The 144,179-nt window shown below is 41.6% G+C and overlaps 1 protein-coding gene across 1 annotated transcript; it reads right to left on the bottom strand.

Annotated features, from left to right (window-relative positions):
• Positions 1 to 39,853: 39,853 nt before the first annotated feature.
• On the bottom strand, positions 39,854 to 90,670 carry TOX3 (TOX high mobility group box family member 3). Its single transcript, XM_062176385.1, has 7 exons — positions 90,612 to 90,670; positions 68,702 to 68,767; positions 64,529 to 64,783; positions 51,162 to 51,431; positions 47,384 to 47,611; positions 45,516 to 45,596; positions 39,854 to 41,794 (listed from the first exon to the last, which is right to left on the bottom strand). Exons 1-7 carry the CDS (start codon positions 90,612 to 90,614, stop codon positions 41,030 to 41,032), a joined length of 1,668 nt encoding a protein of 555 aa, XP_062032369.1. The 5' UTR covers positions 90,615 to 90,670; the 3' UTR covers positions 39,854 to 41,029.
• Positions 90,671 to 144,179: the final 53,509 nt, after the last annotated feature.

The raw sequence follows: 144,179 nt of genomic DNA on the forward strand, positions 1-144,179 counted from the left end.
TCATTTCTTTCCCTCCATGAAGGACTTATGTCATCAGTCAAAAGGCCTTGTCTCTAACTTAGGGGTGGAGGGGCTGGAAATAGAGTGACTGCTGTCTCGGTCATCATCATGGTTGAAATTAGTAGCCAGCTTTTCAAATTTCAATTTAAAATTCATTCAAATCCATCATCCTTTTCTCTTGCTGGTGGAGAAAAAACAAAACATTTTTCAAAGTCGAGAAGTTCAAATTCAGTTTGCTGAGTTACATCCAGTTTACATTGCTTTTTAACCTATGCCCTCCAATACTGACAACAAACCTGAACTTGTCAAGCTTGAAGGAAGCTACTTCCAACAAGAACGACCAACAAGAAACTGGGAATGCTGGCTCAAGTTCAACGGAGAATTATGGCTGTTCCCCCGGGAAGGAAAGTTAACAGACAACAGGTCTCCCACCTGACTAGTCTAATACTAGCCACAGACCATGAAGGGTTAGAAAAAGATTATGAACTCTCTTCTATCAGGGAATGGTAAAGTTTATTATTTTTCTTTTGTTCAGTCTGGGCAATCACAAAAATATTATTTTCCTGGCACTTGGAAGGAGAGTTGGGCAGACAATATGAATTTCAGAAAAAATATTTTGCCATTAATTATGTCATAAGCAAAAGAGTAAAATAAACTGTTTATTATCACATTTAAAATGCTTTTGATCAGTCAACTGAAAAACTAATTTCATTTTCTCATTACATTGCCTCAGGCATCCTTTAACGTCAATTTTTATTATAGCGAAAGCAAAAAAAATTAAAATGATCAGTTATGGTGCATAGAGAAACATTTGCTACAGAATTTTTAAAACTAAGAATAATAAAGCATGGAACCTCTTTATCGTTCATAATAATCACAACTTGTCTGGTGAAGGAGCGGTTCTGCTTCCAGCGTCTAGAAGACCAACCCATTACAACCTCTTCTTCGATTCCCACGGAGCCCTCAGGGTTGATCAGGTTGATCAGTCCTGAGAGAGAGAAGCTAGAAACCCTGTCTCAAAGAAATCGGCTTAAATTTCTAGCCCCACTGGGTCAGAGTTACACAGATGGATCAGATTGGGCAAGACTCTTATACCCAGAGAAGCTAAAGAAGAGAGATAGGCAAAGTGTTGGGAAAACAGACTTTTTCTCCATCTTTTGACCCCACAGTTGATATTATAAAAACAGAAATGATATTGAAAAAGGCTAAGTCAGGCACAGATTTTCCAAACTTGGCCCTGTTCCTTACGAACTATGGAATCACGGGTGCCATCCCCAGACTGAATGCCTGGAGTTAACCGGGTTATAAAGCATCACCAAGACTGTGCAGGTGAAAGTACTTGGTACAGCAATGATCAAAGGCCACTTCACAATGTCACTAAGATAACAGAATGCCTTGGCTGAGGTGGTCCTGGGGCATGGCTGCTTTCTTCGTTGATTTCGAACAGAGCTATCTCTTGGGCTGTAAGAAGAAGCTACTCTGTTGAAGGGGAAGATTGGAAGAGGAGAAATGAGGCCTTGGTAATAGAATAATAACAGAGTGATGTTTTGTCAGCTTGAATGATCTGCTTGAACACTCCCTGGAAAGAGAAGTAGGGAGGAAGTAAAAGACCCATGACCGTATGTGACTTGAGTTGCAAGTTCCAGTCCAGGGCCCGGTGGGCAAGGCTGTAGAGGGTCCGATGTCCTCTCTGAACTGGTCCTCCAACATGGCATGACTTTGGCTCCCTGATTAGGTTCTATGTTATGAAAGAGAGATGTGGTGCAAGTCCCGGTAGATGGCAATAGAGAAGGAAATGTGGAGACTGCCCTTGAGTACACTTAATTCCCTGCCCCAAACTCTATAATGTCTCAGCTTGGAGCAAGCTGATTTATTAGGATTGTTGTGACTTGGAAGAGGAGTGAATATTAACTCAGGCCAAGGATCAACCTTAACTAAGGTCACTGTGGCTGCACACAGAGAAGCTATTACTTTCCTCTGTGATGAGAACTGAACACATGCCCTGCCATGGTTGAAATGGGATTTGGCTCCCAAACTCATGCTTTGATGGCCCCAAAGTCTTGGAGTGATGGTACTGACAAGGTGGAGGCGTGATCTGATCATGGCAACTAGTCGAGCCTAGTGGGAAGTGCTTAAGTCATGAGGGGCTTGCTCTAAGAAGGTAATTCTTTTGAGAGGGTGATTCCTTTAGCTTGAGTCCAGCCCAGTTGTTCTCTGCTCCCTGGCTCACCATGGGATCCTTCCTTAGCTTGTGCTCCAAGCTCTACAATTGCCACCCTCATCAGATGCCAAATGAATAGGGCTTTGGACTGTGAATCTCCAAAACAGTAAGTCAAAATAAACTTTGTTCCTTTATAGATAGCTTGTCTCAGGTATTTTTTGGAATGACAAAAATCTTACTAGTACAATCCCCATGTTCCTTATAGTCCCAATATGAGAAATACTGATACTGTCTGCTCTAAGAAGCCTGTGTGCCCAGTAAGAGGCATAAAACAAGTCTCAAATATACCCTGATTCCAAGTATGTCAGTCTACCGGGAAGTCAAGACTTAAAGAGCAAATAGAAAACATGAACTAAGTGTAAAGCTCCAGTTAGGAAAGATGGACAATGGCAGGGGATAGTCTTCTCCAATGAGGCTTGACTAAAAGAAAGGTAAAGCACATTCCGGTATATAACACCTTATTCTTGATAACAACCTCCTTGACTATACTTTTCCCCACTTACCTCTGAGAAATCTTTTGGTTGTATTGCCATCATGAGCTCCAAGGAAAGGCTTACTAGTTGGTCACTGGACCTAGACATTCAAATGATACCACCAAGTTAGGTGTCTGGTCTCTGGGTTTTTTCTTTCTTCCACATCAACCTCATTTCCCAGATATTTGCCCACATGTTAGATGGCTTCCAACAATTCCAATCTTGCATCTTCCTAGTGTCAGAAGAAAAGGGATTTCTCTGATTTATTCATTTAAATACAAATTTTAGTATTCAGTCTCTCTAGCCTTGGGTGTTCTGGCTTGGGTCACATAAAGCCAACTGCAAGTCCAGGGCAATACAATACAGCCAGTCCTTTCCATCTGAGAGTTCCATATTGGGGGAAGGCACCAACCATGAATTTAAAACATTTGAGAAAAAAATTTCAATTGTACCTAATGTGTACATACTTCTTTCATCTTTACTCCCTAAAAAAATGGACAATACAATATCTGTATGTAGCTTTTACATTGTGCTGGGTATTGTAAGTTATTTAGAGATGATTTAAAATATATAAAGGATGTGCATATGTTATACACAAAATACTATGCCATTGATGTAATGGGGAAAGAGCATCCATAGATTTTGGTATCTGGGGCAGGGGTGCAAGGGGAGCCTAAAACCAAGGGATAACTGCTTTCTGATCTGCCAAGTTTGGGTCCCAAGGCTTTCTCTTTCTTTTTTTTTTATCTGATGGATAGACACTGAGAGAGAGAGACAAAGAAAAAGGTTTTCCTTCCGCTCATTCACCCCCAAAATGGCTACTGCTCTGAAGCCAGGAGCCAGGTGCTTCCTCCTGGTCTCCCACACGGGTGCAGGTGCCCAAGCACTTGGGCCATCCTCCACTGCCTTCCTGGGCCACAGCAGAGAACTGGACTGGAAGAGGAGCAGCCAGGACTAGAACCCGGCGCCCATATGGGATGCCTGCGCCGCAGGTGGAGGATTAACCAAGTGAGCCACGGCGCCAGCCCCACCAAGGCCTTTTCTAAGACCTGAGTAGAGTCACCTCCTCCAGCTATACACAGACTGAAACTGAGAGACAAGCGGATCCTCAAGGAGAATAAGACTGCCCTTATTGGAAAGGGATCACAGAGAGACAAAACTCAGCAGATGGTTCTGTAGGCACTAGCAACCGTGCTTAACCTTTTCCACACTTTTGTGAGGGCTTGGTTTGAAGCAGGGAGAAAATGTAAGGGCAGATCCTGGATCTTCTCATGCCTGTGGCACTCAACAGGCACATGCAGGTACTGGTACAGTACGGGACAACCCTGCTTTCTTCCAGCCAAGATTGCCCGGCCTGATGAAAAAGACAATTAATCCGGCTGCCTCCCAGTAATCTCCCAGCCCATTTGGTAACCATCTGTACTCCTTATTCCACAAGGCAGCCAGAATTAAGAAGGCTTGTATTTGTTTTTTTGGAAAATGTTATGATTTTTCAACTAAACAGTAAAAACCTTACAAAGCCATGAGATTTATTGAAACTGCCAAATTGTCTGGACTTGATCAAACTGGTTTACACTGGTTTTCAATGTGTGCTCTCTTTGCTCAATTTTATCACCATAAACAACCATTTCAATTTATTTATACAGGACCAGGACTTCTCTTTATATTTGTTACATATTATTTCATTTGACCCCACCAAATTCATGTGGAACAAATGTAAATAATATTGTGAGGCCCAACGGATGGAAGTGCTGGCCATCTATATGGTTATGGGTTTCCAGGAATCAGCTTGGTGCCAGCTATGTGGGATTTTAAGCCCAGCTCTTCTGGCTGAAAACTGTATTTGTTCTCGTATATTCTGTCATGCCTTGATTCAGCCTACAACTATAACACTACTAACATACCCTTTGGCCACTATATTCAGCACTCTATTAGAAAAAAAAATGGAGTAAATGAAATAATTACTTGCTCACTATTCCTACCTGAAATTTGTGCTATTTATGATTTAGATAGCCAAGGCCATTATATTCATTTGGCAAATTTATTGTTTCAATAGGAAAAACACAAAACAAATAAGAAATGTTTCTTATCCTCAAAAACATTGATGTCTAGTTGTGAACACAAGATAAATGAGAAAGAAATTATACTTCCTTTTGTAAATTTTATAAAGATTTAAATGACCAATGAATAGATGTACACATACAGAGAAAAGAACAGAAGAAAAAATACATGAGAAGGTATTCCTACACAGTCTATGAGAAATCACACATAAATTGTACAGAGGAAAAATGAAGAGTTTCATGGAAACGTGCCATCTAAAACTTAGTCTTTCTTTGCCAAATGAAACCAGTTAAATGACAGCAAATGACTTGAAGGTCAAGGTTTTCCCTAAGACCATGTCAAGGCTAGGGGCCTCTGAAAAGCATCATCAAATTCACCTACTAGGCCATTGTGAACAACTAGACATTACTATTTCACTGATAGTTGATGAAGTACTGGAGCTGTTTACAAATCTAGAAATGCCTGGGCTTGTCTTGTCCTTCCAGTGAGCCACAAGTCTCAGAAGGACGTATGCTTCATCTCTACCTTTTCTGCCCCTCCTCACTATGCCTATCAAGAGTTTGGATCCACAGAAAAAGCTAAAAATTATGAAGTTTGTATTGAAGAAAATCTAATTTAGCTAACGAACTCTGAGTAGATGGCTGCTTTAACCCTGCAGTGCCTAGGGAAAACATTCCCGGATATCCCAGCATAATTTGGAGTTCAATGGGAACCCCAGTGCAACTGGGAAGCAGGATACGAGTTCAGGCTACCACCAGCAGCAAACTCTCCTTTGCCCTTACCTTTGATTTTTCTGCCCCGCCCCTCCCGGGTCACCTTAAAAGAAAGGGCGAGATGAGTAGCTTGGCTAACCGGACGTTATATATTGGACTGTTAGGCTTAGGGTATCTTTAGTAGCTCTCAGTGACTGACCTCTACTGTCTTGAATGGCCTTTGCTTCACAGTCATTTAAACCCAAAAGGGACCCATATCCCAGGCAATTCAAAACAGTACTGAACACCAAAGATCTCTAGGAAAAGGCACCTAAATGGAAATTTAACACATAAGATAAATAAAATAACTGGAATCTGGAATCTTTTTTAAAAGTTCCATGCTTCAAAATCCTTAGTTGCCCTCCCCTACACCCTGTTACAGGCTTCCACTTCCCCTTGCAAGATCCTCACTGAAGCTGACTTAATAAATTATTTCTCTTCCCAGCAATGAGTTGATCCATCCTTGTTTGGTACATCTGTTATAACACATCACAGGCTCCCATAATTACTCTCTTATTTAATTCTACACATTCTGATTAGCTGTATCTGTTCCAGGCAAGCTCTAGGAGTATGGTAAGTACCCTTCATTCAGAAAGAGTTCTTCAAAACAGTAGGAAGTGAAATTAAAGTAATTATTAAGTCGTAGAAACTTGCAGTTCCACAGTAGACAGAAGGGCTGGCAAATAGCTAGCACATCCCAGTGAGAGCAACGCTCAAAGCTGCTTTCTAAAATAATTCCTAGGATCTGGCTCCTGGTAATGACATGCAGTGAGTGAAGAGGCAAGAAAATACAGAGTGGAAGACCACTTTAGGATTTCACAGGCGCCTTCTCCCACATACTGCTGAGAAACTGGAGACGAAACAGACTTAAGGAAGCGCCGTGCAGGTTTCTACAGCTGGGCAAGCCAGTCTTCTTTTGCTCTTCTCCTTAGCTGTCATGAATATTCTGGGCATCAAGAAGCTTTTAGTAGAGGAGAGACAATTAAATTCAAACTTTTCACCATCGTGTCTCTTGCACCAGTGTGAGCCATAGGGCAGAGGGCAATAGACTGAAATTAGATTGTAGAAGAACATGTGTACTGACCTTTTCGCAGAGCAGATCTATTTACTTTATAATGCAGTTCAACTTGTAGGAACTGATGTAGTCCTCGCTGGAGTAAAGGTTAAGAAACATGTGCATCTTAATTCATTTGGATTGCAACTCTGCTCCAGCCCTCTGCTTCCGACACAGCCCAACACGGATTGGCCCCGACAAAACTGCGAAGGCAAAGTGTTTTTGAAGTTAGTGACACGAGGGGCTCCTCTATCGTTCAGTGCGGTGGTTTTGAAGAGTGGCAGTAGTAGTACCTGGGATCTTGTTAGAAAAGCAAATGTTGAGATCTTGTGCCAAACCGAGTCAGAGCTATGTTTTAACAGGCACTTCTGATGTACTGCTAATGCTTGAAAATTGTGTGTGTGTGCATGTGTGCGTTAATTCTTCAGGGACTTTTTTAAAAAGCTTATTTACATATTTATAAGAGGGGGAAAATGAAGGTAAAGAGGAGAGAGAAAGAGAGAGAGAGAGGAGATCTTCTATTTGTGGACTTACTCACCAAATACCTACAACAGCTGGGTTGGATTGCGGCCAAGTCAAAGCTGGGAGCTGGAACTCCATCCAGGTCCACCAGCTGGGTGGTACTTCAGCCATCACAGCTTCCCCCAAGGTCTGCATTACCAGGAGGCTGGAGTCAGGAGTTGGAGCAAGATATTGGATCTGAGCTCGCTGGTGTGAACAAAGGCATCCTCACCCATGTCTTAAGCACTAGACCAACTGCCCAAACTTCCAGGCACTTTTAATGTGCAGCCAGAGTTGACAGCCACTGAGGTACTTTTCTGTTTCTTAAAATGTGGAAGGCAGCAGCCACCATTGGTGACACAAATGTTAAGTGGTAGATCGCTGTGCGTGGTCTCAAGGATGTGCTTTTCAATAGCATCAGAAGGTGCCATTTCTTAGTAATAGGCTAACATCGCTTTAACATTTGTAACATTCCCCCTTTAAAATGAAGACAGAGCAGTACCCAGGCTCGGAACCTTGAGCATTCAGCAGTATCAAGACAGAATATGATTAATATCATTAAATTGCATTTGGGTTATGTGTATAGGTTGTTTTTTATTTATGTCAGATGACACCAGTTTTCATTATGTGATAGTGATATAAATTTTTCTTTTTAATTAACTTTTTTAGCAAAGAAGAATGAACCAATTTAAACAGAAATATTTAATAACTCATTCAAATAACAGAGTGCAGAAGGCTCTCAGGAGCTCACTTGCAGAACAGGGAGAGAAGGCGATTTGCAGGGCAGTGTAGGTCAGTGCACGTGAGGCCTCATTTCCAGCGCTGCTAGCCTCTATCTGTGGGCCTGGGCCTTCAGAAAGATGACCTAAAGCCCGAGACATTTGCCATTAGTAAAGAAAAATTCCATTATGGTTACTACACAATTGACTCACACGGAAAAGTGACTCAGACATTTGAAATCAAAAGGGTTCTGGATTATCCAGATAATTAAAATGTCAAAAATAGCCCATTCCTCAAAATTTAGGGTAAATTTGGGTTGGTTTTGAAAAGAAAACTTAGAGTTTTCAAAATTTTATCAAAGCAATGAAGTTTTTCCAATATAATGTTTGAAGAAAAATAGGAAGAAAAGGATCCCATCATCTGTAGTTACATCCCTGGAAGGAACTGTTGCACTCTTAAGATTTTCACCAATTGCCTTATGGGTTTTTTTCCCCTTTATGTAATTGTGGTACTGATTTTCTCTCCCTCTGTCTCTTCCCCTGTTTATGGCCTATTTGATTTTTAAAATGACTTTCAACCCTAAGTAGAGTAGTGCAATCAGGATCCATCTTTCGTGGTTCTATTGTATTCACCACAGAATGTGAAGTACAGTTCCCTAATTTATTGTATGACGCTTCTCAAAAAGTGAACTAGAGATGCGCATTCGCCATGGGGTACAAGTCTATAATGTCATGGATGCATGTTATGGGAAGGAGAAGGGCTCAAAACACTTTCATCACTTTCAAGCACAATATTGTGAGTCTCTATCATTTGCCTGCTGTGAGTTGAGAGGACACGTCTGTTTGTGTCTCTGAGGGAGGTCTGCAAAAATAAAGCTCTTCAATCCTAGTTGGCTCCTACATATCAAAGAAATGGAGAAAAATATATGAAAGGCAGAATATCATTTGTTACATTAATAGAGACCAGAGTGGAAGATGACCCATCAGGAATGATAGTCATGTGAATTTACTAATAAGTCAGAAAGACTTAACTGCTTAGTCTTTTTTTTTTAATTTTTTATTTCATAAATGTGAATTCACAAAGTGCAACTTTTGTATTGTTGTGGCTTCCCCCCCCACCTCCCTCCCTCCCGTGGCCCTCCCCTCTCCCTCTCCCATCCCGCCCTTTATCGATTTCATTTTTAATTACCTTCATATACTGAAGATCAACTTAGTATATACTAAGCAAGGGTTTCAACAGGCTGCACTCACACAACCGCACAAGGTGTAGGGTATTGTTCGACTAGTAGTGTTTTTAAGTTTCATAGTAAAACACATTAAGGACAGAGATCCTACATGGGGAGCATGTACCCAGTGACTCCCGTTGTTGATTTAACAACTGGCACTCTTATTTATGACGTCCGCAATCACCCAACATCCGCAAACTGCTTAGTCTTGACATTCCATGGGGACCAGGGAAGCTGTCCCCATTCCCCAGCTCCCAGAGTGGAAGGAGATGCAGTGAAATTATAATCAAAGGACAGTTCACTCCCAGGAGAAAGACAGGCAGAAGTGAGCCAACCATATCCAATTATGCCCTTTGTACTTACAATATATTTACAACTGAATATTATTCCACCTCTTCAAGTAAAGGATAGAGAGAGGAAGACTGGTAAGTGTTACACCTGAGGAGTTTCCTCCACCTTGAAGGAAACATCAAGGGTAGGGAAGAAACAGTCCCATCTCTTAACACATACACCCACTTATTTCAGGCACACCTGAGGAGCATGTGACTGATGGTTGCTAATGGTCTCCTCTTACCCTCCCAGTAATAGAAAAGAAGTCCCAGAACTGTTGTGGCTGTGGTCAAAGGGGCTAAGCAATGCCATTGAGAAGAAGTAGAAATGGTGTTACTTAACAGGAAATGTTCTCATCTGTTATTATTTCAGTCTTGGTTTTTTTCTCCTCTGAAGTTTTCTTTCTAAATTTTTCTTTGCCATGTTTTCGAGACTATGCTGAAGTGGAATTTTATGCTTCAAGAGGAGAGTTGATGATTCATGGAAAGTGTAATTGACAAAGAATTGGCATGTTTTTCACTCTTATTTTTTCTGCATCAACTGAATAAGATTAGTGTCTTACATGGATTATTTTTTCAATAATAGAGAAGGCTATGTTGGCAACAAAAATTGCAAAACAGCAACATCATAAGCTTGCCTAACCATCCAGTGGAAGAGAATTTTCAACTTGAAAAACACTCTTGCTCCAGCAAACCAAAGACCTGAGTAACAATTACAACTGAAATCATTAAACAGCCACATTTTCTCCTTTAGAGAAATTGTAACCTCTAGGGTTCTTAGAGGGAAAAGCAGAAACATTACAGGAAGACCTTACATAATAACCTTTCTGTAAAGCTTGGATGGCACAAATGATTCTGTAAGACATTCAAGTCACATGTCATTAATCAGAAATGACAGTCTTTATTCACATATATTTGACTGAGCTGCATAATTTTAGACTCCAATAGGTCTAGATAAATGACCCTAAGTATTGTACTTTTTCAAATTGACAATGATTGATGATGGAAGAAAAACACGAATGCTGAAAAGGGACCCTAAAGTAAACATTGAAAATCGTTGCATTACTTTGGGAAAAAGAAGTTTGAGGATTTCCTTCTTCAAGACTTTTCCTCTTTCTTAATAGCCCTATCTTCTTAATTCTCAGTTTCATTAATTGAGCAATGTCAAACTCTTTATACTACAACTCAAATCTAAGTGAAAAATTGAGATTCATGTTTGTGTGCTTGTTCAAATAGGCAGGAAAGGAAGATAATAATGATGCATAAAAATTCATTAATAGAAACTCAGCAAGTATTTCTCAGGCTCATTCTGCAGCAGGCACTATTTCAGGCACGAGGGCTTTAGGGTTAACTAAACTAGTGTAGTTTTGCTCTTTGATTGTCCACATTTTACTGGCAGTAGACAGGTAATACTCAATAAAAAGGTTATTCCAGGGACAGGAGTTATGGCTCAGCAGGTTAAGCTGCAGCTTGCAACACCAACATCCCATATGAGTACACCAGTTCAAACCCTGGTCACTCTGCTTCCAATCCAGCTTCCTGCTAATGCATATAGGAAAGCAGTAGAAGATGGCCCAAGTGCTTGGGCTCCTGACACCCATGTGGGAGACCTGGATGGACTTTCTGGCCCCTAGCTTCAGCCTGGACCAGTACTGGACATTGTGGCTATCTGGGGAATGAACCAGCAGATGGACTCTCTCTCTCTCACTCTCACTTTCACTCTTGCTTTGCCCTTCAAAACAAAACAATGATTTGGTTGGCTTAAAAAATAAGATTCCTTTGGAAAGTTCCAAGTTGCATGAAGAAAATGAAATAAAACGAGAATTTCATTTGGAAGGTCAACGAAGACTTGCTAAGTAGAAGACATTTTAGCTGCATAGGAGCCAGTGTTCAAAGAGCATGTAATGCATAGAAAGCAACAATGCAAAGATTCCCGAGGAAGAGACAAGCTCGATGCATGGAAAGAATAGGAATGAAGCCAGCCTGACCCCTGTTAGGAGTAATGAGTGGTAGTAAGTCAGTCCACAGAGGTAATCAGGGGCCAGATTATACAAGGCCTTTAGAGTCTTTACAGGGACTTGGGATGTTAGGCTGGATGAGGACTTAATAAGGCAGAAGGAAACCTCAGTCTCATCAAAGTGACACCTGTGATCTATAAGCCTGGTGTGCTGAGTGTATGACATTTTTATTGTTATACAACCTCCACACAAAGAAAAGATGATTGCTGTGTTTTAAAGATAAGGAAATGGCCATCTCTGAGTGATACTATAGAGCTGGTAAGAAATGAAGCCTAGATGCAGATTCAACTCGCATCTGTCTAGCTCCAAAGCCAAAAATGGTATTCTGAACATTATGAACATTACGATATTGAATTTCTAAATTTTTATTATCCTTATTTAAAGAGTGTTGGACCCCAAAGTCACAGGAAATAAAAGCAAAAATGAGCAAATGGGATTTCATCAAACTAAAAACGTTTGCTAAATACTTTGGAATAAATTTGAGTAAGGAGGTGAAAGATCTGTACAATGAAAATTACTGGGACTGGCACTGTAGTGTAGTCGGTAAAGTCACTGCCTGTGACATCAGCATCCTATATGGCACCAATTTGAGTCCCAGCTGCTCCATTTCTGATGCAGGTCCCTGCTAATGTGCTTGGGAAAGCAGCAGAAGGTGGCCCAAATCCTTGGGCCCCTGCACCCACATGGGAGACCCAGAAGAAGCTCCTGGCTCCTGGCTTCATTCTGGCCCAGCCCAGGCCATAGTGGCCATTTTGGTTCTGAACCAGCAGATGGAAGATATATCTTTCTCTGTCTCTTCCCCTTCCATGTAACTTTGTTTTTCAAATAAATAAAATGAATCTTTTTTAAAAAATTAAAGAGAGAAATAAAAGACACACAAAAGACTGGAAGAATCATCCATATTTGTGGATTGGAAGAATTAATATCATCAAAGTATCCTTACTACCCAAAGTAATTTACAGATTCAATGCAACCCCAATCAAAACACCAATGACTTTCTTCTCAAATTTAGAAAAAACAATGCCAAAATTCATATGGAAACACAAAAGACCCCGAAGAAATAAGGCAATCTTAAACAACAAAAACAAAGCTGGAGGCTTCACAATTCCAGATTTAGAGACATGCTACAGGGCAGTTATAATCAAGACAGTCTGGTACTGGCACAAAAATAAACATGATGACCAATGGAACAGAATAGAAACTCCAGAAATCAATCCAAGCATCTACAGACATCTTTGACAAAGTAATTAAAGTCAATCCTTGGAGAAAACACATTCTCTTCAACAAATGAGGCAGGGAAAATTGGATCTCTGTGTGGAGAAGTATGAAACAAGACCCCCACCACACATCTTATTTTAAAAAATCAACTCAAAAAGGATCAAGGATCTGAATCTTCAATCTGATATTAACAAATAACTAGAAGAAAACATCAGGAAGATGTCTGCAAGACATTGGCATAGGCAACGACTTCTTGGAAAAAAACCCAGAAGCACAGGAAATCAAAACAAAAATAGATAAATGGGATTACATCAAGCTGAGAAGCTTCTGTACTGCAAAGGAAACACTTAACAAAATGAAGAGGCAACCAACAGAATGGGAGAAAATATTTGCACACTCTGCAACTAATAAAGAGTTAGTATCCAGAAAGATCTTAAAAAACTCAACAACAAAACAAACAATCTAATTAAGAAATGGACAAAGGACTTGAACAGGCATTTTTCAAAGGATGAAATTCAGCTGGCCAACAGACACATGAAAAAATGCTGAGGATCACTGGCCATCAGGGAAATGCAAATCAAAACCACAATGAGGTTTCACCCCACCCCAGTTAGAATTGTTCTCATACAGAAATCAACAAATAATAAATGTTGGTGAGGATGTGGGGAAAAGGTACCCCAATACATTATTGGTAAGAATGTAAATTAGTACAGCCATTGTGGAAGACAGTATGGAGAATCCTAAGAAATCTGAAAATAGTTCTACCTTATGACCCAGTCAGCCCACTCCTGGGAATTTACCCAAATGAAATGAAATCAGCATATGAAAGTGCTATCTGTATCCCCATGTTTATTGCCACTTAATTCACAATAGCTAAGAAATGGAACCAACCTAGATGTGATCAACTGATGATTGGATAAAACAATCATCAACTGATGATTGGAGTACTATTCAGCCACATAAAAAAGAATGAAATCCTGTCTTTTGCAACAAAATATGTGCAATTGGAAACCGTTATACTTAGTGAAATAAGCCAGTCCCCAAAAGACAAGTATCATATGTTTTCCTTGATCTACGGTAATTAATAGAGTACAAAAAAGTAATGTATATAAGCAAAACTGACATTTTGAGGTTTGATTATTGTTTACACTCCTCATCTCTACTGTTGAGGGACAATGTCTTTTTCTTCTTACTATTTGTTGAATTATTTGCTTAGTGGAGGGTTAAGCTTATGATTATAAAATAAACTGTAAAAATTAGAAGAAAAAATAAGAAAGGAAGACAACAGAGGATGAGAGCATGGGCAGGAAGGAGGGCAGGGTGGGAAAAATCACTATACTCCTAAGTCTGTATATATGAAATGCATGAAATATGTTTACCTTATATAAATAAAAAATTAAAAATAAATCAAAACAAAAAACACTTTTGCATAGCAAAGGAAACCATCAACAGAGTGAAGGGATAATCTACAGAATGGGAGAAAATATTTACAAGCCACGCATCTGAAAAGGGATAATATCCAGAATGTATAAGGAACTCAAACTACTTAGTAGCAAAAAAAAAAAAAAAATACAATTTAAAGTGAGCAGTAGGGGCCTTTGCCGTGGCACAGTAAGTTAATCCTCCTCCTGCAGCCCCAGGCATCCCATATGGGCACCAGTTCTAGTCCTGGCTGCTCCTCTTCCTATCCAGCTTTCTGCTGTGGCCTGGGATAGCAGTAGAAGATGGCCCAAGTGCTTGGGCCCCTGTACCCGTGTGGGAGACTGGGAAGAAGCACCTGGCTCCTGGCTTCGGATCCAGCAGTTGCAGCCATCTGGGGAGTGAACCAATGGAAGAAAGACCTTACTCTCTGTCTCTCCCTCTTACTGTAACTCAACCTCTCAAGTAAATAAATAAAATATTTTTTTAAAAAGTGAGCAGTAGATTTAAACAGACTTTTCTCAAAGGAAGACATACATATGTACAATGGGTACAAGAAAAAAAATGCTCAGCGTCATTATCATCAGTGAAATGTGAATCAAAATCACAATGAGATATCTCCTCATTCCAGTGGGATTGATCTTATCAAAAAGATAAAGGCTAACAAGAGTTGGTGAGGGAACCCTTGCACAGTGTTGGTGGGCAAGTAATTTAGTACAGCTATTGTAGAAAACACTATGAAGATTCCTCAAAGAACTAAAAAATAACTTGCATATAATCCATCAATCCTGCTCCTGGGTGTATATCCATGGGAAATGAAACCCATCTATCAAAGGGACACCTGCACTCCCATGTTTATTGCAGGGCTATTCACGATACTAGAAATGGAAACAACCTACTAGGTTATAGCTAGAAAGCAAGGAGTTCTGGAATTCTATTGCATAGTAAGGTGATTATAGGTGATGCTAATGTACTGTATATTTCTCTATTAAAAGAAACCTTTAAAAAAGAGAGGGATTTTGAATGTTAAATGCTTAAAAAGATAGATATATCTACCTCGACTGGATATTATACAATGTATACATGTAATAAAACATGACATGGTGCCCCATAAATATGCACAATTTTTATGGTGGTTGGGATCAGGGAAGCAGGGTTGTGGCATGGTGAGTTAAGCCACTGCCTGCTGAGCCAGCATCCCTTCTGAGCTCTAATCCAGCTGCTCCACTTCCAGCCCACCTCCCTGCTAATGTGCCTGGGAAAGCAGCAGAGAATGGCTGGGGTGCTTGAGCCCCTGCACACACGTGGGAGACCTGAATGAAGCTCCTGGCTCCAGGTTTCAGCTTGGCCTAGCCTCAACTGTTGCAGCCATCTGGGGAGTGAACCAGTGGGTGGAAGATCTCTCTCTCTCTCTCTCTCTCTCTCTGTGTGTGTGTATATATATGTTTCCTTCTCTTTCTGTATCTCTGCCTTTCAAATAAATAAAACAAATCTTTAAAAAATTATTTTGGGGGCCAACATTGTGATACAGCAGGTTAAGCCACCGCCTGCAACATTGACATCCTATGTGTCCTAGTTGCTCTGCTTCCAATCCAGCTGCCTGCTAATGCACCTGGAAAAGTAGCATACGATGGCCCAAGTACTTGGGTCCCTGCCACCATGTAGGAGACCTGGATGGAATTCTGGATTCCTGGTTTCAGCCTAGTCCAGCCCTGTCCATTGTGGCCTTCTCCCTCTCCCTCTCCCTCTCCCTCTCCCTCTCCCTCTCCCTCTCCCTCTCCCTCTCCCTCTTCTCCTTCTCTCCCTCTCCCTCTCTATCTTTGTAACTCTGTCCTCCCAATAAATAAGTAAATCTTTTTAACAAACTTTTCTTTTTTTTTATTTATTTTATTTTATTTTTTTTTAATTTTTGACAGGCAGAGTGGATAGTGAGAGAGAGACAGAGAGAAAGGTCTTCCTTTGCCGTTGGTTCACCCTCCAATGGCCGCCGCAGCCGGCGCACTGTGGCCGGCGCACCGTGCTGATCCGAAGCCAGGAGCCAGGTACTTACCCTGGTCTCCCATGGGGTGCAGGGCCCAAGCACTTGGGCCATCCTCCACTGTATTCATGGGCCACAGCAGAGAGCTGGCCTGGAAGAGGGGCAACCAGGACAGAATCCAGCGCCCCGACCGGGACTAGAACCCGGTGTGCTGGCGCTGCAAGGCGGAAGTTTAGCCTGTTGAGCCACAGTGCCGGCTTTTAACAAACTTTTCAAAAAACAAAATGAAAAAAGTGTTAAGAGTTTGCCTACGTAGGCAGTTATGGTTGTGGCAATTTTGTTGTTCCCCTTACGTTTGTTTTTCAGTTTTGTTAAAGGGGACGTTAGACAAACATTTATTCTAGGGGTCAGCACTGTGGCACAGTGGGTTGAAGCCCTGGCCTTGAAATGCCAGCATCCCATATGAGTGCCGGTTCTAGTCCCGGCTGCTCCTCTTCCAATCCAGCTCTCTGCTATGGCCTGGGAAAGCAGTAGAAGATGGCCCAAGTGCTTGGGCCCCTGCAGCCACGTGGGAGACCCGGAAGAAGCTCCTGGCTCCTGCCTTCAAATCAGTGCAGCTCTGGCCATTGCAGCCATCTGGGGAGTGAACCAGTGAATGGAAGACCTTTCTCTCTGACTCTACCTCTCTCTATAACTCTGTCTTTCAAATAAAATACAATAAATCATAAAAAAAAAAAACAACTTTATTCTAGGTTCTCTTCCCCAGCTAAGATGGTTTAGCTGGTTTAGCTGGTTTACCCCAGCTAAAAACCATCTGGGGTTTTCCACAGAGCACTGGGTATGCAGTGCACCTCTGCCCCCAGAATGTGAGTCCTGCAGGAGGTCTAGGAATTATGCTGCTGATGGGCTCCTCACAGTGTCTGGGTGCCAATCGGTGAAGTTTCACTCTAGGCACATGCACCTTTGAACAGAGCCAAAGACAGGGGGCGTCTCTGCAAACTTTGAGAGCTCTTTCTCAGTGCCTGCCTTCCTGCCTTCCTGCCTTCCTTTTTCTCTTTCTTTGATCTTCCTCTTCTTCTTTTTTTTTTTTTTTTTTAGATTTTTAAAACATTTATTTCAGAGGTAGAGTTACAGAGAAAGAGGTCTTCCGTCTGTTGGTTCACTCCCCAAATGGCTGCAATTTGTAGGAGCTGTGCCGATCCAAAGCCAGGAGCCAGGAGCTTCTTCGGGGTCTCCAACATGGGTGCAGGGGCCCAAGGACTTGGGCCATCTTCTACTGCTTTCCCAGGCCATAGCAGAGAGCTGGATCGGAAGTAGAGCAGCTGGGACTCAAACTGGCACCCATATGGGATGGCAGCACCATAGGTAGAAACTTAGCCTACTGCGCCACAATGCTGGCTCCAGCATATTTCTTGTACCCAGCCCCACAAACTCCTGCAATTCAAACTCCCCAGTCTCTAGTTTCCTTCGTCAGGATACAGTGGGGCTCCTTTGATTACACTGGGTTTTCCCGCCATGTGGGAATCCATTAACTGGGAAGTGGGAAGTTCAGCGAGTGTTGGTCTCACTCACTGGCTCCCCTTCTTTGAAAGATTTCAGATCCCAGGCTGTCAGTGGTCTAATGTGGGAAACCATGGTGAAGAAGTTACCTATGAATTACTCTGTCATGTTCAGAAGTGGAAGTTTAGCGCTATTAATATGAGAAAACAGTTTGGAATAAAGGATCATCAATATTTGATAGAGGAAGATGTACAAAGGAGAATTTCCATATGAATCAGGGTAGGATTCTAGTTAAGAAAATGATCTTTCATTTCTGACAGATCTTGATTCAAATTCTAGATCAATATTGCCTGTTATCAATACTAATTCCTTAATGGAAAAAATGAAGATTGAGTGAGATAATGCATATTAATTTCATAGTAAAATACTAGCAAAGAGAAAGAGCTCCATAAACATTTTTGAAAAATAATAATGAAAATAAAAGTGGGGTAAAAGCTACAAAACAGAGTTGCAGAATGCTTCAAATAGTAAGAAAATAAGAAATTTGGCAGACACACAAGAGAAGAGGTTGATATAAAAAATAAACGAGAAAAGACCTTTAAACATTTTTAAATTAGATCAGTTTTCTGATCCACTCTAGTCCTATTACTCATTTTAGTGAAATATTACGTAGAAAGATGTTTTTATGGCAAGGAAAGTAAGCAAACACAATAATGATTTTTTTAAAGAATTAACCAACTGGAGATTAAAAATTATATCTGGATCATCTGACACAATGCTTTACTGTTTTAAAAAATTATTTATTGGTTGGTGCAGCGGTTCACTAGGCTAATCCCCCACCTGCGGCGCCAGCACCCTGGGTTCTAGTTCCAGTTGGGGTGCCGGATTCTGTCCCGGTTGCTCCTCTTCCAGTCCAGCTCTCAGCTGTGGCCCGGGAGGGCAGTGGAGGATGGCCCAAGTGCTTGTGTCCTGCACCTGCATGGGAGACCAGGAGGAAGCACCTGGCTCCTGGCTTCTGATCGGATCAGCATGGCGTGCCAGCCGCAGCGCACCAGCCATTTGGGGGATGAACCAATGGAAGGAAGACCTTTCTCTCTGTCTCTCTCTCACTGTCTAACTCTGCCTGTCAAAAAAAATTATTTATTTATGCATTTATTTGAAAAACAGAGTGACAGAGAGAGAAGTGAGAGACAGAGAGACAGAGATCTTCCATGCACTATTCACTCTCCAAATAGTCATAACAGCCAAGATGGGGCCAGGCGAAAGCCAGGAGCCAGGAACTGCACCCTAATCTCCCACATAGCCAGCAGGCCCTCAGCGCTGGGATCATCTTCAGCTGCCTTCCCAGACACATTGGCAAGAGTGCTGGTTCAGAAGAGGAGCGGCCAGGATTCAAGCAAGCATTCCAAACGGGATACCAGCCTGGCAAGTGCTGGTTCCGATGCCTTCTTTAAAGCTGGGATCCCATAAACAGCAGGAGGATAAGAAGCACTTATGAAAATCATTCATTGCTCAATCATTCAGTGGAGGCTTGGTGAGAGCATCACTCTCACTCCCACTGCGGCTTGTCTATCAGCATTCGTTCTGATCTGCCTTCGCCAGCCCCACGACAGAAGCTACAAGTACCTGATCCCTGCTGTAGGGTTCTCTGCTAGCTGATGTAATCAGGTGCTTCTTTTTTTTTTTTCTTTTTCTTTCTTTCTTTCTTTTTTTTTTTTTTTTTTTTTTTGGACAGGCAGAGTGGACAGTGAGAAAGAGAGACAAAGAGAAATGTCTTCCTTTTCCGTTGGTTCACCCCACCAATGGCTGCTGTGGCCGGCACACCGCGCTGATCCGAAGCCAGGAGCCAGGTCCTTCTCCTGGTCTCCCATGTGGGTGCAGGGCCCAAGCACCTGGGCCATCATCCACTGCCCTCCTGGGCCACAGCAGAGAGCTGGAATGGAAAAGGAGCAACCAGGACAGAATCCGGCGCCCCGACCGGGACTAGAACCTGGTGTGCCGACGCCGCAGGTGGAGTATTAGCCTATTGAGCCGTGGCACCGGCCATCACGTGCGCCTGATCTGGCAGGAGAAACATTCACTTTCTCCTCCTTTCTGTCTTTGGATATTTTCATGTGAGGAATTGGACCTTAGGGTACAGAAGTCATCTGGTGCATTGGGGATGACAAGTCTGGATATGAAAAAATAAGAAACTGTTGATGGCAGAGTGGATGAACAAAAAGAATTAGTATTCTCTATTCACTGTTAAATGACCAAGCTAACCCTGTAATTGCTGACTTCCAGAGCTCTTGCTATATATACTATATATATATATAGTAACTGTCTTCCTTTATGACCTGGCGTGAGTGGAGCTTTCTGTTTCCTCTAAAATCATCCAGACACCAACAAGACTATCAAGACCCTGAGTCGCACGCCTCCATGAGGACCTTGTAACAGGAAGCCGAGGAATGTAGGTCAATAGCAATGAAGCTTAAATAGAGATTTAAAGCATGAATCACAGGTAAGAAAAAAATGTCCAACTGGCTCGATCTTGGAAATCCTTGTGGAATAAAAAGCATTTAAGCTGGAATCCTTACTCAACTTCCACCATAATTCATGTAAGGTAGAACACAGTAAGCGCCATAAAGAAGTATAAATAAGTCCATGTGAAGCTGGGAAAGAGAACCATACACTTGGGGCTCCTCAAGACATTAAGGGACACAAAGGAAAAATTAGACATGTTCCCTGCCCTCAGGAGGCTTGGAGTCTTCACTGGCAGTTTGTCCATGTCCGTATGTCTAAAGCAAGAATGATTAAGAGAAGTCAGTTTTCAAAGGAAGACTAGACAAGGCTCCTTCCCTTGGAGGTGAGATCTGAAATTAAGCTCAGGGGTGCCCAGTGGGAAGTTTCCAGGAGAGTTTCCTTGGCACCTTGGTTTGTGGCTTCCTGCAGGCCTCAGCCTGTATTACCTCAGTGAACTTCTCTGGCAGCCACAGCCACAGCTCCTGCAACAAGGTGTGACACTCAGCACTGCCTTGAAGTGTATTTCTCCTGTACAAAGACACTTAGAGATGCTCATGGAGAAATACAATTCAACATCTGTTGAAATATTGCACTGTATCCCATTAAAATGTTCAAATGTTTTGGGTCAATCAAAAATTTGAGAAAACAAATATGTTTGGAAAGATGTTTATTTTGGTGAAATAAATTTTGCAATCATATGTACAAGAGATAGTCAAAAAGTTTGTGGAAATGCAGATGATGAAAAAACTATACAAGGATTTCAAAAATTTTTACATCAAAATAAATTCACCTTTTGATTCCATTTTTCTATCTCTGTATGCTTTCTAGTTCTCTTTTATCCCTTGTTATCAAGTTTCCTGGATTTAATTAATGACTATTTTCTGAAAGATTTGTTTTATTTTATTTGAAATGCAGAATCACGGGGGTGGGGGAACGGGGCACAGAAGACAGAAGAAGAGAGAGCTTCCACCCGCTAGTTCACTCCCCAGATGGCTGCAACAGCCCAGGCGAGGCTAGGCGAGGCCAAAGTCAGGAGCCAGGATCTTCATCTGGGTCTCCTACGTGGGTGCAGGGGCCCAAGCATTTGAACCATCTTCTGCTGCTTTCCCAGGCACATTAGCAGTGAGCTGGATCGGAAGTGAAGCAGCTGGGACTCAAAACTGCACCAGTGTGGGATGTCAGTATTCATTACAGGTGGTGGTTAACCCGCTACGCCACAGCGCCAGCCCCAGTGACCTGTATACATTAAACCTTCCCAGTTCTCTTGACTGGAATCCGACTTGATAGACTTTAGATCCACATCAGCTATCCGCTGCCTGGAATGTTTCATTGTTTACTAGAGTAACAAAAATCTCTAAGAACTACCAATTTAAGGTTTTTTAAGAGCAGAGTTTCCTAGGTGTATTTATTTATTTGACAGGTAGAATTATAGACAGTGAGAGAGAGAGAGACAGAGAGAAAAGCCTTCCTTCTGTTGGTTCACTCCCCAAATGGCTGCTATGGCCAGCGCTGCGCTGATCCGAAGCCAGGAGCCAGCTGCTTCTTCCTTGTCTCCCATGTAGGTGCAGGGGCCCAAGCACTTGGGCCATCCTCCACTGCCCTCCTGGGCCACAGGAGAGAGCTGGACTGGAAGAGGAGCAACCGAGACTAGAACCCAGCACCCATATGGGATGCCGGTGCTGCCGCAAGGTGGAGGATTAACCAAGTGAGCCACAGCGCCGGGCCTCCTAGGTGTATTTGACATAGACTTTTTTTTTTTTTAATAAAATGAGCACCTGTTACTTGAGTACCTTAAAGTACACCAGTAATTTCATGGATCACTTTGAGAAGTGTTGCTCTGGGGACGCATGGCTGATCTAATTGCTTCCTAAGAAGTAGAAAGTGCTCACAGTCTCCAAAGGCACTCATTGCAATTCCATACACGAATGATGGTCTACAGTGTTCAGGACACTGGATCACCAAGAAGCTGACAACACCTGGAAATGTGAACGTGACAGGTGAGCATGAAAAAAAAAAATACCACAGGGAATGCTAGGATGACAAGGGACAAGAAAGGAGAGAGTGATTCACTTTAACTAGGGAAAGCATCAGGAAAACATTTTTAGGAATTCCATCTTAGAGGATGAACAGATTTTGATGGAGGGGGACAGGAAAAGAAAAGTAGACAAATGGCATAAAAAGAGGTAAGGTAAGAACTTCTATGCTACAAGTGACAAAAATCCAACTCAATGTCTTAAGCAGAAAGGGGAATTTATTGGCCTGAAAAATTGAGAAACTCAATTCATGCTACCAGCCTAGCTGGGTGCAGAGACCTCAGTCATGGTTTGCTCTTCCATCGCTTGGCTTCACTTTACACAGCTGGATGTAATTTCTGCTGCCGCAGTGTCCCTCCTAGAGATAGCTGTTAGCTTTCAGCCCGAGAACCTTAGTGTAAAACAGATTTCCTCAGGGCTGGCACTGTGGGATAACGGGTAAAGTTGCCGCCTGCAGTGCTGGCATCCTGTATTGGTGTAGGTTCGAGTCCCGGCTGCTCCTCTTTCGATCCAGCTCTCTCTGCTATGGCCTGGGAAAGCAGTAGAAGATGGTCCAAGTCCTTGGGCCCCTGCACCCATGTGGGAGACCTGGAAGAAGGTCCTGGCTCCTGGCTTCAGATCAGCCCAGCTCTGGCCACTGGGGCTATTTGAGGAGTGAACCAGTGGATGGAAGATCTCTCTCTCTTTCTGTAACTCTGCCTTTTAAATAAAAGACATAAATCTTTAAAAAAAAAAAAAAACCAGATTTCCTCTTCCACAAGAGATTAGGGAAAATACCCTGATTCTAGTCTGGTAAATAATGATTGAATCATATGTCCATCTGTAGAGCCATTTCTGTGGCCAGGAAGACATGACACTCCCATTGGTCAGGCCTGGCTCCCATGTTCATCCATCCATGGGCCAAGAATGCAATCAGCAGTATTCACACCTGGTAGGTTACCAAAAGAAGAGGAGTGGCCACCAGACAAGTAAAAAGAAAACCACAATAAAAACTGTAGATTCCGCTTCACGATGCATATGGGGAAGAGTAAATGATGGACTATGATCATGTTAAATTTGATGCTCGGCCTGATGATCCCAAAAATTCAGGCTAATCTGGTTCATATGAACTCATTATAGACACATCAAAAACATAAAAGTTTTGTTTAGCTCTAGGGCACATTTCAAATCTCTAAGATTAGCAGCAAAACTGGGAGGAAATTTCTAAGGACTGATCTCAGGGCAGGAAAAGGCAACATCCTTTAAGACCATCGACAGGAAGGTCTTAAATTTCCAGAATTCCTGGGGCTAACTCTACTCTGGGATTTCATGAACAACATTTATTGATGAAAGTTTTATGGGGAGAAGAACAGACTAAAAATAGGGCAAGATGACTTTTGTCAGGGCTTCCTGACAGTGGGATCACACAGCCGATAGCAGATACTAAGGCACAATGTAAAAGTAAGGATATCAAACATGGTCCCATTTGAATGCTCTTTCTCAATTCCTTGTTACCTGGGAGACTTAATATTAGATTAACAAGCTAAAGCTGCCACGATGCTGATGGGTCCCGGTGAGGAACTGCTAACAAGATGTGAACATGCTTAATAAAATGACCAACTCTTGCTGATTTATAGCCAACTAATTACCTGACAAATATCCAGGCTGTGTTGTCCCTGCTGGAATTGATAGCAGGCTGTCAATGTGAGAAGGGACAAAACAGCAGTTCGGGATTGATTGAATAAGAAGAAAGTTTGATGTATCATAGTGGAGACAATTACTCCATCACGTTATCTCAGGCTGCCGAGAGTCACATATCAGCCGATTTCACACTAGTAGTGTTAAGGAAATGTAGAGCAACTTAGAATCCCATCCACGTACAAATATTGGGAAGGGATTATAAAAAGTATCTGTAACGTTTGGCTCTGAAGAACAAAGGAAAGAGAAAACATACTAGTGCTATAGGAATCATTTCCAGAAAACATGCCTTTGTGAAGATGTCTCTCTGATTAGGACTCTAAAGTATGCATCCATCCATCTTTACCAAAGACATTCCTTCATACAAAGAGTATCTGTTTCAGAAACCCTGTTGCCTTATTAATAATTTTGAGAGGACCATCCAAATCAACTCATTTGAAGAGCATTGAAAATCCTTACACGCTCAAGACTGAAGTTTAGTTGAATATTTCCAGTTGAATAAAATGCTAGCCAAGTAATGGGGCCACTGGAGTCTGGCCTTCCAGCAAGAACATCCACGCACATTTAGCCAAGGCACTTTAAGGAAATAGGCAGAAGTTTCCTCCCAGTGTCTGGGAATGATGACTTTGAATAAAAACAAAACAACTCACTATGTGCTCATTTGACCTTTCTTGACCCAGCTGTCAAACAGGGGATCTTGGTGCTTTTCCAATTGAGCCACGTGTTTATCTCGTGTGTCCATGTTACAAGCAAAGATGTACATTCATCCTGGCACAAAGGAGATATTGACCAAGAAAGCCTGGGGCACTGGCTACTTTCTGAAAATGGAATGATAGAAAGAAAATAAAGCATCAGGCATATAATAATAGGTCACATAGTTCATTTTCTGAAAGGGTCAGAATCCTTCATTTACTGTTATCTTTTTTTTTTCTTTCCCAGAGCAAATGAAATCTGGGACATGCTATAGTATGGGTCTTTCCCAACCAGCTCATGGCTCAATTAGCTCATCTACCACTTGCATATTCATCTATGCCTTCTTCTCTCTTCTGATGCCAACATGCAACACCCTTTCTGGTCCCTCAAGAAACAATATCATTTCAAATTAGTAGTATTTCATTACAAGCAATGGAATTCAACTCTGGTAAACTTAAAAACAGAAGAGAATGTAGTGGGCTTCTTGATGGAATGAAGAGTTGAACACTTGCAAGGACTTGGGGAAGAAAGAGCAAGTCATTTATGGAGACCCAGTAGTGGAAATTTCCAGGCCCTCTCTAACAACTGTTCTCCAAATTGTCCTAATCATAGGAATCACCTTGGGATGTTTGTGAAAACACTGAATCCTGGGTCCAGCCCAGAATGCTTAATCAGAATTGTGAGAAGAGTAGCCTGGAACATTGTATATTTAACAGAAAAGACTGGAAAACATGGCAGACAGCTATAACATTAACTTCACTCCATTGGCCATCAGGCTCTGCTACAGCTGGCAAATCCCAGGAATGGATAATCTGATCGGTTCACTCAGGGACAGGTGTCTGCCTCAGTGCTCACTAACTAACCCCTGAAGGGCTGAGTTAGAGGACCTCTGTCCAATGTATCAGGGGCCTGTGACAGAGACGGAGAAATCACGGAATCCACTGCTAAGTGGTGTCTATTACCAATAAAATGAGCCAAAGCTATGTAGATTTGTATCATCTGGTCTTTAAAACTCATTTAGAGTTCTGAAATATTATGTCAAACATTGTTTTAAATTATGAAATGCAACTGGGCTGGAAATTTGGAAGAAATATGCAGCGGAAATCCATCTTGGATCAAGGGTTTGTATGGGACAAATGGAAAGAATCCAAGACATAGAGCCTTATAGGGACAAATGCTACCTCTGGCATATCACTTATGCTGCATAGGGCCACCCCTTGTTCCCAACCCCCAGGCTCACACCCTGAAATATTCCCAACTTGGAGTGCATCCCTCCTGTGCTCTGTGAAAAGCATCCAACCTGCATACAAGTGTGGGAGAGCCCCAGCACGCCCCTCTTGGCTGGCTTTGTAGGGTTCCCTTCCATGTCTTCTGCTCTTCCCCCAGGAGGCCCCATGGTGACTGATTTTTGCCAAATGATGGCAGCTTAACAGATAGCCTTCTTTGTCCACAAGGTCTTAGTCACAGTAAAAATTCAATAGATGGTTTTGCTGCAGGCATATTTTCAAATGCCAGAAAAGCATCTGACAGTGTTGGATGTTTGGAAGGCTATTGTTAGGAAGATTAAGTACTGTCCCACATTTGATCATTTATTCAACAGCCACACCGGGAAGCTAATGAGAGGAGGCAAGTGCAGTGTGGATGTGTGGTGGATCTCACAGAGGAGAGTTTCTCTCCTGCATTCATGAAACCAAGGACGGGAAATCCAAACAACAGGTAATTCTCACGGTCTCACTTTGAACAGTAAGACTATTTGAGTTGAGTCTAGGCAATTTCTTCACATAAAAGGCAGAATAGGCGAATAAGAGAAAACATTCCCCAAACCAAAAGAACCAATTATTTTGCCATGTATCAATAGCAAGTTTCCCTTTTCCTAGATTCCTGCGAGATGGTTCATATCCACCAACTCTCTGAGAGTTTCCTTGGCAGAAAGCATGCCACATGCATTGTTAATGCCACCCTACATCTGCACATTCTTCTTAGGCAACAGGACTCCGGTTTTCCATACGGCACCACCTGTGCTTGCTCTGAGTCCATGTACTTCGAAACGAGCTGAACCCATCTTTGGTTGCAGAGATGAACTGGTAAATTGAACCTAATCAATCAGATTAGTACATTCCTCTCATTCACAGAGATTGGTTCATTCTTGGGTACAAGATCCAATCATAACCAGCTTAACTCTGAGATTTTCCTGAGATGGTGAAAGAAGAGACCATTCTCTTTCCTGCTGGAATGCTGGGAGTGATGATGCTGTGCGCTGGGCTTGTGGGAATCATTGGGTGGAACTTGAGGAGGAAGATAACATAGTAGAAGTCAAAGACAGGAAAAATGAGTCTCAATGACTTGTTTGCATGAAGTTAGTCCTGTCCCTGGACTTTTCAGTTATACAAACAAATACATTCTCTTATTTTTTCCTAAGCCAATTTGATTTTGGCTTTTATCTCTTGCAATTAAGAGTCCTAATTAAAACAGGAATGAACAGGATAATGCATTTTGTTAAATCTGCTTCTTTAAAAACTCTATTGAGCACCTACTGCAAGCTTGTAAAGAAGTAGAAAGCATTGTCCTTCCAAGTTACTGAAGACAGAGAAAATGTACATCCACACATAATATGTAGAACAGTTTCTGCTTACAGCAATAAAAAGGGTTTTGTATATCAAATGGTATACAAAAGGCCTGAGGTGATACAAAGACAAGGATCAATGTGGGAGGCAGAGGTAGTTTTCTTGCAGGTGAGATAAGCTGGGTCATTGTCAAGTCTGGTATTTCCCAGATGGGCCTGCACCAAAGGGTTTAAGCTTGACACCGTACTAAGAGTCTTGGTCAACATTGTGATGCCTTTATGTGCCCCAGGGAAGTGCAAACAATTCATCTTCCCCTTCTAATTCTCGTTTTGGTAAGTGCCATCTGGACAACTACCAAGCTGTTCCAGAGGTTCGGTCAAATTACTTGTGGTCATCTTGCCATCCCCTACAATAACTGTTAGGAAATGCACTACTCTTGAACTACATGATGTACTATTGATTTCACACAAAGAATACCTGGATATCAGTCAACCAACATGTTTAAGTATGGACTGAGGACTCACCTGGGTGGAGAGGGGAATGTGAATGTTGTATGAGACAGGGACTCTGTGTTAAAAAGCAGTAGTGATCATATAACAGATTAGATCACCATTATGTGTTTGTGTATTTGCTAAAGTGAAGTGGTTAGTTCAAGAACAGGGAGAAGAATGTAAGCACTCCAAGAGCAAAGGTTTTATCTTGGGCCATTTGTTCCCCACTAAATCCAACACAGGACCTCTCAGAACACAGCCGCGATATATTGCTGTGGATTAAACCAAGATTTGTTGGGGAAGGCATCTGAGAGGACTAGTCCAGGAGGATGAGGAATGCTGTGCTTCTCCACCTGTAAAATTCCATCAGAGCTGACTCTGAAGACTGTGGTTTGATTGGTTTCTCTGGACTTCCAAAGCCATCAGTACATTCACAGCGCAAGATGAGATGCTAGGTTCCTATCTGTTGCCCCGAGAGCATTTCTCCCTTCTTTCTATCCTGGTCTCCTTCCTAGGCCTGCTCATTAAAAAAAATCAGAAATTAAGGAAAAGATTGAATAATTAATGACAACATTAGTTGTTTCAAGCAAAGGAAAGCAAAGCTTTTAAGGACAAATGACTTTCCCACGATGTGGGAGTTTCTTTGGCTCATTTTGCTCTCTCACACACTTTATTCCATTCCAGACCCGAAATGCTATATTTTCACTGTACAGAAACCTAGCACATTTTTGAAGGTCCTTCTTTGCCTGCATTGCTGTGTGCCTGACATTCTTTGTCACAGCCCTCAGCAAAGTGTTTTGCAATTACTTTGGTCTATAATTGGTTGGATCTCCCAGCCTCTGCCCTTGCTACTCTCTAGATTACTGCCAACCCAGCAGCCAAAATAATCCATTTCAAACATAAGCCAGATTGTGTCATTATTCCACTCAAAATTGTCTAGTGACTCCACTTTTCACAGAATAAACTCCAAAGTCCTAGTAATGACCTAGAAGACCCAAAGCCAGTGGTACTCACACTAATAGCAAATTAACAAAACCTGGAGAGACTTAAGCAAGCAAAACAATGTGGATGCTGCACCCCAAACCAATTACCAATTTTTAAAAAATTTCTTGTTTTTTACATTATTACTATAGAGAATGTGGAATATACACAGAAGTGGACAAAATAGATAATTGACCTCATGTACCCATAACCCAGCCCTCACACATCTCAGTCCACAGCCAGTTCTGCCCCCTGCATATCCACATTCACTCCCCCATCTTATACTATTATGGAGCGAATCTCAGGCATCGTTTTATTCACCCTATACCTATATCAAAATATGGTTTGACAAATTAAAAACTCTTTTTTTGCCCAAAATAACCACATTATCATTATTTCCCCTAAGGAAACAAATGGACAGCTATTGGGATCTACCGTGAGGATGGAGAACCACCACCCTACTTAGCCAGGCTTCCTGACTCCCCTTTGGACCTACTATGTTTTCCCTCCTCCATCCTCTCCAGCCACAGTGGCTGCCTTGTTGTGTCTCAAGCCCACTAAACACCAGGGGACCCCTGTATTCCCTTTCACTCTGCCTGGAATGCTCTTCCGGAGATGCACAGCTCCTTCCTTTGCCCATTGATACTTTCTGAACGAGCCTCCCTTGACTACTGCACTTAAACTTGCATTTCACCGCCTATAAATCTTTCATACCCTTCTCTAGTTATTTTTAATTGCAATGTTTTCTTCACTATCAAAATACTTATTGAATTAGTAAAACTACATCCCCCATCAGAAGATAACTCCAAGAAAGAAGACGGAGATGGAAATATTTTCTGGCTAAAGGCATGAACAAATGCCTCAGATGAGGTAAATGGTGCCCACATGTGAGCCAATGAGATGAGGGAATATGGGTAAGAAGTCAAATAAATAGATCCTCTACTTCATAGGCTTACAGAAAAACGAAAACATTTGCAAACATGGAAAAGTGAGAATAATTCATAGATAATGCACTCACAGTGAGCTATGAATGGAAGCCAGGGTGTTTGAAATAAAATTTTAAGTGCTGAGGTTAATGTCAGAAAAGACAAGTGTTCCCTTTTATTAGCGGTCCCTCGGGCTGCTTGTACCGTAGAATTAAGCTAGGTTGGTGAACGGGGGAGCTGTGCATTCATAAACAGTTACAATATATAGGCCAAACTCTGCAGCACATAAATACGTGTGCATATGTTCATGTGATAGAAAGTCAATTACAGGGAGCAAGGCCAGGCCCAGGGAGGCAAAGCCCCAAGCATCTTTATTCACTGAGTGTTCCTGGTCCTTCTCACGGGAACCTGAACCAGGAGTTTGTTGTATGTGTTGCTCCTCTCATTGAATCGCAGGCATTCCTGGCCATCTTCCAGGTGTAGGAAACAGCAAGACAGCTGAGCATCTCGGAAAGGCTGGAGCTACACACTCAGGCGTAAAGTCACAAAAGCCATACTTCACTGCCGCCCTCCTCCAGGGCCAAGGAGGACATTTGGAAGCCTTCCCTTTGGAAACCAGATCAAGAGCAGGTTGTTTCAGTCCAGGCTGAGAACATTAAGTATTGGCCTCCAACATGACAAAGGGAGCTTGTGTTCAGTCTCCCAGGCAGCTCGGGCGCAAGATGTCCTGTTTGTTGTTACCTAGCAGGTAAATATTCAAGGGCACCATCATTATGACAACAGGAGATGGGTTTGCAAGAGTAATGGTCTCCAAGGCTGGCACACGCTGCTCTGCATTAGGCATCAACACAGATGCCTTTCCCTGCTCAGTGCTAACACAGTGCACGTTGGAAACCCCTTGATTCTATTGTGATAATGACTCGAAGTATCAAAGCCTGGCAAATACCCTGACGAGTCACAGGCAAAAGTTCAGCAAGAGATGCCACCCATGAGGGGCCGACGGGCTGCAGGGACTTCCATGCCAACTGCACGTGTGTTAGAGAACAAGAGTATCACTAAAATCATTTGTCCGGAAATATTACTTCCTACACTCGACTCTTGCCTGCGAGAAGAGCTGCTGTGCTTATGAACACAGATCTGCCTTATAAATGCAATCAGAAGGAACTGAAGTTCCAAAGAAAATGCTAATGATCTTTCTTCCTTCCTTCCTTTCTCTTTTTTCTTTCTTTCTTTCTTTCTTTCTTTCTTTCTTTCTTTCTTTCTTTCTTTCTTTCTTTTCTTTTCTTTCTTTCTCTCTCTCTCTTTCTTTCTTTCTTTCTTTCTTTCTCCTCCTTCTCCTTCTCCTCCTCCTCCTCCACTTCCTCCTCATCCTCCTCCTTCTTCTGATAATTTGGGGGAGAAAGGGATAGAATCTTGCCTTTTCTTCAGATTAAAAGATGTGGGAGATAATGTATGCTGTGATTGGATTCCATAGATTCACTATGGAGTCCCTAATTCCATCCAGAACTACTAAGGTAAACATTGTGCTAATGTGTCAACTGCCACAGTTTGGCCCAACAGAACTTTCGTTTGTGGGCTTGGTGAAGGCTGGTGTGCTGGGTAGACCCATAGAACAGATCCATTTTCTTTCTCTTCTGTAAGTGTTAAGATATTGTCCTCATATCCATAATTTAGGTGGCTAATGCAGTTGGCTCCTGAAATCCCCCACATGACTAGACCTTGCTACAAGGGTGCTTACAAACTTGCTGGAAAATGGAACTAGAAGATCTGTTACTTTGTTTCAGAAAAAGAAAAAAAAAGCAATCCATACATAGGTTTTTCATAATATGCATCTTCCATGAGCTTTTTTAATTCCCCGAGTCCTGAAGATGAGAATGGGCAATCGGGATTTCTAAGGATGTAGGAAAAAGAACTGGCCGTCTATATTTGCAACTTTGCCAAATCTCATGTAAGTTTGTAAACACCACAAAATATGTTATGATGTTTACAGCATATGTCTCTTATTGTTAAGAACTATTGTGTGTAAGAACAAAGTCTACTTCTTAAAATATTTTTATATAATAGTTATGGTATTCAATTATACAATAGTAATTGTGAATAATTATACAAACCCCCAGTCTGTTTTATGACTACTTCTCACGCTGAGCCCGTGTACTCTATATAAACACCATCTGTATCAAACATAAAACTCTTAGTTGCTGTAGGAACACAGGCTTACAAAATGTAGCTTATTAGTTCTGGGGCCGACCAGTTTCATGGCTATTGCTTGGGCTCCCCACAAACCACACAATTTCTGTCATCTCAGACTATGCTCTGACTTTGACCTACAGCCTAGTTACCTGTCTCGTTCAGGCCCACTGCAGGAATCAGGGCCCATGGGCTCAGAATGCTGGCACAGCTCTGCAGAGCTTTGTGAACATGGAGTGCAATTGCTTCGCTCTGCAGAGTTCTGTCACTTCCTATATGACGGTACTTCCAAAAGTTCATGGGAAAATAGAATTAAAAGATACTTCTACTTGGGTGCAGAAGAATTTTGAAATCTTTATGTAGTTTTTCTATAGAATGCATTTTCCATGAACTATTTTAAGATAGCTCATATGCAAGGATTTCATTTTTTGCACAAAACAAGTATCTTTAAATTCCATTTTCCAGGGCATTTTTAGCACTGTTGGATGCACCATGGAGATCTGAGCACTTACAGTAGAACAGCAATGGTGCTTCCAGAATCCCTGTGAAGCGCTAGTAAAGGCTTTGGGTGCCAGCGTGCTCCTTCAGAAATTCCCCAAAGAAGCTTGCCCGCTGTATAAAAGGTTTTAATAATCAAAAGAGAACAGTAATTTTCAAAAAGACAACTCTGAAAAGTTCTTGGTTTTAAGAACTTAAGCTTCTATTAACAACCATATTGTTAAACAGAATTCATTTCTTTGCATGTAATTTAGTTGAAAGGCAATAAGAGATTCAGACAGAGATCTTCCATCTGCTGGTTCACTCCCCCAAAAATGCTCATAACAGCCAGGGCTGGGCTAGGTTGAAGCCAGTAGCCCAGAATTAAGTTTGGATATTCCACATGGGTGTCAGGAACCCAAGTACTTGAGTCATGATCTGTTATGTCCCAGACTGTGCATTAGCAGGAAGCTGGACTGGAACCTGAGACACCGGGATGCAAACCAGGCACTCTGCCACAGGATGTGGGCATGAGTGGTTAACGGGACTTAGCCACTGCACCAAATGCCAGCCTCTATTGATAACTATTCAACCTACTCAAGAGAGTCTGACCTAGAGAGAAGAATTGAACAAAGTACATGCAGTCATATTTTTCCCCAAAAAACAAATTGTTCTTCAGCAATAAACAAACTTCAGACACAACTTAAGGGTTAATAGAAATTTCTTAGTAGGAATTAAACTAACTCCAAGGAAGACAATGAGTGCCCAATCTCAAAACTCATTCTGCTTTTATTGGTTTCCTTGTGTCTAGCTGTTGATGAAGCTCAAGCCACACATTTCTGGGCTTCTGTTAATTTATAAACAAACAACGCTGTCAAATTTTGGCATATTTAAATTTTGAAATTTTTCCCCAATGGAAGTTGTAATCTCAGCAGTCAAGATTTTTAGGCTATAAGCGGTGAGAACACAACTTCTTCCTTTCTGTCTTTATTTTGGTAAGAAATTTCTATCTCAAATAGCATAAGCAATGATGATTTTTCTTTGTTGTATGCAGAAAGTTGCTGTATTTCCCCCACAGAGTTAGGTTTTGTTAGGGAAGAACCATGACTGTACTCACATTCATTGGCCAACATATTCTGAACATCATGAAAAAGCTCCAAGCTGGGTATGCCAGCATTTGAGCTCAATTTATAAAAATGTTATTATGGGTAAAATGGTGCCAGTCCTTCCAGGTAACTGTCCAAACATCCAACGATGGATGTCTTAATTTGGCATCCAAAAAGCACAGGACAGGTCGGACTGTGTGCAGGTAATCTCCTCAGATGCTATTATTTGTCCCCTGGGATTCCACATACTCAATACCAATTATAGAGGAGAGGATTAAGAAAGAATGGGTAGAAAGGGTGAGGGGTGGAACAGCAGGCCTAAGTAATTTGGACTAAGATCTTGCATCAAATTTGCAAATTAGCAATTAAGGCAGGTTTAGAATGTGGCATCACTTTCTCGCATTGTGACAAACTGAAAACTAAGGCTCTGCTGTCAGAGGGGTGACAGCAGTGACATAACGGGAGTGCCATCAGAAGCATCTTTCTGGGTAACAATGTATCCTTGGATGCAAGGGGAACTGATGGGAAGGAAAAAGTAGGCCAAAAAATCTGAAAATAAACCTAAGACCTGGATCTCAAAATAACCATGACACTGTTGACTCTCGCTAAGCTGCTCAAGCACCTTGCAGATGAAAGCCCCCAAGTATTTGTCCACCAGAAGGCTCATGCCTGGGGTTCTGGGTGATTGCTGCTCAATTTTAGCAACTGATCATATGCAAAGGGGTTATCATGCTTTGTTCATTTCCAATTAAGATAACAAAACTGTGGACACAGGTGGGATGTATGTCCTTTGATATATGACTACGTGTGGTAGAACACGTCTCAGTTAACCAGGGGTATGTGGTAACCCACAATACAGAAGGCAAGGTCATTATTGCATAATCTCTAGGAAGCTACTACGTTCCCTCTATTGACTTTGATTTCCCTTCTTCAATATGGGAGTGACCCTCTGGATTCCATAAATGGTGCCTAACAATCCACACCTACCTGATGCCCACCCAGCTCAAGCTTCCTTACAACTTGCTTTTGTTTCTTGGATGTGTAGAACCATATTACACCTTGGCACTTTTGTGGCACCTGCAGCCCTAACACTTGACTATCACACATCAAAGCTGTTTGCCTGAATACAAAATAATGACAGAAAGAGAGATCGTGATAGGGAAAACAATCAGACTGGAAACTCTTCACACCAAAAATAGTGCCATGTGGCTTCATGCCCCATTGAGAACCCGGGTTCGGTGGCACTCTGGTGTACTGACTGCCTATCCATAAGGAAAACACGTTAATTATTGCTTAGCTCTGTGAGGTACCTCTGTCATCTACCTGTCTACATGTACAAACACACGAGGGGTACTTTGAAATGTCCACAGAAAAATGGAATTGAGAGATAAGTTTATTTTGTTGCACAAAAATTTTGAAATCTGTGCCCGTGAAAGCTTTTTTAGAGTTCATGGAAATGCTCATTATGAAAAAAACTATGTACGGATTTTAAACATTATTTTGCACCAGAATAAACCTATCATTCAACTCCATTTTCCACAGGCTTTTTGAAGTATCTCATGTATACCTATATATTGCAGATATAAGTATGATAAATATACATTACATATATGTCATACACATACAAATAATTTAAAACAAATGAAATAACAGGAGACCTAAAGTGGGCAAATCCCCACTCTGCTTCCACTTGTACCTCTGCTAAGCCAAGAGATGCTGGAACAAGACACATCTGTGCCTCAGTTTCCTAATCTGCTCTCTGAGGTTGACTCCTGCCCGATGTAGAGTGGGAAACGAACACATCCCCAGATAATTGCTTTGAAAAGTACAGAGTGCTATACAAATGCGAGAGATAATGAGATGTTTTACAAAAGAGCATTATTCCTCTGCCAAGAAGTGTACACCCACTTTCACGTTTCCTATCTGTGAAGGTTCTTCTTTGAAATTAAATTGAGACCATAACCAACATCCCTCCCAGGGCTGCCTGAGGTTTCACTCAGCAACAAAGCCGGAGTTTCTTTTCATCCTTCATCACGTTTGAGTTCAAGCACCAAGAGGTACGTTTTACCAGTGGTGAAAATAGCTTTCTTTTCACAGCAGAAATGTAGCAAATGATCTCCCTCTTGATACTAACGTAAGGATGACTTTTTTTTTCCCCCTTACAGTTGATTTGGCTTTGTTGATGGTGTGTTTTTGCACCAGAAGCAGGGCATGTGGGAGAGAACATGAAGTGCTGCCTTTATCTATGCATGTGAGTAATTAAATATGGAAATATATTTTCAAGTGGGAATCTTCTTCCATTTTTCTTTCAGCTTTTAGTGTCAACTGGATACTCCCTGCGGAAAAATTAGATAACTCAGATAACTCAGAGTATCCTTTCCTTGCTTCTGAATTACGCACAAGTCCCCAGCAGACCTACACATTTGCTCGCAAACTTCCTTCCTGGTTAGTACTGACTCCTGCTCACCTCCACAAAAGCACTGAGTCCAGTTTTGTGAGATTCTCTACCACTGTTTCCCAGTGCCTGAGTTTTCAACCTGAGGCATGCTTCTCCCCTTGGCTGGAGATGTCTCCTACTTCTAACAGGATCTGACTTCCAACTTAGCCTATGGAACTCATGCCCAAACTCAAGATGCACCTTTTTTATTTTTAAAATTTTATTTATTTATTTGAAAGGCAGAGGCAGAGAGAGAGAGAAAGAGAGAGAGAGAGAGAGAGAGAGAGAGAGAGAGAGAGAGAGAGAGAAAGTCTTCCATCCGCTGGTTCACTCCCCAAATGACAGTCACGATAGGAGCTGGGCCAATCTGAAGCCAGGAGCCAGGAGCTTCTTCCAGGTCTCCCACACAGGTGCAGAGGCCCAAGCACTTGAGCCACCTTCTACTTTCCCAGGCCATAGCAGAGAGCTAGATCAGAAAAGAAGCAGCCATGACTCAAACCGATGCCTATATGGGTTGCTGGCATGGCGGGCCACGGCTTTACCCATTATACCACAGTGCTGGCCCTCAAGATGCCTCTTAAATGCTGGTAATCCCATGTAGCTTCCTTGCTTCCCCTAACCACGCTCAATTTAATTCCTTTCTAAATGGACCTTGATTTGCTTAAATTAAAATAAGTCACCATGTCTCACACTGGAGTACTTGGGTTCAACTCTCAACTCCAGCTCCTAACTCCGGCTTCCTGCTAAACGTAGATCCTGGAAGGCAGTGAGGATGGCTCCAGCAATTGGATCCCTGTCATCCACCTGGGGTATCTGGATTGAGTTCCAGGTTCCTGGCTTCAGCTCCAGCCCAGCCCCATTTACTATGGGCATTTGGGGGGAACATACCAGCAGAGCACTCTTTCTCTCAAATAAATAAATAAAAATTAAAGCCACACACATCTGCTTTATGCCACTTGTTGGCTTAGCAATCCTTCCTTTTGGTGAATACCTTCCCCACTCCAATAAAAAATGAAAGCTGGTGAAGTTAAGGATAATCTTGCTCAACTTTTGATACAGAAAATTTCAAACATATACCAAGTACACAGAAGGCTCTGTTTATTTTTGCATCTCCTTTGGGACCTATCACAGTGTTTTGCATGTAGCAGAAACAAATTTAAGTAATTAGGGCCTTAGGCAAATGGAGCTGCCTGTCTGTGTATCTGACTTATGGATGGTTAAGTGTTTCCTAACACACTGACACACACAACCCTTACACCTGTAAGACCACAATCTCTGAGAGTGGGAACCCGGGAGGCTTCCTGCCTTAAGATTCAGGGAAAGTGTTTATCCTTGAGGGTCATTCAGATACTCAGCAAAGCCAACCCTGTTTCAGGGGCTGGAGAGAAATTTGTACATGGTGAACTATATGTTTCTAAGAGAATTCTAGGGAGGTTGTGCATCTGTGTGGTTTTCCTGGTAAGGCACATTTCTCATAAATGTGTAATATTCGATGGATAACCTCAAATATGAGGGTCTTATATCAATATCCGAATGATAGGTTTTCTTTACCTCACATTATTGTCTAATAAAAATAACATTTTTGAATTTCTCTTTCTCAAACTTCGACCTCCTAAATCTACTATTTTCAGCAGATTATCCTTTTTGTGAATTGTGCCCACTAAGCCCATTAATTTCTGCTATCACTAAATGCGTGTGTGTATGTGTGTGTGTGTGTGTGTGTTAGGGAACAGCAAAATCCTTACAGTGAACCAGAATTCTAGAGTGAGAGTGATAGATTACATGTCCATGCTGTGTCATATCCAATTAACTCAAATTGACTGCACACTGCATTATTCTGTTAGTGCATGGAAGATCAATAAGTATGGGGCAAATCCACCCCAGCTCTCCACTTTCCCATCCGATTCTAGTAGGTCTGAGACGGATCATGCTACTGTGATGTGTACGCCACAGCTCCAGCAGGCAGGTGGTGCATAGACACCATTCAAACTTGGCCTATTCAGTCCCAACTCCTCTAACTCTCCATTCATGCATAGCAAAACACCATCTGGTCCTATTTTGCCTCCAGCAATCACAGCTGACCAAAAACGATAATAACAGCTGTTGCAAAACAAAAGCCAAACAAAGGGGGCTGGGGCGGGGGGGAAGGAAAGGTTAGATTGAAGTCCAGTGCTGAAAAATGCTCCGTGAAGTGAGAAATGGGAAAGAAACCCTTCAGATGAATGGACGGACACAGCGGACGCCTCCTACTTAAACTTGAGATATTAATCCATCTGTCCAGAAAGCCTCCAACCTCCATCAGGTGGTAAGATATTGCAGAAGTTACGCTGCGTGGAAGCATTTGAGCTTTTGTTCTTTGAGTCGGGAACTAGTGACCCCGTGTCAGCTAAAAAAGAAAACTCCGTACGTTTTTTCATTACCCGGCAGAACAGGTTAATGCAAAAAATAAGTAAATAAAATATTTAGCCACAGTGATAAAATAATGTCCACACGGCAGGGGGAGACACAAGAGGTGTGTGTGAGACAAAATACACACACACACAAACACACACAGAGAGAGAGAGAGAGAGAGAGAGAGAGAGAGAGAGAGAGAGAGGAGGTAGGGGAGCAGGGGCACCATTTACCAGGTGTACACTAATCAGACACCACATTTCTCGTGCCTACTTTTCATTACCCTGATTTATTGCTGACCTGCAACAACAACAACAAAAAAAGTTCACCAAGTACTTACTTAAGTCTTAGGAATAGAAACCAGTGTCACGTAGAAATTGAAACACAAGCTGATTCTTAATACACCTTCATGAATCTTGAGAAAAATAATTTAGAAACAAGGTTGGGGAATTTGTTTCATGATTCAAGCCTTTTGACATTTTAAATATATAGTTTTGCCTAGTGATTAATTTTTTAAACTGTAGTAATTAAAGTATTTTTTCTCCCCCCTGGAATTGACCATCAGTGGCTTAGCAGCATTTAATCAAATGTGATAAAACCTAAGATTTATAAAAGCATTTAATAGATGTTACAGCACCTGCTTCTAACTGCAAACAGTTGAAAACAGACTTCACTTGCAATTAAGTCTTATCACTAGTGACATTTTTTTTCCAAGCAATTCTTCATGGGTTTTCAAAATGACAATTACAGAACTAATACACAATTACTGTCACATGTAGTTTAGCAATTAATTTTGAAGACATTTGTCTAAAGGTTTCACAACAGAATATAAAATGGTTCTTATTGTTATGTAATGTTAGTTTCAATTCCCAGCAAATCTCTCACCATCAGCTCTGCCTCTGATGGGCCTGCAGCAAGCAGATCAGTCCTTTGTGGAGGACAATTGCCCTCTTGTAGATGTGATTAGGCAGCGCTCTAAGACTGTTTGAACACTGATACCTGTCAACTAATACATCTCATGAAAAGCTTCAATTTAGACATAAATTTTTCTAGAGCAAGAAATCTATAAATTTATAATTAGAATCTCTTGCTGTTCAATATTTGTACATAATACAGAGTATGAGAGGATTATGAAATATTGAAAGCTGAATTCATTATTCATAACCCACAACATACAGTAAATATCCTTTGAAATACAACAACTTTGAGGAGTGCGTGCTCCATTATTCTCTGAATATCTTGCACATAGCAGCAATGGACAGCATCATGCACACCCTTGTGCTCTCCAGATTAGGATTCTGGGCAGGGTTGACACTTGCTGTTTTTAATTTTCATTTTATCATAAGCAGTTTAAGACTGTTGCCAGTGGTAATTTGCAATTTTTATCAAGACCTCTTCATTATAGCTTCTGACAGGACAGATGCTGTAATTAATCATGCAAGACAACTGGGGATAGTGGTCACACCGCTCTCAAAGTGGAGCCGCCACAGAGCAAGAAAAGGGGGAAAGAAATGGGCACGGAAATAATTATTTTGGCTTAAGAATTAGCATTCACCATCCGTTCTAATGGCAAGAACATCACAATGCCAGCTAGTTCCAGCCCCAAATAGAGAATGATTGCTTTTTTTCTTATACTCACCTTGTACTTGCCTTTAACAAAGACTTCCAATGGTGTGTGTATGCGTGTGTGTTTGTGTGTGTGTGCGTGCGCATGTGTGTATTTAAATGTCTTGGTGATGGGGCTGTGCAACCCAAATTCTCAGCCAGGAATATCAGATTTCCAATGGAAAATGGAAGATGATGTTAGGGCCCAAGTAAAACTTGGGAGGTGGCCCATTTCCCCATCTTTCATGTATTCAAGGAACCAAAAGTGAAATTTGACATATCATTTTATTTGAAAAGTGAACAGTTTCCTTGTCATTGCATCAAAATACAGTCCACAGTTTTTACTGAAATGTGTTTATTCTATAGCAAGATAAAAGCATTTTTGTTTTAGTTAAGCAAAATACAAACAACTTAATTGCTGCTATCGTAACTCATAAAAAAGTATAAAACAGCATAAAAACACAATAAGCAACGTAGCCATGAATGGTTTATGTCACCAGTGTTTACGTTAAAGCCTCGTTTAGGAAAACTTTACAACACATGATATGAAAACTTACAACTTTGAAAGAAAATATTTACATTGATTACTCAGATGTGGTGTGCCTTTTAAATATTCTACCGGTATTACATCATAATAAAAACTCTCGCTTTTTCTTTTTAAATCTTAACCTTTGTAATAACTGTTTTCATTTAAGTGCATTTCCCTTTTAAAAATACAGTGTTTTTTTATTTTTCGAAACTTGTCACTCAAAACACGGGATATAATATTCACATTTCTTTCCTTCTAATTGGAATGACGAGGGCAGGCTAACAGTGGTCAGAGATATTGTTACAACATATTCTGTGGTTTCATTCGGATAAAAAGTGGGACAGCAGTCAATAAATGAATCTAATCACTTGCATTTTTTTTTTTCTGGAGAGATTTAGAAAAAAAAATAAGAGCTTTGGCAAAAGTCTGTGATTTACATTATTTTTTTTTTCATGACAAAAAAAATGCCATCAACTATTCACATCATACAAACGTTTGTATGAAACTGAATCTTCATATTTCAGGTAGTTACGACTGTGCTTTTTTATTTTTTAGGGCTTCAGGAGTTCAAATAGCCTGGAAGTGTGGCTTACTCACTTCTGGAGAAATAAGGCCATTTTCTGTGACTCAGAGAGGCCAGTTTATAGTCATCAGTATGTCCCAGGATTCATTAAACGGTTTGATTCACATATTGTAGGTATAGCCTGAATAAATAAAAAAAGGCATCACATAAAAGAGCACAGCTTTTCTTGTTTAAAAACAAAGTGATTTATAGTCAGCTAAAAGGTGTTACCCAGCTACACTGTAGTTCTTATTGCCTATCTAATAGACACTTGAGAGGACCGTTTGATCTGTTACACATTTCTGCATAACCAACACCCACTTACAAGTTTCCACCAATACGCTTTCCCCTCCTCCGCCACTCTCCTCGGCGCGCACCGATCCACCTGCCACGGCGTCTTCAGAAAATACTGACCTGCGACAATACTTGAGTCTGTGTCTGAGACTGGATTTGCGACTGGTGCTGCTGAGAGGCTGGCTGGGGGCTCCCGATGGCAGGGATGGGGGATGTGATCTGAGAGGTGACGGGGGAGTGCTGCCGGGGGGAAGGCTGAGACTGGTGCTGCATGTGCTGCAGCTGCTGCAGCTGGAGATGTTGCTGCAGCTGCTGCTGCAGCTGCTGTTGGTTGATTTGCTGTTGGAGATGCTGCTGCTGCTGCTGCAGGTGTTGCTGCATGTGGTGCTGGAAGTGCTGCTGCTGCATCTGCTGCTGGATCTGCTGATGCATTTGGTGCTGCTGCAGTTGCTGCTGCTGCATCTGTTGCAGCTGCTGCTGCTGCTGCTGCTGTTGCTGCTGCTGCTGCTGCTGCTGCTGCTGTAACTGTAGCTGCTGCTGCTGGGTTTGCACCGAAGGGCTCACTTGGGTGGAGGGTGCTGAGCCGACCATGGTTGTTCCCATGGAGCTTATCAGCGGAGCCCCAATGTTCGAGGGCATGTTGGCTGCAATGGTGACCGATGTGACGATCTGGTTCATGGGAAGTCTCATGGTTAAGGGTTTGGGGGCGATGGACCTGGGGAGCGATTGTTGGAGAGTCTGAGGAGATGCTGACACTGTCCCATGTTGAGACAGTGGAGTGTTGAGAAGGAGGGAGGATGTCAGATTGGTTGACGCCAGGGTCTGCTGAACAGAACGAATGGTCTGGGCTTCTGCTGATTCAGCGGCAGCCTGCATTTGGGGACAGAGATTTCCAGAATGTCACAATACACAAGTGTTTAAAATGCTTCAGTATTTTAAAACTGTTCTAAGTTGATTTAAACAACAGCCCCTATTAGCCATGCCCTTTGGCACATGCCTATTCAGTTTCCCCTGGGGTGGAGTGGCAGTCCCCTACCCCTCGAGTCTGGGCTGGCCACGTGCCTTTACGTTGGTCAACAGAATGCGGTGATAGTGACACTGTCCCCATTCCAAACCAACACCTCTAGAGCACTCGATCCTTTCTGCCCTCTCGGAACCCACTATCACCATGTGCACAAGGAAGACGCGTGGCTCGGTGTCCTGACACTCAAGCCAGCTCACTGCCATGGATGTGAGTGAGTCCAGCCCCCTCCAAGCTGCAAGCTGACCCCAAACAGAAGGGCAGGCCTACACCTGAAGAACAAGCCAGCTGACTGGTACTCCCTGGGAGAAAAGCTTTTCTCTTTTGGCTTGGGGCTTTGTGGCTGGTTGTTACGCAGCAGGATTGGAGCAAGAGATAACAGATACACATTTTACAAGCAACAATTCCCCAATATTGAATTCCATATTAACTTCACTACTGAGTACCAGATAGTGAAATACAATGGCAAAGAGGCTACCTGAGCTCCAATCCAGCTCCACTAGCTGACTACTTTGTGACTGGCAAGTTACATCACCTCTCTTTTTCTCAAGTTTCCGTATTTAAAACACGGAGTCATTGGGTACTAACCCTGTGTGCAGGTTGTGAGATTTAAATTAACAGGCCTATAAGAAACATTGACTAACTGTTAACTGTGTTTATTAATTAGCAGGCACTACAATCAGAAATCTACCACTCCTAGCAAACTTCAAAGCCCTGGGTTGTCATGATTATTTACAACGGGGCTCACTTGCATGAAAGCAAAACATAACTGAATTCCCCCAGAGGTACTTAAGTACTTTACAACCTTAGAAATGTTATCATTTGCCAACCATTTTTGAAGATTTCCAGAATTTATCAAAAGTCTTAGATAGGGGCCAGCATTGTGGCACAGTGGGTAAAGCTGCTGCCTGGGATGCTGGTATCCTGTAAGGGTGCTGGTTCAAGTCCCAGCTGCCCCACTTCCAATCTAGCTCCCTGCTAGTGTGCCTGCGAAAGCAACAGAAGATGGTCCAAATGCTTGGGCCCCTACACCCATTTAAAAACCGGGAAGAAGCACCTGGCTCCAGGCTTTAGCATGGTCCAGCCCTGGCCATTACAGCCATCTGGGGAGTGAATCAGTGGATGGAAGATCTGTGTGTGTGTGTGTCCCTATCTTTCTGTAATTCTGACTTTCAAATAAATAAATAAGTAAATATAAAAAACGTCATAGATATTGGGACAACATTTAATACTCATGGAACTGAGTAACCTGTTATAAGTTAAACAACAGATGTAGGGCTCAACATGTTGAATAAATACCTAGTATATTTTATGCTGAAAACATAAAATAACCTCTACCAAAAAAAGAAACAGGTTTACCAATGCAACAGTGATTGGAATAATTGATCTAAAGCCTAGTTTTTCCCTCTGAGAGTCTTGTTTGCTTGTTTGTTGTTGGGGGAAGAGGGTAGCAGAGGCACCTTGTAGGTATCAAGTGGCCGATTGATATCTTTAATGATTGTAACTGTTTACGTCTATATTTTTATGACTTGGATAAATGAAATCCTATTGGAAGAAAGCCAGAAGTTACCATTTACAGAGTTACCCAATGAAGGGCCAGTCATCTCTGCCAGCTTCAGTCTGAAAAAATGTGAGCTTCATAAAGCACCACCCATAGGCAGGCAGCTCTCTGCCTTACAAAAGCTCAATGGGGTGCATGTTGCTGGAAGGTCACCCTCTAAAATCTCAGGGTAAAAAGAGCCTGTAGATACTCAAAATGACCTTCCAAAAACCATTAGGTCACCTGTGAAGTAGAATGCATATGGTTTTATACATATGAGCATGCAATAATCCTTAGGTGCCTTAATATTTTTAAATCACCAAGTTAGTCTTAAGGCAGAAACCACAAGAGACATCTCTATTTAGATATCTAGGCAGTTGCATCACTCCCTGGCCACTGAAGCCATCTGGGGAGTGAACTAGAGGATGGAGGATCTCTCTCTCTCTCTAACTCTGATTTTCAAATAAATAAGCAAATTTAAAAAAAAAAAAAACACCATTAGCATCTATTGCACATTTTTGGTTCAGGTGAAAATTATTCTAAATTCATACCTCAAGGGTTAGTTAACTCCAAGGTCTCTGAATATAAGTGTAGGAGCCACTGAAACTGCATTTAGTGAATTAAGATCACAACAAAAGTAAACAGCATTCTAGATTTTTTCTTTTTAGATTCAGTCCATTGGTTTTGCAGTGTGATGGAAGTCCATTTGCAAGTGTGTCTGAACCCTGATTCTGGTATTCAGTGTATAGCTTTTAAGTTACCCTTTGTAAGCCAGTGATGGTGGTTATTTCCTAAATGCCTTTTGAGCAACTGGTTCTTGGCTTAAATCCACATATGGTCAATTATTCATGCCCTAATGCACAAAGATCACCTATACCTGCTTCTGGGTGAATGAATGAATAAATGATCCACTTAAGAAGAACATTCTCCATTCACTTCACTCCATCTAATTAACGACCCACTCTATTCCTCAATTCCTAACCTCTGCAGCCCATCCAACCCCTTGTTTACTGCCAATGTGCCAGATCAGTACATTGTCCGATGTCTGTCTTCCAGAGCCTCAGAGAAAAGCTTTTGCTAGAGACCTGATAAATGTTTTCTCTTTCTAATGATGTGGGAAGGGTCCCTAGAGCTGTCAACAAAGGCGGGGGGACCTCTGTTGATTTGCTTCTGAGCAGCTGCCAGTGGGAGAGCTTAACATGAAGAAGAAACAACTCAGGTGACGAACAGAGAAAAGGGAGTCAACCCTTTGAAAACGGGGCTTTGAGACCCTGTGTTGTACTTGAGATAACAACAATGACAATAAAATCGCATCCCTGCTCGCCAGAAGCGCATCAAAAGCAAAAACGTATGAGTTCAAGTGATCCCCGCAAAGCCTTTTGAATTCTAGGAAGGCAAAGACAACATTAGTTACGACGGTAAAATAATGTAAGAGCTTGTGCTCCTGTAGGGATCAAGGTAATACTAATAACTTGGAGTAGCATTTGCGTTGGGATATTGCTGCATATTATAATAATCAGGCCCATTGCACACACGCTGTATGTATAATACATATACTATTTGTGAGTACTTTTGGAGCACACTTGATTTTAAATAATCATGAGGTTTATTTATTTATATGATGTGGAACAGTTTGGTCAAAAATGCAATACTGTCTATTAGAATAAAGTAACCACTGGAGAATTTATGACGTGATGGCCAAAAAAAAAAAAAAAAAAAACCTAACAAACATATCTCCCGGTCTACATAGAAGACATTAACACGATCCCAACCCCTGACCAAACGAAAGATCTAGAGGCTCTACAAAACATATCTCGGCAGCTACATCGTATAGATAGAAAGAGCGGCAAATCTTTTGGAAACACTTTAGATTCAGCTGCTTAAATGAACTTATGTTTGTCGTGTCATCATTCTAATCTCCAGTGGAAATAAACAAGCTTCTGAGGTGTTCAAGATGCCGTTGTGATGGCCAATTAGGGCGATGGCTCTCGTGTGCTCAACGGCTGGAGGGCTGTGTTCCGCGCTCTTACCTTCGAGACGAGGCTGGCCCTGTACGCAGCCAGGGCCTTCAGGTACTCTTTTTTGGCAGCTTCTGTTTTCCTTTTATAAACCTATTAAAAGACCACAATTAGCACCACTTTAGCGGAGACATTCTCAGCTATGAGCTCATAGAATCATACTTCACATAAAAAGTGGGTCTCCGTGGCATTGACTTTGCAACGTTCACACACACACACACACACACACACGCACGCGCGCTGAGATATTAAAACAGAGCAAAACCCTGTGCCCTCACTGAAGCCCAATTGTGATGTTTACTATTGCAAATGAGAAAAAGATTTCACCTTTGCAGCGGAGAGTGCTTTGAGAGCAGCGGCCGAAGGCCTCGTGCGAAGGCGATAAATAAGGTGGCAGAAGAATAAGCCTTGCTGCAAATCGCTTAAATTATGGAAAGTAATGAGTTCATCCAGCAACGTCTTTTTTACCTCCCACACATTTCTATACTGCACCGAATAAAAGAATAAAAAATGAGGACAGGTAAAGTGTGTGAAGACAGAAAGAAAAGATGCAGGACTTTCAACCACAGCTTTCTGTGGCAGGAAAAAAAAAAAAAGAAATGGAGAAAGATGGGCGATTTCCATTAGGGAGGCTAATGAGCTACATAAACAAGTCCCAGTGCATCCAGTGCAAGTCGGGCTCCCTCTTCTTCAGTGGTCTCACCCACAGCTCGACTTTCTCTCCAGAGTTTAAAAGTTAGGGGCAGTGATTTGGCATGCCCTTAAAATGACCTTTCTGAGATAGACAATCAGTCTGCTAAGCAGGATGCTTCAAAAAGTTCGTGGAAAATGGAATTCAAAGAGTAGCTTATACTGTTGTCCTCCAAAAACCAAAATCTACACATAGGTGGGAGTTTTTTGTTTTGTTTTGTTTTGTTTTTTATTACACTCATTCCTCAGGAGCTTTCTGACAACTCCCTTATATGCATTGCTTCAAAATTTTTTTTGCACAAAAATATACTTCCCTTTTTAATCCCATTTTCCTCAAACATTCTAAAGGATCCTCGTAGTGTGACGCTCACTGCAGATAAACAGGACGGTCCTATAGTTCCACCATCCCACTGAAGCAAGCTACTCGGAATGAGTTCATGAAACAAGTTTATGATTTGTAAAGAAAAATCGGGTTTTCCACTCTGGATTCTGGGAACAATTATTCAGTTTTATCACTCATAGCGGCCCTTCCTTCTGTGGATAGGGAAAAGTTAACTCCCATTAATGGTAATTGGAGTTTCATGCAAGGAGCAAGGGGAGGATCGACCCCCAAGGATCCCATTCTTCTCTTCATTTGTGCGGAGGAGTTGTGCAGGCAAGGAGAGGAGACTAAGCCCCTGAGGAAGTATCTCCCACCAGCATGGCTAATCTCTGAATACCTCTCACACTGCCTAGCTTTCAAATGAACTTGGAATAAAATTTCAAATGCCCAGTGATAATAATGAGACATGCAGAGGCAGCTTCAAAGTTTGGAAACCCACCAGGATAGCACAAGGGTTCAGAAACATGATCAATGGAAAGGCAAGCAGGATGGCCCTAATCCCTTTGTAGTGCTCTTTTTGAACAAAGAGGAAAAATTCCACATTATTTAAAATGAAAAGATTATCATCAAAAGTTTACGCTTGCAGGCTATTGCCTGGATTTCTTCCAAACCTCCTCGGAATGGACTGTGAACGTGTATCCTTAACCTGACCGAGAAATCCATCCAGCAGGAGAGTCTGGGCTTAAATGCTTGTGTGTTTTAACTCCACGGCTTAGGAAAGCTTTCATAAGACGCAGTCATATTAAGTGAAAGGGAGCATCCGGAAAAGATGCATGGAACATTCTAGCGGTTTGAATCTTTGCCTTACCTGCTTTTGTTCTTCTCCAAGACTGTCCCACATCGATGCTACGATTTTTGAGACCTCGCCAAAGGTTGCATTGGGGTTTTGACCTTTGATGGCAGCCTGTGTGTCTCTGAAAAACAGGGCATATGCCGACACTGGCTTCTGTGGCTCATTGGGATCTTTCTTTTTCTTTTTCTTTGGAGTCTTGGGCTTCTTGCCACAGTCAGGAGCTGCTCTTTTCTCTCCAATGGCCTGCAAAGCAGGAAGAAAAGTCACTGCCTAGGATGTTCTTGCAGAGAATGCAGTAAAAGTTAACTCAGATCGACAATGGTTCTTTTAAGGTTTTTGCTTAGCATTGTCAACAGATGAATCACCACCACCTTGGGGGAGGGGTAATTTGCTTAGAGTTAACTGGACAGCAGAGATTAGCATTTAGAACATTGATTAATGAGGCCCAGAAGTATCTTCAATACATTCACAACATATGCTCTAAATAGCAATTATGAGTAATGAGAAACAGAACACTTCGTACCAGGCAATGCTATATATATGCTCTGCTACCCACATCTCCATAAACAAAATATTTTACATTTTCAGAGGCTTTAGATGTCAAACCTAAATAATATTCAGGATGTTGATCGTATTTAGATATTTGAAACCAGGTCCGTTCCCATAGTCAAGGCCATATGCATGATTGGTCTGAATTGATTTTTAGGCTAATTTTTTTTTTTTTAACCAGAATGTTATTTTGCTAATGGGTTTCTAGAAACCCAAACGGAAATGAGCTATAATCTTCACACCTGGGCGATAAGGGTAAGATACTCTACTCTCTAAAGACTAGGATAATAAGAAATGTTCCCCATAAATATGAACAATTTTATGTATCAATTAATAAAAAAAGTATCAAAATCACTATAGCTAGAGAAAGAAATGAATACTCTCTGTAAAGTAAAAACTCTATGGAAGCAACAGTTGATAGTTAAATGTTACGAGCACAGCTCCCTAAATTCATGTAATCCTAAGCTCTTATTCACCTGCTATCACCATCTAATTTCACTGATTTTATATTTATCAGAGAAGTGGAGGAAGTGATTTATGAACCTTATTTTAAGCCCATGTTACAGTATGAGTATACTGAAGATGATTTTGCAGTTAACTTCAGCAAGAATCCTCAAGTGTTTGACAAAATCTATTTTAAAAGCCAGCCATGGGCAAGATCAACTGAGATAGATTCAAGTTACTAACAGATTGGCTTTTAATGGCTTTGGATCCTAATTCAAATTTCCTTGAGTATTATTACTTTCTGAATAAGAGTCATCTGGAATTTAATTCAATTATTATATTCTTAGAAAACTGATAAGCGATTTTTTTTCCTTGAGAACGCTGAACCCTCACGGTGTTGCGAAACCACTGGCTCCTTTTAGGAGGGCCTACCGTTTGCGCTATTTGAGTGATAATAACATCCATACTTTCCATAAGTCATGACATGCTTCAGAGAATGTAAGACCTGATCTCACCTCTTATCCAAAATGCCCGTTTTCGTAACTCATACAATTAGCTCAATAATTATGTGGACCTCATCATCTTTTTTTTCCAAATGCTCAAATTAAGTGAGACTTGTTTAATTCTATTTAATGAATCTGTACTTACAAGTGAGTCAGATGGCTTTCAGTCAGAGCTTTAATTGGAGCCAAGTTTTGCTTTAAGGAAAACATTACTTTCACAAGAAAAAAAAATTACATATACACAGATTTTTCTAATTGAGTCAAACAACTATATTCTTGTCCTAGGAGAATATTTGGCACTGTGAATGCCAATAAAACCCTGACCAATGGCAAGATGAAAGTAAGTTTCAGGGCAGATTTTTCCAAAGAAAAGGAATTCAACTGTATTCTCTATTAAACAATTTTCAAAAGTCGACAACCGTGGATGCCATTTTTGGAAAACATGACTTGCCCTAATCGTTAAGGATAAATCAGAAATGAGGAATCCCACAGTTTAAACAAAACCTCAGAGTTAATTCTCCTGAAGAAACTTTTGTGTAGTTGACTTAAAAGGGTTGGAACAGCTGGAGAAATAGTTTTGCCCAAAAGAGACAATCGATGATCATTTTAGTCTTCCTTCCTTAGCTAAGTTGCTTAAAAGTAAACAAATTGGATTCCCTTCCTCACATAAAACCAAGGCCCTTGCTCAAACCAGAGCATACTAGTAGTCATATAAAAGAGTCTCTTTAGACATGACAACTTCAGTTTGGCACAGGGATGAGTATTATGATCAGTGGACATGAGTAGAGAGGAAGGAACACAGTTGAAGGTGCAATGGCCAACAGTAACCTAGCTGACATACTCCTTGCACTTCTTCTGCCATTGTTTCTCCCTGGCCCACATTCAAGTCCTTGGGTCTGAGTATTTAGCACCCCCTGGCCTTACCAGTTCTGCATTTACCATCAGTGTACCCTGGGATACTCACTTGATGCTGTAAACCAAAAACACTTCCTCTTGAAATCCCTTTGATTTCCACAGCAGAACTCTATCCTCCCTCCTCTGCATTCACCCTTGTCAATCTTTTCTAGTAGCTCTTCTTCCGTTTGCCACTTAAAAATGAACAATGCTCCAAGTTCTACCTTTGACTCGCTCTCTAGGAAATTCTGATTATTTCCACATCTTCTATTTATGTGCTGATGCTCTCCATGAATGGACTTTTAGACTCAAATGTAAGCATCTCAAAATCAACCAAATGTGCCAAACTCTCAGCTTCCCCCAGGGGGAAACACACCTCTCTTCCTGGGTTGATCCTCTCCTTTGTGGATTTCTATTGCTTTCCTCCCCCATATCAAACTCCATGATACTCATAAATTGACAAGTACTTTCCATTGCTCTACACTGTTCCTCTCCCAGAATACTGGCCTCTCTCTTCTGCCTCACAAACTTTTATGCATCCTCTCAGACCTAATTCAAATACAACCTTCTCAATAAAGTCTTCCTCAAATCACTCTCCCAAGCAGAATCAATTATAATCTCAGCACAGCAGATACATCAATTATACACTAATCACATCTAGAGCTGGTTTTAAACATTGTTATTCAACCCCAGTGGGGAGTCTCCTGGGCAGTGATTCCCTTGTACAATTTTATATCCTGAGAACCAAGCGAAACGCTGAGCACAGAGTAGGTATTCAATATAAGTAATAAATGAATAATTGTGGACTATTATAGTATTCTCTTTCATTCAAGTTCTTTATTCCAGGCATTCAGAAGTCATACCTGCAGGTAAGTTTTTATTTCAAACTATGCATATTTAAAGTATGTACATTTTTCCATGATGTAAAATGGCAAAGATGTAAAACGATTAGAATTTACCAAGTGACAAACACTGGTGGCACAAGGCTGACAAATGTGGCAGGAAGTTCAGCCAACAACTTGGCTGAAATGTGCTCACATGAACATCAACTCAGAAGCAGAGCAATTGAGGACTTTTGGAAAGTGCAGAATGTCTGGAAATTTCTGGAAAAGGAAGGCAATCCCTCCCTTTTCCAGAGTAGGAAAATGATACCTGCAAGAGGTAAATGACTTGCCCAATGCCTTACTACCAGCAGGAGTAATCTCCCAATCTGCAGTTCCATCACTTTCTGCCACATAAAAATACATAGATGAGTGAAGAAACAAATGGAAATCATTGCAAATGGAAACGTTACTCTGAATCCATAAGGAAGAAGGTAACACCATAAACGAAACTCTGAGACTCGAGCCGGGGGTGAGCTCGTATTCTCTGGTAGGTTCCATACGAGGGCAGCCCTAACTTACTCTGTTGGCGTCGTCTGCATCTTCTTCATTGATGGAGCTGGAAGGGGACGGAGTAGCTGACTTGCTTGCCGGAGGCGAAGGAGACGTGTGGGGCATGCTGGCACTTCCCAAATTCAACCCCAACTGGGCACTGAGCTGAGACTGGTTGATGGTGGTGAGCTGGGCAGGAGGCATGATCCCAGAGCGAGCAGCCTCGGTCATGTGGACAATGGACCTCATGGTCAAGGTGGGATCCTGGCGGTACTGTGAAACTTGTGTGTGGTTCTGATCCTACAGAGGCGACAGTTGGGAAGGGAAAGGATTTTAGTTTCCCGAATATCAGTGAATTTAGAACGTTAGCAGGTCCTTAGGCAGATTTAAGCTGTTGCAGAAATAGGATTTCTAGGAATTTCCTAAATAAAAGGACCCACACCAGAAAGGTTAAAAAAAAAAAAAAAAAAAAAACTAAAAGCACAAAACCCAAATACCCAGCAAAAGCTATTTCATGATAGAGTTGCCATTGAATACAGCCTTTATAAAAAAGATGATTATTAGCACAAGGAAAGGTAAACTTCCAATTCTTGCTTCTCATTGAGGAAACTGGTGTCAGGGGAAGGGTTGCAGCCGAGACTCAACCCTCTCCAGGCTCAACAACTGGCTTCCACCTTTCTCAGACACCGAGCTCTGGTTCCATCAGCCTCCATCCAGCTCTGGGAGAGAAGGAGATCAGGGCTTTGTTTTATCTTTCCAGGAACACATCCGAGAGGCTAGGGGAGCACAGAGCTTTGGCTTCCAGAGCTAGCATCTGTTTGCCTCAGGGCACCCTTTCTGTAGAACCCTCTGCGGTTAACCGGAGGTCATTTCCACTCTGAACTACACAGTCCGTGGCATCTGGAAGTCATTCAGTGTCTTTGGGGTTGGATATCACTTTGTTCATTTAAACCTACTTTACTCTCCCTTGTTCCACGCACCACAATGTAATGCGCTAATGGATTTGCTGAAATATGTAGAAAGCAAAGGTAGTGATCATCAGAATTAGCTTTCGCTCAAAGTTACGGCAGTCACTTCAAAACTAGCCTTCTCTGTTTCTGGAAGTCATACAATAGGGTTTGGAGTTGTTACGGCTGCTTTTTCTTTCTTTCTAATTCCAAAGAATCAAAAAATGCAGACATGCTTTTCAAATGACTTACTTTAAGACTTGTCATTTAGAGTGAGTCTGTGATTTTACTGAAACCAAATTCTCTTGACTCGTAGTGACCCAGAATCTAATTTTATACAGAAGCCCATGAATTCCTAACTGTTCCTCTTTTAGTCTTTCTGATAAGGCTTATTTTTGTTCTTACAGAATAAATTGTAAATAACAAAATTAGAGAATTGGGTGTCTTAGCATTGAACATATAAAAGGCACAATAGAAGAAGGTAAGCCAAGGAAACAGGTTGCATAAAATTATGGTCTAGCTTTACAACAAAGTGTTAGGGATGCTTTCAAAAATAATGAATTTAATTTATGCATACAAACTGAGGGTAAGGCCTTCTCTTCTTGGTTCTGCTGACATTTGGGGCCAGGTAATTGCTTTTTCCCGTGTCCACGGTAGGCTCTTCAGCAGCATCCCTAAGCACTATACTACCTACTGGAAGCTGAGAGCAACCCCTTCCCCCTGCAGTCAGATCAGTGAAAAAGGTCTCCGGACTTTGCGCCCTGGGCATGAAGAACACTCTTGGGTGAGAACCAGGGACATAGAGTGATAGCCAAGATACACCAAGTGAAAGAACAAGTCTCAAAATAATTACAGAAGATAGTCCTTTAATGTTCAAAAACCAAGCAATCAAGAAAACAAAACAAAAAAATAAAAACTTATATCCAAGTTATATTAATACTGGTTATAGCATAAGGGGTAGTTTGGGAGGGAGAGGAGAGGAAAATCTTAACTTTCCCATTTGCATCTCTTTGTCAGGCTGTCATCAAAACACAAAAAATAAATAAATAAAATCCACAACACTTTAGGCAGGAAAGCCCAACATGATAACACAAGTGGTTAAAACAATCTGTACCTAATTGCTAGGTTTAAATATGCGATCTATAAATTTCCCATTTCTATTAAGTCTCTTTGGATTCCTGGGGGAAAGTCTGTCCCACGTATCAGAATACACCCAAGCATCCTTGTCTCATTGGCAGTGTTCTGTTCTGCCGTTCCTAAAATATGACATTCTATTGGCAGGTGTCCTGAACACTTGTAATTTTTTTAATTGCCATTGTACCAAAATATTTCCCCAATTTGTCTAGAAAATTTGAGCTACCTGTCTGCATTCCATGTTCTTCTGAAATTCAACCATTGCTCATTTACTCCACTTCCACTCTGTCCCCCAACTACCGGCAAGTAAGCATCTATCTTGTTCTTCATTTTACTCTCCACATACATCTTTCAGGATGCTTTTAAAAACCTTTCAGGAGCTGGTGCTTTGGCATAGTGGGTAAGGCCACTGCCTGCAGTGCTGGCATTCCATATGGGCACCAGTTCGAGTCCCAGCTGCTCAACTTCCCATCCAGCTCTCTGCTAATGAGCCTGGGAAGGCAGCAGATGATGGTCAAAGTCCTTGGGTCCCTGCACCCATGTAGGAGATCCAGAAGAAGCTCCTGGCTCCTGGCCCTGGATCAGCCCAGCTCCAGCTGTTGTAGCCATTTGGGGAGTGAACCAGTGGATGGAAGTACTCTGTCTTTCTCTCTGTCTCTTCCCCAGCCTCTCTTTCTCTATAGCTCTACCTTTCAAATAAATAAATATGTCTTTTAAAAAAAGCTTAAAAAGATCTTTCAGGTTTATATAATTCTAGATGCTTTCAAGTATCTACAAGCAAATTTTCACAGTACATTTAAATTAAGTGTTTGAATTCTGATTGCATAATAATAAATTACTTAACTGGCATGCCCATGAAATACGATAATCTGATTTATGCAGGTTTCTCATTAACAGGAGTTACTTTGCTTTCTCTGCTCCATTGCCTGTGAAAATCAGCACATTGCCTGACTGGCCCCACAACTCTAGCATTTCCAACAGATCTCTTTGTCACAGAGAAGGCCAAAAAGTACATGTTCTTGGCTATATCAGCTCTCCCAGGAATCCACTTAAATTTATGCCTTAAGCATGGGTCTATTTGCTTGGAACAGCTACTGATGAGCAGCCAATATTCACTGTTACTAGTAGGGTACCTTTACTTTGCATTTACTATGTGCCTGGATGTGTTACACATAATCTGCATTTTCCCATTTAACACCAAAACAACTTTCTGAATTGGGTATTACTGCTTTTGGAGAAATAAGAGTGACTCTTTAGGGACTGACACCTGCACAGTGATTAAGATGCCACTTGGAAGATCCACATCCAGTATCAGAGAGCCTGGTTTCGAGTCTTGGTTGCACTTCCAAACCCAGCTTCCTGCAAAGGCATACCTTGGGAGGCAGCAGGGGTAGTTCAGTACTTGGGTCCTTGCCACCCACATGGTGGATGAGTTCCACTTTGGTCTGGCTCAGTTCTGGTTGTTGTGGGCTTTGGGGAGTGACCTAGCAAGTGGAAGATCTTTCTCTCTCTCTCTCTCTCTCAAATAAATAGATATATAATAGGTATATTTTTAAAAAGAGTGACTACCTAGGCCACCAAGCTAGCCCAAGGGAAAAACTGTGCTCCAGAGGACTGTGGCACCTTAAGTGTACCCGGGCACGGCACAGAGAAAGGTGAATGGCTCCCAGGCTTCCTACCACCATCAACCCCCTTTAATGAAATCAACTCCATCTCCATTTGTTTTGTAACTGCAGATTCCTTATGGCATTTCACTACCTCCAAACCAGGTTCGATTCTCTTTCTGTTATTCTTCCATGTGGGGCCATCACAAAAGTCACTGCTGAAGAGTATCAGTGATGGGGCCAAGGCCTTGCCAAAATTCAGAGTCCTCCAGGGTCTTCAGATCCAAAAGATGTTGACTTCCCCCTCCCTCCCCCACCCGGATCTCCCACAGGACAGGACACCAAGCACTGCGAGAGGCTGCTCCATGTAATCGACACATCAAAATGTGTGAGCATTTAGCAGGGCCCCCAGTCATCCTATAATAACTTCCTGTGAGTGAGGATTAAATTATAAGAAGATTAATGGTCAAAGTGTCTCTTTACAAATCCCAGCTCCTTTAGGGCCACCAATTATTAACACCTGCCTAGGGGACCTGACAATCCCTAACAGCGCCAATCACTTTCCATAAAAAAGAAGCCACCTTTAAAAGATGTTTCTTATGGTTTTAGGATTCTCACTTAAAGAGAGAAAGAGGTCACATAAGTTTCACAATATTTGTTGGGCACCTACCTTGTGCCCGGCCAGAGAAGCAATATACCAATGTTCACATCCATGAAAACCAGGCAGTTATTATTATGTGGTTCTTTTAAATGTTAAGCCAAACAAAATTTCAACTGAACTAACAAGTTTACTATATACCAAACTGTAAGCCAGAGACACTTACCCATGCTCTTCCAAATGGCTCAGTTTTTCCCACGGCACAATAAGGAAATGTACAACCACGAATATAGCCCGAAGGAATTTAATGTGCTTTTGTAAATCATTACCTCTCACTTACTAAAATTAAGTCTCGAAAGCTTTAGCAATGATCACTTAAAGGCAAATAAAGCCAATAGTGGGTGATAACAAATTGCCACTATCATATTCCGACAATAAGAGCTGAACACGGGGAGCGTTTTCCACTCCTTTCCCGATTTGTAAAAGTCAAGGATTTTATTATTTTGATTGACACATAATATTTGTATGCATTTATGAGGCACAATGGAATGTTTTGATTTGTCTAATGATCAACTCGGGCTAATTAGCAAATCTAGCACCTTAGCAAAAAAAAAAAAAAAATTGGTTACTGGTGGAGAATGGCTACATCAGAGATGACAGTGGAGCTGACTTCAGAGGAGGAGGAGCCAACGAAGGAGAAAATGTTCCTGGCAGAGGGAACGCCAGACGCCAGGCGTGCCTGAGAAAGGCTCCTGGAGATCTGGGAGCAGGGCAGGGAAGGGGAAGAGTGAGGAGCGAAATGCAATGGGCCATGGAGATGCGAGACGCAGGATGGGCAGCACCCGGGATGCTTCCCCAAAAAGCTGACCCGCTGTACTGAGAAAGGCAGAAGCTAGCTGAGTCAGAAAAGAAGGCAGAGCGTCCCAGGCAGGGTAACCCGTGCCGAGGCGTGGGCCTGGGGAAGTGCACTGTGGATAAGGCAGTGAGAGGCCAGCGTTAGTAGGCAGGAAAAGCAAGGCTGGTGGTGAGGCTGGAAAGGCAAGTGATGGCCATAAAGCAACAGGTTTTATAGTCCCTGGTAGGAAGTCTGAATTCCAGTCACAGTGCAGAGGGATGCCATTGACAATTTGCAGGCATGATGCCTATCTGGTGGGGTTGATCGTTCCAATAAATAGCAACTGACCCTACCACGTGGGCAACTCATCTGAAGCAACTGTGGATGTTTCCATTTAAATTTAAATGTATAGCTTGACTCCGAAATCTATGATTTGAGGAGGGCCGCAAGGATTAATTTTTGCCATCACAGAAGGTCATTAGGAAAGGTAGGCAATGGACCTATGGGAAGGACACTGCCGTCCAACTCTTGACCTCTAAGTAGAGCTGATGCCCAAGATGTCCAACAAAGCCTTAGGGTTTGTCTATGTCTTGCGGTGGGTGGGGGAAGCTCAGCTGAGGCTTGCTTCTTTCTCCTCCTGATGAAAGAGCTCTTTGTCTTTTAATTAAAAAAAAAAAAAAAAAAAAAAAAAACCAGGAAGCCAATGAATGAGTATTTCTGGTAGCAGGCCCTCATTTTCTTAAATTGCCAGGAACCCAGTCTATCATTGAACACATATATCCTTGGAGCGAACCGTTACCATCCAAATGATTTTTTTATTACAAGGAAACTTTGGATCACTAACATAAACGAAAAGCAAAAAGCACTTGTGACCCATGGAATGCCAAACAAATACTCAGAAAAGAGTAAAACCATAGCAATCCATTGTAGCTCCTGGGGCCTGCCTGAGGCTCAAGGCATGAGTTCTGCTTTCTCTTATTGAAGAAGGGCAAATGAGAGGTGTGAAATACATACTAGTCCCAAACCGAGACTCTCCCTGAGTTAATCAAGAGCAAAGGAAAACGGAAAGGTGAAAACCTTCCTTACTGTGCAAATCATCATGTTATATTACCATGTCAATACTTCATATAAAGATATATCTCTTAGTGTGGGTGGAGAATTGGGAGTGGACACAGTTTGCCCTTATTTTCTTAGTCAAGACAGTGCTACCTGTTCTGCATATTTAAATCTTCTCCACTCCTTCGCTCAGGGCTGGAGCCAGGTGGCGTTTATTTTTGTGTTGTATACTTAATGATACAACCTCTGGCATTGTTTCTTTTGAAAACGTAAGCTATAATCTTTCAAGTGGATTTCTCATTTTAAAATCTATACCCTGCTAGTCTGGTGCGCCTATTTTTACTCATGACAACAGTGCTTACTTTCGCCTGGTTTGACTTCAGCACCAAAGATTTTTGTAAACATAATATGTAAATGTGCTTAATGCAACAGTTACAAATAAATGTTCTTTGTAATGATCCAATATTAGGTTTTCGTAATAGAGGATAACATCCAATTAAGAAGCAAATAATCCCAATATGTTAGAGAGCGTGACTAAATCTATTTTCACTGTGCCAGTTTTTTAATCAATATTTCTTGAGAAATAGAGTCATTAAACAATTATCTGTAATAGGAATTACTTTGTATTAATAAATATCAGAGTGATGACAAATATGAAATTCAGGCCAGGAATTTTATGCTCAATTATTGAGTTATGTCCTATAACAAGGTCAAAATCTCGCTTCCAAATTAACAGCAATCAATCAGATAGTTATGGATAGTTACTTTATTTCTAACCTCAGTAGACCCCAAAACAAATTTAGCGATGCCAAATGCATACCAATGATAATTACAGACCTGCGTACCAGAAGTTATGTTCATCAAAATATCTGCTCTGAAATAGATAATTTTTACTTAATAACTACTCTCAGAGTTATAATCAAACATACCCACACTTGAAAGTTTTGTAAAAAACAGTCTTCCCTAAAGTTAATTAAGAGCTTCTTGGCAAAATAAAATTTTCGAGTTTATTATCAAACACTTAATGGTATTTTACTCTTGTGCCCTGTAACTCCTTTGTTTTACCACTGAGTTAGTTCCATGCTTATTTTAGTTTAGTCCTAAATTAAAATGTTTATGAGGAATCTCACCTTTACAGCTGTTAATCTTTTAAACCCCCCTGCCCTTCCATTTCATCTAGCAGTCAAGGTATGCTCTTAATAACAAATACATTTTTTATCATTTTCCTCTCATTTATTCAAATATTGAACAAAAAATATTTATTGAGAGCCTAGTGCAGGCCAGCCTAGTGACAATCTCAGACCTAGGATAAATATGGCAGCCACCAAGAAGGGTGAGGGCCTGCCTTCTCAGGGCTTATACTCAGGAAGAGAGGACAGACAGTAAACAAACTAAAGAGACCAATTCAAAGGAAAGCTGGGCACTCTGGCCTCAGAATCAGCCCTCTTCCAGGCCAGCATTTGGATCTGGCTAAAAAGCCCATGAGAGTTTCTTAGGCATGGAAAGCCAAGACATTGTGGCAAAAAAAAAAAAAAAAAAAAAAAAAATGACCTAAATGGAAGATCTCTGTGAGTGAGATCCCAGTGGAAAGAATGGGCCATCAAAGAAAGCAGTACCTTTCTCTGAAGGGAGGAGAGAACCTCCACTTTGACTATGGCCATGTCTTGGTAAACTCAAGAGGCTTCCATAGTCTTAGCAGCTCATGACAAGAGCCTCGGGTGATTACTGACGTCATAAATAAGAGTGTCAACTGTTAAATCAACAATGGGAGTCACTGTACACTTATTCCCCATGTAGGATCTCTGTCCTTAATGTGTTGTACTATGTGAATTAATGGTAAAACTACTACTAAAACAGTACTCTATACTTTGTGTGTCTGTGTGGGTGCCAACTGTTGAAATCTTTACTTAGTAAATACTAAGTAGATCTTCTGTATATAAAGATAATTGAAAATGAATTCTTTTTTATTTTTATTTTTATTTTGACAGGCAGAGTGGACAGTGTGAGAGACAGAGAGAAAGGTCTTCCTTTGCCATTGGTTCACCCTCCAATGGCCACTGCGGCCAGCGCACCACACTGATCCGAAGCCAGGAGCCAGGTGCTTCTGCTGGTCTCCCATGCGGGTGCAGGGTTCAAGCACTTGGGCCATCCTCCACTGCACTCCCGGGCCACAGCAGAGAGCTGGCCTGGAAGAGGGGCAACAGGGACAGAACCCGGCGCCCCGACCGGGACTAGAACTCGGGGTGCCAGTGCCACAAGTGGAGGATTAGCCTATTGAGCCGCAGCCAGCCTGAAAATGAATCTTGATGAAGAATGGGATGGGAGAGGGAATGGGAGATGGGATGGTTGCGGGTAGGAGGGAGCTTATGGGGGGAAAAAGCCGCTAAAATCCAAAAGTTGTACTTTGGAAATTTATATTTATTAAATAAAAGTTAAAAAAAAAAAAAACAAAACAAAGGAAAGCTGGGACAGATAACTGTCAGGGTATAGTAACAGCTGAATTATAGCTGATTTTTCTGATGATGAGCATATTCAAAGCAAAAATGAGAAATGAATGTTTGTATTACATGGAGTAGGTTATGGTAATCGAGAAAGCAGTCTCATAAATAGTATAATCAATCTCTATTAAGAATCTTCAGAAGCACTTAGTAGGTACTCAACCAATATATGTTGAAGATTAATCCAGCTTTGATGTTATAATTTAGACTTGGCACAGATTGGTTCTCGTCCACTCACAGTGAATGCTTTGCTCACGTAAGTTGTGCCTTTTCTACTGTTAACTTACAGTAAAAATACTTCTTGGCCATAATTTGACCAAAAATAAATACAGCTGAGGTCATCATTCGATGTGTGTGAGACATTGTGGGTCCCTCCAATGGCTGAATGGTGATCATCCTGGCAGCCGCTGTTGACAGTGGCAATGGACATGTTCATTGCTATAATCGGGGCTTGTTGTAATAGGACGTTCCACACATTAAACACATTAATGACCCATGAAATAACGGTTTTATCTGTAACACATTAAGCAACGTTGTTAAAAACAATGTATTAATTGAAAGTCTGTTATTTCTCTTAATGTAAGTTTTTTTTTTTAAGTATAAAATGGCATGAAAGTCATTCTGTAAAACCAAAGAAAATTTCCAAAATGGGGCCATGCCAAATGATTATATGAAAACTAAAAACTTCAACAATAAGCTTTGTAATTCAACATGCATTATTTTGATAAATTCCCATTTGTTGGATAAAATAATGAATGGATTATGATTTAAGGGTTGTATAAATATTTTGAGAGCTCATAATTTTTTTCTCTGCATCAGTATCTTTTAGAAGGACTTTTTTCTCCCTCTTTTCCTTAACAGGTTCAGATACTACCATAGTCAAATAAACCTCCTTTACTTCCATCGTTTTCAATTTCCTAATTCTACATTCAGTATTACTACAGCACCAGTGTAGCATTTCTATAAATGTGTGCTCTCACAATTAAATCCAAAGCAATATCAAAAATAAAATGTCAGAACTCTAAACTTGAAATATAACGTATGAAGAAAAAGTGTGTGTATTATCAGTGTGTTTTATAAATTCTCTTTTGGGGGGCACAGGAAATATCAGACTAGAGACAATTATTTTACTGTCTGTTTCTTAGATATCAAAGAGAATTCTGAAATTCATCAAAGCTAACCTTCTGTTATGTACAACAGGCTAAGCTGAAAAGAATGTTAACAAGTTCAATTTTCATTCAATCAGCACTACTGCTCTCTGAAATGTTTCATTGCAGGAAAGAAATAAAAATAATCTATATGGTAATTATGAGGATGAATCCCCCAGTAACTTTCAGCTACATGAAAGGTCAGTTCTATTCAAGATATTTTATCAGTCCCCTGCACATACTCCTGTCCTGTCATTTTAAATCTGAACAGCATTTTATTTTCCCATTTACAGCTACCTGCAGAATTAAGTACTTAAGCCAAATAAGAAAAAAAAAAAGAAATGTTGAATGCTGGCAAAGGCTATAATAGCATAGAGATAAATCGTTCATCTGCTCTCTCTCAAGCCTCTGGGGCTGTAGATTTTTCTTCTCCTGGTGCACTGTGGGTATTCAAAACTTGTTCAACATGATTTCATTTCATTTCAGGCACTGCCTGAGAAAACTAAATTACAGAATCAATCATACAGAAGGTCAGAGTGAGACTTCATTACAAGTATTGCATGCTTGCATGAATATCTTTCATTTATGACTGACCCAATATGTCACAATAGCTGTCTAGTAAAAATAATCCACTTTCTGAAATTGATGTACTACTGATGTCAGTGCTACTCAGCAGGCTGGGCAGATTATAGAGAGGTGTTAAAAAAAAAAAAAAAACCTTTGGAGTGCACATTGTAGATTTTTAGAATTGCAATCTTTTGTAGATTAAAATAATTTCCAGAAGATCATCTGCACCGACGATAATGCTTGGGGGTAACAAATTTTTAACCAAAATGTACTACTGTTGATTTTGACTTGCCAACCACATCCTGTTCGCAAATATACGTATCCACGACGAGCAAATCAAGGTTGTTCTTTGAAGTCACAAATGCGTCCACATTCAATTTCTCAGCAATTCGCTTTCGAATACTAGGGCATTATTTGCATATTTTGAAAACGTGCATGCTAATCATTGGACTCTTTTTAATCCCCCTCCCCTTTTTGTTCCTGCTTTCTCTTTTTAAATATAACGGCATAAATTTAAGGAAGATAAACACGTTGTGCTTCTTGCCAACAATAATGCAGCTAATCAGTAATGTGACAAACTGTCACTCTTCCTATAAAGGAACACGGAGGCCGCTCTGAAAAGCTGCTTCGATGCAACATAAACAAGCTGGCTTTTCTCCTTCTAGGAGAGCCTTAATTCACCATAGCAGTCCTTAACAGACAGCTATATTCATTTGGATAATAAAACTTCTCACTTGCATAAGGTATGAAATATCCAGAGCGTACTGGAAAGCTGAATGCATGATGTATAAAGTCTTATTTATTATTTTTCTGGTGACCTTCCTAAGGGAAGTCTCTGAGGAGGCTTCGGTAGAGTATTATGATGTAGCCAGCCAACTCGCTACCCGGAGGGAGATATAGAAGAACCTTGACATAACCTATTTTTAACCATGCCTCTGGCGATTCTGAATTCAAGTTTATAGGTGAACATGTCAGGTAGTACACAGAACAAAGCCCGCGACACATTGTATTCATCATGATTCTGTCCCAGTACATTTTATTTTTTCCAACATTTGTGATTCAAAATCCCGTGACATTTCTTCAAGGTGAAATTCTGCTCGAATTTTCAACAAGATGAGTTTGTTTCAAGCCAAAATAAATATCATTTAGGTTCAGCAAAACTTCAAAAAGGCACCAAGAAATGTGATGAGGTCCATGTAAATACCATGGCAACAGCCTGCACTTCGCTAAAGTCCCCATACTTCGAAAAATCAATGAAATAATTCCACTGCTTTAGTGATTAGCCATACATTACAAAAGAAGCATTAAACATTGAGTCCTCTCTCCTAACGCCAGTCCGTGAAAGCATTGTTCTTTAAGTGTATGTGAATATCATAATTATTTTATGATTCCATCTTTAGTTCTTTCCAATATAGTAAATTCAATTGACCATGAAATGAAATTTCATAGTCAAAATGCCTCCTTTACACTTTTTTGTAGCAGCAATAACAGTTTTATAGCTTTAAGGCAAGGTAATTCATCAGATGTTTAATTTAAAGGCAGATTCTTATATTATTAATAAATATTTACCAATTTAATAAAGTACACATTTTAGCATACATTATATGGTCTTTTAACTATTTCTGCAACTTAAATGAGCATCGCCTAGCAGCTATGAGTCACAGTGAACTACCGCAGACTCCCCTGGCGACGGAAGACTCTTTGTATTTTTATTTTTTTCCTGGCACAACACTGCATGTCTGACTATAGAGGAACAGAGGACAGAACCCTCCATTCCAGTGTCAAAGGGACAAAAATGTAAGGAAGTCCACAGGAAACAATTATTTGCAATATGGAGTAACGTTTATGAATACTTAATGATCATTTCCCGGCTGTTCACTGCATTCGTTTCTGACCAAAAAAAAAAAAGTAAAAAGTAAAAAAAAGCCTGATGTTCAGCTCAAACACAAAAGATCACAGGCAAAGAAAATTATGTTGCTGCAATCCTATTTGGGAAAGTAATCTTATATTTCAGAGACCACGCTGAATCCTTGCACCACTAATCCACTACATATTTTGCAATCATATGTTGTTATCTGGGGAATTAACAATGAAACCAATAAACATCACTGGCATGGTCCTAATGTGCAGAGAAATATGTAAACAAGCAATAGGATTTGTTTTGCGTTATACCAACACATCTGTTTCATTTTTATCAGGGTTTAAAAAAAAAAAAAAACCTATAAACTATTAATCTTGTTTTAAAATGTCTGCTTAATACCTCACCTAGATAGACACAAATGCATTAAATACTACAGTGGGGGGAGAAAACCCATCTCCGTGGAGGAGTTTAAAATGCTTAAGCAGATTTACTCTGGTGATGGCTGACTATAATTGCACACTAAGAAAAATAGAACCAAAATTATTGCATTAGTAATCTTGGCCCTTACGAGTGTCTTATTCATTGTTTACAACAATAAATAACTCAGTTAGGTATGTTTCACACAATAACCCATTCTCTATTCTCCTCTGCTGGTTATAAGCAATAATTTTCCCCCTTTCTCCCTATCACAGTTTGATATTTCATTTGCGGCAGGAGCAAATCACGTATCAAAAACGTTATGTTATAATCCAACATATCCAAAACACCTAGACACCTTATAAGGGCTTCCATTTTTAAAATCTCACCTGAGCCAGCTTTCAACTCAAGCACACTTTTGTGCGAAACCAATGGCAAGTGGAGATTGGCTACTTCCAAACCAATGAATCAGACTTCTGAAAAATGATTTCTGATCACCAGGATCTTGTTCATCATCCTCTTCCATATGACTGCCACCCAGCCCAATATCCTCTGTTCAATACCAGCGACTGATCCAGTGCTGTCCCTCTGTTTTAATGGAGCTAGGAATAACTACCTACATATCCACCAGTAGACAGGCCAGAGCATCTTTCCAGATATGCATCCTCAGGTCCTTACTATGATTACTGCAAATGATAAAAAATTCTTTCAAGCAATAAATGTGGAGCCTACCATATGCAACCCACTGCTATGCAGCACGCCATCTTGTTCCGCGAGATTTCTTGAGATTGTAATGGAAGGAAGATCCAGGCTTTGAGGGGGGAACTGGGGTGTGAAGTCACTTCCCTGGGAAGGCAATGGATCGCTGAGAGCTTGAAAGGGGAGCAGTACATCGGGCATGCCCAGGGTGGGGTCTGATTCTGGAGGAGGCGTGATGGGTGGGATTTCAAACTCTTCATCCCCAAGGCTTGGCGTGTGGAATGTGTGCTAAAAGAAAACAAAAGACAGATAAGAGATCTCCACATTCTGTTCCTGCACCTCACTCCTTGGAGGAAAGACTTGACATGAAAACACTCCGCATCAAGGCTAAATATTTATTTCTCAAATGAAAACATCTTAAACACAGATTTCCATAAAGTTTTGCTGATCATTCTGATTAAAGATTTAAGTCTCATTATCATATGGTTTTAATGGAGTATCAGTATTAACAGTTTTTTAATGCGCACTTAATTAGCAACATCTGTCTTTGTTGTTAGTTGGAGCATCAGCGACGTTAGATTTGGCTATATAACAAATTGCCACTTTATTGATATGTTAGCGAAACAGCTCAAACCGCTTCCACCATCCACATGCTTCATAAAATGCTGACGATGTTGTGGTACACACGCACACCACATTAATCCAGACGTGAACATTACACATATTTACTTTCTGCCACGACCTATAAAACAAGTGATATTAAATTTGTGGTTTGGTTTTTTTAATTTCCTTATTGCTATACTCCCAAGTGCAATGAATGCCTCTATGGAAATTGTTACTGTTTGTAATACAATGTTTCATATAAGGATGATCATGGCTCATATTAAAAGGTGCCTGTGTTTTTATTTAAACTATAAGGAGGGTTATTTACTTTTATATGAACATTTTAATATGTATTTATTAGAACATTTTCTACCAGGCTTCAACGTTTAAAGACTATCAAGAGAGCACAGAATTATACTGATATACTAATTACATGGATGCTCACTAACTTAAGCCAATATTACATTGCAAGACCTAAGTAAATTTTAATGCATGGTTTTTCTTACGGCTACCGAGATTCTCAAAGGTGGTATTTTAAAAGAGAGTCTGGTGACATAAATCAAGGCTGCCTTGTTCAACCACTTTGTCTCTTTAGATTGTTTTCAGGGAAAGGGGGATGTTAAGGATCAGGATTTTCTGTTTTCTCTTGTTTGGTGGTGAGAAGGGGTTGGGTGCCATGCAGATAATTTTTATTCCTAGCCCAGGAGGTTAAAGTTGTAAGTTCATTTATTATTAATAGTATTTGAAAGAAGGAACTGGTGCAAGATAATCTGAGTCTGCTCTTATTAGTTAAGAGAACTAATTAAGAGCTGAAAATCATCATTCTTCAAACTATCAATGATGATACATCAGCCACTTAGAGAAAAGAGTAGCAAACTCAAGAAAGAAAAAAAAAAGCAACAAAAAACATCTCTTGCATATAGAACCTGTCAAATGGTATTTGCATCTCACCAGAAAGAAAGAGGTCACGAGCTATGGGAGTCCACGGTGGGACAATCAAACATCTTGAGGTTCTTAGCAGACTCAACGTGCGCGAGGCATTGCCGCGTGATAACACGTTTGAAAGCCAGAATGAAATATGAGACTTTCTGTGACATAGCTATTCTAACCAAAAACCCCAAAGATCACAGTTTCTGACTCCGGTACCCCGAGTTCTCAAACACAAAGGGATGAATTGGCCACAAACATCGTTGGCTAATGAACGTAACCCTGCGACTGTGCTTGCCGTTACTTTGGCACTAATGTGGTCTAGTAACAGATGCAACTGTAATTTGTGACTCATTTGCTACCCCATTACTGCTTAATGAAATCTAACATATCACATTAACAATACGGATAAACACTCATTCTTGATATGTGGCATTTGGCTGTTTTCATTACCACTGTAATTAACACTTGAAATATTATTTCAATAAATATTTAAAGTACTTTAAAAATGGTCAGGGTAATCATGACACAGACAGAAAACATAAAGCAAATGTGTGAATTTCAAACTCAGGATATCCTAATCCCTGTAGTGTTATCTCCAGGACAATATCTATGTGAATTGGTTTCAGGCACAATTTAGACTTTACAGCATGTGAACCTAAACTCTTCCTGAATTAGTTTGCACCCATTAAAATGTGAAAAAACCAAATAAATTTACTTTTAATGCAGTGATTGGGAAATTAGGCACACGCTAGAAGACAGCGCATTAACATTTACTTGGGCTTTATTTTTCCTTCAAGAAAAGATGTATAGTGAAATCATTGCATACGATTACCTCTTATGCTCTAGCATAAAGCATGTCTCTTGCAAAGCAGGCCAAATTAAGGAGGTTTTCATTTTTGTTTTTGTTAATGAAGGAGAGATATCTCACATATAATGTGTCCCTATGGTATAATTTTTTAAGAAGCAAATTAATTTTAGGTTAGAATTTAGTATGTTACTCTGTCCTAGCCTAATAATACAATAAAAAATAACACTGTAATGTATTACTAAGAAAATGCTCAAATCTTAACTCTAAAGAGAGGTAAATTATTAAATATAGACCTAAGAGTTTGTCATGCAAAACGCTGAATATCTGAGATTATAAACAAACCATGTATGGCATCAACAACAACAAAAAGACACCAACTTCTCTAACTACACTGTATGATAAATATCAGAGTGATCATTTAGAGCTTGTATGATTATTTCTTATAGATACTGGCTCTTCCGTGTTTACCTTGAACGTGTTAAAGTAGTATGTACACGGTTAAATACCATCTGTACTGAAATGTTCAAAACATTTGTTCCTTTTGATAAAAATGCAAATCTGGAGAACTGTTGTATCAACATATAACAGCCAATGTCTGACACGGTGAATTATCACAGCTGGAATTAAATTGTCTCTGAACAGCTGCTGGCAGTAGAGCTTTCATCAATGTTTGATTCAAATGTAGGGAAAAAAAATCCTACAGAATGAAACATCATGTTGTCCTTACAGATGGGGTTTGTGTTCATTATCACAAACAACACAGCAGCCAGTGCCAAACAATATTCCCTTATCTCCCCTGTCTTCTTGCTTAGAGAGAGGATGGTCACTGTAAAAATGATTAATCTAGGAATGCCCTTAATTCTGGATTCCCCATTTATTCTAATAATTTCTCAAAGTTAATTTCTTTCATATCACTTGCTTCCCTGTACCAAGATCATTTACAAAGCCATTATTATTTTCATTCTCTGGGGTCAAGCTAGTTCAGTCTCCTATATCTGAATATATTTGGAAAATGAAGACTTTTTATTACATAAACCGCAAGAGGAAAGATTCCACTTGGAACAGTTTCACTTGTGTTTGTTCTTGCTTTAAAATCTTAAATCTCATGCAGTCTACCATTTTTCCAAAGACATTTTCTTGCTCTGATCAAGATCAAGGACTTTCTGGAGGACAGTCCGATAGACCAGGCAGTAGTCCTAGGACAGTAACAGGAAGCACCATCAAAACAGCAACAAGAAGCGAATGTTTGTCTCCTGTGTGCACCTGCACCTGTAAGCTGAAGGCAAACCCAGAGCCAGTGCGGCACTGTATTGAGAAGCCATCAACCAGTTTTCCTAGCTAAGGCCTTGGCGCCTGCCCATTCATTCTCTTATAAAGATTTATTGAGCACCTACTATTGCCAGGAACTGTCCTATGCTAAACAAGCCACCCATTTCACATTACCCCCTCAAAAACCCAAGAAACTATAACACTGCTCTGCCACAGGGGTTCACAAACTTAATGAAATTAAGATTCGCAAAGATCTTTTCTGTTAGAAGTTTCTTCCAGCCTAGTTTACAAAGTAATCATTGGCTTAGATACAAACCTAGGGTGTATGTGTGCATATATTTTAATAGACTTCCTTAAACACAAGTATTTACTTTTGTTTGCACCAAGAAATAGGTGGGAAATGACTAATATTAATAATAGCCTATGGACAAGCGGTATAGGCATGTGAAGTTATTCTCTTTTTCTCCTTCAGAGCCATTGCCTGGTGCCATCTAAGGGAATGTGAGAAGTTTTATACCTTGCGTTTCCCTTTAAGCCTATTAAATTATCTAAATCGCATGCAAAACATGAACCAATACATTAAGACTGACACCTACCTCACCAGAAGCAAAGAAAGCGTTGTTTGCCTCAGCCATGTTCATGTAGTTATTATTATTTCCAAACTGAAAGAAAACAGATTGGTTTATGTTTAGATGGGAGGCATGATAAAGATCTCTGGTTGTTTACCTAATACTCAGATGTGACCTGGAAAGCATATTCATGCCACAAGATTAAGAGAGGGTTTTACCAAGATCAAATTTGAAATATGACAAAGGTTTCAAAGCACTCTACTGTACTGTCAGCTAGTTTCCCCCAAAAATAAAGTGCTGAGTTAAGCTAACTCAATCATTCTGGAAAATGGTTTTGTTTCTCATTGAGACTAATGACGAAGAGAGACAATTACAAACATTTGGCCAAATGGCCACTAGGACGCGTTGCTTCTGCATCTGGCATTGTCAGAGGTTGGAAGGAACAGAGTTTCAAGAAAATCACCTTGACACATTTTGAAGCATGTCGGGAATTTGTAGCTCTCTTTTCAAGAACAGATGTCACAAGTGTGGGTAGGTGAAAATGTGCATTAAAGGGAATAAAATTCAATTCCCAGGACTCAAATTCTATTTTCCAGGGAATGGGGTGTGGCATGAATATAAATAAGACTAAAGAATATTTTTTTTAAATCTCCAAACAGAGCTTAGAGCGATATCTATATCCATCAGAATCGCTGAAAACAGTGGTATTTAATCTCTCAATGTAACACTAAGTGCAAAGAGGTTTAGAAACTAAGCGGGATCCTATGAACACAGCAATTTTTATTTCATTCCCTAACACAATAGCCCATTCATATCATCACAAATAAGACTGTATCAGCATTTCAGACCTAAGCTCTTTATTTCTAAGGGACTTGCTATCAAAATGTAAAACTTGGATTTTGGCAGAAATGTATTTTCAGGTTCAAATGGTATAAGTAGGCACATTTTGTTGCTTTAAACATTCTGTTATCAGTCTGGCAATATGGAAAAGCTCTGAGCACAATTATCTAGGGTTACATTATTTTCATGATTTCAAGCAGCCGAAGAATGTCCTTATAATAAAGTGCATCACTCTCCTCCTTTAACGCATCAAATAGAATATAGGTTTAGTCTCCAAAGGGTGAAATTTATATAGCCACTCTATAATATAAAAACAGCTAGTAATTATGTAAGGCACACTATTCTGAGGAGATGGATGGATGGATGGATGGATGGATAGATCATGGAGGGAGAGAAATAGGTAGATACATAGATACAAAAGCAGAGAGATTGAGGGAATAAATAGGACACAGATATAGATCCCCAGATATGGAAGTCCCACATAATCCTCCTCTCCATAAACTGACAAACACTTCTTTCCAGGGGGCTCTTAGCCCCTGACTCTGAACCTATAGGAAGCGCGCACAGCAGGAGGATTGACAGGCTGCACTTTATCATGTCAGGGATCCAAGAACTAAGCAGGATTTATACAAAAGACTAATAGTGCCAGAGTGCTGTTATGGCGTCCAGAAGCACAATCCCACCCTGCAGAACGACGCCTAGCACGCACAACGAGCGACCCGAAAGGCTCTTGGTGAGCACTCGGATTCATTTGGGTAAACATCTTCATAAGGATTTCTGAGCGGTATGTTAGCACTTAGGATGGATTGTTTTTCCTGGAGTCCCTGAAGGCCTGTGATATCAAAGACATGTACATGGGTATCCGTGCACACACATATCACACATACTTTTCCCATTTTCCCAAAAATGTTCAGTGCACACCAGTAAAACAATGGGTTTCTGTCTTGGGATTGCTGATGAGTTAATGATGCTAGAATTGAAATCTCAGGCCTCCAATGCAATGTTCTTTTAGATATATATGAGAACTCGGGTATTTCATGTACTAATCCTGGTCCCCCAAATTGCCTAACAGCCTGTATCACAACTTTAACGTTATTTAAATGTAGGTTTTGTTGGGGAATTAGAAATCCATTTAAGGCAAACAGCTCATTATCAGAGAGTATTTTTTTAAGATTAAACTCACTTATTATCTAATAGCACCTAAAACAACAAAGAAAAATAAAATGGCTATTTAACTAAGGGCCTAGCCAATTCAAAAAACAAATTAAGCTGAGAGTGAAATAAGAACTGGGTTAGAAATCCTCTTCTGAACAGTTAGTATGCGAATGTAATTACTGAAGAAACTACAGCTAATCAGCTGTGAATTGTATCCATTAATTAGTATTTGCCCCGGAGAAATGAGAAAAATCAGTAACAACGCTGGCACGGCAGCGCTGATGAGCCACGAGCGGGCCAAGCTGCGTTTCTCAAGCAGGTGGCTCCAGTGGTCCACGTAATTTGAAAAGCTCTCACCTGAAGGACTGAGCTGGAATTACAAAGCACTCCTTGCATATCTCTTGTATCTATATCAGGCCTTAATTAATGGCTTTTAATTTGGAAACACTTGGCGATCAGGCGGGAACAGTTATAAATCATTTCAAATAGAAGTCAAGGTTTCTGTTCTGTTTGGGGTGAAATACCTTGACAAAGGCAGCTTCCAAGAGTGACTTGTTGCAGGCAACTGTCTTCCTCCTGTACAGCTGGCTGAGACCCTGGCTCGGGGTAATAGATTAGACAGATAAAATGCAGGATGCCCAATTAAATTTGCCATTCCATGGTACAACATTTTTACATTGTATAAGTATTGCTCATGTTCTGTTTGGGACATACTTATACTGAAAAAATGTCTTCTTTATTTGGGATCCAAATCTCATTGGGTGTTGTGGATATTTAAGTGCTAAGTGGAGCTCCCCCAAATTGGTGACTAAACTAACCAGAATAGAAGGCTTCCCCTTCAGTGACCTTATCAAGGAAAGCTAGCTTCATTTTATTTATTTGATCTTCAAATGTGACCTACGAATCCTGCTTGACTTGTTCGCTGTTAAGAACAGATCTGACTCTGAGAGAAGTGGTCCTTTGAGAGCAGATCTCGAATATAACGACCTCAGTACAATTAACGTTAAGTGAATGGCACACAATTAGATTTACGTTCTAAGAACAGTGACATCAGGAAACACACTGCACTCAAAACACCTCCAGGTCCATAGCAGAGGGGACTTAACAGTGTTCACCACTGTCTCCCTGAGAATTAACAATGCCTGGCATACTTCAGGCCCTGGGGGTGAAGGTTGATCAAACTTCAACTAGAGTGCTACATAATCAAACATCCTGGGGCCAGCATTATAGCATAGCGTATTAAGCCGCCTCCTGCAATGCCTGCATCCTATAGGGGCATTGGTTCAAGTCCTGGTTGCTCCACTTCTGATCCAGCTCTCTGCTAATGGGCCTGGGAAAGCAGCAGAAGATGGCCCAAGTGCTTGGGCCCCTGCACCCAAGTAGGAGACCCAGAAGAAGCTCTTGGCTCCTGGCTTTGGCCTGCCTCAGTGGCCATTTGGGGAATGAACCAGCAGATGGAAGATCTTTATCTCTGCCTCTCCCTCTCTCTCCCTGTAACTCTGCCTTTCAAGTAAATAAATAAATCTTAAAGAAAAAAAAAATCAAACATCCTAACCACGGTCATTTATCCCTTAGTTCTTACAGTGATGAATAACAGCAATGAGTGCTTAGGTCACTAAAACCCTCTACCTACATTATTTAATCTAATTTTCTAAAACAAGGCTAAATGTAATCTACTTTCCCAACAGCCAATAAGATCAATATAATTATTACCTCGATTTTATAGAGCAGTAGACTGTAGTACTGGGGTCAAGTATGTTGCCCAGAATAATAGATTCCCTTCTACATCACCATCTGTATCAGTTACATTCCAGTATCTATAAAAACGTGAGTATTTCACTCAGTGATCAGTTCCACCTGAAATTACTGTTATCTTACTCACAGCTGGAGATTCCCGGAGAGTATTTCAAAGTACCTGAGTCTAATAAAATGTTCCTCAGGTACCTTTGGAAAAGGATGCCCTTCTTTCTTCATTTTTAATTAACTAATTAGCTAATTAATTAATTGAATGGCAGAAAAAAAAGGAACAGGGAGAGAGAGAGAGAGCATGCCTCTACCTCCTGGTTCACTTCCCAAATGCCCACAGGGGCTAGGGCTGAAGCCAGGAGCTGGTATTCAACCCAGGTCTCCCATGCAGGTAGCAAGAACCCAATCAGTTAAGCCATCACTATTGCCATAGAGTGTGTGTCTTCATCCCCAGGCCAAACCCCTATCCCCTGCGCTCTCTTTGAGTCACAATGGCCAATTCCAACTGCTTGAAAGAGCATAGGCCAGGGGTAACAGCGACTGGGGGCGGGGGCATTTGGTTTCCAGGAGGTACACTGGTGGTCCTGGGCCCCTATCTTCTTTGATAAGCTCTAATAGATGTGATCCCCAAAGATAGAATCCCCAAAGATAACCTTATAAAGCAGAACTAAATTACTCTGCATGTCGAACTGCAGTATCTTAATAATTTCATAAAAGAACATCTTCATTGTACTTGGAGATAGACTCGCTTTTCCGGCTTGACGAATAATTATAGCTTCAGCAAATACCATTTATGAAGGACATCAATTAAAAAGGAGCATTGCAGGATTTTTTTTTTTTTTTTTTTTTTAGAAATGTATTAAAGACGGTCGTGTCCGTGGCCTGTCTGACCGTGTGAAGTGCCACAGTAAATTAATGCAGATTGCTAAATCTGGCTCATCCAGCAAAGAGCCTGGAAGAAAGTGGAGCAGCAGAGACAAAATCCCATCTGTAATCACAAGACGAATACTTCAGCCTGATGAGTCCACACAACATCATTTTCCCCGAAATTATTTTGACACCCATGTGAAGAATTGTATAGACTTCTAATAAAGCAGCATTAACTACAGGGTCTCAAACAGCTAAATGGCACAAATTTAATCCTAAAAAAAAAGATAATCCTTCGAAATTCTCTTTTCTGTTTTCCCATTAGATTTGTTAGCAGGCACCATCCAATTTGATGCCTCACCACGGACATCTGTCAAGTTGCTTACACAAATGAACTGTGCCATGATGGACCAAGTGCGCTGAGCACAGGCACACGACACAAAGCAGAGCTGCAGAATCCACACTCTTGAAGGCTCTGTTCACTACCTCCTGGAAAAAACTGACCAGAGGTAGGCAAGTCCAACCATTTTCAGCAGTGGTAATCCCTCTCAAGATACAAAACCCAAAGGCGTGAAAACAAGACCAGTAGGGCCTGTTATGAGGAGTCTTCAGAAAGTTCACGGAAAATTTTATTGTGGAAAAACTGCACATGGATTTCTGAAAACCTTCCAAATAACCTTTTAATACCATTTTCCCATGATGTGTAAGCTATTCTACACAGAGACGTATACACACGCTCAAACTCCTAGAAGACTATCTTCAGAGCACCAGACTCATATATCCAATTATCTATAGCACTTCTACTTGGATGTAAACATACATTACAAACATGCGCCCAAAACTGAACACTACATTTCCCCCAAGCCTGTATCACCTATCGTGGGGAAGTCACTCAGTTCTGGTGACTCAGGCCAAAAGTCACTGTTGCATCATTTTTTCCCTCTCCCTCCCCATATCAAATCATCAAAAGACTGTGGGCTCCGCCTTCTACTTAGACCCAAAGCTGATCACCTGTCTACACCTCCACCTGGGATCCAAGCCATCCAATCCGTCCTGGAACAGTGTAGCAGCCTCTTAGCAGGTCCCTCTGGCTCCACCATACACTCAGCAAGTTATACTCAGAGGCACCCTTCACAAAATCCACGTCAGACCATGCCACTCTTCTACTCTAAACTCTCCATCGGCTCCCCACTGACTCCAGGAAGATACCCAACACCTTACACTGGCCTGTGTTCCTTCCCTAACCTCTTGGCCAGCCTTCTCCTCCTGTTCTGTTCCAGGCTGCTGGCCCCCTTGCTGTCCCTCACACCACTCAGATTCCATGTCAGGGTCTCTGCACTGGCTGCGTCTTCTGCCTGGACCACTGTCCCTCCAGATGTCCCCATGGCTTACTCATTCCCCTCCTTTCATCTTTTCTCATTGACCACCCTATCAAACCTCCCTGAACCTCCCTCCTGTATCTTCCACACACTTGTCCTTCCTTCCCCACTCTATGTGAGCCACTAACACTTTCAGCATCACAGATGTAGTTACTGTCTTTCTCCCCTACTAAAACAGAAATTCATTGAGAATGAGAATGTTTTGCTTGTCTTTTACACTGATGTCCCAGGGCCTACTATTTGGTAAATAGAAAGTGTTTAGTAAATATTTACTGAATTGAGTGAACACATTCCTGGTGTGAACTGATGTGAAATGATGGTACTCAGAAGTGTTCTCCAAGTCCATCAGGGAGCAACATAAACTCTTGAAATTCAAGTGAAAATGAGAAGCCCAGAAGCTACCACTACTGGTCTTTCCCCAAACCACATCTAGGGGAAAAAGTGGTAATGGGAAACTTTAAGTATTCTAACAAAAGTAATATTTTAAACTCTAGAGACATCTAGCTATAAAAGTGCTTTATTACAGAGCACGCACTAAGCACTTCAAGGGGAGGAATCATTTCTAATGTTCCACAGCACACACAGGTAACTGTCGTTGGCAACAATTATCTGCGTGTCCCAAAGGAGCCAGTAGAGAAGATGTTGAATGTTCCCAAAACAAAGACGTGATGAACGTCTAGGGTGACAGATATGCCAAGTATCCTGATCTGATCACTATACACTGTATACATGTATTGAAAGGTCACACCATGCCCCATAACTATGCACAAGTATCACGTGTCAATGAAAATTTTTAAAATGTGTAAGGTGGTTGGTTAACCTGGTGGTTAAAATGGCAGTAAAAATGACCATGTTCCATATCATACTGTGGGGCTGGGCACTCAGCTCTGGCTCCTGACTCCAGCTTTTTGCTAATGTACTCTGGGAGGCACCTACGATGGCTTACGTCCTATGGTTCTGGCCACCCACAAGGGAGACATGGGTTTAGTTCTTGGTTCTGGGAATCCACCCAGCCATGATCATTGCAGGCATTTAGGGAGTAAATCAGCAGACAAGAACTCTGTCTCTGTCTCTCAAATCAATCAATCAAATTTCAATATATTTATACAAGAAAACTGCACAAGCTTTTTTTTTATGGAAATTTTTTTTTTTGACAGGCAGAGTGGACAGTGAGAGAGAGAGAGACAGAAAGGTCTTCCTTTGCCGTTGGTTCACCCTCCAATGGCCGCCGCGACCAGCACGCTGCGGCCGGCGCACCGCGCTGATCTGAAGCCAGGAGCCAGGTGCTTCTCCTGGTCTCCCATGGGGTGCAGGGCCCAAGCACTTGGGCCATCCTCCACTGCACTCCCTGGCCACAGCAGAGAGCTGGCCTGGAAGAGGGGCAACCGGGACAGAATCGACAGAATCCGGCACTCCAACCGGGACTAGAACTGGTGTGCCAGCGCTGCTAGGCAGAAGATTAGCCTGTTGAGCCACTGTGCCGGCCTGTACAAGCTTTTTAATAGACAAGTTACAGGGTCTTAGGTGGTGGGATGAGTGCCTCAGGTGGTTGAACACAAACTGCAATGAACAGCACAGATTCTGGCCTGCAGGTAATACTAGGTGGAGAGAGAATGAAGTCTAATGCGTTTGGGGGCAAGGACTCAAGTACTAAGTTTGACAGTTGATTCCTTTTTTATTTGAAAAACAGAGTTACAGAGAGAGGTAGAGACAGAGAGAGGTCTTCCATCTGCTGGTTCACTCCCCAAATGGCTGGAGCTGGGAGAATCCAAAGCCAGGAGCCAGGAGCTTCTTTTGCTCTCCCACATGGGTGCAGGGGCCCAAGGACTTGGACCATCCTCCGCTGCTTTTCCAGGACCATTAGTAGGGAACTGGATTGGAAGTGGAGCAGCCAGGACTCGAACTGGCACTGGCACTGCACATCAGGGCTTTCACCACTGCACCAAAGTGCTGGCCCCAACAGCTGATTTTTCATTCTAATTTACGATATCTTCTTTATAAAAATCAAACTCTCTATAGTCCAAGTCAGCGTTTCTTCAAGCATTGTGCCAAGGACCATGGAGTGACCAGATGGCTGAGATAAATGCAAGTTAACTAACCCCCACCCTAGATTTACCAGATCAGAACCCCAAGGCAGTGGAGCCCTAATGCCTGTATTTTTACCCAGCTCTCGAAAACTCCAAAGCACATGAATATTGGAGACTTACTAACTTGGTTCATTTTGGACTAATGTAAAAATTTCTTTTTTAAAATGAACTTTTCTGTACACATAAAGACGATTTTATGGAAATGCTGATGTAGCACAAGCTGTTTATAGTGATAAAGGCTTAGCTTGAATATTTACCCTCTCTCCTCACCTTCCTCCCACACAGCAAAATGACATCACCAGTGAGGTGAGTGCCCAGCCCTCTCTGAGCCTCACCACCAGGAGCAATGGCAGGAACGTCTTAAGCTGGCCCAGGTAGGGATCCACGTTCCACGGTTAGATTTCTCAGCGAGCTCTGGGGACCCACACAAGCAACAAACAGTGCCAGATATCCGGACCCAACTCAAACACAGGGGCCTTTGGATTTGCATGAACTGGACACACTGGAGTCTGTCAAGTGTATCACCATCTGGACTTGTTAAAAGTGGTGAGGAAAAAAAATCCTCTCAAACCCAACTGTTTGATATTAGAAAAACAAATATTGGGACAGGAAGAGGGAATACGAAATTTCCCGAATCAAGGTCCTTATTGCTTTCTGTTTTCTGTTTAAGCAAAAAGAGAGCGATCTTTGGGATTGGCCAAGCAACCAACATTCAGAGAAGGAGAAAAGAAGGCTTTTAACTTCTTGAAACACACACCAACAAAAAAGCCGATGGTCACACACACCCTTGTGACCACGTCTTTGGCACAACTGCTCTCTTGCTCCTAAGAGCCTTACTAACATTTAACTCAGCACTTATTAGATGCTAATGGGATACACTCGTGTTTGGGGAACAGACCTATTTCCCTGTAGATGAAAAGAAGTACAAGATCTGATTGTTGCTTTTAAGTGACGACAACTCAGTTGGGGAATGAGGGGGACAAAGACAATGTATCCACTTGAGGACCAAAGAGATGACAAATGGCTGTAAAGTTAGGAAAAGAAGGAATGAGAAAAGAATGCTCTCTCCGAGGGACAAGTCTTGGGCCAAGGAAGAAGCAGAAGGAGAGACCAGGACGAGATTGGAATGACTGAAGATGCAGACCTAATTGTGTACAGATTCTGTTCAAAACACAAAGCAGAAAGAAATCTGCTACAGCAGGAGAAGCAATTAGAGAGAAAGTGGATAGGTAGGTTCTGGTGGGTCCTGATGGCCAATCTACACGCTCTGAAATGCCTTACAGAGGAAGATTCATGAAGCATTTCTTGGAGGGAGAAGGCAAAGGAATGTAAAAGCCACACTTGAGCATATCAACCATCAGAGGTGCACCCATTGGTAACAGGAGACTCTAGGGGCAAAGTGACCAATGAAGAAAAGTTTCAAAGCTAGCATGAGGTCACTTTACCATGAGTCAGACTGTTTTGAATTCTAATCCTACTATACTAGTTGTGGGATGGAAGGCAAGGTTTACCTGTCTTAAGTTCAAGTTCAAACTGCAAGCTGAGCTACTTGCTAACCCAAGTTATTTAGCTTTCAGGTGCTTCAGATTCCCCACCTACAAGCAGACATAAGAACAGTATTTGCCTCCTCCTCGGGACTTTGATGATTAAATCTGCTAGTACCTATAAAGCCAGGTGTTTCACAGAGAAAATGTTCTCCATCTGTCCTAATGGCCGAAATGCTATTTTAATGAGCCTTGCAGAAAAACAGACCAAGGAGATGTTTTACCATCTGCCATGACTTAGGTGTATGCAGGAGAGTTTTTCTACTTAAAGAACTCTAATGGTTTTCGAATAAAATCCAAATCTCTTTGCATGGGCAACAAGGCCCTAGATGATTTGGCCATTGGCTCCTCCTCTAAACTCTTTTCTAAGGGGGCTGTTCTCACTCACAAGGCTCCAGACACACCATGACGGCTGTTCCTCAATCCTTTCTCTGGGCCATGTCACCTGCTATTCACCTTGTTTGGGCCACTGCCCCTCTATCCTTAGCATTATTAGGTTTCTGCTCAGTATGCCCTCCCCAGGGAAGCCTCCCAGATCAGCTTAGCTAAAATGATATGCATATTATATCCAGGCTCTTGCCCCCTCCCCTGATTTAAATCTCATCCAAGACACAAAGTCACTCATCACTGACTTCACTGCATTTATTTATTTACTGTGTCTCCCTTCTGCAATGGAGGGTCCATGATGGCAAGGTGTTCCTCGGGTTCAGTACTGTTTCCTCTGGCTTCAGAAAAATGTCTGCCCCACAGCAGGTGCTCAGGACATATCCGCTGAAGCCATGAGTGGATGAGTGAGCCACAGAGATCCACGTTCAAATGCCAGCTCTACCACTTACAAGCAAGTGTTATCAGGAAGCTGCTTCAGACCATTCTGAACCTCTGGTTCCCCATTTCTAAGGATGAGAGGAGAGAATTTTGTGGGACTAGGCTGTGTAAGAAAAAGTAAGGCAACACCACACCTACAGAAGAACGACTTGATAAATGCCAACACATTCAGAGTGAGGATCCTGGGAAGGTAGGAAATTAATAATCTGGGAATAATAAATGAGTTATTGAAACATTCAGTGTAATTTTTATTATGTACCTACTAAAAGCCACAAAGGAAGATACTGGGTTTTAAAAAGTGAATAAGGCCCAGTTTCTATTCAGAAGAGCTCTAATAGAAAAAAGAGATACAATTCTACATGGCAGGTGCTACACCGGGGATGTATGCAAAGTACTCTCCCTGGGTCAGCAGAAGGATTCAATCAGAAGAGCCATTAGGATGGGTAGGAGTGTGACTGAGAGATGAAAACACTCTGGTAGAGAAAGCTACTTGGACAAAAGCCTAATGTCATAAAAATGGCCCCACCAGACCGAAAAAAGGGGATGCTCATGTTCTGAGCAACGAGAATGGAGGGAGGGTTGGTGGGAAGCCAACGGGTATAGACCATGCTCTGGGGAGGTTTCGCTTGAATATGTTTATGGATAAAAGGAGACTTGTACCTGTTTGTAGGTAGGAGAATGATTGATCACAGAGAAAGAAGATCAGCCCACAATGGGAGAAGGTAAGATTCGGGGTACACCTTTCAGACGGGCTACTCTTCTGTATCATCTGTCGTATTTCTCAAAGTGGTAAGCATCATCTACAACAGCAGCTTATCAAAGGCGATGCGCTTGGCCTAGTTTGGCTTTTGAGAGAAACAGTGACATGACAGCTAAGAGTGACCAAGCCTGAATGGAAAAGGTGGCTGCTTTCTTTGATGTCTCCAGAAGAACCAGAAAAACCACCTCCTCAAGCCCACAAGACAGGACATTAACATGCAAATTCCCTTCACTAGAAGTACATCTCTTAGATTTAGAAAGGTCTGTCACCCATGAGAAATTCTAATTTCACCAGGAGGAAAGCAGCTGTCATCCGCCATGGGCACTTTAGTGTGAACTGGTTTATAGTCAGCGATCCCACAGATGCACACAGTAGGTATTGTCTTCAAGGATGCTCAAAAAACAACTTGTTTCAAAGTCTTTGTTGGTACCACTGTGGCACAGCTGTATTCTCTTCCATGCTCCAAGGCAACCCGGATGCCACTCAACACCATTCAAATATCTATTTCAGTTTGTCTTCCTCCTTGACTCCTTGAGAGCAGACCTTGTGCCTTGCTGCTGCTCACTGTGGTGCCAGGGGTTCAGCACACAGTAGGTACTCAATGCAACAGCCTCAAGATCAACCTCAATCTGTGATTGGCAGTCTCAGTGTGAGTAAAGACCTGTGTTACTAAGTCATTTATTTTGCTTGGAGTAAGCCATTTATTATTTTCACTTTTTGCAAGAGGATGTGTATGACTCCGATCACATCAAATTCAGGTGAACCACTATTATCATGGTTTCCCAAAGTACTGCTGAGCCTTACGACAAAATGAAAGCGAACAGTCATAGAAGATAAAATCTGAGTAGCATTCCCACATGGCCGGACTCTGTAGTTCCTGCCACAATCAATGACTAAGAAGCTTGGAGGCTATTTGCTGGAAACAAACTTAGGGTCCCTGTTGGCAGGGCAATGTACGCTGAATACCCACTGGAAGTCTCCCCAGGACTGCTTCTTGCACAACCATATGTAATTTCAAACACAAATGGGAACACCAAATTAAGTCAAATGTCCCTCAGTATTTTCTAAATGAAAACTTTTAATTAATTACAAATTCGTTTAGTTCAGTAACCAAACTCTACCAACCAATGATAAAAACATGTGCTCTTCAGTTTCAATCAATCCCTCTAATTATGATTTGGTATAAAATCCATCAAAATATCAGTGACTTCCTATATTATCTTCCATTCTTTGATCTCTAAAGTATAAAATGTAATGCTCTTAAACTATAATCATGTTCAGGCACTTAAAACAAATACACCAATATATGGACAAAATAAAGCTATAGATATATAGATCAGTGATTCTTAACTGGGGGCAATTTTGTTCCCCAGAGGAAATTCAATCATGTCTGAAGTTTTTATTGTCATGCCTAGAATAGTGCTTCTGGTAACCAGTGGGTAAAGGCCAGGGATGATGCTAAACATGCTATAACGTACAGGACAGCCCCTTACCCCAACAAAGAACTATCCTGGACAAAATGTCAGTCGAGACTGAGAAACCCTGATCTAGATCAATCCATACAGTAAGCATAAATAAAAGGTACTTAGAGTAGTTAAAATATGCATTACAGCTTGATGGTTTCCACACAGCCAAACACACTCAGTGTTCTATCTTCAAGAAGGCATTATGCTGACTTTGGATATATCTACTTAAAAGATTATTCATGCAATCAAGGATTATCTTAAATGTGTCTCAAATATGTATCAACTTGTTGGTTGTCAGCTAGGAAGCTCTCCATTTATATAAATACCCAGTTGCCTTTTTTTTTTCCCCCTCCTGAGAATTAAGTCAAGAAATAGAAATAGTTTAACATGTTCTTGGCTACTATTTTAAAAGCATCAATAAACCCATAAATTCCTCCTGAAGTATTAGAAGTGAGTCAATGTGTTTATTTTCCAGTCTTAATCATACTTGATAAAAACAAATACCCAAAGCCTACTTAGCTCAAAGCTCATCAGTGAGAAGTTCATACAATCATTTACACAGAACATGACTCTGAGGTCTGTAGTGCCAACTAATTTACATCTATCATTGTTTAAGGGTAAGTCTCAGATTCTTGATGAGAAATTATAAGAATCTAGGAAAAACCTCTGGTACTAATCTATCTAATGTAACACATCAAGGCTAGTGTATTAAAGTGTAGAGGCAACACTATCCTGATTACATACATTGCCCTATGATTTTTCTGATTGCCCGAGTTCTGCAGAGACAACGTTTTACCAGATGGGTGATCGTGAGCTTTCATTAATTCTCTGTATGTTACCAGTTATGTGTGCTACGTAAAACCTTTTACTAGGAAAGGGCTCACAATCGGCTCTAAATCCCACTTCTGATGAGGTCTTTGGGCAGGAGGGAGGGAAACTGCATCTCTTCCAACCACCTAGTCCAAAATCTGTAACTGAAGATTACAAAGATCATATTTATTTTTAAAAGGAGGATTTTTTTCTAAATCTATATTTTAATTAGTTTAAGTATGAGGTTACTTAAACGTAACTTGAAGACAAAAAATAGCATTCAATGGAAAGCCAAGACACTCTGGCAAAAAAAAAAGACCCAAATGAAAAGATCTCTGTGAGTGAGATCCCAGTGGAAAGAATGGGCCATCAAAGAAGGAGGTACCTTTCTCTGAAGGGAGGAGAGAACTTCCACTTTGACTATGACTTTGTCTAAATAAAATCGGAGTTGGCAAACTCAAAAGGCTTCCATAGCCTTGGCAACTCATGACTAGAGCCTAGGGAGATTACTGATGCCATAAACAAGAGTGTCAATTTGCTAAGTCAACAACAGGAGTCACTGTGCACTTACTCCCCATGTAGGATCTCGGTCCTTAATGTGTTGTACAATGTGAATTAACGGTATAACCAGTACATAAAAAGTACTTTATACTTTGTGTTTCTGTGTGGGTGCAAACTGTTGAAATCTTTACTTAGTATATACTAACTTGATCTTCTGTATATAAAGATAATTGAAAATGAATCTTGATGAAGAATGGGATGGGAGAAGGAACGGGAGATGGGAGGGTTGAGGGTGGGAGGGAAGGTTTGGAGGGGAAAAAGCCACTGTAATCCAAAAGCTGTACTTTGGAAATTTACATTTATTAAATAAAAGTTTAAAAAATAGCATTCAGTCACAATGTCAATGTGAACCTGCTATACAGCTCAAATGTATTTTAGGATTTTGTATAAATAACCAGGAGTCTAAGTATTCCTAAACAGGGAAGTCATTTTTATTATCAGGATCTCACTCGTCATATACTAACACATCCAACAGTACCTTAGCATTCCCTTACATAATTTAAATAGATGTGATTACACAGCGATTTGCAAGTAGCCCTTCTTAAATCATATATCAAATTTGACTCACTTCAGCGAAAACCAAATTCTATTCTAGAAGAGTGACTCACTGCATTTAGGCAAACTACATCAAGTTGTAAATGCAAAAGTGACCAAAAGGGAGGCAAAGCAGATGCCAAAATTCTTAAAATAATCACAAAGAAATCAATTAAGTTGTATTTTAAGCTAAAGACAGTACAAATACTATCAAAACATTTATTAAACCCTCTTCATATGTCACAGTTTAAATATAATCTATCTGGGGAGAAAATTCTTGCTGAGAAACTTCTCTTAAAAATAGGAAAGTGACTTGACTTGAAAGTGAAATGCGCACATCTTATTTAGTGAAATTCTTTAACAAGGGGTAAATATTACCCTCCTGTCCTGAATCCATTTATTCCTAACAAAAAGAACTTTTTTCCTCATTGCCGCTAGTGGAAGAATATATATGGCACATAGGAAAAATTACTGCACACTCCACAGTGTTGGTTAATAACTGAGGGGAAAAGTAGAATCCATCTATAAAGCTGATCTATAAATTTCTTTGGCCATAATAAAAATAAGTTAGAGGTATGATTTTCTTCTTAAAAAACTGCAGTTGCCGTCCTATCAAGATTAATACCAAAAATAGCCCCCGTATCATAGGGCCCCGGGGAGAAGTAACAGATTCCAATAGGGATGTCCATCTGACACCGGCCCTAAGCTGCTTCCCAGCTCCACTGTGCTACACACCGCACACCGCCCCTCACAGCAACCGCGCCTTCCAGCACAATGCATCTCACCCACACTGTCTTGCATGCGTGTAGTGATGACGTCAGCAGGATTCAGCAAGAGGTGAACTGCATATCCTCGTGCACAACCGGGAGGAAACAGGGGACTCTAAAAAGGAGGCTCTCAACCTAAAAGAGCAGAATTTTCTGTAGGAAAATAGACTTTCCAGCGATAACAGAAAATACGTTGCAATAAGTCAAATTCTTGACTCTTGCATTGACTCAAGAGAAGAGCTGAGAAAAAGACCATGTGCTTACCTCATTCTAGCACCGCACAACTCTACACTTCCCTCAGGGGCCTACCCATCACTGTTGGGGCAAAATGATAAAGTTGTTTTGCACTACTAGAGAGGGTAACTTTGAATACAAGAAAAGTAACTGCATCAAAGAGATGATCTTTAACTTCCCAGTGGTAGAACTCAACATAGGGCTTAATGTGATCATTTGGAACTACACTGTATTGCTTTCTGACAATTATTGACCAAAGAATTCTCATGCTGCCCTTGAGAAATCTGAATGAAAGGTCTAGATAACAACATGACGTTTTCTTCCTCCTCCTCCTCCTCCTCCTCTTCTTCTTCTTCTTCTTCTTCTTCTAAGATTTATTTATTTGAGAGGTAGAGTTACAGATAGAGGGAGAAACAGAGAGAGAGGTCTTCCACCTGCTGGTTCACTCCCCAAATGGCTGCAATGGTTGGAGCTGGGCCAATCCGAAGCCAAGAACCTGGAGTGCAGGTGCCCAAGCCCTTGGGCCATCTTCTACTGATTTCCCAGACCATCAGTAGGGAGTTGGATTGGAAGTGGAGCAGCCAGGACTCAAACTGGTGTCCATATGGGATGCCAGCACTGCAGACAGATGCTTAACCCGCTACACCACAGTGCCGGCCCATGGAGTTTTCTAACATAGAGTAGTTATGGAAGCAGAAACATATTTTTGACATTCAATAAAATGTAATATTTGCTTAATTAATTAAATAATTGTAACTGAGAGGCAAAGAAACAGACAGTTCTCCCCTGTGCTGGTTTATCCCCCAAGTGTCCACAAAGGGGTTGGGCCAGATATAGGCTACACCGAAGCCAGGAGCCAAGAATATAATCCAGATCCCCCATAGGGGTGGCGGAGACCCAACTACTTGAACCATCACCTAAACCTCCTGGTGTGGGCATGAGCAGGAAGCTGGAATCACCCTCAAATGTAATATATTTTAAATGGGGCCTGAAGTTCACCAAACTTATACACTCCAGTACGGCAGAAAAATGTTCTTAATTCATCAAGGTCTTTCCAAGGGTTTTCTTGCACCAATGATAAACATTCTAGAAAAGTTATATGCCTCAAATGTATTGATTTTGTTTTAAACAATTCTGAAGTGGTTTGAATGACACAGAAAATGGTCATGGTATAACACAAAATATGATTGAAAGCCATATTCGGAGTGACAGAGGTTTTTTTCTGTTGTTTTTCTAAGTTCACCATGCTTTATAAAATTAGCACCAACTAGTTCTGTAGGCACAACAATATATATTTGCAATGGACTAGCTCAAGAAGGATTTCCATAATCTCTGTCAGCATAAAACATGTGCATTAACACAAATCCTGGGGCTGGCATGGTGGCACAGTGGTTTAAGCTGAAGCCTATAACACCAACACTCCATTGGAGCATAGGTTCAAGTCCTGGATGCCTAATTTCTGATCCAGCTCCCTGTAAATGTGCCTGAGAAAGCAGAGGAAGACAGTTTAAGCGTTTGGGCCCCTGCAACCACATGGGAGACCCAGAGGGAGACCCAGTTCCTGGTTCCCGACTTCAGCCTGGCTTACCCCCTGGCTGTTGGCGGCCATCTGGGGAGAGAATCAGCACATGGAAGATCTCTCTTTCTCCTTTTCAGTTTCTCTCTGTCTCTCTCTAACCCTTTCAAATAAATAACTCTTTTAAAGAATAATAAAATCGAGAGAATACCATGTGAACCAATAAAGATGGTTCCCACTATCATGGAACACCTAAGTAAGCAGGAGGAAATAAGATAGTAATCAATAATCATATAAATAAGTAAATGCATGAATGCAAAATATTACCTGTTATGTATGTGAAGAAGAAAGATACGGAGAAGGTGACCAATGACCGTGAGTCCTGGCGGACCAGTTAGGCAAGCAGTGCAACACATCAGATGAGCGGTGATGCTGCAAAACCTCAGGCTGTAATGGAGCGGAAGGGGAACGCTGAGGCCCAGGGATTTTCACGGACGTGCTTTCCCTGGACTTGATGGTGAGCGGACAAGAGTGAGAAAGATGCGACTGTCAAGGGAGACGACCAGGTTTGGACCCAGCCTAACTGGATATGTGACAATGCTATTTATTGGAACAGGGGAAGCTGAATGGAGTCATCCTGTGAGATGTGGGCTGCAGCATGGGTGTATTTTAAATGTGCTTTGATTGAAGTGTCAAGAGAGGTCTATAATTTACAGGAAAACCTGGGGTGGAGACTTTTTTGCATGAGACTCATGAGACCAGGTATTCAAGGTAGCCATGAAGATGAATGACACTGGAATGAGAAACCTCCGGAGAGAGACAAGAAAAGGCATAAGCAGAACCTGGAAGATCTCGTAATATTCCATAGCCAGTTGATCCAGAAAGGTGCCTGGGAAAGAGAGGCCAGAGATGTAGAAGGGACGTCTTAGGCAGGTGGTATCCCTAACATCAAGAGACTTCAGCAAGCAGAGACTGATCAATAAGGTTCAATGACACAAAAGCTTGATGTATAACGAGGCTGAAATACAGGGGTACAAGAGCTCATAGAAAAAAAAGAACTAAAAGATAAGTTAATTTTGTTTCAAATACATTTTTATATCCATGCATAGTTTTTTTCACAATATACATGTTTCTGAACTTTTTGAAGACCTGTTATCATTAAAGCATAAACTTGACTGCAATTTTACATACTCACAGCTTGCAATATGAGAAATTATCCCAGTGTGTTCATAATGAAATGACATCTACCAAAAGAAACAGAATTAAAGGATGGGTTCCACCTATGGGACAACACATTTGTAGATTTCCCTCAATCTTCTCCCTGTTGCTTACAAACAAGACAATCAGAGTACTTCTGCAGTTAAAGTTAACATATGGAAGATGAACTGGAAATTTAAGGACATTTCTCATAAAATTTGAGACCACTTCTCAAACAGCAATTTTGTTTTGATAAATGTTGATGTGGGGCCCATTGAAGCTGGTAGTTTCATCTGTGGAGCATTGTGAATTCCTACAAGTCTGCAAGTTTCAGAACCAAAGATTTAACTTGAAATAGCGAACTATATTCCCACCCTGGTTCTGTAAGCATAAGGAATGCAATTCCCCCACAGCGGCTCTTTTCCCCCCCTCATCTGAGGTCCTCTCAGTTCTGTCCAGTAAGCCAAAGGGAAACTTTCAAGTGCCCAAACTTGAAAATGAGTAACTGCATCTTCTGCCTATAGATGCACCTGCACCTATATATACTGGGATATACACTATTTGTTGAACACACCACACATATCCCAGTCTGCAGGCCATCCCCTCCATCTGGAATGCTTTCTCTTCCTACCTCCATATCTCCTGGACCCTGCCTCCCCTCCCCCACCCCGGGGAGTGGCCTCTTGTTGAAATTCCATGCATTCATCAAGGTCCAGTGCACAGCACCTCATCTACTACAGGAACTTTCTCAGCCCAGGCCACTAGACTTGCTGTCCCCTTCTTGGGAATTTTCAAAACTCTTCCTTTCCATCTCTTTTATGACTCCAAGCCCGTGCTGATCATAGGCGATCCTTTCTATCTTCTCTCCCTCCACTCCATCCCCCACTACAATGAAAGCCTCTTAAGGGCAAGGACCATGTTGACCCTATGACTCTTTTGCAAGAATAACCACCTACAATATAATTCCTTATTCATAGAAAGGACACAGTGAGTATTTAGATTTAATCTTTCATTCTTGCATCAACTTTTTCTCTTTTTAGTGGAAGAGGAAATATCAACTGTAGGGAAAGAAAACAAAGGCCACAAAGGGAAAGCATTACAAGGAAGAGATTCAAAGCTTGATATTGTATTACTTGGGTTCCAGGAAGTGGACTAAAAAAATTATTTGCAAATCTACAATGGTTGACTCATTTACTCAACAAATGTGTACTGTGCTTTCATTATGGAACACACACACACACACACACACTAAACATAAGAACCAAAAACAAGTATCTGCCTATAGACAGTCTCTTTTTGAAGTTTCTGATCTCAGTGGAGCCTCACCATGCACTCAGCAATGCCTGTAACTCTTGCATCCCATTTCCCCACAGTAGCTCCGTTCCTATCCTCACTCACTCTTCTACTAAACATTTGTGTCCTTCACCAAGAGAGCAGTAAGAACCGTTACCCTAGTCCAGCACCTGAAAGGAAAGTAGGTTCTGCCACCTGTGCTGTGAATCCCAGGTCCACATGGATTTGGCTCCGGGACTTCACCTCTCCTTTGACTCCTCAGTGTTTCCCATTCCAGTGTTTTCCCCTTTGATTTATCAAAAGGTTCCAACGCTGCTCATCCTTAGGGATTAGGGGAGCAAAAATCACCGGGCCCCTCTCAATGGGTGCCTTCCCCGCCTCCTCCCACCACACTAGTCCCCTTTCCACCTCCCCGTTTGCTCTTTCATTCACTCCTTCACCCTCCTACAGTCTCTGATCCTCTGCTTAATGGGCTGGTCCCATTAAGCCCACTGTGAATGCTAACTGCCAGTCCCACGGGCCCTTCCTCCATAGCATCTCTCCTCAAATGACCTCTTGTCCCCCTCTGACACTTTCAACCACTCCTTTTTTCAAGGAGTATTTTCATCTGGAAATAGTCCATCTAAACCAGTGTTCCAATCCTCCTCAAAGTTTCTCAGTTCCCTTTTCACAATGCTCTGGTAACTCATCACATGCCAATGCATCAACCACCACAACACCAATTATCTTTGACTCTACTGAGTTACCGATTTCCAGCTCCTTCCGAAGCTCACCACAGACATCTACCAACAACTGAAGTTCATTAAATTCAATGCTGCGCTTATCTTTACCAAAATCAGACATATGTGCCTCAAATATCCCATTACTACCTATTCAATTTCCATCCAACACCACATTTGATCCTTTCTCATTCTCCAATCAAAGTCACTCAGCTTTGCCAATGACACACACATCTTTCACATGTTTCACTGCCTTCTAAGGAAGCACTGTCAATCCTAGCCTATCTAGTTTCTTTCTTCAAATCCATTATCCACATTGCATCTAGAATTGCCTTTATTTCAATTTATCCTTTAAATGATGTTTTTAATTATGTTGGAAAGAAAAAAAATGGAATATATCCAGAAGCATGAGTACTATTATAAAAATAATTCCCATCCTCTGCCAATATGACAACTCATGGTTATGGCTATGATTTCAATGTGTCCCCAAAGGGTTCAGGTATTAGCAGCTTGGTCCCCAATGTGGTGGTTGTATTAGGAGGTGGGGATTTAGGGTAAGGTAATTAGGTCATTGAAAATATTGCTCATGAAAGAGGTTAGTATAGGTCTCATGGGATCCTGATTAGCTCCATGGAGAGAGTGTTGCTACAAAAAGGACAGCCTCTGGGTCCAGGATTGTAGTGTAGTGACATCTCACATCAGCACCGGCTGGAATTCCAGCTGTCTCACTTCAGATCCAGCTCCCTGCTAATGCGCCTGGGAAAGCAGCGGAAGATGGCCCAAGTTCCTGGGTCCCTTGTTGGAGATCCTGAAGAAACTTCTGGCTCTTGGCTTTGGCCTGGCCTAGCTCTAGCTGCTGCAGCCATCTAAGGAGTGAATAAGAAGATGGAAAATCTCTCTTTTTTTCTCCCTCTCTCTGTGTAATTTTGACTTTCAAATAAATAAATCTTAAAAAAAAGCAAAAGCAAAAGCAAAAGCCAGCCTCTCCCCCATCTTTGGTTTCCTGTTTTACCATGTGATCACTAATGTGATGCCATTTCCCATGGGACCCTCACTTGAGGCCAATCTTGAACTTTTAGCCTCTAAAATTGTGAACTAAATTATAAACTTCTTCAGAAGCACCCAGCTTCAGGTATAGCAACAGAAAACACCCTTCCCCAATTTCTTTGTCTCTCTCCCTGCAGTGCAAATAATCTTTAAAATGAAATTGAAATCGAAGTATATAATGAACTTAAAGGTGTTCTGCAACCGTTTTCCTCACCATGACCACCTAAGATGTGATTTTTTAAAGAATAAAGATTATGCCATGGCTAGAGCATAATTCACTTAAGCAGTTCTTGGTGGATTTATTCTTACACAATTTGATCATTCATGTCCCTGTCAGGCTTAAAAATCTTTCAGTGGTTGTTGGCCACAGTCTGCTAATGACAAACTCTTTTTCTGTCTGGGAGAAAAGACCTTTCACAAATCGATACTACCTAATCTACCCAGTCTCATTTCCTCCTGTTTGTCTCCCCAACTGTCAACCTCATCACCTCTACTCCCTTTACTCCCATGATCCTTTACTTCTCCTCAATCTTTCCAATCCCATGATCCTTTGCTTCTTTTTAGTCCTTCCAAACCCTCCTTTCTCTTACCATCCAATGATAAGATCTCCTTCTTCACCCCAGGCCTTGTTGCACGATGTCCAGGCTGGTTCACACCAGAATATGGTTGGCTTCTTTGTCTTTCTCCCTCACTGGGCTGTAAGGCCCCTCCCCCAGGAGATGTGTCATCTTATTGCACAACTAAAGGCTCACACAAACTCCCAATTTGTGTTACATAATTGGAAAGTGGTTCTTTTTTTTTTTTTTTCATTTAAATACTTCACCAGAGAAGGGTTTATTGTGTAATCTTTATAAAAGTTCACAGCTACTGGGTGAGAAGGAGGTGCCACTAGGTATAATCTTGTACAATCTCAGAGTTGAAACTTTATGAGTATTGGGTAATTATCTGGCTGATGGACTTGCCCTACACATGACTGTAAACACCGAAAAAGGCACTGTTGCACTTTATGCTCCCTCTTTTGTTCTCAAAACTGGACACAGGGTGGGGACATTTGTAAGTGCTAAATATTTCCTCTGTAAACAAAGCCATGAACCTATGGGTTCATTAACAGTGTTAACTCCATCCTTAGAGGGAAACCAAGTTGAAGTCTCCATCAAAGACCAGAAGATGCTACATTTCCATATCCTGCTATAATTTTTCTGAAAGATCCTCACCTCTCATGAAGGCAGGCACCTGGGGCCAGGCCATAAGTCAGGCCATGCTCAGGGCCACCTGCCACAGTGCGGGGACAAAAGGAAGCAACTGGTTTCTGAAGGTCTCCAATCTGAATGGCTCACTTGGAAACATTACTATTCACTCCACCTCTTAAAGTTGGCCCTACAGTGACTTTTGGTGTGAAATTACTTAGGCAATATCTGGGAAAATTTTGAGCGGCCCTGTGTTGTCACTTAGTTTTAAAAACCCAAGAAAAAAAAATCCTTACTTTTCCCTTTCATGTGGAATGCTCATGAGATGCTAAATTTTCCTACTTTGCACCAGGGAAATAAGACAGATGGCCAATCAAGATGAAGCCACTGTTCCCCTTCCCATAAGAGTGGGGGCTCCAAACGTTACCAGGTGTTATCAGACATGACAGAAATAAAAGGCCGTGTCTTTGCTTCTGATTTGCAGGATGATGAAAAGCATCTTTATTTTTTCCCCTCAACAGTAGACTCTTTCAACTCCCAATTTCATTTTCATGAGCGGCACCAGGTAGCACAGACAACTCAATTGAAAAAAAAAAAAAAAAAACAAGCGCACCCCCATCTTTCATTCTGAGAACCGTCAGATCAAAAGATTTTTTTCTAAAGGCAAAACAGGTGGGTTTTTCTCCTTTATACTTACAAGTGAAACAAACATGCACTTTGTACTTTCACTGAACACAGAGCAAGTGGACAGAAACAAGCTCCCTCTGCTTAGTCCACGCTCAGACCTGCAAAGGGGCCTCCCACCAGAGGAGCAGGAATCGGGAACCGGTGCCTTCCAACTGGGACGAAAGGAACAGGGCCTCCACGGGAATGTCTCAAACAACTGTGCAGAATAACACACAAGTGGGAGAGTGATGTAAGGCCACATCTAGAACTAGTTAACCCCGCACACATGTATCCATGTACGTGTATCGATACCTCCATATCCCTATGCCCACATATACATCCACTCTCTTTTTCTGGGAGACCAGTTCTTTGGAAAAGTGAGAGCTGTAATTTTTATTCAAGTTCAGCAGATCCATAAATTGGACCATAAAATGAAAGTAGTAATGGAGAGCTCCCAGGAGAGGTTAGAAAATAAATGTATAAATAAGCCACAGGGTGAGCAGAGGCAATAAAGCACAGTTTATACCAAATATCATCTGAAGACAATGACCCACTGGCAAGCAGACAGACAGACAATTGGTTATAAATATTTGACAACCAAAATGCTCTCAGTTGTCCTCCCTCACCCCTCCTCCCCTCCAAAGAAAATTTCCTCCATGTCTTCTTTATCTTCCTTCCAATTCAGCTAAGAATCTCCTCCAAAACCATGCCTGTTTAGGGAATGCGTCTTTTCACTCAAACAGCCTTTGCTTCCTCCTCCTCCTGAAACCCCACCTTTCCCACAAAGTCTCCTCTTTATTTGGAAGAAAGGGGGGAATTATTTCCCCAACTCCAATCCGTCTAAGCACCTAATTAACCAGACAACTCTTGAGTCACTGGCACCCTCCTGATAGTCGGTGTCAATACTTCGGATGGTTTTTCACTGTTTATTATTCTCCCTGTGGACTCCTGCTCTTTAAACATTTATCCTCAACAATACTGAAAGGCCCGAATTTTCTCTCTTAGAAGAAAGATATTTTCTCACTGATAATCCAAAAGCCCCTATATCCCTCTCACCCACAACTGTAAGAATAATTTTATCATCTCTTCTTCTAACTCCCCAAAGAATCCTCTAAGACTGGCAAACAAATCTGCCTGTCATTTGTGGCAGCTACTGCTAATTATCTTCTAAAAGTCGTGCTTCTCTTTCCACGGTATAGAATTACTGGCTGTTGCCAACCATCCTGCGTTTTGGCAGGGCCGTGCAACAAGCTCTCGCCAATGCAACGTGAGCAGAAAACAAGTGTCTCACTTCTGGCCAAAGCAGTGGGGAACAGGTGTGCCTTTTCCACCTTCCTCTGCGAGCCCTCGGGCACCCCAGTTGAATGATGGCACTTAAACCAAGATGGCAGAGCCTCCAGCAGCCTACGCCCCTCCTCCACCGCCAACCAGAACACCCTCGAACTGTGTAAGGGCACAAGAAATGTACTTCGCTTGTGTTCACTTCGCTACCCTTTTCGGGTTTATTGGTTAACAGCTGTCAGGCCACTCTAACTGGGCCCCCATCTCCCGTTTACTCATTTCTCCTCCCCTCATCCTTTGAGGCCAACTCAATAGTTCTATGCTTCTTGAGCCATCCTGTGCCCCTCCTTCTTGTCCGTCAAAGGAAGGATCAAATCCGCCTCTTAGAGAAACACTTCTGCTCAATATCACCCCCTCAACACTTGCACTTGTTTATATTTCCTTTGGTTGCATCACTCACTCAATCTCTCATCCATAAATATTTACCCAGCACTCTTACGTCAGAGGCAAAGGCATTTCACCAACCTGATTTTGTGATATCGGAGGACCGGTTTTCTGAGTTTGCTTGTTTGCCTATGACAAGCCATCCACCAGTGTCCCATGCCAGTGGGCACAGGAGACTATGTTAAATGGCCAGTGGAGTTTCAGCACTCATTTGGCACTGTATAGGTAGGGGAAAGTAAGAGATCCTCTGGGATGAAGTTGTTTTCCCAAAAATGGGTATACTGCCTGCTGTGGTTGAAAAGAGCATGAGTTTGCAGCCCTGAAGACAGGAGTTCAAATCCCAACCCCCCGCGGGGGTGATGTAAGCTCTTTATAAATTCCTTACATTCTCTAAATTCCCAACCTGTTAGAATGGTATAAAGGATAGCTGCCCCTCGGAGACGTGAGGAGCTCCTGTAGGACATTACAGGGTGATTTTCAAAGGACTCAGAGTGCACCAAGTGTTTTTGGAAAGAACTTCCTCTCTCCTCAGTATGCAACCCTGGTCACCTTCTTTTTCATCAAAATTTCTTTTTTTTTTCTCCAAAGGATATGGAGACCAGTGAGAAGCAGTGTGACTTTCCACTAAAGATTATCAAATAATTTGCTAAATCCTAACACTATCCCTCTGGCCCAGTCCTTCCACATCTCACTTTAAAGTGTTGAACAGACACACAATAATAACAGTAACGTTTATTGGCATTTCAGTACATTTCACTTTGACCACATAACCCTGTCAGGAAAGTATTATTTTCTCCTCTGGTTACAGGTGCAGATTCTCAGAGAAGTTTAGCATCTTGCCCCAAAGATACAGTACATTTGGTGAACCTAGGATTTGAAGCCAGTCTGTGTGATGCCAGATGGTATGTTCTTAACGACACCACGGTGTGAGACACACCCACACCCTGCCAAAGTGTAGCCAGTACATACAAAACCTCCAGAGTCTGGCATCAGGGCACTGGGTCCTGAAATTTCCCCCCAAAATTCATGCAGACATTGTCCTAAGCAAGCCATGGGGGGGGGGGGGGAGGATCAGGGAAGGGCAGAAGTTTGTCCGTAAGTCTATTTCGGTATAGTGAAACTAGGATATTAATGACATTTGCTTCCATCCTTCTTCCTAAAATTATGAAAAGCATCTCCCCCACCTCCCTCCCCCCCACCAATGATCAGAAATTACCACCAGGAACCATGGGCCGATGAAAAGAGATCCTATGCCTAGCTGTACTAAATGCTGTTCACAAGAGTATCAAATTCTACCTACAGTTTCTCTCTTTCTAACTCAAGACTTAAAAGCCTACATAAAATAGTAACCGGGAGCTTAGAAAACCTGTAAAATACCATATAATCAAGATTGTTTAAATGTATAAAACTGTCAAGCAGATTAGCCTTTATGCAATTCAAATGAGCCTTTGGGAGACAGAATTAACTAAGGGCAAACAAGAGCTTAACTTTCAAAAAGACAAAGCTCTGGCTTCTATCAAGTTGACACTTCCAGATAAGATACTGCATTATCCCAGGTTATACTCACAATAATAATTTTTGATTGGCATATCATTTGCCACTAACTACTGCTTGGCTTCCACTGAGCACACGCAACATACTATAAACTATTATGAAAGATGTCTTTGTATTGTTCAATATTTACAGGGTACATTATTTTATAAATGCTCCAGTTGGCAGAAGTAAAAAAAAAAAAAAAAGATGAAGGAGGAGGTGGAGATGGCATTAAAACATTTCAGATCAAAATGATCCCCTTTGCCTTATAAAAGAATACTTTCAAAGACAGGTGACAATTCTGTTCAGAAATTTTCACACCAAGGCTAAGTAAATGTTCAGCGGTAGAAACAGAATTGCTTTGTTCAGCTGCACAAACAGATTTCTCCATCGCCTCTATTTGCGTATTCCTGAATATCCTCTTTCAGATTCCACTTTTATGGGAAGCAAAATCAATTTTCTTTTGGACAAAAAAGTGAGATCTGGTCTAATGATTTTAATCTTTTAAATAAACATGAACTGAACTTGGAGCACAATCTTTTTCCCTTAAGACAAGATCTTTGTTGTTCAGAAAGATCTGTTTCAACCTATGAATGGTTAATGCCAGCGACAGTCTAACCTGGAAAAAAAAAAAATTGGAAAACACATTTATACCAATCTCTTTGAAAAGAAATGGCAAATATTTTTAAAAGAATAAAAGAGACAAAAACTCTGCAGCCACATGATCTTGCCGCAAACGTAGCCTGATGTGAAGTTTAATTTTTGAAGCAAATTAGGTTGCCCAATTCAATTTTAAACAAATAGAAAATGAGAAACAGAAAACTCTAACATAAAACTTTTATGGCTACTCTGCTAAAGAACCACACTCATGTTTATGAAATAGAGCCTCCCTTAGCCTCAAAAGAGGAATTATTCCGAAAATCAGCCGTACTCCAGGATCCTTACAAACACAGCAGCCCTACTAGGCCTGCTTCAGCCCTGCTAATAGTTATTGTTTGTACAACTGTAACTAAGTACATTACCAACCAGTTGTTCAATCTATATAAATTTAAGAAACACACATTGCCAAGGAGTGACTCATATATCAGTCTATTATATGCTACAGGGCTGACTGTATTAAACAAATCACTCTGCCTACAGTTGAAGAATAGAAGCTATATACAGAGCAGAGGTTATTGTCTAATTTAAATCTTGGCTCGCTTCCCAGTGCTGTACAAGATTCCAATTTGTGGAAATGTTGCTCTTTGCTACTGCCAGAAAGGCTGCAGAAAATGGTATTGGGAGCCTTCCAGAAATATGTCTGCAAAATGCCAATCAACAAGTCACTAAAGATTAACAGTATGACTGTACCAAATTAATTTAAATTATAGAAACATATGGCTAGGATGTTTGCTTTGCACTTAAGACAACACCTACCTCACAAAGATCTAGGTTTGCTCCACAGTATAAAATAATATCCCAGTGTTCAGATGACTAAAATGTGAGCATCAGCTAATATATGGGGAGCTAGCTGTCCTTGCAAGCCAATCTTTCTGAATGTTTAGAGTCTTATCTTTAATATATTCAAAACATATGGGAAAACACTTTTTTGTAACAAGGTATTTTTCCCACCAAGATATAGATATAAAAAACAACATTATTCAGCAACTGAAAACAATTTACTCTATAATGTGAAAAAAATTCCTGCTTTACTGAGATTTGCTGTAGAACCCAGAGGACGACGCCATCGACCACACATTATTCCCCATTCTAAAATATGACATTGGGCTAAGAATTTAATATATGGCCCAGACAAAGTCACAATTATATGGCCAAATCACAAAAATCAAAAGACAACACAATTCATACCCCACCAGCTGCTCTCAATATGTATTATATTCATGTTGCCTCCCCATTATTTTCATGGGAATCTTTAATACATACAATCATGTCATCAACAAAAGGGGGAAAACCAATGGCACTTCAAGCCATAGTTACACATTAGTGTACGCTGTATTTCAACTGAATAGGAAAGGAACTGTTTTATGTTTCTCTCCACTGCTTTTCTATTATTGCCTAGCTAATGGAAATACATCAAACAAGTGTTCTACAAGAGCAATAAATATTAAAGTTGACCTATCCATCTGGGAGAAATGAGAACAATACTGCTCACTTTTAGCCCAAATATGACACTGATAAATGAAGCGATGAGATTCCATCACACTTCCAACAACCTGGGCTGGGAGCCCCCGCGTGATCCTGGTACCAGCAATTTTCTTCATTCATCTTCATTAGGCAGTCACTTGACCTGCCTCCCAACATCGCTGTCAAATCAGAAACTTCGGGGGGCCTGCGGGATCCTTTCCAACCACGTGGCCTTCACGGTTAAAAGAGGAAAACCGGAAGAAGGCCTGATGAGCATGAACAAGGGTGCAAACCCTTCCTGGGGAAGCAGGGCACACAACTGGTCCACGCAGCATCCCGCTTGCCACAGCATCACCGTGGAGGCAGGGAAAGGCCTCCGCCTGCCCGAGCAAGCACCCCCAGAGCCAACCCAAGACAATTACACATTCAAACGGAGGATGTACGCCGGCCTTATCACAGATGTCGAAACACTTTCCATTCCCTTCCTCAATCACAGTTTCAAGTGAGCTGGAACAAGAAAGGAGGACATTCTTCCCCTAACACAATGAGCGAGTTTCATCACATTAGCAGTTTTACATTACAGTCCCATTATTTTCTATTTCAACGGCATAATAAGAGAGGTGCTGATTTGATTATTCCGTAATAGTGAAAATGAATACCAATGCAATATAAAACTGCTATTATAACACAAAGCTACTAATATGATTCACAAGACCCCCTGGAAATTAGGTTTTATAACTATGATCACAGGGGAAAAATTAGAAAGCCAGTAAGCAACAGACGGGAATTAGGTGCTCCACACCACAGTTTCAGCGACGCAGACAGCTGCTCAAATGAAACCAGCCGGCATTTGCTTTGAAATGACATGCAAAACCCAGTCCTGGTGAATTCTTGGAGAGGTAGTCCTTTTGTTTTTCTTCATGGCATGTGTTCCAGATACAATGTTAACGAAAGCTGTGTTCACGTGTGGAATGAATACAGTTTTCTGATGGAAAAAAAATTCACAAACCCATACATGAGATGGTGGTAGGGAGAGTATGAAGAAGAGCCTATCGCTTCGAGAATTCAATTTTTACGACCAGACTGGCTTTAAAGATACCCAGTGCATAATAAGTAAATAGAATGGCCCTGAGATTTTGGTCGACGGCCCTCCTCAGCGTTGTCACACACCCCAGTGACAAGCGTGCTACACTGCACTGTGGTTCTTTCTAAACCCACCTCCTGCCTAGGAGTCTGGAAGGACCTAAGAGCCACCACCTGGGGCACTCACTCAGCTGACAGAGGAGCACATATGGTTCTACTGAGCTGAAAATATGCTTTCCCTATGGCTTCAAACACACACCTGCCTGGGAAGGTGGGGAGCGAATTGAGAAGTGGCTGAACAACAACTCTCACCTCCGCTCCAGGTACAGGGAATGGGGGCAAGGTCATTTGCAAAAAGCTCTTTCCAAGGCAGTTCTCAGCCAAGTTCTTAGAAGGCACGATCTGAGATGAGCAGAAAAACATGATGAGCATCAATCTTTGACCTGAACACAAGAGTCAGTGGCTACAAAGTGATCGCTATACTTGCTCGCTCGCTCTCTCTTTGCCTCTCCCTCTCTGTAACTCTGCCTTCCAAATAAATAAAATAAATCTGCAAAAAAAAAAGGGGGTGGGGAGTGCTGTGGCATAGTGGGTAGGGCCGCCACCTGCAGTGCCGGCATCCCATGTGGATGCTGGTTTGAGTCCTGGCTGCTCCACTTCCAATCCAGCTCTCCTCTGTGGCCTGGGAAAGCAGTGGAAGATGGCCCAAGTCCTTGTGCCCCTGCACCCAAATGTAAGACCCAGATGAAGCTCCTGGCTCCTGGCTTCAGATTGGCACAGCTCCAGCCATCGCAGCCAATTGGGGAGTAAATCAGCAGATAGAAGACCCCCTCCCCGCCCCCGCCTCTGCCTCTCTGTAACTCTGCCTATCACTGTGAACTGCTGCTTCTGACGCAGTGCAACAAGGGCTACATTTATGGTGGCCAGAAGTCTTCTATCTCGGCAAGGACAGAGCATTCTGGTTGTGGAAAAGGCATTGCTGATCATGCTATATTTAAGGATCTAAAAAAAAACACAAAAATGTTTAGTTGGCAAAGGAAGTCACATCGCCTCAAGTTTCACCCTATAGCTGTACATTCTTTTTGTGTTTATACATTCCAGTTATTGGAAGAGGAGAGATTATTGAAGAGGTGACACTACAACTTACACAAAAACCATTGAGTGTGTAAATAAAACAGGTACCTCCCACACACATCACCTCCGCAGGAGAGGCCTTACCTCCTGGCACAGACTTCAAGTCAACACATTTCCTGCTAAGAGGTCATGGGCATGGGTCACACACTGAGGTTGCACACTGACTGCTAGAGAAAATTAAAATGCTGCCATGTTGAAGCGAGTACATGGCCCAGAGCCCACGTCGCAGCACCTGGGTTCAACTCCTGGCTCTGGCTCCTGCCCCCAACTCCAGCATCCTATAAGCACGGAGCTTAGGAGGCAATGGTGATAGACAGCCCAAGTAACTCAGTTCCTGCCACCCCTGTGGGAGTCCTGGATTGAGTGCCCAGCTCCCAGCTAGTAGACATCTGCAGATGGGTGCTGTCTGCATCTTAAAGAAATAAATGCTGCCATGTTTCTCGAGTTGGGTAGCATAAAAGTATTTCCAAGAGTGGTCAAGTTAGAAATATGTAATCCTACTTGCTTCTAAGAGCTCATCTCCAAAACCCTCCAGCTACTGTTACTCCATTTTGCTTTCTCACTTCCCATTTAGAATAATGCAGATGCCAATGCATCTTAATAATAACAACAGATAATACTTATTATTGAGCACCTTTTATATTACAGGCACTGCACTAATCACTCCTCATTAATCATCGCATTTATCTTTTACTACCTTACGAGATACAAGCTATCATATTTCATAAAATCCAAGACACCACTTACTGTAAAATATAATCCAACTACAAACATGTTAAAAAGTGGAAAAGGGGGTGGGCTTAAGTTACCACTCACGATAGCCACATCACATATCAGAGTGACGGTCCAAGCCCCAGCTACTCTTCTTCCGGTTCAGATTTTTGTTATTGTACATCCTGGAGGGCAGCAGATGACGGCTCCAGCACTTGGGTTCATTCTGTCCACGTGGCAAACCCAGGTGGAGTTCCTGGCTCCTGGCTTAGCCTTACCCACCCCTGGCTATTGCAGGCATTTGGGGGAGTGACTCAGTGGATGGACGATCTCTCTCTGTCTCTCTTCTCTCTCCCTCTGCCTTTCAAGTAGAGTGAATAAATAAAAATTTAAAGATTTTTGAAACCAGAAAAAACAGGTGCCTTAGTCAATGAAATATGCCATTAATAGTGACCCCCATTCACAGCTAAAGGGATAAAGCTCAGACATGTTAGGTCACAGTCACAAACGAGAACGCCAGCACTCTAACAACTGCTTGATTCTGAAGCCTTCAATTCTGAATAAGTAGACTCCAGCTATTTTTATTGCATATTTCTAATTAAGATTTTCATAGAGATGATAGTTAACTCTTGTGTATTGCTGTCTGCCATGCACAGTTCAAAGCATAGTACCTGTGTTAGCTGTTAATTCCTCACTGTAAAGGTAGAGTCACTGTACCCATTTTACAGACTAACAAACATAGGCTTTTGGCCAAAAGCACATGGTGATGCAGACAAATAGGCTTGTGAGTCCTCACTCTGAGCCACTGTGCTGTCTCACTAAACTCAGGGGCATCCACTTCCAACAAAAGCACAGGTACTTATTTATAAACTATATATACAATCACCACCATCCTGAAACTACACATATTTCAAAACACACCAAAATCATAATTAAAAAGGGTGAAGAAAATAGAGAATTGCTAATATTTATTTCTCCAATCTTAGTACCTACCCCCTGAGCGACATGGACTATATTGGGGAAAATGCTTCACTGATTTAAACAGATTCCTTTGACCAACCCTCCCTGTCTAAAACCATCTATCTCTAAGCAACAACCACACTGCCAACTAAGCCCCCCTCTGCCTTCCTTGCCGGAGAAGCAAGTATGGACTCTTCTCTCCATCCTGCGACTACTGCAAAAGGAATACCAGAAAGGGAGGAAGGTGTCCCAGCTTCCTGTAACTTAAACACCTACCACCTCAAACCTGTGTCATGTCAACAAGGAAGAAAGTGACCATGTTAATTCCCAGGTAACTCAGCAATGCATGGTTTCCTGGCATAATGCAACTCCATCATTTTCCCTAAAATTCCTTCCAACTCTACAATCAGACCAATTGTTAGGCATTTCCTGAGTACCTACTATGAGCCAGGCCAGAAACACAAAAACTAAAGCTACCACCATTCAGGAACAAAATTGCAAAGTAAAAAAAAAAAAAATAGGAGGAAAACTTAACATGGTTGGAAAAAGCCAAGTGTTTCCATACGTCAAGGTTAGGGCCTGTTTCTAAAATGTCTTAGCCAGAAAACCAGTTTTCCGCAAGATAAGTACCAATCAATAGTATGCAGGTCAAACCTACAAGAATGGATCTTCAAGAAAAGGAAATAATTTTCAGTCAAAATGAAAAAGTCTGTTCTCAACAGAAAGCACAGACTGAGAAAATACTTCGATAGCAATGGAGGAAAATTACCATTGATCCAGGTTGCCATGTCTAATAAAATGCAGTCAGGTTTTTAAGGAAATCTTTAGTATTGAAGTTCAACCAAATCAACTAATTACATTGAAAGCAAAATGAAGAATTCCAGAAAGTTCTCTCAAATGCAACTTTTAATGAAACTAAGAGAAAAGAAGTGTTTTTCTCAACATGACAAATTACATTTTGACAGACCAACATAAGAACTGGATGGTATCCTGATGAACATGGAACCCTGGTAATTCAAATCTGAGACTTTAAAAAATTTTTAAATTTTAAATTTATTTATTTATTTATTTGAAAGGCAGACATATATATACATATATATATGTATATATATATAGAGAGAGAGAGAGAGAGAAGAGACAAGAGGAGGGGAGGGAAGAAAAGAGGAGTGGAGGGGAGGGAAGGGAAGGGATGGGGAGGGAAGGGGAGGGGAGGGAAAGGAATTGAGACTGAGAACAAATGTAAGAGAGAAAGACAGGGGCTGTCACTGTGGCATAGCAGGTAAAAGCCACCTTATGCAGCGCCAGCATCCCATATAGGTGCCAGTTCGAGTCCCGGACGCTCCTCTTCCGATCCAGCTCTCTGCTATGGCCTGGGAAAGCAGTAGAAGATGGCCCAAGTGCTGGGGCCCCTGCATCCATGTGGGAGATCTGGAAGAAGCTCCTGGCTTTGGATCAACACAGCTCCGACCATTGCAGCCAATTGGGGAGTGAACCAGCAGATGGAAGACCTCTCTCTCTGCCTCTCCTTCTCTCTCGGTGTAATTCTTTCAAATAAATAAATAAACCTTTTTTTTAAAAAAAAAAAAAAGGAGAGAGGAAGACAGACCTCCCATACACTGGTTTATTCCCCAAATGCATGCCAAGACTGGGCCAGGCCAAAGCCAGAAGCTGGGAACTCACTCCAGGTCTCCCACGTAGGTGGCAGGGATTCAACTACTTAAGCCATCCCCTGCTGCCCAGAGATGTGGAGGCTCCACATGAACTGGCAGCCAGAGGCAAAAACAGAACCCAGGGACTGTGAAGTGGGTCTTAACTGTTATGCCAAACACCTGCCCCCAGGAGCAGATAACCTTTTCTTTTCTTTCTTTCTTTTTTTAAATTATTTTTGGGGGCCAGCACTGTGGTACAGTGGGTTAAAGCTCCAGCCTACAGCGCCAGCATCCATATGATCGCTGGTTCAAGTCCAGCTGCTCCACTTTCAATCCATCTCTCTGCTAATGTACCTGGGAAAGTGGTAGAAGATGGCACAAGTGCTTGGGCCTCTGCACCTGCGTGGGAGACCTGGAAGAAACTTCCTGGCTCCTGGCTTCTGATCAGCACAGCTCTGCCTGTTGCAGCCATTTGGGGAGTAAACCAGCAGATGCAGGATCTCTCTCTCTCTCTCTCTCTCTCTCTGTGTCTCTACCTCTCTTTATAACTCTTTCAAATAAATAAAATAAATACTAAAATTTTTTTTTCTTTAAAGATTGACTTTTTATTATTTGAAAGGCAGTTACAGAGAACAGGTGAGACAGAGAGAAAGAAATAGAGAAAGAGAGGTCTTCCATCTGGTTCACTCCCCAGATGGTCGCATCAGCCAGAGTTGAGCCGATCTGAAGCCAGGAGCCATGAAGCTTCTTCTGGGTCTCCCATGTGGGTGCCTAGGCCCACGCACTTGGGCCATCTTCTACTGCTTTCCCAGGCACATTAGCAGGGAACTGGATCAGAAGTGGAGCAGCCGGGTCTTGAACTGGCGCCCATATGAGATGCCGGTGCTGCAGATGGCAGCTTAACCTGCTATGCCGCAATGCCAAGCCCAGAAAACATTTTCTTAAAGGACCAAATAGTAAATATCTCTGGCTCTTCATGCCATCTCATCTCTGGTACAACTATTCTAATCCTAGCATGAAAGCAACCACAGAAAATAGACGACGCATTTAAAAAACAAAACAAAACCATGGCTGTGTTCCAATAAAATTTTATTTACAAAAACAGACAGCTGACCCATGGGCCATAGTATGCTGCCTCCCCATTTCAGTTATTATTTGTATCTATTTTCATAAAGATGGTGTCTATTGGTGTCCTTCTACCCTGAAATTTATGTTTATTCATTAAAGAAATGTAGAAAGTGTGAGAATACAGAATGAAGAATAAACTCCGGGCTACAAAGCCAAGGTGGGCTGGATCCCAGGGCAACTGTGTGACCCACTAGGTCCAGGTGTCAGTTTCCTCCCTTGTAAAATCAAGATGATGACCTCTGCCTTCATGGAGTCACTCCATGTGAGGCCCAGACAAATGAAACCGCATGGAGCACAGAGCGTGCTTGCAGAGAGCCCTTCCTTACACCGTACCACACTCACACCGACCAGCGTTCTTCTGTCTTCTGCTAACGGTATTACAAAACACCCAGCACTCACTCCGCCAGCACAAATAGGTACTCCCATTGAATGAATGAGCAAATGAAAGAAGGGAGAAAGGAAAGAGATTGGAAAGTTTTACCTTGGTTTCCAAATTAAAGTGTAACTTGAATCTTCCAGTGTTTTAGAAGAGAGAGGCAACAGAAAGTAATAGTTAATATTTCTACTGTGTCATGGGTTTTCTAGAGAAAATCCTATATTATTTTTCTCCACCTCTCAGAGAATATGAAATGAAAAGTTTCCACAAAATAGGTGCTATTTTAAAACATTATTGGAGCCAAAGAATGTGTTTCTGGTAATGACAACCAAGTTGTAAATTCACCAGTCTCAATACTGCAGAACCATACTCAAGAACCAATGTGGCATTTAATATGAATAAATAGATCATGTCAGACAGTTTAAATAAAGCAAGCAAGTACATTACTCCAAAGTCTGCTTCCTCGTTGTTTTTAAAATTAAGTAGTCATATTCTGGTACTTGTTATCCAAGAGAATCATCACTTTCATATTCACTACAATATGAGATGAGATATTTAATAAATAACAGGGCAGGATAATCCAGGGATTAACCAGTTTCTTTTAGCAAAATTGAACATGAGGGCAGCATATGCCAACAATCCTTGATTGCGCAACAACTTTTGTCATTGGAAGAAGATGAAAAGGGCCAGTGTATTCCCATAAGAAGCCCACACTGTAAAACAAAGAGCAATGAGCAAGGTTGCCGTGCACCCCGGGCCCCACATAATCACATGATTGGAGAGCATGGTGGCGTCTGCATTCTACCTTGCTCACATGACATTTCAAAGCAGAGATGAGATTTAAAGGGTGGAAGAAATGGGATACCAGAGACCTGAGAGAGGGACCAGCAAAGGATCAGTGAGGAACCCCAGGGCAAAGGGAAGGGACTGCACCTAGGGAAGTGGAGATCCAGGAAGAGCAGCCCAGCAGCAGGCCCTGGGGATGCGTGACAAGGGGAGGACCTTTGGAAGAAGGGGCATGGAAAGATCTTTGAAGGAGGGAACTATGTGGGAAAGAAAAGGCCTAGCAAGGGATCCCCGAGCCTCCCCACTTCACGACGTCCCGTTCAGTCATCAGAGCAATCCAATGGAATCATTGAGTGATGAACGTGTGCCTCCAAGAGTTCTGCTTTTTATTAACCTCTCAATCCAATAAAAACAATCATCTGGCTAGTCCGTTTCTGAAGAGGGATTATTTGTTTGCTCGTTTCTTCGGCTGTAATGAACTCTGAGTGCCAGAGTCTCCCAACTAAGCATTAAACAAATTGATTGACAATCTGGAAGCGTAGGAATAATTACAGATTATGCTAGACAATATAACTAGATTGGGTTTTCATGAAGCTGATGACTGGATTTTGCCACAAAAATCACTAACTGCTTTGGCTTCCAGAGGGGGGGGCCTCCTGGATTAGCCCAGAGTTCCTTCTGAAGACTACAAATCACTTAAAGCCACACACACCCAGCTAATAATTTTATGCACAATAAGAATTAAGAATCTGTAGAAGTCTCTAGTTTTAGCTAAGCCTATCAGGAACCTCTATGATGAATCTTACTAACTTAGCCTTGAATCAACATCCTGTCAAAACAGGCCATATATTATCTCATATGCATCCAAGAAGGTTTAGAGTAGAGCAATGAAAACTCTTCTCACACTAGAACATGCATAAAGTGCCTCCTGTGTCAAGTCCCACTGGACAGATGCCTGATGAACAGCAAAGTGCTCAAACTCTACCATCCGTGTATCAGTAGGGTCTAGTTGCTAAAAGAATAAATAGAAGAGATTTTTTTTTAAAAAAGGTAGAAATAAAAAGCAAGGTGGCGAAAAGACAGAAGAAGGTTAACAACCTCTAACAAAAGTCAAATAACATAGTCGACCAGCAGCTTCCTCTCAACTGGTCCAACATGTGTCACACTGGACTCTGGACAGACTGGAGATGCTATGATGCACAGGAGCACAAAACGAAAGGGCTGTCTGGATTGCTCCCATTTTTTTTTTAAAGAAGGGGTATTTCTGGATAAGGACAGAAGCTAGTTCCCTACCTCTTCCAGTAAAGTACCTCATCACCTCAAGCAGACGGATCAGTTCACAAAGCAACAGGGCTCCTTAGGGGTGGCAGGCAAAGTCCAGGTGAGAGGACTCTCAGGCTGAGGTGAGGTGGCAGGGGGTAAAATTGGGGCAGTCTCCAATGATGAGCTCCCACCAGAATTATTTTAAAGTTTCAAAAACGTGATAAGCTGCATAGTAACACTTTCTTCCTTAGAATGTCCTAAACCCATTTCATCTAAGAAGCGCTAGCATTTAGAATGTGATATTGTTTGTGTCAAATTCTCCAAGGAGGTTGTTGTGGAGGCTGATGGATTTAAGTGGCTGGAAATCCTCCCTGGAGTCACCGAAAAAGAAATGACTTCTACTCAAACAGTTGAAAATTTCCATCCAGGAGGTCATCACTGCTCAAAGCGATGAGGTCCAAACAGTTCACTTTTAATGTCAGAAGGTACGGCACCCACTTTTCCAACTAGGGTGTATGTGCATGGAGGACATATATGTAAAAAGTTTCCAAGGTTACAGAATGAAGCTGGAAGTTTCCCAGATTATTAACATTACTCAAAGAATGGGAAAAGAGAAGGAGTTGTGACTTTTGTATTACAGCAAATGCACGGACACCATGCAAAAGAAGAAAGAAAAAAATCTGCATTAGAAAGTAAAACCAGAGGCTTTTTAAAAATTGCTGTAGCCTAAGTAGCATCCGAGGAAATGAGGTTCTCTCTTCTTTGCCATTGGGGGTGCTTCTAAGACAAAGTTTAGGGAGATGAAGCTTAAAGGAATCACTCAAGTCATCATTTCAACATACATGCTTAATTGTTTGCACATGTTTTAGTAAGCAAACTAAGCCACGAAAAAAAAGAAATACTTCTTTGAAAAAAAAAACGGTTTTCAATGAAAATGATGTATATGCAATTATTTTCACTTAATGGAGCAAAGGAATGCCATAAATAACACAAGCCAGTCAGTTCAGAAGCTATACACGGAGAGATGAAAGACATTAGAGCTTTATAATGTATCTGTGATCTCGATTGCATCTTACTGCAGCTAATACCCCTTTCTGTTTCTCCTTTGGCATTTATGGATTATATTTTTGAAAGAAAAGCATGGCCTCAAATCATGTTAGATGCCTGAAGAATGCCCAGGAAGGAGTGGAAGTCCATCAGATGGCTGAGTTCTATCACGATTAAGCTGTGAAGTTTGTATAACTCTAACAACATTAGGGAATGAGCTTAAGGTTTGTTACTGAACATGTTTAGCATTTCATCCAAAAAAAAAAAATAAATAGTGAGCACTTTTGACTAAGCACTGTAAGCAAAGAAATATGCTACCACTGCAGAACTCCTGGAAGTTTCCATTATGTAAGAAAATGTTCCCTTTGATTTAATTAGAGTTGATGAATCATGCAAATATCTGGAGACATTATGAAAGCTGATTTGGAGAAAATGTATAACACAGATAGATTCTGGGTGGAAGTATAAGTTAGTACAAGCAACTGGAAAACAACTCAACATTACCTAGTTACATGCCCTAAAACCCACAAGTCCCACTCCTAACTAAGAGAGTAACTCTTGCAGGTACACATCAGGTACACACACAAGCATGTCTGCATGCATACTGTTCACAGCACAAAACACTGGTAAAAGAAACCAAATCTCCACTGACAGAAGTGGGATATTCACACTGTGGAGTATCACACAGCACTAAAAACCCTAGAAGCAGAGATACATGGATCGACCGCGAATTTTAGAAAACTATATAAAACAGGGAAACACCAAGTCAGAAAAGACGGCAAAGATGCAAAATTAGATAACATATTGTGGAAGGATAAGTAGATATTTGGTAAGACTATAAAGAAAAATAACTGAATGATAAAATTCAGGAAGATGATTAAATCTAGGGGTAGAGTTTCAGCTGAAAAGGGAGAGAGTTGTAATTGAAGAGGGCACAGGCAATGTCAAAGGGATTGCTAAGTTTAATCAAGTTGGATGTTGGGCAAATAGGGAATCATTTTATTATTACACATCAAACATCCATAATTCATATGTAAAAGATTTCATGATTTAAATTCACATGTACAACTCTATGCATACATGTATGTATTATATGAAGGCACTTCAAAAAGCTCATGGAAAATGGAAATAAAAGCCCCAAAATTCTGAAATCCATGCCTAGCTTTTTCATTATGCACATTTTCCATGAACTTTTTGAAGATACCTTGTATATGAATGTCTCTGTGTGTGTATATATAGAAAAACCCCAAGGTATAAAATGCAATAAAAAACTACATAAGTCCAGGTCTCTAGCACAATGACAAACAAAAGATGATGATTATTAAGTTTCCAAAAAGGAACATCAGAATATTCCCAGAAATCCTGATTGTTGTGATATTCTTTTATTTGGAATAATAAAGTTTAGGAAAATTCTGTTCCAAGTATCTTTCTTCTAAGGCACAAAGATGAATAAATGTTTATTTGGAAAGATCTCTATAACTGTGCAGGAAGCTAATGATGCATTTAAAGTTATTTATATAGCTTCATCATCGGTTTGAATGCTTCTCATTGCAGTTTCATTACAAAGAACATCTAAATGATTTTTTTTCCAAGCAAAGGGAAAAAAAAAAAAACATGATACTATAATAAGGTATCTTACATTTGTGGGTAAAAATACTCCTTTAGAGAACATAACGTAATTAGTTTCTATTCCAAGTCTGTCACTGTGCACTATTAACCTACGACAACTATACATGAACCTTTTAATTAGCATGTTATCTTTGGTGCAATTAATAACTTGTACCTCACGTTATAGGCAAATTAAAGTTTTCCCACTAAAAACACATTCTTCAGTGTAGTTCTAAAAGTGTTTTGCCATTTAATGAAATTTTAACATTCAGACCTCTTGCTCCCAGAACACATAAGCCATTTTTTTCCAAAGCTAGACAGCTTTTTCCTATCAACGTGCTTGCAAATATTTTACCTAAGACACAGAATCTCATATTAAATTCAATTTCACACTTGCCAATCACACACGCCCACTCGCAATTCCTCCAGATGATGCCTAGTGGCCTAATGTGTATGTATATGTACATGTGCACACATAAACACACTCAATGCTTAAAAACATAGAAACACATGAACTGCTGTGGACTAGATAAAGAAAACAGACTTTCAACATACCGAGTTATTCCAGGCTGAACATGATGACTGATTTTAACAATCCTACTCATGTAATTAACCTTTAGATCTGAACTAGAAAAGTTCAAAGTCTAAAAATCCATAGTTCTCAAGCTGGTACAAGAACAGTGAGACCTAGTACTTGGGAGATGAGTCTAAAAAGGTCCCTATGTTTGGCGTAGTGGCTAAGATGATGTTCAGGACACCCACATCCCAGATAGGAGCGCCTGGGCTCAAATCTCCGCTCCACTCCCCATGCCAGCTTCCTGCTAATGTGTACCCTAGGAGGCAGCAGGAAATGGCTCAAGTGCTTGGAGTCCTGGCACCTTTAAATGAGACCTGGATTGTGTTCCCAACTCCAGCCTCAGTCTGGCCCAGGCCCAATCAATGCAGGGATTTGAGGAGTAAATCAGAAGATGGGAGGTTCCCTCTGCTCCCCTGCCCGCTTTCTCCCTCTTTCTCAAATAAATAAAATAGTAAAAGCCCTCCAGTCCCCTCTCCCAGGAACCAGAGGTGTTCACTGCTGGTAATGGTGAGGATGGGGTTTCTAAGTTCAAGACCAGCTCTTTTCCTCCAGTCCCTGAAAACTCCTTCTCTCTTCTTTTGAACCTCAAACAATATTGTTACAGTTCCAAGAGAAAGAACAAAGGTATAACAAACCTTGGTAAAAATCACTCTGCTTACAGATAAAAGGCAAGGTGGCTTATTTACTATTCCCCTTTCTTTTATGACAAGCATGGATAATCTCAAAATATTGTGTCAATAAGGTGGTTACAATAAGGTGATGGATGAGACATAAAGATTAAAGAAGAGAAAGGAACGAAAGTAGTACTTAGGGCTAGGGATTTAAAAACCTAGAATAAGTATGTTGACCAGAATGTGTGTGTGTGTGTGTGTGTGAACAAAATAAAACAGATTGAGTAATGCTGGAATTAGATTGGAAACAGCTATTGGAATTCATGACACCCCCCTCAAAAAAAAGAGCTTTTCTGGCTCCCTCCCTAACGTGTTCTAAGGAGGGAGTCATTTCTTCCTTCCAGAAGCTGCTTGCAATGGAACAGCTGGATATCACTCCTAGCACCCAATTTTGTACTTCAATACTGTTCTCTGTGAAAACAAATCAGAGCTCCCTGGAGAAGAGCTGAGTCCCTATGTGGGAACAGGAGAAAATAAAGATCTACTGGAACTGCTTATAGTTCTCAAAAAAAAAAAAAAATGCGTTCAGGAAAGCCTGGGGGTGTGGCTGAGAGGACCAAGGGGGACACTTAAAGGGATTCCCACAGGTCATGCCGGGACCAGCTGAGGATTAACAGGAGAATATAAATCATAATTAATTAGTACAAATGCATCCTATAAAGGCTATGAGTCTGGGATACACAAATAGAAACAGCAAAATATACTAAAAACGAAAAAGAGAGAAACACAAAAGATATGTAATATAAAAAAAGCTAAGTGTAAGAAGATCTCTTAAAATACATTTAATATTTTAACCTGTGTTTCTCTTATTAAGATTTTCTTTATGAAGTTCAGATTGCATTTTCTGTTGTGTGCATTTGTAGAAAGGAATGATAAAAGTTACTTCCACAAAACTAAGAGTAATACCAAGAAAATATAAAGGATCCCAGAAGGCTTTAAGAGTGAGTCTTTGGCCAGAAGAAGCTTCTGGCTTCGATCAGCACAACTCCAGCCATTGCAGCCAACTGGGGAGTGAACCAGAGGATGGAAGACCTCTCCTTCTCTCTGCTTCTCCTTCTCTCTCTCTCTCTCTCTCTCTGTGTGTGTGTATGTGTGTGTCTGACTTCCAAATAAATAAATATTTTTTAAAAGAAAGAGTGAGTCATTGGGGCTCAAGAAATCTGAGGGTCTAGCGCCATGGCGTAGTGGATAAAGCTGCTGCATGTGGCATCAGCATCCCATATGGACTCTGGTTCCAGTCCCAGCTTCTCCACTTCCAATTCAGGTCCCTCATAATGGCTTGAGAAAAGGAGCCACGGATGGCCCAAGTCCTTGGGCCCCTGCACCTAGTGCGAGACCTGGAAGAAGCTCCTGGCTCCTGGCTTAAATCAGCCCAGCTCCAGCCATTGTGGCCATTTGGGGAGTGAACCAGCAGATGGAAGATCTCTCTCTCTCTGCTCTTCTCTCATTCTCTCTCCCTCTCTCTCTCTCTCTCTCTCTCTCTCTAACTCTACCTTTCAGATAAACAAATAAATATTTAAAAAAAAAGAAATTTGAGAACATTATTGTTTTTATAATTTCAAAGAATATTTAAAACAAAGCAATATAGTAATACCTAATTAGATAAATTCAGAACAGAGTGGGAAATCAAACTTAGAATCTGACATCTGAGGACAAGCACCTACAAGGTACTTCAAAATATTTATGAGTCAGGCATTGTGGTGCAGCAGGTTAAACTGCCACTTGGGATGCCTACATCCCAAATCAGGTGCTTAGTTTGAGTACCAACCGTTCCATGCTTCCACTTCAGCTCCCTGCTAATGTGCCTGGGAAAGCAGCAGACGATGGCTCAAGTGCTTGAATTCATGCCACCCGCATGGGAGACCCAGATGGAGGTCCTGGCTCTAGGTTCAGCCTGGCCCAGCCCTGGCTGTTGCGGCCATTTGGGGAATGAACCAGTGGAGAGCTCTCTCTCCAACTCTGCGTTTCAGGTAAATAAATAAACAGATAAAAATTAACAATTTTTTTAAAATGCCGTACCCTTGAAATGAAGGCACAAAATATTGGCTTACACTGAGTTTATTTCAACTTATCTAAGGATAGAATTTGATTCAGATTCAATTGCTAAAGGGCCAGGAAGGTTCTAAAGAGAAAACTAGGAAGCTGACAGATTGAGTGTTCAACCCACTCAAAATGATCTCAACCTAAAATGCTCTGTTACCCAGAACTTTACTCCAGGGCTGTTCCAACCAGCATGAGCCCACGTCTTCTGTTTACCCCGAGTACAGTTGCTCAATGCACCCATGCATGCAAACAGTGCCACATGTACTGTCACCTGCCAGGTACTATTCTACATGACCCTGTGGCTAGCAACAAAAATGTCCTCGGCCAGTGCTCCTGGCGAGCAGGGACAGTCAAAAATAGAGGGCGCTAAGCAGGAATGTTAGGTTTAGAAAACAAAACAAGAATCATGCGAGTTCCAGCGAGTTGGTGGAGGGGATACTTTTGGAAGGGCACACAGGAAAGACTTCTCAGAGAAGGTGACATTTTGAGCTGAGACACACATGACGAGCAGGCCTTACAGAGAGCTGGAGGAAGCATTCCTGCAGAAGAAAGAATGAGTAGGAAAGCCTTGAGTTAGGAAGGTGCCTGGCATGGTAAAAAAGAAAAAAGAAAGCTAAGAGATGGCTTAAGCAAGCAAACACCAGGAAGTATAGCATTGTTAACATCCAAATGGTGACCAACTTTCTTTTACCAATGTCAAAATATATGTATGTAATATCACATTGTGTACCACAGAATGGCTGTAAACACCAACATAACCACGGATTCTTTGAAAGGCTTAAGGAAAGAGATTGAGAGTCAGACATTTCCTGCAGCAGTTACATTGCTGGGGACACCTGCATCCCATATATTGGAGCCTGAGTTCGAGTCCTGGCTCTGCTTCGGATTTCAGCTTCCTGCTAATAAACACCCCAGGAGGCAGCAGGCAATGGCTCTGGTACTTGGGTCCCCACCACCCATCTGAGACACTCAAAACTGAGTTCCTGGTTCCCAGTTTTGCTTGGCCCATCTCTGGCTTTTACAGGGCATTCGAGGAGTGAACCAGTGGATGGGAGAGTGTTCTCTCTCTCTCTTTCTGCCTTTCAAATAAATTTGGAAAAAAAAAAAGAAAGAAAAGAGATTGAGGCACCAATATAAAAAGCTTCAGGAACGGCAGCGCTGTGGCCTAGTGGGTAAAGCCGCCACCTGCAGTGCTAGCATCCCATATGGTCACTGGTTTGAGTTCCAGCTGTTCCACTTCCGATCCAGCTCTCTGCTATGGCCTGGAAAAGCAGTAGGAGATGACCCAAGTCCTTGGGCTCCTGCACCCACGTGGGAGACCCAGAAGAAGCTCCTGGCTCCTGGTTTCAGATCAGCACAACTCCAGCATTGCAGATGGAGCCAGCAATGGAAGACCTCTCTCTGTGCCTCTCCTTCTCTCTGTGTGTAACTCTGACTTTCAAATAAATAAATAATTTTTTTTTGACAGGCAGAGTGGACAGTGAGAGAGACAGAGACAGAGAGAAAGGTCTTCCTTTGCCGTTGGTTCACCCTCCAATGGCCGCCGTGGCCGGCACGCTGCGGCCGGCGCACCGCGCTGATCCGAAGGCAGGAGCCAGGTGCTTCTTCCTGGTCTCCCATGGGGTGCAGGGCCCAAGCACTTGGGCCATCCTCCACTGCACTCCCGGACCATAGCAGAGAGCTGGACTGGAAGAGAAGCAACCGGGACAGAATCCGGCACCCCGACTGGGACTAGAACCTGGTGTGCTGGCACCTCTAGGCGGAGGATTATTAGCCTGTTGAGCCACGGCGCCAGCCATAAATAAATCTTAAAAACAAAAAAGCTGCAAAAATCCCAAAGAACAATATTAAGGATATTCCTGTAGAAAAGCAGCTGGTTTTCAGTTTCACCCTTACCTTCTGAGAACCATCACCATCAGTGGCACTATCTTGCTAACACAGGTAATCAACCTCCATATTCCAGACACTCCCCATGTAACTGGAGACCTCTGGCGTATTCACCACTTCTACTAACCACGTCTTTTTTGTAGAATCCATGTACAGAGCTCTAGAAAATACTTCCCAAACGCTTCCCAAATAGCCATGCAATTATACCTCCTGCAAGAATAAAAGCATCAGATAAAACTAGAGTCCTAGATGAGATGGAAATGGATAATACACTGACATGAAGTTTCTTACAGCTAAAATGGGATAATATATGCAAAGCTCCCAACAGAGTGTGTACCTCGCATCCCATAAGACTTGCTCAATAAATGCTAGTTTTCTCCCAAAACAAAAATGTTGTTTCTGTGTTGCTTCTACTTGAGCCCTAAAACTAAAACTCTACTGAGTAAAAGCAGAGAGACAGAACTGGGATGAGCAGGGAAACTGAAAAATCTAAAATGCAGAACCTTGAAAATAAGGAGTTCATGACTTATTTGATTCATTAAAAACACTCAGTGATCATGAAGACCACAGACTTGGGATTTGTCCATGTTGCCCTACAACATGGGTTGTTCTTCAACAAGAGAGTTAAACAATAAAAACAGGAGGCCTATATTAAATCGTTCATATTCAAGGTTGTCAACATTCATCAAGCAATCAAATGTCTGGGGGTAAGGTGTCTTCAAAGTATGTTTCTGGCTGCCAAAAGCCTTGGCTTATAAAGTTAAACCCTAAACATCTGCACAGAAAAAAAATATTATTCTAGGTTTTGTTCAATAAAATCATCTATGACTGCAGATAAAAGAGGGCAGAGAATTTACATATATTTCTCTGGATGCTTTATACACATTCTACCTTACTGTGGATGTGAGGCAAATATTACTATTTCCTTATATCTGAGGAAATCATGGTTCAGAGATACCAAATAATGTAAACAAAGGCACAAAGCAAATAAATGGCAATTGTGTAGTCTAATCTAGGGTTATTAGGTTCCAAATCCATTTCCCCACTAGATCACAATGCCTCCCAAATAGACAAGTAAAACAAATTTCAAATGATTGGGGCCTAAACAGATACCTTTTGAATTAAGTATTGCACTTCCTCTCTTGTATTTTGGTACCATTTCAACCATGAATCTGGAGCCAATGCTTACATAATTAACTCCATATGACTGGTTTTGAGCAAGATCTTTACTGGTACTTAACCACTGAACTATTTATATAGCACACTTCATTCATCATTGAAGAAGCCATTTAAGAAATGAGGAAAATGGGTGCCTGTATTGTTTTCTCAGTGTGGTTGTAAAAGCTAAGAACAGCTCTAGTAAGTACAACTGAGACAGAAATAGAAGGCTTAGGAAGATTGTGGGAGGATATACTGGATGAGGACCAGTACATTGAGAATCTAAGAAGAGGCATTTATATGGGAGATAGGAACGAACCTGCAGTCGGAGCCAAGCCTCAAAAGCAGAGCTAGGAAAGAGAATACATATTCCATGGATGCACAGGTCTAGGCTGTCACGATTTGTCACATTCTGTATTTGATACTCAGTAGCTAATTTCCAAATAAGTAAATGAAGCAAACAAATAACAGAAAAGCAAAACTACAAAAGTTTATGAAACAAAAACTTTTTAAGTTGGGAGAGGCTTGCCCGTGCCCTTGTCCTTGGTCCTGAATAATTGTAGTTAGACACACAGTTTCCTTCCTCAGAGTGTCCAAATCCTACTCTTGTTTCTTTGCTTAATTTTCCAACTTTCTAAAATAAAAAGGTCTGATTTTCTGAGCTCCAGAATAAGTCGTTCCTTGGCTCATGTTCAGAGTTTCTACAGTTGACGGTGAATACTCCACAATCCATCATGCCTGACACTCAGAAACATGTTCTCTATCCCCTTTGGGAAGTTGGGTGTTTTGTGTTTCTCATTCTTTCCTGATGTTATACTTTAGTTTAAAAATAACAGTCATTATCACTCAATTATTCAGTGATCAAGTGTAACACCAGGTGCAAACAAAAGTCCTGACAACACTAAAACATGCCCTTGTTACCGTGAACAATTTAAGAGCTCTGCATTATGAAGCCAGTGACCACGCTACCCTCGAAATGTGAAGCAGGTAAAACAGAAAAACAGCACAAGCGGATTTTTTTTTCTTTTTGTTCTTTTCACTTCCTTTTTCTGAATGACATCTTCAACAAAATTACTAGCTTTTGATTTTCTACTGTTTACATTGGCATCAATCACCATCTAAAACGCTTATAAACTATTATTTTAATTATCTTTATAGTCAATCTTGTGAACCAGTAACTCCAAATACCTGTAATACAATCACTTGGGGTTTTCCTCTTTCCTTTCCCACTTAAAATATGTGAGGAAAAGAACTCACATGTGTGCATGTGTGAATCTATATACACATACCTACATACAGACACATATAATCCAAATACACACAAATATATTTGTTGTAAAAGAAGAACTCTCAAAGAGTCAATCAGACGTTTATCATATATTTCAGAACTAAAAGGGCATTTGAGTCCACCTGCTCCAAGTCTTGATATTGCAAATGACTTCAAATGTAAAATAACTTTCAAACATCACACCGATATTCAACCTGGTCATGGACATAATAAACTAAGAAAGCCATCCAAAGGTTAACATTAAGACATTTAAATTGAAAAATCATCTCACTTAATATCTTTTTTAGCAATTTTCAAATTTCAGGAACTAGGTCTATATAGCCCTATAGCTCTGACTAGCACTATACAAGACAAATTACAAAGTTTTTCCCATATACAAATAGACACATAAATGAAAATTTAACTGCCACACAAAGGGAACTTGCTTGATGGCATATATACATTTAGAAAAAAATCTGCCTTGGCCGGCGCCGTGGCTCAGTAGGCTAATCCTCCGCCTTGCGGCGCCGGCACACCGGGTTCTAGTCCCGGTCCGGGCACCGATCCTGTCCCGGTTGCCCCTCTTCCAGGCCAGCTCTCTGCTGTGGCCAGGGAGTGCAGTGGAGGATGGCCCAAGTCCTTGGGCCCTGCACCCCATGGGAGACCAGGAGAAGCACCTGGCTCCTGCCATCGGATCAGCGCGGTGCGCCGGCCGCAGCGCATCTACCGTGGCGGCCACTGGAGGGTGAACCAACGGCAAAAAGGAAGACCTTTCTCTCTGTCTCTCTCTACTGTCCACTCTGCCTGTCAAAAAAATAAAAAATAATAAAATAAAAAAAAATAAATTTAAAAAAAAAAAAGAAAAAATCTGCCTCATTCTTCAGCAATGGGGGAGGGAGGTTGGCAATATAGACAAGTTTGCTTAATTTCTAAGTAACAACTAATTTAAGTATATTTCACTATGATACAAGTTTTTTACTCAAATCTCAAATTTCTGGCAACTCCTCTTTCTACTGATGACTCAACTTTCTAAAATGTAGTAAAAGGTTTTGAAAAAATAAAACATATATACTAAGCATAAAGGGTGATCAATATGAGTCTACCTAAACACTCATATTGGCTTCACTTTGCTGACTTAAACACTGTAAACATGATGTAGACAGAGAGCAGACAGGTGGTTGGGGCTGGGGAAGTGACTGCAAAGGGGCACAGGAAATTATTTGTGGTAAAAGAAGTGCTCTGTATTTATCATACGGTGGTTGTGCGAAATGGTAAACGTTCATCAAGAATTACCAACCTCACAATTACAACTGACAAGTTGTGTATATCAATATATCTGCCCCACACACACACACCAAAAAAAAAAAAACAAAAAAAAAAAAAACACCAAACTGATGACCATGAAACCTAAGAATAACTTCTACAGAGTACCTACCTAGGACCACATAAACACCCAGAACTACTCCTGATCCAATATAATACAGTCCATATTTTCAGTTCCACATCTGAGGATTCAACCAATTTCACAGTGAAAACATTTGTGGAAAACATTGCATGTGTAGATGGAACATGTACTGACTTTTTTTCTTGTACAGTATAACGGCCATTTACACAGCATTTGCATAGTATTAGGTGTTAGAAGTACTCCAGAGATGGTATAAAGAATACAGAAAGGTGGATGCAGGTTATATGCAAATGCTATACTGTTTTCTATAAGGGAAATTGAACTTCTAAAGAGTTTGGTATCTGTAGGGGTCCCAGAACCAATCCCTTGAGACATCAAGGGATGACTGGACTACAACGTATGGGCAGAAAGAGATTCCCCTACAAAACTAAACACACACAATTTTAAGACTATTAAGTGCAAAAATTAAGTTAGACCCCATAATACAGAGTAGAAAACTGACTTCTCACCCCATGCCATAGTCACCACTCACCAATCCTCAGGTCATTTAGGGTACAATTGAGTGAATTTCCTGGACTCTCTAAACTCACTTCGTCTAGGCAGTACCATTCAGAGATTCCCTTGGTCCCCAGACACATCAGCCTGGTCTCACTCAACGTTAATCGCATTTCAACCAGGAGAGAAGGGTGGCCCACCTCCAGCCACGCCTCTATCTACATTAGAAATAATCAAGCAGAAAAAGAGGCTCAAATATTGGAAGAAGAACACATAGAGGAAGCAGAATGGTTTGCTATGGCCGTATCAGTAGTCCTTCTGCTTGGAGATAACTGCAACTCACCCCCGAGGGTGTCCACAAATAGGGAAAGAGAAAAGCACTATTACAGCCAATCTCAACATAATTAAATAATTTATGAAGGATAAAATATAAAGCCACAAGAGCTCTGAAGAACAGACAGAACACATGTATCTTACCTACAAGTTCAGTATTTAAAAAATTCCTATCTTCTGCAGTGCACATCAACCAAGAAAACTAATACATTACAATCGGATCAGATTAAACACATCAAGGCCACGCTAAAAGCAGAGAGGAAAACACTAAATCACAAACAAAACAATATTTTAAAAATATAAACTAGTTTAAGAGTATCAAAAACATTTCTATTTAGTCCATCTGTGATCCCTCTCCCAAAGCCTCAGCCAAAGGAAACATAAATCTCTGCTTCCAAAAAAATGATTTTTTGCTAACAGGATAATACATGTGTTTTCAATTTTATTTAATAAAAACGGGGCAAAGTGAAAAAACAGGTGCCTCTACAGATGGAGTATACTAAACACATGTAACACTTCTGATAATGGTGAGTGCTCTCCTCCTCCTCCATTTTAAAAACCTGCATTTTTCAAATATTGCTAAATATTTAGAGTCTAAAGAGAAGAGGCTCATTATTTTGCACTGTAATACATCTTCAAATAATATTTCAGGCTAGTTTTGAAGAACTGAAATTGATATCTTTTCCATATATACTTAACCTCCTACAGATTTATTTGATTCTCAATAATTACTATTCTCTGGTAAAAGGCATATGTTATTACAGTACACTGCACTCCCACAAGCTGTCCATTCAGTGTATTTTAATAAAATCTCTGCCAGAGCTGTATAAATTTGATCCTGTTTAAATTTAATAAGGATCAGAATATATCAAAGCACAAATACCCATGGGAGAAATAGATATTTTGCATAGTTATTGAATGGTCTATTCAGGGATACAATATGTAAGACCCAGACCATCAACCTTGAATTAAAAAGAGAGATTAATGTGTTCAAAGCCGGCGACTTGTTAAATAACATATGAAATTAGTATTTAATAAAACATCCTCTCTATATTGCTGCTAATGGTATCAGTCCTAATACAGCTTTAATATCAATGTTCCCATACAGAATTCTAATATTTACAAGAATTGTCAGCAACACATTTCTTAAGTATCTACATTTACTTTGATAAAATGTAATAGTATATGGGAGAGAGATGAAGAATAGCTTAGAATCAGGGACTTAATAGTCATTCGAATGATATCATAAAGAACAACTGTTTTGGTTGACATTAGAGGGTACTACAAAAAGTTCACCAAAATGTGGTTAAAAGATAAGTAATTTCAGTGTAAAAATAATTTTAAAATCCATGCATCACTTTTCATTAATACCCATTTCCCATGAGCTTTTTGAAGATGCCTCCTATGCACGGATTTCGATTTGTTGTTTGCACTAAAATGAACTGATCACTTCATTCCACTTTCCACAGACTTCTCGAAGTGCACAGATCATAAACATGATGCTCGAGGAACTCTTTTGCCAAACATCCCCTTCCTAGCAGGACGTGCTCGCGATGTGAGTCACCCTTCAAGGAGCACTCATACTCTGGGGTGGCCAAATAAGTTCAGCTTTTCTCCTCCCCTCCCAAATTTTCACTGCGGTGTAAACACAGAGACCACTGATGAAACAGCATGGATTCTGAAGCTGGAAGAAAGTACAGAAGAACAAAACGCCAGTCATCAGGAAACCCTTCGTCATTGTGAAGATGACTGATGGAACAAAGAAAAGATCAAAGGGAACCAGCATTGCTCAAGGCTACAAAACCAGGCTTTCCAGCTTTTTCTAGCTCTAACTGTCCTGGGCAGATGGAAAGACTATGTTATCTTCACTTATCCCAAATATCTTGGAGGCCACAAATTGTTTAAAGCCTATGAAATTTCCATTATGAGCTCATAAATGTTATACTCAAATTTACACCTTTAGTGGCTAGCACTGTGGTACAGCAGGTAAAGTTGCCGCTTGCAGCATGAGCATCCCGTATAGGCACCGGTTCAAATTCCAGCTGCTCCAGTTCTGACGCAGCTCCCTGCTAATGCACCTGGGAAAGCAGTAGAAGATGGCCCAAGTCCTTGGGCCCCTGTACCACATGGGAGACCCGGAAGAAGATCCTGGATCCTGGCTTTGGCTTGGCCCAGCCTCAGCTGTTGTGGCCATTTGGGAGTGAACCAGCAGATGGAAGATTCATTCTTTCCCTCTCTCTCTCTCTCTCTCTCTCTCTCTCTCTTTCTCTCTTTAACTCTGCCTTTCAAATAAATAAATAAATCTTACCAAAAAAATCTATACCTTGGGATTCCCACCAACTTTTATTTAAACTAGAAATGTAAGGGCTAGTTCATTCATCAAAGGAACGGATAAACTTCTTGTCATTGTCCCACCAAGAGCCATTAGCCAAGCTGACCAGAGGATCACATCATGCTGTCAGGTTAACAAAGCTCTCCCCAGCGTGCCTGGCTCCATCACCCCCTCACAACAACTTCCACGAGCACCTGAATCTTCTCCAGCATTTCTGTCCCTCTCTGGTAGATGGGGTTGGGTGGAAGAAACGAACTCTAGCTGAGCCACAGATGGAAGGGACATAAAGGCTTGGCAACTAGCCATATTTTATGCTGAGAAGAAAGGCTTCAAAATCAAACATCACTGCTTAGTACATCTTACCAAACAAAAGTAGTAAAATGACCTCCAAATATAATCTATCAATGGCGCATGGAAGCTAAAAGATGGTCACAGATACTGCATATCAGATATGCCCAATTTTATGAAGTATCGGTATACAAAATCCAAATGTGAAAACGGAGATACATATGAGTAATCAGTGCACTGAAACATTCCTGGGGCCAATGCCCTGTGGCATAGTGGGTAAAGCTGCCGCCTGCAGTGCTGGCATCCCATATGGGTGCCAGTTCAAGTGCCGCCTCTGGCTGCTCCACTTCCAGTCGAGCTCTCTGCTGTGGCCTGGGAAAGCAGTGGAAGATGGCCCAAGCCCTTGGGTCCCTGCACCCATGTGGGAGGTCGGGAAGAAGCTCCTCGCTCCTGGCTTCGGATCGGCACAGCTCTAGCCCTTGCAGCCACTTGGGGAGTGAACCAGCAGATGGAAGATCTCTCTCTCTCTCTCTCTCTCTCTCTCTCTCTCTCTGCCTCTCCTCTCTCTGTGTCCCTCCGATTTTCAAATAAATAAGTAAATAAATCTTTTTTAAAAAAAGAAACATTCCTGAAATAGGGTCTCTAAATAAACTTTCAAAATAACTCTTGATTGAATGTCTTCAGTTTTCCAATGAAATAGAAGAATCCTATCATTTTCCTGAGAAACTCTAATTTTGAACAACTCGGCTTAGCAGCAGGTCTGGCTCCTTAACTTGTGCAAAACACAGTGCTTTGCTTCTCGACAAATATGGATGCAAACTCTGCTAGCTGTCTACAGCAAGCAAATGCTGACCCACCCGATGCTAGCATTTGTCTGCCATGTTCATAGGTGAGTTCTCATCTCAGCCTGCAGCTCTCTCTCCTCCATCAGTATCCACCGAATTTCAGTTATCCGTATGTCATGTCCACAAACAGCAAACTACCAGAGCTGTGCCGATCTGAAGCCAGGAGCGAGGAGCTTCTTCCCGGTCTCCCACATGGGTGCAGGGACCCAAGGGCTTGGGCCATCTTCCACTGCTTTCCCAGGCCACAGCAGAGAGCTCGATTGGAAGTGGAGCAGCCGGAGGTGGGACTCGAACTGGCACCCATATGGGATGCCCTTTGAAGCTCCACATTATCCTTATCCCAAACCTTAGAGCCAGAAGTGCTTTACAGTTGAGAGTTTTTAAGACTTATATTTAGAAAAGTAACACAGTACATAGTCCATCTATTACATAATAGTGTACTAGTGGTCAAAGGGGCACCCCATAAACGAATCCATAGATATTTCTGCAGCAAAATATCTGAATATTCACACAAAGGGAGATAAAAACTGAACAAGCACAGTCTCACAGGAGTTCAGGTCAGATTTTGCTAAAAATGTGTTGCTGTAAACTTACTTTAAAAAAAAAAGTTTTTTCCCAGAGCATTTGGAATTTTGGAATTATGCAAAAGGTACAGCTTGAGTGTGTCTTATCTGCAATGCTGGGGACCAGAAGTGTTTCAGATTTTGAATTTTGAAATATTTGCATATATATAATAAGATCCTCATATCTTAGGGATGGGACCCAAGTCTAAACAAAAAACTCGATGCATGTTCATATACACATAGCCCAAAGTTAATTTTATGTGGTAATTTTAGTGTACCTATATTTTGACTGCAATCCATCAAATGAGGTCAGGTGTGGAATTTTCCATTTTTTGCCTCACACTGGCACTCAAAAAGTTTCCAGTTTGGGAGCATTTTGAATTTTGGATTTTCCAACTAGGGATGCTAAATCTGTCCTGCAAACCTTTCTCTTTAATTCAGCCATTTGAATAAAAATAAATGTTCTTTTATGTTGACAAAAAGAAAGTCTGTGTCATAAGTAGAAAATCAGTATTCCTTACCATAAACAGAACTGAACCATCAAAAGAAACAGAAGCAAAATAATCGAATCCCAGCAAACTACCAGCTACAGAGGGTCTGCAACAGCCCTGCACGCTCTTCCTGTGCCCTTCCTCTCCCTCACTCTCTGAATGTTTAAAGGGAGATTCACAGATATCAGGTGTGGAAGACACATTGGCACCAAACTGAGATTTTCTCACTGAAGTACTAGGGGAGACTAAAAGGAAAATGGAAAGGAAACACATTCGATGTCATTCAGTATGGTTAAAAACATATCCTTATAGCTAAAAACCAAATCCCATCCTACCAGTGGTAGAAGCCCAGCACCACAAGTTTCCTCTAGTCCTATACCTGCTCATCACAGCCCTGCTTTCTCAGCCAGATTGTTTGGAAACACAAGCAAGTCTTCAACATTCAGTTAAAAAAAAAAAAAAAAAAACGGGGGTCCAGGAAGTGCTTCATTTTATATAAAATCCATTTAAAGTCTGCTAAGGTTTGAATGTGATTTGTCCTTTCCGAAATTTATGTTCAAATCTAATTGCCAACATAAAAGGTGTTGGGAGAGCCTTGAAGAAGTTGTCAGGTCATGAGGCCTCTGCTCTCAGAAATGGATCGTGTCTTTCTCATGAGACTGGGTTAGATCCCATGGGAATCAATTAGCTCTTCTAAAAGTGGGCTGTCATGGAGCCTAGCAACTCCTTTCACTCCCTCCCAGTTGCTCTCTCTTCCACCTGTGCCTGCTTCCCCTCTGTTCTCCATCATGAGTTGAACACACATGTGGCCCTCACTAGATGCAGTTTCCTGGTCCAGCCTCCAGAACCATGCAGCAAAAGAAATCTCTCTTCTTCACCAATAACCCAGTCGCTGGTATTCTGCTTTATCAACAGAAAACAAAGGCAATGTACATTGAATGTATGTTGCCTTTGTCTATGGCTTCCTGTGCCAATGACACTAGTATCACCAGAGTGGGTGAGTATGAATGTAGAAATTAACTGTGCCTACTGGTCAACAGTATGATTGTAGGAATACACTCTCCAATGGTTGCTGGTGCCTTTCTGAGAACTTGGGACAGTTCAGAGCACTGATTTTCATCCTGCAATCCCAGGACAACACCAGCAGCATCTGAGAACTCATAAGAGACGCACATTCTTGGGCCTCACCGCAGACCCACCAATCAGAAACTCTTAGGATAGGGCCAGCAATTCAGGTTTAACAAGTTGTCCTGTCCTGCTGAGTGTGATGCCTGATAAGGGCTGAGAAGCCCAGTCTCTGGAACCAGCCTGCCAGGCCTGAATCCCAGATCTGTGACCCCTTAGTCCATGGCTTTGAACAAGTTGTTGAATCTAGCCATATCTGCACTTCCTCATCTCTTAACTGGGACATTATTAGTACTTACCTAATAAAGTTGCCGAGGACTCATTTTATTAACACATATAAAGTACTCACAATAGTTCCTGGAAATATGCCACAAAGAGTAATAGTATTCCATTGCAAGCTACACAGAACCCTTACCTACAGCTAATAATGGCATTTCTTTTCTCCAGACAATAAAGACATTTAATAACTGTGCTCTTCATTTAGTGTTTACAATTGAAGTTCAGAGGTCTTGTTTCCCAATGACTTGGAAGCCTGGGTCTCTTTTAGCAGAGGTAGCCAAATAGCAGTCCCATGCCTTTAGACAGTGTCCAATTAGTGTTAACATTTAAGAACTTAAGTCACAGAATCTTAAAAAACTTAAAAATATCAAAAGTTCCAGCTCCCCTGGAAAGCTCAGGGGTTCAGACAACCCTGGCCTATGATTCCCTAGAGCTACCAGAAGTCACAATGGAGTTGCAACCACTTCCTTGTGGGCAGGAGGGACCTCCATGCTCCTCTGCCCCACAGCCCCCAGTCTCACACACAGGTCACTGCAGGCATGTATCAGCTTCCCAGTACCTGACACACAGGTCAGTGACCCCTGCCCTCCTGCAGATGTCAAGAGCTTCAGGTATGTTCTCTGTGCATAGAGTTACCAGCTCTCCCAGTATGTCAGGGACTGGGGGCATCCCCAGGGCATGGGTCTAAGATTGAGAGAGTCACAGTAATCTGTAATGAATAGTCACTCTGTCTATCTGTGCAGATGGCTCCCAAATCTACAGTGTCTTTCTTGATAACTGGTCTCTACTTCCCACTACCATGGGGGAACAGTTCCCTTGCAAAACACACTTCATTCATTTATTCATTGCACAAATACCCATTGGGCACTTCCTTAATAGCAGACACAGTGCTGGACACCAGAGACAAGAGCAGTGAGGAAGAGACAAAAATCCCTACCCTTGGGAGGCCCATGAGTTAGCTTGTCAGGACTACAATGAACTAACTCACACAGGCTACATGTGCTACACTACTCAGCTTGCCACCACTATAATAAAATTCTCAAGCAGGCTTTAACAAAGAAAAGAAGTTTACTTTGGCTCGTGGTTCCAAGTCCAAACATTAGGATGCAGGGGCTTGTGCGAGGGCTCCCCTTGGCTGATTCACATAACAGTGGGAACATACATGTCTATGTCCATGTCTGTCTCTATCAATCTCTGCATTCGCTCTCTCTCTCTCTCTCTCTCTGGCCCCCTCCTTTATGAAATCACCAAGTTTCAATCATGGGGGCTCCATCCTCATGACCTAATCTCACCTTAATGACTTCCCAAAGGCCCTATCTGAAAACATCGCAACTGGACTAAGTTTCTGTCTTCTCAGTACCATCAACTCACGACACTGCTTGAGTTTTGAGCACAAATCATATTTAACCACAGCCACGGGTTACTCACTAGCATAAGAGACAGCAGGCAACAAAAGCAGATGATGTGTTGGTGAGGATAACTGCATAGAGAAAAGTGAAGCTGAGAAGGGCGAGGAGGAGTCCGCGGAAAGGCAAGGAGGCTGCATTTTCAATACGGTGGCTGCAGAAGGCCTCCCTGAGAAAGAGGGATCTGAGGAAAGACCTGAAGGGGTGAGGAGGCAAGTTACGAAAACAGTGGAAGACACAGGATTTGGGCAGAGAGAAATAACTAAAAGCCTTGGGGTAGGCGTGTCTGGCATGCATGGGGAGCCGGGCCTGGGAGGCAATGGGGACCACGGGGTGAAGCCTGTCTGGGCCTCTATGGGGACACTGGCTTGTACCTGAATGAGGGAGCCATGGAGAGCTCCGAGCAGAGGAAAGATAGGACCTAGCTCACGATTTTTCTAGAATAGCCATCAATGTCTATTGCTTTTACTTCTTTGTCAAGAAGATCAGTTCAAGTAAAGCAGACTCCCCTCCTTCTAAAATCCCAGCACCCCTCCCGCTGAAGGCAGGAACCCCACTTAATGGCATTGGGTCTTCTGGCCACAAAGACTGATGTAGAATCCGACAGCGAAAAGAAAGACCTCGCTGGAATTTATGTACTGCAGGCTAATATTCTATTTCACTGGAATATTTGTGTTTATGAAGACATTCTGATGAAAGATACATTTATTTTTAGTTCATGAAATTTTCAACATAAAAGAACCCTGAATTCCTATTTTGAAATCCATTGTGCCATTTTTATTCTGCCTGTATTTTAATATAGCATCAATATTTAACTACTCATTAAATGAAGTGTGACTTTTATAGTGAAAATGTCAGTCTTTGCAGTTCATTAAATTCATTTAAAGTATAGCTGCTTGATATTTTTTTTCCCCTGGAAGAATAAAAAGACTGTGAATTGAAGGCATAAACTTTAAATTTAAGCATGTGTTTTCTTCAAAATTAACATTCAGGATCTGTAACATTATTCATAAGACTGAGGGGCTCTTTGCATCTCCCTGCATTTACTTAGAGACTGCTGTCTTTTATAGAGTACAGAGCTGTTTATCACAGTTGGATATGACCAGTGGAATGTCACTGTGGACATTAAGATGTCATAAGCTATTATGAATCTCTGGAATTCTGCGTGTAGTATTAAAAAAACATTATCTTGAACTATGGCATCAGAAAAAATAAACCCTGGAAGATGTGAAATTTAATAACTTGCTAAATCCAATAGGGCCTAAAAGGGGTCTTTTCCAGTTTTTAAAAATAATTCTGATAAGGCATTAGGCTGCCTGAAAGAAATGGATATATTAAAATGGAATTTCAGAAATGAATTCAAATGAATTTTTTAGATGTTTGCAATTCTTTCTCCCTAGAATTACTATGATTTACATGTATGGAGCAGTAAATGCAAATGATTTCCAATCACCACGGGTACGTGTACAAGATGACAAAGACTCTTAATGAGAACTGAGAAGACTTTGGCATTTCACTGAACAAGACAAAAAGGAAGTGAACATTCCCTGCCCTCCCCTCCCATAGAGGACTCACAGGGACTCACTCCTGTTACAAGATCACGGTCACCCCTTCCTCTCTTCCACACCACCCTCCACCGCTCACCCCACTAGCAGCCACCTTCCAGAACAGAGATCTGAGTGTGACCCTTGCAGCACACTGAGATAGTCACTCAAAGAGGCAGCACAATGAGCAAATGTGGTCTCCACCCCTAGAGGAGTCTCATGTTCTGCTTTTTGTTGGCTCCACCCCTTTGCTCCATGCTGTTTCCACTCCTTGGCACACCCACCCCAAGTCTTTCTCCCTGTTTCAATAGCATTCCACAGCATTTTCCTGCACTCTGGTGATAATTACAAAAGAAAAATCTTACTTTGTTCTATTCTGTTTCAAAAATTGAAAAGGCAAGGCATTAGGGGAAAGAAAAATGAAAGAGCCTTGTTTTGTCATCTTTTAAATGAATTTGCAGGACTTGACAACCCCATGCTTTGTGTGTACTGACTACATTGCACCTCATCAGGCACAGTAAGTAGAACGATTTGAGAGGTGGGCGGCCCGTATCGATTATCACTGTGGCTGGGTTCAAGTCCAGGATCTGCTTCCCATTCCAGCTTCCCGCTAATGCGCACCTTGGGAGGCAGCAGCTAGCTGGTGGTTCAAGTTCTTGGTTCCCTGACACCCATGTGGCAGACCCAAACTGAGTTCCTGGTTCCCGGCTCCAGCCTGACTCAGAGGGGGCTCTTGTGGGCATTTGGGGAACATACGGGCAGATGGAAGATCTCTCCCTGTCTCTTTCTCTCTGCCTTTCAAATAAAAACAAATACATAAAATCTTTTCACATGACTTCAGAACCTTTCTGATGAATGCAAATGATTGATGATATATGTGGACAGGAGGCCACAAATTTGACTTTGAGTAAAAGTCCGCTTGATTAAGTTTGTGTGGGTTTTTCTTTTTTCCCTTTATTCTGTCTCCTGAAGCTCCCCTACTCTAAAAGAAACAGGAAGGAACCTTATCAGGAGTCCAGAGCACCTATCTAACTGACTAAGACAGCAGAGCACATGCAAACCAACAGAATCAAAGTCTACTTCAGGCTTGCTAAGAAGCATGCATCCTGCCAAAAGCAACTTTATCAACTACGCCCAGAGAGTAAACACTCATTTCCTAACAGCTACTGTCAAGCATTTATGAATTGATCCCCTGCCTCTTTGCTAGTGGGTGCATGACCCATATACGCAACAATCGAAGGGAGGGTCTCTACTCTGACTTCTGCTGCTGTCCGACCACCCCAAGTCCACGTGAGAGCCCTGAAACACATGTGTCTGCACGTGAATGTGCACATGTGTGCCCAGCCTTACAATATTTTCCGATATTTTTATATTTTGCTCTTCCTTCCCTGTTATGGGTAACAGCAGTAATATTTTCATGGAAACCTGCCTACGGAACCCAAAAGAAAGAGGAATTGAAAAACATTGCATTACTCCACAAAAGATGACTACAGCTAAGCCATGTGTTTCCATGTACAAATATTGGTATGTCCATAACAAACTAGATGTTCATTCATTTTAATCTAGACCGTCCGGAATTGGCTGTTCTGCTTCTGCCCACGTTGTCCAAAGCAGCCACTTTCCGTGAGAATTTCCCACTGCCTCTAAGACACTCTCCAACATTCTCACCGGCTTACGTATCCTCGGACTTTTCTGCCTAAATTTGTAGTCCCCCAGGTTTAATTACCCCAGAAAAATTCAGTCATCAACAATCAACTAAAAGAGGATGGAATTTTTTCCCCCATAAATCTATTCATCAAGATTCAACTTAGCCTGTACCGTCCAGGGAAAACTTCAATAATCAGGGGAGAAATGAGTTGCAGAACTCAAAGAGCACAGAATAGCCAAGACGGGAGATTACGCGGCCAGGAGATGAGGGCACACTGAATTAAACATTCTTAAGCAGACTTACATACATAATGAATTGGTCAATTCTGTCCACTGTTTCTGAAAGAGATTACCCTTCCCACAAGCCAAATGAGTGTTCAAGGATGGTAGCTCGGATGGATTCCTGAACAAAATAAGTGTTAATCACTTTATCTCCCCCAATCTTTTTTGTGAAGAAGAGCAACTTTTCATTTCCATAAAGCCTTGAAATCTTGGCTGGCAGGGGATGGGGGAGGGAGAGGGCCTGTTAGAGGATGCAGACAATGACGGCCCTGAAAAGGGAGATTTCCTGACAATAAAACCCTGATCAGAGCCAGAGAGGGGACATTGTTGTCTTCAGTACTCCCCTTTCCTTTGGGAATTCCAGACCAAGTGGCAAGGAGGGGAGGGTGACAGGGACCACTGCCTGCCGGGAACAAGCTCTACCAGGTAGGCTGTGCGAATTGCTTACTTAGGAAATGCTGGATGACCATGGGACAATTTCTTGGAATGTGTTCTTTGAAATGCACTGCCTGGGGCTTGTTTAAGACATCCTGTCGATTGTTCCAAAAACATTGCATCAGCTTATGAAGTCTTTAAGCAGAGAACACTAAATACTGGCGCAAGACCTTGCCATTAGTTATGTTCTGAGCTGCTCCTCCACACTAGGCATAATGGAGGGTACTGAGGACCCAAAGCAGACAAGTCAGACATAGTCACCGCTCTCTGGAAATCACAGCTTCAAGAAGCCAAACTGCTTTTTACATCTCAGCTCCTTCCATGCCACTCAGAGTAGCCATTCAATCAATATTTGAGGAATGAATGAATGAAGAAAAAAGGCTTTCAACCTTGGAGTTCATGTGATTCAAGACTTTAAAACGATAACTAGCAGGGGCCAGCACTATAGCACAGCAGGTTAAGCCATTGGCATCCCATTTATTAGTTGCTGGTTCAAGTCCTGGCCACTCTGCTTCCCATCCAGCTTCTTGCTTATGTGCCTGAGAAGGCAGCAGAAGATGGACCAAGTACCTGGGCCCCTATCACTCATGTGGGAGTTTCTGGTTCCTCACCGTGGCCTGGCCCAGAGCTGGCTGCTGCAGTCATTTGGGGAATGGGTCAGCCAAGGAAAGATCTTTCTCTCTGTCTCTCCCTCTCTGTCACTCTGCCCTTCAAACAAATAAACAGACCTAAAACCAAAACAAAACCTAGCATATAGTGGGAACAACCAAACACACAACATATTCAATCTGAAGGTGCTACCACAGTATTAGGAGAAGTGGAACAAGAAATAAAAATCCTTGACATGTCTAGCCTATTTATTTTACCACTATAATCACTACACAGAATCCATCACGGCTGTTGTTTTAACAATTCATCCTAAACAACTCTCTGGCTTTCAGCATCCAATTCCCCAGCTGATGGACAATTCTTTCCTTTAAGGAACACAGACCTCTTCTTCATCCACTATACATAGCTTTGTAAATGCAAATGATATTTTTACTAACCAAGAGATTCGCAGATAAGAGAGAGAGAGAGGGACCTAGGTTGTGATATAGCAGGTAAAGTTGCAGCCTGCTACTCCAATATCCCATGAGTGGGCGCCAGTTCTATTCTAGGCTGCTCCAGCTCCCTGCTAATGGTCTGGGAAAAGCAGCAGAACATGGTCAAAGTGCTTGAGCCCCTGCTACCCACACAGGAGACCTGTTTGAAGCTCCTGGCTTTGGTCTGGCCCAGCTCTGGCTGTTGCAGCCACCTGGGGAGGGAACCAGAAGATGGAAGACCCTCTCTCTCTCTCTCTCTCTCTCTCTCTCTCTCTCTCTCTCTCCCTGTGTGTGCGTGTGTGTGTGTCCTTCTCTCTGTGTAACTTCTGAGTTTGAAATAAATAAATGTACTTTCTTAAAAGATCAAAGAGGTAGAAGAAAAAGGAAAGAAGACATTTGCAAGTGCTAAGACAAGTGTAGATTGTATTAGCTAGTCCAGGAGCCCCCTTCCCTGGCAAGCATCTACTCAGAATCAGCACTGGCCTTCTTAGCTATTCTGGGAAACACACAGAGATACAGGCTCCTTTTAGTTCCTTCAGGCCCCAGAGAAAGAACTGCCCTATATTTAGAGAAATGCCCTTTGTAACAAAGGAATAACTCATCCCAGTTAGCACTTTCCAAATGACAAAACCAGAAAGTTTTCCAAAATACTCCATTAGTTCAATGATTTTCCACCAGAGGACATTAGGCAATGTCTTGCCTACCGACAGTTTGGGTTATCATAACTAACATTGTTGCTGGCATCAGGTAGAAAGAGGTGCATCTTACAATGCAAGTCCTCACTGCAAACAACTGTCCAGTCTAAAAAAAAGGGAGTGCTGAGGTTGAGAAACCAGGCCCAAGTTATACGTTAAACAAAGAAGGCAGCATCCATCCAGCCCTGCTAAAGGTGTTAAGTCCTCCTCATGGTTCTATTGCTACAGCAGGATATTCTGAGGCAGGATTCTCCTCCCATGGTGTATGTCCAGCAATTTACCCATTTCTTTAGAAATTCACCTGATCTTAAGAATAATAACTTAGAATAATAATGATGACGACAGCTAACATTAGCGAAGCACCTGGTATAGAAAGAGTTACAGTTAATAGTTACAACAATCCGGTGCTGTGATTAGTTTATCCTCAACAGGTAATAAGCTTATTTCTCATGCACAACACCCCTGTGGTGTTGCATACATTGATAACCACCCAGGAAGAAAGTGCTATGGTGCAGAACCTGACCTGTGCCGTTCAACACGATCTGTCCAGTGCCCAGCAGAGCTAAATTTGTTTTAGGAAGTGATGACTCAGGAGCGTGCGGAAGATCCCAGAGCCAGTACGTGGTGGAGCTCTCAAACCAGGCAGCCTGTTGTGTGCCCTGGCCTCTCTCACACCCTGCCCGCCTGCCAAATGCTCCATATTTAAAGTCACTGAAACCCATTAGACCTCTCAGTTCTAACGTTAGATAAGCAGAACCAACAACAACCTAAGGAGGAATGAATTAGGCTGCTTTCCAGAGTGACCAAAGTCAAGTTTTCCAATTTTCAGGAAGCTGATTAAACAGCAACTGCCAAGACAATGGCAAAGAACATTCACATTGTCATGAGTCACTTGGCAGCAATCTAAGAGGTGGCTGGTTTTACAGAAGGTTAACTGCTTATGGGGCACCGGGCACCAGGCTCCAGGCACCAGGCTGGCTTCCCCTGGCCTAGAGGGCAGCACCTTCTCAAAGAACAAATGCCCAGAGTGAGTTAAGGAACTTTTCAACCATGAGGAAACCAACTCATGCATCCTGGGATGCATGTGGACTGCTCAACGCTTCACATCAGATTCAATGGACTTTCAGCACTAGCTTCCTCTCAGCACAGTCTGAGCAACATTAAGATACATGCTGATTAAGTCAAGACATGGACTTTCAGGAATTAATACCTTTTGAATGAGAAGAGAGTTCAAACATTTATTTAAAGGTTCAGAGAGTGTAACAATTTCCCTATCTTCATCACTTCAGTAGATTCTATAATTCTGGGAGAAATAGCCAATAAGAAACACACCTAGGAAGTGCTAACATTTGAGAGTTGTATTCATTTTTATAAAAGGACAAAAGGGAAAGGATAAAGGTTTGTCTTTCAGTTTTACACTATTGACACAAGTAAACTTTTTCAAGATATGGAAATTTCCCTTTTGGAAAGATATGCCTGGTGTCCTTGACACCCCACATTCATTGCTCTCCTAAGTACTTTAAGTATTTATTCATAACCCACTTTCTCCACAAAAGAACTAGAGAGACTTTTAAAAGTGTATGTGATTTTTAAAAGAGGGGTAATAGTTACAGGAATCAAACATAGGGAAAGTAAAATTAAGAAAAGAATGAACTCTGAATGATTAGCACACAGCAATGAATATCCTACCACTCTGGACAGATACTAAATGGGTTTCATCTTTGACTCCAAGCTTCTTGGCAGCAAATTCAAAGGAAGAAATGAGATTGACAAGATTAATAACACTCATAAGGTAAAACCAAGTGGATTTTTTTTCCAGCTACTCCTGTTACAGCAACCAAACAAGATCCTCCAGCAAATTATCATAAAAAATAATAATAACACTCTGAGATGTAACAGGCCATTCTAAACAGAAAAACAAAACTAAAGCAAAAAAGGATGCTCACGAGAAACTATTACTCGGGCTTCTCCTCAATGCAAAGTGCAGCCCTAATCAGTCAGTGTGCGATTCAGTGCAAGAGAGACCCAGGATGGGCAACTGTGGAGTGGGCTGCACAACAAGGTGTCTCCCAGTCACTCTAGAAAAGCCCCTGTCACCCTGAGATTCTGTGGATGAACACACAACAACTTCTTGGGCCACTCTCCATAAATGCATTATTTCTTGCAACAGATTTAAAACACACACACACACACACACAGAAAGGACAGCAGAACCTTCTGAAGAACAAAAGTTTTGTGCCAACTATTTTTTCTAAATTTTATTTATATATTTGAAAGGCAGAGCTACAGAGAGGCAAAGGCAAGGAGAGAGAGAGGTCCTCCATCCGCTGGTTCACTAACCCCCGGATGACTGCAAAGGCCAGAACTATGCTGATTTGAGGCCAGGAGCCAGTAGCTTCTTCCAGGTTTCCCATGCGGGTACAGAGGCCCAAGGACTTGGGCCATCCTCCAGTGCTTTCCCAGACCGTAGCAGAGAGCTGGATCAGAAGTAAGTAGATCAACCGAGACTTGAACTGGTGCCCATATGGGATGTCGGCACTGCAGGCGGCAGCCCTCCCACTACACCATAGCGTTGGCCCGTATGTCAACTATTATGTATGATGGCAAAATTTATCATCAGAAAAAAAAGAGTTCCTCAGAAAGCTAGATTCAATGGCGTGTTTTCCTTAGTGACTGCGATGAAGCAACAAGGTACTGTCTAGCATTGAATAAGACTGTTTATGTAGGGTTGCACTGACCTCATTTTAACATACACCCTCTCTTTTCTCTACGACTGGATGTTGTGCTTTTTTGTTTGTGTTTTTGTCTTCTAGATCACTGCCATTCCTCCTACTCTTCTTGTTTTCCATTGTTATTACTCTTCTTACTCTTCTTAAGACCCCAACAGAATTCCTTTAACTTGACTTGGCTTTCCTCCACTTGATTTCTGCCTTGGACTTCTGCAAGGTTCACACTGCGAACATTCAGGTTTGAAAAACACAGAAGAAAAATGCTAACCAGCACCAAACATCTTGCACCTATTTAAATCTCCAGCATTTTAAAAATGTCTGAACTACAAAAAGAATCTCAGTTGACCAAAGCTGTATACCTAGAACTGCAATATTTTCTAGGAATCTAGGACTGATTCAAGCCATTAAAAAGGGGAACACCTAATATGAAGGAAATTCAGAAAGTTCACGTAAAATGAATTCAAGACTAAGTTTATTTCGGTGCCAAAGTCAGAAATGAAGACGTATAAGGGGGTCTTTAAAAAGATCATGAAAATGTGTATTATGAAAACCTACGTGCGGATTTCAAAAGTTTTTTTGTACCAAAATAAATGTACTTTTAATTCCACTTTTCCATGAACTTTTTGACATGTCCTCATATATCAGCTTATCATACTGACAATCAGCAACCTGTGAAACCAAAGCCAGGACTGAAAAGGAAAGTCAAAAACTTATTAATGCAGACAGATCAAGGCTACTGATCTCTCTAAGAAAGTTTAACAGCTGTTTTTTAAGGAATTTGCATTTCATTTAATGTGGTAAATTTGATACTAGATATGGAAGGTCTACAAGGCCAAGTGAAGGAGAAAGTAATATACCCTATAGGCCTATGCTCCTAGTATCTTATGAAGACTCAATGAATGAATTAATTAATTTTTAAGTAAAACTTAAAATTTTTTATGAATGTATCATATGAATAATTTTTATATATTATAAGCAATCTGAGGAAACTTCCAAAAGTGTTGGAAAATGGAAGTTGTATTTATCATATGCAATTTTTATATACTAAAAGCAATATGATGAACTTTAAAAGTTCTTGGAAAATTTAATTAAAAGTTTACTTTTGGGGAGTGGGGCTAAGCCTCCACCTGTGGAGCTGGCATCCCATAAGGGCAATTGTTCAAGTCCCAGCTGCTCCACTTCCAATTGAACTCCCTGCTGATATGCCTGGGAAAGCAGTAGAAGACAGTCCAAGAGCTTGGGCCCCTGTACCCACTAATATGTGGGAGATCTGGATGAAGCTCCTGGCTCCTGGCTTCAGCCTGGCCCAGCCCCAGCTGTTACGGCCATTGGGGTAGTGAACCTGTGGATGGAAGACCTTCCTCTCAGTCTCTCTCTCTCTGCCTCTCTGTAACTCTGCCTTTCAAATAAATGAATCTTTTAAAAAATGAAGTACAATAAAATGACTGAAGTCTGGCCAATCTGAATGACCTTGATGAGGAACATTTGTTTCATAGATTTATTTTATTTGAAAGGCAGAGAGAGAGAGAGAGAGAGAAATACAGGTAGATTTCCCCAAATGGCCACAACAGCTGTGGCTGGGCCAGGCTGAAGCCAGGAGCCTGGAGCTTCCTCCAGGTCTCTCATGTGAGTGACAGGGACCCAAGCACAAGCACTCGGGCTACCTTCTGCTTCTTTTACCAGGTCATTGGCAGGGAGCTGGATCAGAGTGGATCAGCCAGGACATGAACTGGTGCCCATATGGGATGCTAGCATTGCAGGCAGCAGCTTTACCCACTTCACCACAACACCAGCCCCCTTCTCTCTACTTCAAATAAATTTTCTTTAAAAAAAAAAAAAAAATTGTCGGCCGGCGCCGCGGCTCACAAGGCTAATCCTCTGCCTGCAGCACCGGCACACGGGGTTCTAGTCCCATTCGGGGTGCCGGATTATGTCCCAGTTGCCCCTCTTCCAGGCCAGCTCTCTGCTGTGGCCAGGGAGTGCTGTGGAGGATGGCCCAAGTGCTTGGGCCCTGCACCCCATGGGAGACCAGGAGAAGCACCTGGCTCCTGGCTTCGGATCAGCACGGTGCACCGGCCGCAGCGCACCTGCCGCCGCAGCCATTGGAGGGTGAACCAACAGCAAAGGAAGACCTTTCTCTCTGTCTCTCTCTCTCACTGTCTGCTCTGCCTGTCCAAAAAAAAAAAAAAAAAAAAATGGTCAGAGCCTGTGCTGTGGGGTAGTGCATAAAATCACCACCCGCAGTGCTGGCATCCCATATGGGCACCTGTTCAAGACCTGGCTGCTCCTCTTCTGATCCAGATCCCTGCTAATGGCCTGGGAAAGCAGTGGAAAATGGCCCAAGTGTCTGTGACCCTGCACCCATATGGGAGATCCAGAAGAAGCTCCTGGCTCCTGGCTTGGAATCAGCCCAGCTCTAGCCATTGAGGACATCTAGGGAGTCAATCAGCGGAGAGAAGACCTTTCTCTCTGTCTATAACTCTAACTCTCAAGTAAAATAAATAAAAATCTTCTTTAAAAAGTTTATTTTCATGCATAAAATTGAAATCCATGTAGTTTTTTCATCATGCAGGTTTTACATGAACTTTTTGAAGACGCCATCATATTCACAGATATCAAATATTTTTGCACCAAAATGAACTTATCTTTTAATTTCATTTTAACATGAGCTTTCTGAAGTACTCTCATATAGGGCTGCCACATGTAATAATGATACAAATGATAAAGTGAAAAATTAAATAATACCCCTGGAAGGTAGACATGATAAATTTGAAGACAGTAAGTCTGAGACAGCGTTGTTGTCAACAAAGACAAGCCACTGGAAGTGTTTTCAGAAGGAGAATGATGGCTTAGACGGGCAACCTCTTGAGGACACAGGTACAGCATAGGTTCAATGGGAGGTGAACACAGAGGGAGCCATGGCTACAGCAGAGGCCTGGGCCAGGTTACTGACAGCAGAAGGAACACAGGCGAGAAACAGATGGGTAGAAGGAAAAATGAAGACGCTAGGAAGACTCAATGCACCAAGCAAACACAAAAGGCCAGGTCAGCACAATTAATCTACAGGTTCTGCATCTGGAGATAATGGCGGCTTCGACAGAAACAGGGAGAGCTTCAAGGGGAGTCCTGGGATGGGGAGATGCATGCAGGTTGCCGCATGGCTCATTCTGGGTTTGAACTGACAGCCGACAGGGAAGGAGGGACAACCTGGACAGCTGTGATGGAGGAGACGAGAAACATAGATCAAGCTAGAGAAGATCTGAGGCCTTGGGGAAGACTGCAAAAATGGCCACAATTCTTCCCACTCCCTCTATCCATATCTTTTGGTAATAAAATGTTGCTGTTCCCTTATAAAAGAGATGGCTAACATTTTTCTGTAATAGCATAGCCAAAATAAGAACTTAAATAATAATCTCATAGCTAGATTCACTTCGCCATCAGCCAAGTATACAGTAAGTAGAAAAAACCTCCCTTTCAGACAAAAGGGAAAGAAAGTTTTAAAGTGAGAATATAATTTTACTCATGGGCATTGTCTACCTTAGAAAAACTACTACAGAACATGCCTGTGACTATAGACTTGTAGTTCAGGCCACCGAAGATTAGAGATGGGACTTGGGCACTCCCTTGACTTGCATCCTCTGATTTGCTTTAACACAAACCAGGAGGAAAAGAAAGCTAGGCATCAGAAGCAATGGGTGGCAGGCCTATTAATGGCTGATCTGTACAGTGATCTGCCCTCAAGGAGACCCAACAGGCCAGTCCACTGCAGTGGCTTTCAATGTGGTAAGCCTGGGCTTCAGCAGAAGTCAGCTTGTGAAGAGCCCTGGCAGCTCTGCCAAGAGTTGGATCACTGGAAATGGACCTGCCCTGGAGTCGAAGGATGCCCAGGTCAGAGCCACAGATCTTATTGGCTCTAAGCTGAAAAGCCCTTCACTCAGCCCAACTTCCAAAGTGACCACTGCAGCTGAGGGGATGGTCAAGTAGGGTCAGCAACATTGCAGGCAGAACTGTAAATTTCTTGTTAGAGATGCCCCCTGCCTTTACCTGGCCAGCTCTCCTCCCAGGCCAGTCAAGTAATGAAAGTCAACAGAGTGCCTTCCCCTAGGAGGTTCACACCTCCCTTAGGATATACCCCATGTGAAGAGATAGATAGGTCTGGGCCTCTGAATTTACAAGGCCTAAAGCCCACCAGATTATTATCAAGCCCCTTCTATCAGGTTCTATTTGCCTCTCAATCAGAAAACTTAATTATAGCTTAGAGAGCACCTTTCTTAGCTCCTCTAATAATGACTCTGTCCTTTGTTCTAGGCCCTGTCTAGTGCACTTGGGCCTCATTCCTTTGTAATCATAACCTCTACTCTACCACCAATGGCTCTACTCCCAACCTGTGTGTACTGATGGTCCTCTTCCCCACTTAATGCTGTATAATTGTTCAAACCTGGTAAATGCCACTCTTAGGATCATTGGTTACTATCCTCACTCTGTCTTTAATGACCTTGTCTAAATATGATCAGAGTCGGTAAACTTGGAAGGCTTCCATAGCCTTGGCAACTCATGACGACAGCCTAGGATGGTTACTGGCGCCATAAACTAGAGTGTCAATTTGTTGGGTCAACAACACGAGCCATTGTGCACTTGCTCCTCATGTGGGATCTCTGTCCTTAATGTGCTGTACATTGTGATTTAATGCTATAACTAGTACTCCAACAGTATGTTTCACTTTGTGTTTCTATGTGGGTACAAACTGTTGAAATCTTTATACTAAATTGATCTTCTGTATATAAAGAGAATTGAAAATTGAATCTTGATGCAAATGGAAGGGGAGAGGGAGCGGGAGAGGGGAGGGTTGCGGGTGGGAGGGAAGTTATGGGAGGGGGAAGCCATTGTAATCCATAAGCTGTACACTGGAAATTTATATTCATTAAATAAAAGTTAAAAAAAAAAGTTAATAACAAAAAAAAAATGTTGCTGTTCCTCCCATCAAGAACTAGAATCAGAACAAGCGTTTGGCACAGGGCCTAAGATGTTAACTGGGACACCTACCTCCCATAGTGGATGCTTCCAATCCAGTTTCCTGCCTACGCACACCCTGAGAGGCAGCAAGTGACAGATCAAGTAGTTGGGTTCCACGCGGGAGACCTGGGTTGAGTTCAGGCCTCCTGGCTTCAGCTTGAGCTAGGCCCAGCTGTTGTGGAGATTTGAGAAGTAAATCAACAGATGCAGAGACCTCTGTCTGTCTCCTCTGTCTCTCTGCCTTTCAAATAAAAAGAAAATAAATATAAAAATTTTAAAGAAGAGACAGAGAGGAAGAAATGGGATCTGCTTTCTTTGCGCTTGATTCTGGGCTGCCCTGGTTATTTACTTTGGACAGCAGAATGTGGGAGAAGAGTAAAACACTATGGTCATGGCTCCTGTGTATTTCCACACTCCTTCTGAATGCTGTCATGATGAGAACAAGCCCAAACAGGCACACTGGAAGCTGGAGACCACACGCCAGAGAAGGGAGGGACCCCAGCTGATAGCCAGCCCAACCTCCATAAGCAAAGTCCCCTGCTCAGCCCGCAGTAGACTGTAGACATACGAGAACCCACATGGGGAGAATAACTGCCCCCCCCATCCCAGCCTAAATTTCTAACTTACAGAATCATAAGCCAAATACATGCCTGTTCCTTCAAGAAACAAAATTTAGAAGTGGTTCATTACTGAGCACTAAATAACGATACAAAAACATAACACAGAGCACAGCTAAAAGTATGAAACAAGATCCACCAAAAAAAAGTTAAAAAAAAAATACAAAGGGAAAGGAGTAAGAGGATAGGCTTTAGAAGGATCTTCCCAATTCCTGAGAAGAGGCAGGAAAGTAGGAGAGAAGATGACAGAGAAAAGAGCCATCAGAAGCATCCAAACATACATTATTAGAAACAAGGGACAAGGAGACAGGACAGCGGGACAGGAAGGAATGGGGCTGGGGTAGGAGGTTCCAAGGAGCCCTCAGAGAAGTACAACCCCAGGGCAGGGAACAATATCTGGCCTTGAGTAGGCACTCGGATTCTTGCAGTCTGATGTGGCCAGGCAGAGCTCACCACCAAAGAGTGCCAAGACAGTGTCAATAGTGCAAGGAGTAGTGGACACAGCCTACAGGGCACTGAGGAGGGCCTGGGTGGAAAGATGTTGAGTGATATATAAAGATTTACTTGTCTGAAGAACTGTTCAGAGAGAAGGTGTTGAAGAGGGGGCCAAGGGAGTTGAGAAGAGAATCAGTATGGATGATCCTTTCCCTAAGACAGTGAACTTGTCAGCAAGACTGTAGACTCCCAGGCCCACTGCAAAACTCCCAACTGCATTCCCCAGGTGATGTGTAAGCTCATTCAAGTCTGAAAGGCACTGCACTATGAAGAACAGAGACAAGGAAGAGAAGAGCATTTAATTACATCTTGAGAATGTCATTCTGTTCTGAATTCCCTTCAAGCCCCCAGATAAAATCAAAGACAGAATCTCAGTTTGGTGCTAACCCGTCTTCAACACCTCCCTAACACTTGCAAATCTCCCTTTTCAGCAAACAGAGAGCAGAGCCTTGGGCAAGCAAGGTCTCCAGTGAGATTTCAATACTGTTCAGTCCCTTGTGTTTATTTTTAGGATTTGCTTCTATGCTTGCAGAGCAATGGGATTTTTCATTTGTGGTAGTCTTAATTTACATTAATTTATTTAAGGGAAAAAACTGAAATAAAGGAAAGCAGGAAGCATATTGTAATGTAGATGGAATGAAGAGACAGCAGAAGTTATGAGGCCAGAAGACATCTGGCTACCTTTGATAAGAGAGGCAGGAGAGGAAAAGATAGAAGCTATCTTCAGAACCAAGAGAGTCCAATGGATAGGACCAAATACAAACAACACTGTTGGGAGGGTTTGTCCCAAGGAGTACATGCTGTTCTCTCCTGGGTCGGGAAAAAAGAGACCTAGACACTGAAGATGATGCATGAGAGATCCAAGGAGGGCAATATTAAATTCCTTACAAAGTTAAAGATCAGAATTCCCACCGGAGAAGAAGGGTAGAGCTGGTTACACCCGGACTTGAAGAGAGTCGGGGAGGACAAGGACCATCCATTGTGGACAGTGTCCAAGAGAATGAGCACACGAACAAAAGGGTCATGCAGCAAAGCCTGGGCAGAATCCGATGGCAGACACTTTTAGTAGGGAAATGGACACCATTTTTCAGTCATCCTAACGTTGAGAAAAGAGATTTTTTTTATTGAAAGATGACACAAAACACACAGCAGAAGGAAAGGGGGCAGAGGAGGCTGGATAGTGGCATGGACAGCTGATATGTCCTTATAGTCAAGGTTACATAAAGTCAAAGGTTAGCAAAAAGGGTCAACGGATTAAGTGAGGCGAAAAGGCGTCAAGGACTGTGAGTTTGTGGGGAAGAAGATTCTCAGTGGATGTCCGGATACCAGGAGTCAGAGGTAAACTGGGGTTTGATCAAAAAAGAAAAGCATCAATTTTCAAAACACTCTAGTTAAAAATTTTTGAGCAAAGAGTAACTAATGCTCAAAACTTTGTTACCAGGAGTTGGGACGTGAATAACAGCCCTACAAAAAGGCAAGAGGTATTTTGAAATGAAGAGAAATGTGGGCCTAAAATATAGGTAATCAGTTAAAATTAGGACATAATGATTTGCAGTTCCTGCAAAGAAGATAAATCACTGGGTATTTTAAGCATGCCCAAAATAAAACCCCCACAGTGAAGAAAGGACTGAACAGAGATAAATCTTACCACAGTCTATCTTGCTCCCCAAAAGATCCTCCAAGAAGCAAGTGAAAACTGAAACACAAGTTTTAAAAAAAATAGACTACTATGGTTCATTTACAAAAATCTCAAACTTGGAGACCTCCAAGAAAGGTTTCTAAGACCATACCCTCACTCCATCACACATTCCTGCTGAACTGCTTAAAGGCCCTTATCATCCACTCATTCGTTCTTCCTGAGTAATTGAATATCTAGGTGGGCACACAGCCAGCCACAGTACCATGACCTGGTACCTCGTTGTCATGGATGGGGTCACATGACCCAGTCTAACCAATGAGATACACACAAAGTGATACAAGGCGGCTCCTGGAAATCTACCTTTTCCCTGATCACTTTCTTCCTTCTTGCCGGTTGAGCATGGATGTTGAGTGAACCATGAGAACAAGACTCCCGTGACAACTATGGGCAGCTTGGCGCCCAGATGTGTATGAAGCCCTCATACCACCCTTTGAGGTCCTTCCCTGCAGACATGGTGAGGGAAGAGAGAAATTAACATCTACCTCATTTAAGCCATTGCAACTCACATTGTTTCTCTTATTGTTAACCTGTAAGTTGAACCCAAACTAATACATTCCTCTTTGCCTGCACAGTAGTCTCCCCTACTGTGACCATTCCTTCACCAGCCTGATTACTTAAATTCAGTCATGTCAACACCTCCTTTACTTTTTCTCCTCAATCCCTGTTCTTTTCTCACTGTTGCATAACCAAGACCTACCGCCAAGTCACCTGATAGCCATTACTCTATGCTTGCTATGAAAACACGAAATACTAACAGAAACACTAAAATGTTAACTTTAAAACTTGAGGGGCAGGTGCTTAGTGGGTAAGATCCCAGTTTAGATGCCTGTATCCCATAGTGAGGTACTTGAGTTCGATTCCTGGCTCCAACACTCACTTCCGCTTCCTATTAACATGCACCATAAGAGGCAGTAGGGATGGCTCAACAATTGGTCTCCTGTCACCTGCAGAGGAGACCTGGATCGAATTCTTGGTCACAGCTTCAATCCAGTCCAATCTAAGTTGTCGCAGGTTTTTGGGGAGTGAACCAGTGGATAGAAGCGTTTTCATTTTCTCATGCTCCCCACCTCCTTTAATAAAAATTGTTCAAAAAAGAAATTTTGAAAAAAGATCATTAGAACTACAGTCCAGCTCCTTGAACACAGGACAAGTGACTCTCCTCAGCTGCAATCCCATTGTCTAGAAGTGTCTGGCACCTAGTAGGTCCAACCACATATTCAGCCAAAGGTTAAACCACAACCAGATCTACCCAATAGTAACTTTATTTGCTTCTAGTTGAATCCTTAACACATTTTCTCTTATGTGTCCGGCACTACTGTAGACAGTAGATAAACCGTGGTTACCAAAACAGACACTGTCCCCATCCTCATAGAGTTTACATTCCAGTGTAAAGAGATAAACCATGAATACGTGAATAAATAAAAAAACCAAATCGGGATACATCCGATGAATAAGATTATGAGGGTAGGGAGATAATAACTAGAGGTATGGTAAAAGGATATTTTAGATATTGAGAATATGTCAGGCCATTCTTGAATGTGACATTTGGGCTGAGAACTGAATGCTGAACAGGTCAGACAAGTGAAAGTGAAGATCTGTGGGGAGAGGGTTCCAGACCAAAGGAACAGAAAATACAAAAAATTGGGATGAAGGCTGGGGTGGTTAAGACACAGAAAGTGGGTCCAGGGCTGTGGCACAATGGGTTTAAAGCCCTGGCCTGAAGTGCCAGCATCCCATACAGGCGCCAGTTCGAGACCCAGCTGCTCCACCTTTTT

The sequence above is a fragment of the Lepus europaeus genome, chromosome 19 (assembly GCF_033115175.1).
Source record: "Lepus europaeus isolate LE1 chromosome 19, mLepTim1.pri, whole genome shotgun sequence".
Taxonomy (NCBI): domain Eukaryota; kingdom Metazoa; phylum Chordata; class Mammalia; order Lagomorpha; family Leporidae; genus Lepus; species Lepus europaeus.

Excerpts from the sequence above, each read along its gene's own strand:
- TOX3 (XM_062176385.1), bottom strand. Across the intron at positions 64,784-68,701 it reads CTTTCTTTGCTTCTGGTGAG|CACACATTCCACACGCCAAG; the intron begins GTAGGTGTCAGT and ends GTTTTCTTTTAG. Across the intron at positions 47,612-51,161 it reads ATGCAGACGACGCCAACAGA|GCCATTGGAGAGAAAAGAGC; the intron begins GTAAGTTAGGGC and ends CCTGCTTTGCAG.